Source organism: Anthonomus grandis, chromosome 6, assembly GCF_022605725.1.
Source record: "Anthonomus grandis grandis chromosome 6, icAntGran1.3, whole genome shotgun sequence".
NCBI classification, from domain to species: Eukaryota; Metazoa; Arthropoda; class Insecta; order Coleoptera; family Curculionidae; genus Anthonomus; species Anthonomus grandis.
The window spans coordinates 22,087,553-22,231,731 of record NC_065551.1 but is presented as its reverse complement, the minus strand read 5'-3'; the positions used below and the strand labels follow the sequence as shown (position 1 = coordinate 22,231,731).

Below are 144,179 nucleotides of genomic sequence, written 5' to 3'. Positions count from 1 at the left end.
TACTAAAATAAACTGTCCAAATTGTAATAGACATAATAATCAGGGAAACGACTCGAGAAGCCAATCTTAGGTCGAGGGTTTGCTTCTGGTTTTGATTCGATCATGGATTGTAAAAATAAAATTGTACTTGACTATGTATTAGCACATGTAGGTCCAGGGGAATGTCCTTATTTATCAGTAGAAATTTTTGGGTCTAAATTTTATGGTCTTTTGGATTCAGGTGCAAATAGGACTTTTATGGGTAGTTCTGGTTGGGAAAAATTGAAAATATTGGGAGTTACTTTGGACATTAATAGGAGAACATCTTGTACAATAGCTAATAATATGTCGTGTGAATGTATAGGCGTTGTTAGCGTGCCTGTAAGTGTAAAAGGAATTATTAGGGTTATTGACATTTTTATAGTCCCAGAAATTCGTCATGAGTTGGTTTTGGGTATTGATTTCTGGAAAAGCTTGGGTATTGTTCCTGACATGCGTCGAGGTGAATGGCATTTTTCTGAAGAACCTTTAAATTCTGAAATTTCCTTGATTCAGTGTGAAGCAGATTTATCTGCAGAAGAACATTTGGCTTTGGATAAATTAGTTTCATCTTACTTTCAAAAGATTGGGGATAGGCTGGGATGCACTTCAGTTGTTAAACATAAGATAACCACTAATAGTGAGCCTATTAAGCAAAGGTATTATCCTGTATCACCTTTCAAACAGAAACTCATTGATGAGGAGGTTGACAAGATGTTGGAGTTGGGAGTCATCGAACCATCTACTTCAGCTTGGTCCTCTCCGGTTCTTCTGGTGCCTAAAAGTGATGGCAAAATGAGATTCTGCGTTGATTTTAGGAAATTAAATGCTGTATCCGAGCGTTGTGCATATCCACTTCCCTACATTTCAGCCATTTTGGATAAGTTGGGTGGAGCCAAATATCTTAGTTCTTTGGATTTGAAGAGTGCTTATTGGCAGGTTGAATTGGAGGAAAATAGTAAGCAGTATACTGCATTTACCGTTCCTGGACGTGGTTTATTTCAGTTCCGTAGACTTCCATTTGGATTACATAATGCCCCCGCAACCTTCCAAAGGTTGATCGACACCATCCTCGGTCCCAAGTTTCAGAATTCAGTGTTTAGATATATCGATGATATTATTCTAATAAGCCCGGATTTTAAGAGCCATTTACAGCTTCTAAAAGATGTTTTTCAGTGTTTGGAGGAGGCCGGTCTTACACTTAATAAGGAAAAAAGTAAATTTTGTAGAGCCGAGTTAAGATATTTGGGTTATGTAGTAAATCGTCATGGAATTTCTGTGGATCCTTGCAAAGTCGAAGCCATTACTAACATGCCAACTCCAAAATCAGTGACAGAAGTTCGTAGAATTATTGGTATGCTCTCTTGGTATCGTCGATTTATTCCGACCTTTTCTGATATAATTGCACCATTTACCAAACTTTTAAGAAAGGGAACTAAATTTTATTGGGATGTAAAATGTGATGAAGCTTTTCAAAAAGTTAAAAATTCCTTGATTTCAGCACCTATTTTAACTTGCCCTAGGTTCGAATATGACTTCGTTTTGCAAACAGATGCCTCAGGATATGGGGTTGGCGCTGTTTTATATCAAATTTATGATGGGCGTGAAAATGTAATTTGTTATATATCTCGTACCTTGACTCGACAGGAAAAGTTGTATTCAGCTACTGAGCGAGAACTTCTAGCAGTCCTATTTGGTATAGAAAAATTGAGATGTTATTTGGAAGGTGCTAAGTTTTCGGTTATTTGTGATCATCATAGTTTACAGTGGCTGGATAATCTTAAAAATCCTCAAGGTAGATTGGGGAGATGGGCTTTAAGGCTACAGCAATTCGACTATAAAATAATTCATAGGAAAGGGCGCGATAATGTAGTAGCGGATGCTTTATCGAGGAATGTCCCGGTAAATTGTGATTCTGTTCAGTTCTCCAACCATGATTTTCATAAAACTAGTGATTCTTGGTATATTAAATTGAGAGATAGAATTGTCAAAAATCCATTAGATTTTCCTCTTTGGAGAGTTAGTGAGGACAAGATTTATAAATATGTGAGGTTAGATTACCCAGATTTACGTGACGCTGCTGACTATTGGAAATTAGTTATTCCTAAGGATAGGAGACACGAGGTTTTTGCAAGCTGCCACTGCTCGCCTTTAGGAGGTCATTTAGGTGTCTATAAGACTTATGCCAAGATAGGCAGATTGTATTATTGGCCAGGGATGAGGTCGACCGTGGTAAGGTTTGTGAGACATTGTGTTACTTGTCAGAAAATCAAACCTGAACAAAAGAAGCCAGCAGGCTTAATGGTTTCTAATTTGGTCCCTAAACATTGTTGGCAGGTTGTGAGTATGGATTTATTTGGTCCTTTGCCTAAGAGTAAACGTGGCAATATGTATATATTTGTGGTCACTGATGTATTTAGTAAATTTAATCGTTTCTTTGCCATTAGGAAGGCTAATTCTGCTAAAATATGCAATATTCTTGAGGAACATATTTTTCTTTTTCATGGAGTTCCAGAGGTTATTAGGTGTGACAATGGGGTACAGTTTAAGAGCAAAGAATTTCAAAATTTAGCAAAAAAATATGGATCTAAAATCATGTATAATCCCAATTATCATCCTTCTCCTAATGTTACAGAGAGAGTCAATAGAGTACTAAAATCCATGTTAACTGCTTTTGCTTCGGAAAATCATAGAATATGGGATGAAAACCTAGCAGCTTTAGCTTGTGCAATTAATACAGCAACTCATGAAGTTACAAGTAAAACGCCTTACTTTATTAACTATGGTACTGAAATGATTTTGCATGCATCAGAATTTTTTCAATATAGGGACGTTAACCAAAATATAGTTTCTGATCAATCTCAGGAGAATTCCATTAAAAGGGTTGAATCTTTAGGGAAGCTAAGGGAATTTGTATCGAAGAAATTATTACAAGCAGGCCAGAAATCTAGGGATCAATATAACTTAAGACGTCGAAATGTAGAATTCAATATTGGTGATTTAGTTTGGAAAAGATTGTATGCATTGTCAGATGCAGGGAACTATTTTACTGCTAAGTTGGCAGGTAATTTTGAAGGTCCTTTTAGGGTAAAAAATAAAGTGGGTTACTGCATTTATGAACTTGAGGATATGCATGGGAAATCAAAAGGAAATTGGCATGTGCAAGATCTTAAACCTTATTATGATGAAGTTGGAAACTAGCTACCTATTTAATTTATTTTTTTTATTTTCATTGCCTATTACTTAACTCAATAGATAATTAAATTTAATTTGGATGGTAGTGTAATTATTTTCTTAATTGGCTATACACCTATAAATTAGTATTTAAAAAAAAAAAATTTTGGAAAAAATTTTTTTTGGGGGAAAAAGAGGGTAGCTGTTACAGGTTAAAATTGGCATTTTATACTCTTTATTAAAAGCACTGATTACAGTTATATTTTCAAAATAGATATTTTACAAATATTAATGATTGATACTAGTAATGCCCTCTCTGTAATAGCCTCCCAAGTAACCCATAGTTCTGTTCTCTAGCCATTTCAAATTACAGTATTCTTTTTTTTTAAGGACACATTTAGTTTTGTACATTTCAGCTTCATATTGTCACAGCATAAAGAAACCAGCAGTCGCACTTCGATAAAAATACATTGGCTTGAATAAGCGAGTTCGGTGCATGTGTACTAACGCAGGCGAGGCATTTTTGCTTATAGTAGGGATGCCGCTGACACTCGCTACGGTCCACGCGGCTTTTGCCTTGGCTAGAGCCGGACTTAAACATTTTTTTAGATGTTATTATCTTGTAAAATAAAAATACCTACATAGTACAAATATTGATTTTTTAATATAAATAATACGTGCAGGAAGTTAATTAGGTATGTACCATAAATTTAAGAGACCATTCTTTGAGTAATTTTAAAACAAAAAGTTCATATAAACATATGTCCAGAAATTCTTCGTTCTCAATATACAGGGTCTTAAAATTTAACAACTAAAATATATGCCACTGACTTTTGTGCAATTTTTATTATGTTCTGTGGATTATACAAATAAAACTTTTCTGTCTCTTGAATTTTTTTCGTATCTTGCTTAGTTAATAATAAATTCCAAATGAAACTTTTCCCCAAATTCCTTGTGTGATCCAGGGACATGCAATTAAGTGGACTTTTTTTTTCTCGAAAAATAAGCGAGATACGAAAAAGTTGTATTTGTATTTGAGTAAATCAAATAACATATTAAAAATGGCACAAAATTGAGGTGCCCCAATTTTTTTGCCACAAATATTTCTTCAGGTCCCGTTCGAGATTACACTGGACCTAATAAATTTAATCATGTTAGGGGTAAATTAGCTCCTTAATGTTATAAATAACACCGCCAGAGAACTTGCGGACCTATGTTCATATGAACTTTTTGTCTTAAAATTACTCAAACAATCGCCTGTTAAATAATTTATGGTACATACTTAATTAACACCCTGTATAGTAACGCTTTTAAATTAACACCTGACTACATAGTAGTTTAAGGATAACTAATTATACAAATAAAGTAATATATCAAAACAAATAGAAACTCTTAGGCCAATAAATAAAGACAAATAGTTGGCAACAATTCAAAACAATTCTAACATCTGCGAATTTTTGTTATATTATTAAGTACCAACTAAAGTAAAAGTATACAATTTTGCAACTCTTTTAAATATGGCAACACTGTTAAAATGGCAGAAATATAAATAATGTCCTTAAAAATCCAAAAAAAAAAAAATTACATTGCTGCAACTTTAATTGATGCTTAATTACGTTATTTAAGCCATACAGCCAAATTTGCAGCTATTAAAAACTTTGGCAAAGTCAATTATTTTGCTTCATTAATAATTTTTGACATACCCCTCTTTTAATACAAAAGTTTTTATAAAAAACGCTACGCTTTGTAAAAATGCTATTAAAATAGTCACTAAGTACGGCGCTGAACTAGGCGATACACCTATGAACACAGTTCGATAAACAGTGAGCTCGGCATCCGGAGAACATGGCTGCGGCATGGCTAAGGATGCTATTAGTTCGCTTACATTTTCGAGCGGAGTGAGACTGCTGGTTTCGTTATGCTGTGATATTGTACTGGTTGTTAATGAAATTTTATTTATACTCTTATAAAACCCGGTTCTGGACTAAAGAAATATTTTAGAATTTAAATTATATCCCATATTGATTATTTAATTATTTTATAACGAATAATGATTAATTGGGCATGTACAATTATTGTGTATGTTGTACTGTTCATAGTACAATATCTGATTTTGGCTTGACCATACCAGATATGCTGGTTGATTTTACTCGGACTGACCTATCTAATTTTTGTCTCTTTTTATCTAATGTAAATATTAGTTTTCTTGGAAGATAGCAAGAAGTTGCTGGTCTAGGCAAAATCGAAATTGATTGTCATAGTGACACATATTTTTATTGCCAACTTCCTTGGGCCACAAATTTTGTTATTTATTTTTTATAAAAGGTTTTATGGTACTTATAAAAAAAGTTAAGTTATTTTGTTATATATTTCGATTGGCAATACACTTTGTGCGTGATTGCTTAAATACGGGTTTGACCTCTGCGGTCGTCCCTTTTCCCAGACCGCCGTCATGAAGTGAAGAGTGCTTTAGTTCTTTTTGAAATTCGTGTGAATTTTACCCATATGGGGATATAATTGACTAAATGTGGTGATAGTAAATCAACTTTTTGGGCGTAATGCTATAATTTGTTGTTTTGTTGAATTTACTGGCCTTTATGGCGATTTAAAACCTAATAATTTTTCACGTGCCCTCGAACATCGGCAAAATAGCGGTTCTGATTGGCATTGGCAGGGGACAATTTAATTAGCAAAGCTACATAACATGGATTTTGGACGGATTTTTTTTGTACGGGCCTGATTTCTTCATGCCACATGGTGCTTTCGTTTTGGGGTTATGTACTCTACTGGCTCTAATCTAGAAGGAGATTTTAAGCAACTGTGAGCTAACGTCTAACCTAGACCACTACCAGAGCTTGGCGTATTGTGAAGTGGAAAAGGTGAAGCTTGGAAGCCTGCAGTTTTTCTTTGACTGGGAATTGGATGTCTGGGAGAGTCTCGAATCTGAAGTAGTCTGCTGTGTGTGGAGCTAGGTGACACAACATAACATTTTTTTTTTATTCACTTATTTTATTTTTATTATCACAACTTTTATCTTTTGAGTTGAGATACATACATAAGCTTATTTAAAATTTTATTGACATTATTTAATCGATGCGATTTTATTATTGAATATTACTGATATGAGTACATATATATGTGACAAGTGACTCCTGTGAGGTAAGACGCAGCCGGCTTCGTAGTACTACGAGTATATACTTGGGTTATATTATTTATTTTCAGACTACTCCTAAGATGTCAAATTTGCTCAGATTAGCTAGTAAATATTAGAGTAAACTAATAAAAAGGGTAATTTTAAGTGGGGAAGCTTCAACAGTTAGGGTTGTTATTTTTTTTTTTGCTTAGGTCAATGTCCGTGGCGGGATATACCGGGCCATGTAAGTTATTAGTTTAATTGAATTGAAGCTTCATTCCCCAAAAGGTTTGGGTGTAACTTAATTTATTTTTATTTTGACAACCACACTTTGATTGTGTATTTTTTTTTTGTGTGATGTTGTGGTTCCTTATTACCAACTTAAATAATTATTCCTCTTAATGATAAATAACATAACATAATTCTCTGTGATAATCAAGACTTAAATAAATTGTTATTTTCTGTTGTTAATTTGTTTTTCACCTGAGTTGAGTAGGTTGGAATATCATAGGTAATTTGGAAACAATAGTGTATACTGATTTGACTTTGATTTTGTTTTCCAAGTTTCGTTTTGAACTTGCCTAAATAAATTTTGATAAATATTGGGCGTCCTTTGGGATTATATAAAATCCAAAACTTGGTGGCGCCATACTGATTTTGACATTTAGTTGGGTAACTCTTGGGTAGTTACTACCTAAGAAATTTTGGTTCATTTGGTTGAGAAAGAAGCTAGAACCCACATCGGCTTGAGCTAGCAGCATTGTGAAGGATTCCTTCTCTGGGCGTTTCAGGTAAGAGGGGTTAAGTTCCTCTGGGCATCAAACAACTTTTGGAGACCCTCTTAAGGCCATAAACCTTTCACTATTTTTAGTACTTCTTTTCTTTTGATTAACTTGGCATTCATCGCTTTACCACCATCATTCCATTTTATTGCACTTTAGAAAAAAAATATATAACAGGGTAAGTAAGTTAAATTTTATAAAATTGCTTTCTGGAAAGTTGGATGCATTGATGTTCTTTTGAATTAAACCGAAAAGCGTGCAAATAAGAAATTAATTAAATGAAAGAAAAAATAGGAAAATGACTTAGGAATGTGACATGTACTAACTTACCGAAGATGGAATGTCGCCTTTTCTGGGATTTGTTCAACACAAAAAAACAAGGAGCCCTATAAACTCTTAGGTCTACTTAGTAAATCAGCAATTAAGCCATTCTAGCACATACTAGAAACTACTAAAAAAAATTAGGCTAAGATAGGGTCTACCTTTTCACATCCGCATTAAGCGAAACTGTCTGTCATACTCTAGAACCAGATAAACAATGAATCTATTAAAAATAGGATTGTCAGTCTCCCCCAGATTTTAAGGAATGCACTTATCTGTCAAGTACCTAGGTGTTGACATGCTGGGTTTAACTACTGGATACTATCTGGTACCAACATTGGTTTAAGTAATTTGCAACTATGGAGCAACTTATAACTTGAGGCCATGGTTTAGCAATAATGATTTAAAAAAAACTGACAGACCAGATTGACATTACCATTCTTATCGCTATTGATCCCCATGATTTGAACAAAATAAACAAATAATTAATATGTGCTCAGTATTCATTAAAATCTAAAATAGGTCAAATTGACCTGCAAGGTAAAATCAATGGCGGTTCTTCCTGCTATTGAATCAACAAAACTATGAAACAATATCCCATATTATTATTTACTTTCCTTATACAATAATGGTTTTCCTTCGGTTTCAGATCGGGTATGTTAGGAGGGACCATCTTAACGATGTCTCATCATATCTGTATAGTATATATACTTATATATGGTTTTTAAATAAATTATTTAATGAAACTATGGTTGAAATTTACTCTATCCTGGCAAAAAAACAATAAATCTGTTAATATATCTGTTGGAGATTAAACCTGTAACAAGTTTTATTTCCAAATCAATTGGACCTAGACTATCCTGCCAAAGAACTAATTTTCCAGCAAAATGGTGCTCCTCCGTATTATGCTGCCACTGTGCGTACATTTTTGGGTAGAACATTTCTCAATCGGTGTGTAGGAAGTGTGAAAATGTGCTACGAGAGTTTATTGATCGCCTTGAATGTTGTTAAAGCGTGAATGAGAATCATTTTGAACATTTAATTTAATTTTTGTTCTTTTTTTTATTTGTTACATAAATCGTGTTTTTTTTTAATAACTGATGATTTTTGGTATAGGACATCAAATATACGTAGAATTCCATGCAAAATTCAAAAATATAATAAAAAAGGACTTTTATTTAAAAAAGTTAAGTTGATGATCATAGTTTATTTTTGAGCAACCCTGTATATACAAACTTTACGTACAAGAAAAGGCGCAACCCAAAATAAAACTTGACGGGTTGGACCGTTTTTGCAAAAAATCCTTCGCTTAATTTTAAAATAACTTCGACACTGAACTTTTGGGGCGCACTGTATGTTTAATAAACTTTATACTGGATAGGTCCCACTGGATAGCCTCCTAGGTAAGTTAAAGACAAACAATGTTCAATCAAAATGCGCTAGTAGATACAGGATGCTATTATTGAATAGTTTCATAAAGCGCAAAATTGAGTTTAAGATATCATTATTTTATAAACGATTTAGATGACCCCGTAAAAAATCAAATAAATTTTGGAATTTTGAAAGATAAAATTAACTAAGCTAATAAATCTTCACAGATTTCCCCAAAAGAGAAAGAACGTCGGTGGTAAACATTAAAATTTAAGTGATCGATTTTGTGACAGTAATTCTTACGAAAATTTAATTAAATTGTTAAAAACTAGTAAAAGGGTAAGACTCCTATTTCGGAAGAAAAATAAAGAATTCAATAATAAAAAATAAATGTGTAATTTCATTTTTAAAAAAATCCTATTTTATATTACATTTTTTTGGGACTACTTATATTAACCAAACTAATTTTACAAAGTAGCCCCACAAAATCAATTAACATTCCGCCTATTTAAGGTCTGCGATATCAAGTGGACAGCCTGTATAGAAAGAGACGTAAGACGTCAATATGTATTAATCCTGGCAATAAATTTAACAAATCTGCAACAAATAATTTTGATTTTTAACATATTAAGTTATAATAAGCTTTATAGGCAGTATATCTTAAATAGTTTTAAAATAGCTCAATATTTTTTTTTGAATATATGAATATTAATTTTCTAGCATAAATATTAATGCACTGGTACTATATTGTTGCGCTTTCTATTTCAGTTACAACAAAAAATTTATATAGGACCTCTAAATTTTAGAAATTACCATATAAGGTCGAATTTTTATTGAATTTTTTAACTTCTTTATTTGTCTTATACCCCGACCCGAATACAAAAATTCTACTAACAAAGCAATAAACGTTTGGAGATGGAATTTTCTTAAAAGGTAAGGACCGCCAAGGGATGCCTAAAAGCTATGACTTTGGGGCAAATACAAATGGACCAGAAAATATAGCGGCTGTGAATATAGTTAGGAACAACGTGCAAGAATTTTTCGGAATATTTTATATATAAACCTTTAGGCGTGATACGTTTCGCCTAAAAAATTGGTCTCCGGAGCCCTTTTTATAATGAATATATTTGAATATTTCAAAATATAGACTTTTGTAATATTTTTTTTATATTTTTAACATATATATGCCAATATAATTTATTTAAGCTGTAAACTATATGTAATTTGACATATACAGCATACTTTTTGCCACAATTATTTTATAAATAAAAATACGATTTAAATGCGTTATTTATTTATAAATTGAGTTTAAAATAAAATACAATATAAAAAAGGGGAATATATTTCCGACATTGGAGCGTTCTTATTTAAGTTGAAAACGTATTATTGCCGGAAATGGGTACGGTACAATATAAATAAATCTGTTAACAAAGGTTAAATTAAAAATTCGTGACAACAGGCCTTTTGTAAACGTATAAAAAGCCAGATTAAATTAAACTTTTGCCATTAATTTTTGCTTAAAGTATTTTCAAAAAAGAATTATACGGTTGGTTTAAATTCTCGTTTTATTACATTTTCCCTTTTAAAAGAATATTAATTAATCGCTTGTGATGGTTCGTAATTTAATCGGGTTACAAAGAAAGTTTTTTTATGTATTTCTAGATTTAGTATCAAACTTGGTTGATGAAATTTTATTTTTTTTATAAAAATAAATAATTAATGATTCTTTTTGCCCTTAATGATATAAGGGTATGAAATATAATATAGCAGGTGTTAAAAATTATTAAAATAAAATAGTATTACAAATTAAAATTAATTAATAAAAATAGCTAAAACTCTATGTCTGGGATATTCTGATTAACGTGAAATGTTCAGTATGTTGCTAGTATATTTTGTGACTACATAAAATAATTTATGAGCAACAAGTTAAATTTGTTAAAGAGGAAATAAAAATACATATTACAAATTTTGGATTTTATAAATAAAAATATATTGGATTTTTTTTGTTATAAATTTTTAAGAAGTATTTTTAAAATTGTAATTTTTTTTAAAACACTAATTCTACAGAATTTAGAAAAAAAATTTTTGTTTTAAACTTATAGAAAATTATTAAACCTATTTCTACCTTCTTCTAAAAATATTTAAACAAAGTATCAAGTATATAAAATAAGCTGAAAAAATTAGTATATAGAAAGTTAATTATTTATTAGGTAAATTACAATATTTTAATGGTTTTTTTTTGCTGCTTTTTTAATATCTTAAGCCTTAGGTAAACGAGCGATTTCTAGAACATGTCACCTTCATTAGACCCCAACTTAAGTACTTTTTATAGAATATTTTTTATTAAAAAAGCTGAAAACTCTATAAAATTGAAAATCAATCGCAACACTAGTCTTATTTGCTATAATGCGGCGCACATCCTCTTTTTTATTTTGTAAATAATGGCATTTTATATAATTAAAGTATAATTTAATTTAACTTTATTAAACACAACTACTTTTATTATATTTCGGAAACTAAATGTCATTAAATTAGTCCACTTTAAACTTAGATCCCAAAATCATCAATCACTATCGGCATTTAACTGCATTTTCACGAAATCGTTTTGCTTTTTGATCTGGCAGATTTATCCTGAATAAAACTTTTCGATGTCGTAAAGCAGTTCAAGCAATAAAACAATGGCATTTGCATTTCCTCTGTTGCATACGATTTAAAAGGTCTAAATTGGATTATCGATTGGTTTAAATACTTTAAACTTTTATTCTTTTTTACTATACAATTTTCTTTTGATTTGAAATTTATGGTCGATTAGTAAGCAGAGGTAGATTAACAGAAATTTATCTGTTTTATTTGGTGCTAATAGATTCAATTTAGACCTTATTTAGCCATAGGAAAAATAACCGGTTTTCGTTTAAATTGTTTTGTATTCAAATTAGAATTAGTAAGTCATATTAATCTAGATAATAGTTTCGCGTAAATTCCTAAAATAAATATTGTTAAGGGTGGTCCATTATAATAAACTAAGTTACATCTCTTTGGGTATAACTCAAAATGTAAAAATATTTTAATTGTAGATATGCTCCCTCAATAACCAACCAAAAATTTGCTTAGCAATTCGTAGCCCATGTCAATCTATATATTAGTCATATAAATTTAATTCACTAAAAAGAAAAACGTTTAATAATATCCAAACAAATATTTTTTTTTGGATTTAATTCCAAAAATATTTCAAGTTTTCGTTAACAACATCATTTCACAAAAATTTCAATGAAACAAAGCCTTCCAACGTTGAAAGTGTGCTCTCCGAAATACTTTTCAAATTTAATTCTTCTTGATGTTTATTGTATTAACGCAAAATCCAGCTCCCAAATGCTAAGTTTAATTTCCAGTCGGATCTTTTAACCAAAAGTGATTTATGCTTCTCGTAGCAGCTAACACCCTTTCGTCGCCAAGATTTATGCTGCTGGAGATAAGTGACAAAAGACGTGGGCGATATTTTAACCGGAGAAATCGTGTCTTAGGCTATCTAATAGTTGGCTGCATATTCGGGCCGAAAGAACCCTTGAAAGGGACATGACAAAGATGCGCTCGTCGTGCCGGATCCATCTTTGCGCTAAGGCCACTTTTATGATAGACGCCTTTTACCGTCACCATTTTCACCGTTCGCTATTGGATAGATTGATTCAATAAGGTTTATTTTAGAGAAAAAAATGCCTTTAACATTAAAAAGGGAGAAAGTTAGTGTAACGAAGTTACTAAATTTTCTGTAATTCTCTTATTTATCTATAGAGTTAATTCGGTTCTTTTTCCAACTTAAATTAATAATTTTCAAGATTCATATTGACAACTATGCTTTGCCCAGTAGAGTTAGGAAAGTTTCTATTTTGTTAATAAACGCGCGACCGCGATAATTATTAATTTATCACCGCGTTAAGTAGGTAAGAAGGTAGGCAAATCCCTTTTTCCTATTCCTAGTGTCCACAGGATACACGGGGTTGCGTGCCGGTCCGTTACGGGGTAACACTGTGTATTCCTTAGAAAGTGCTAGGGGGCTACGTGTCGGACCCTTACGAGGTAGCACCCTGCATTGGACATTATCTCATTATTCCTAGCATCCACAGGATACACGGGGTTGCGTGCCGCACCGTTACGGGGCAATACTATGTATTTCTTAAAAAGTGCTAGGGGGCTATGTGTCGGACCGTTACGAGGTATCACCCTGCATTGGACATTATCTCCTTATTCCTAATATCCACAGGATACACGAGGTTGCGTGCCGGACCGTTACGGGGTAACACTGTATATTTCTTAATAAAGTGCAGAGGGCTATGTGTCGGACCGTTACGAGATAGCACCCTGCACTGGATCTTATCCCATTATTTTCAACCTGATAACATTGCCATCTTCTACCTAGATAATTAAGACCGCGTCTACCGATATTTTAAACAGAATTGGCCAAGGTTACGAGCGTCCGCATTTAAATTAGACCGCTTAATTATCCTGTGGGTGACTTACCACTTACCATTCCGATTAATACCGACCGTTTCATACTTTATTTTCTCTGAGCTGTATCTGATCCGTTCATTCACTGCCATAAATTACCGTACCGCTTTTACATTTTGCTTACCGACATGGGTTCTCTTCATTGCACCCCTCCTCTTCCCGCACCGTACCGTATTCAATTTGGCCGTATGTTAGGCTTATTGAGAAGTGTCAGCAAAGAGATGACATGTTCGGTTTTGGGACGAATAAATGTGATTTTGTTACAATATTGCCTATAGTTTTACTCATACAGAAGACCTGGATTACTTTCTCCATTGTCTAAAGGCTACTCGATAGGCCGTGGCTCATCCACATTAAACTTGAGGATGGCTCCCGAGATAATGGTTGGATAACCAACTACAAACTTTATAAATAACCCAGAAGATCGAGAGGGGATTAAAAAAAAATTAGTAAGAGCCAGTAATACCATTACATTAGTATTTAGACCTATTTAAAGAAAAGTAAATATTAAAAACATAAATAAAAGTAAATTTATAAAAAATATTATTAAGTCAGATCGAAACATTTTAATTTAAAAAGACGGTGGCAGAAGCCGTAGAATAATGAAACCTGAGAATATAGATATATTTTAACCCCATAAGATGATCAAATTAAATCGTTTATTTTTTCTTTGTTTGTGTAAATACTATAGTGACACCAGTATTACGGAGTATCCTTATACTCCAATTTACTTCTTTTTAATAATTTGTATTTTCTTATATAATTTATTTTTTTGTTTCATTGAATATTTTTATTAATGCTTAACTTATTTGAAACTATCGAGGAGTACGAGCAGTTTAATGCTTGGTATTTAGAAGAGGCTGAGGAGGTTATGGAGTTGGCTGGAGGCAATAATAATTTAAAAGTATTGCACATAAATGTTCGAAGTATAGGAAAAAAAATTGATAAACTTAATGTGTTTATTAAATGTGTTTGTGTGTGTTTAATAAATGTGTTTACTAAATGTAACAAGAGGTGAGTCTCTGATCTACCAAATTTTAAAGCAACTTACAGTCATTCTTACTTTAATAAAAATGACAAGGTAATTTTATATATAAAATAATTATCACATAAAGCATATATAATTAATTTCTTTGAAATTAAGTGCATTCAAATATGTATTATAATAAAAAATGTAGATACTTCTATTGCTATGTACAACTTAATGCTTTAGACTGCCTTTGTTAAGTTTGGATTTAATTTTAAATGACTTAGAGCAATATTTAAATATTTGACGCATCTATAATTTAGATATTTTTATAAGCGATATAAATATCAACCTCTTAGATAATTATTTTATAAAAACGAATAAACATTTAAATTTAATTAGCGAGTATGGTTTTTATTCTAGCTTGAATAAAACTACCAGAGTTACTGCAGATTCATTCAGTTGTATAGATCATATAGGTATTTGGCCGCTACATTAAACAAATTGTGTCTAAAATCGCTTCTTTTATCTAAAAAATTGATATAAGAAATAATTATTATCATATGACAGGTCTATGATAATAATATATGAACAGAACCGAAGTTTCACAATAAATTACTAAGCCGGAGCAATGTCACATTTATAAAAAGATAGATTACAAAATATTAAAATGACATTTATCACAAGGGACTTAGGAACTTCTACAAATTATAGCAATTCTCAGGTTGCTTATCAAGAAATTATGGTTATCCTAAAAAACTACCTAAATTTATCCACCAAATCTTTTACTATTAAACATAATTATACTGAGGTTATAACTTGTATTTCCTTAGAACTAATTAAATAATTCTAAAACAGCATCTATTAAATAAAAATTAGTGGAAAGGAAGACACAGTATAAAAATATAGAAGCGTATTACAAAAATTAATTAGGAAAAGTAAATATAATTACTCTAAAGAAATTATGTAGAAGGCAGGAACTATAAAAAATATAGGGAGTCATTAATCAATCTATAAACATAACCAATGATAATAAAAGCTGGATAAGGTGAGATTATAAAAAATAAAGAAAAGTTATCTTCACTTTTTAACAAAGTTTTTGCAAAAATTGGGAAAATAATGGCTAGCAAAATTACATCCACAAATAAAGGTAACAAAGGTTATTATGCTGTTAATAATTTTTTTTTCCAAAACTAGTAAAAAGGAACTTGTGTCACATATAAACTTTTTAAAAACAGACTCTTTTCCAAGTGCAGACGGTGTTAGCGCCAAGTTAATAAAACTTATTTAAATCTGTATTTTAAAGCCTTTAATACATTTATTTAACGACATACCACATACCATATGATCGACCCATACCACATGACAAACTATGGTAGCACAGAGGATTCTATGTTTTATTGCTACCAAGATACACTATTTAAACGCAGCAAAATAAAAAATGCACCATAATCTATATGGATTTTGTTAAGGGATTCGATACAATCTCTCATTCCTTGCTGTTAAGGAAACTCAACCGTATTGGGGTGGCCTCTCACCGTATTGGGGTGTGTTAGATCTTTTTAATTTATGTTTAGAAAACTGTATCCAAGCAGTGGTCAAGCAGAACGGTCATTAGTACCTTAAGGCACAGTCTTGTGACCAGTTTTGTTTTTAGTTTAGATTAATGTTCTGGGACAATTCTGAATAATGGATCTATTATTCGATTTGCCGATGACACTGCAGAGACATTTACCGACAATAACTGAAAAAATGTATTTTTGAGAGCTGAATATGGCGTTTTACAAAGGTGGATAACTAGTAAATTAAATATTTGAACTTATATATTAATCAGTATCTTCACTGAAATCAACATGCTATCGAAACGGCGAAATAATTTCGAAAACTGCATTATAAATTTTATCAGCTGTGAAGCATTTTAAATGGAAAAACAATAAAAATATTTTTAATTTCCTTGTAGAGTCTATTTTAAGATAATGTTTACCCATTTAAGGTGGTCTTCACGAAACTGCATTGCAGATTTGCCATGAGACTGCAGATGTGCCAAAACAAAATCTTAGATAAAAAGATAATTCTAAACAAAAATAGTCACTATCCCATAATTCTTCTTTATTCTGAATTTAATATTTTAAACTCAAGAGTATAATTTAAAAGTACCAGTCTTTATTCTACAAAAAAGCAGAACATGTTTTTATGTAATTTAAAGTACATTTTTTAATTATTTGTAATTATTTGTTTACGTAGTTGCCATATGTCACAAGATTATAATCACCTGAGAGTGAAATATTTTTTTTTTACAATTTTTTCAGATTTTTAATTTTTTTTTGTTACTTCTTCTGCCTCCTCCGCTTCTCTACTCCTTATAGTAGAATAATGTATTTTTCTATTTACAAAAAGAGTTACGTTTTTTTTTGGCTCTGTATCAGTGTAGGGTAAAAATTTAATTACTATTATTTAATCGGAAACTATAAAGAAATGGAAATTTTTAAACACATGCCTAATTTGTGGCCTAGTAAAACTTTTCGTTTCATTAGACACATTAATTATTATTATAATATCTATAATTAATTATTCTCACTTTGTGTCTATTAATTGGATTATGCATTTGTAAAAATTTTCGTAGAATATTGTATTATGAAAGATAAAAATAGATCAGAAATCTTTATTTAGTGTTTTTCTTAAAGAAATGTATTTTCTTTTCGGAGAGTTTAATGCTTATCTAGTGAAACTCGTAAATATTGCAGCATTTGATGGTGGCCCAGTAGGTCTTTAAATTAAATTTATATTTTTAACATTATCTTATATCCATAGTATCTTTATATCAATCAATAGCTCTGTATAAGTGTATATTTTTGAGTTTTTGTATTATGATATCTGATCTATTGTGCACGACTGTTTTTTCTGTTGAAAATTTAATGACTGTTTTCGATTGGTATCTCAACATATAAATAAATATATGCTAGACTTCAAAAGTCTAGATGAAAAATAAAATATTTAGCTTTCGATTTTAGGAATTTAAAGTATATTAATAGCACAACGGTTTCTATATCAGTGTAATTTTTATATGAAATCCCCTAAGCGTTGTGAGTCTATAGATCATCTTCAGAGCAGCTTTGTAATAATAAGTAAAAAGGTTATGTGACCATGTATAAACAAATTTAACAAAATTACTGACTCGTCAAAGAGTACACAGCAAAATATACTACATAAAAAAACGCATAAGTCATGGACAAAGATTTAAGATACAAAGGTTTAACAAAATTAAAACCTCAACATGAAACGTTAAAAATTATCTAAGCTTACCTTTGGTAGATAATATAAAAGTAAACGCTAAAATATTTCACTTCGTTATAAATAGAAGAAACATCAACACTGTTACGAAACACCAGGAAGACCAAAAATTACTAACAGCAGGTAGTTAATAGCCGGTTTTTTACCTAATGGAAGAAAATTTACAAAAGTTGAAGTTTTAAAAAGTAAATTTTAAATTTTTTTTTATTAATTCATCTTTTTCCTTATTTTTGATCAAAGAAAAAAATGTAGGTAGGGCTTTTAAGGTTTATTTCAATGACTCTAATACTAGGGCATTAAAAAAATGTTAATTTTAATTTTTCTGGGTATTTCCAGATCTATTCTGTAATCAAGAACTTTATGGGTGTTCGATCTATAAGTATGTATGACTTTACTGTCCTTGTTGGGTAATAAATTGTGCTTTGAAAAATTAAGATGATGTCCAAAAGCAAAGTGCTGTGATCTATTTAACTGTTCTATAGTTCTTGCTAAAAGTGATATTATCGTTCTTCCTATATGTGTAGACTTTGCACATTTTTTTTTCTTAGACACCGCAGTTTTAAATATGAGGTAGAATTTGTTAATTTTTAATGAGAATTAAGCCAAAAAATTAATACTCTTAAAAAAAACTTTGATACTCATTTGAAAATCAATTCTCAATATTTTGGAAATTTGGTTTAAAAGACAAACAAGACCTAGCAAACAGACAGATACATATTTAAAATTAAGAAAGTTTTGAGGATGACCACTATAAGCTAGGTTAGCTTACCTTTTTGTGTTTTTTTGGAAATTTATTTTCAACAAGACTTGGGACGTGTCTATTGTTAAAGATGCTTCATAATGTCTGTTTTTTTAATAAAATCTGTTAAGGACATTGAAATGTTAATTAGGCCATTAACATAAGAATGTCATTTTGTATAATAGGGAATAAATTTATTGATGTCTCATTTTCAAGTAGAAATAATAGTAAACTTAAGGTGATATGTAATCAGTTATGTAAAATTTTTCATCCAGTGCATTTATTTTATGAACATGACTATCGGGAGTTTTGTAGATTGACACAGCTATGCAAGGATCTGACACAGGAATGTTACACATAGTTAATTTACTGCACTAAAGCAGCTTACATAAACTAAAACTGAAAAACTGAAAAAAAACTAAAATTGGCGCTAACATAAACAAATTTTGGTCATTTGTTAACCAAAATGGGAAAAATAGCTGTTTTCAAGTTGTGCTGGAAAGGAGATTACTGTTTATATATAAGCTGTTAATATATTTGCTTTTTTTCTACAATATAGTCACACCATAGTATTAACGTCCTCACTCAGGAATTAGCGGCATCCAATACCTACATCCCTTACCTTCACATTAGAATATCAAATATATATTTACTAAACTCTCATCCTTGAATATTATTAACAAGGGTTCTGGACCAAACAATGTGAATTTATTAAATGAACAATTTTCTTAATTTTGAATTATACTTATTTATAATATAAAGGAATTTTAAAATTAGGAAACCTAATTAAAAAGTCATATTGTAAAAACAAAAGAAAAAAAAATCTATTAAATATTGTTTTTTTTTTATGAATTACTGGTGATTAGTAAGTTCTTTAAATACTTTTCTTAAAAATTTGAACCAATAAAATACATTAACGCGTACAAAAATTATTCTACCAAAGTAGATTGAAGGATTAATGATTTTACAAGCAATATTAATAAAATAAAAGCCACAGTCTCAGGTTATTCACGTTTTTAAGCAACAACACTTTAAAAATAATAACCCCTTCCAACCCTAAACAATTTCAAAAGGTCTAGATGGTTTAAAAAATACAATCAAAGATAACAATCTTATTACTAAGAGATAAAAAAGATACTTATTTAGTTAATATATATCAACTACCATATTTTAGAAAAAAAGAAAACTTCCTACAAGACAACAATATTATCAAACTGTCTAATAATACTCTTCCCCCTTTTATAAATAAAACTAAAATAAATATTAAAAAATCTGATATAATTATTGTAAAGTACTGGGACAAAAAAAACTTACTCTCAATGCATGTATTCCTAGACTCTAAATTTTGCCAAAAAGCTACAAACATGGCATTTCCATTCATCCTGTTGAAAAGTTTTTTCTACTTAAATGATCCCCTCTTTTCTTGTTTAAAGGATAAACTTTTATATTGCATTAAATATTTAACCGACTTTGTACAAAAAATTAAAAATGCATTCCAGATAACTCTGTTTTGACCTCATTTGACGTAAGTAAATGTATTTACCTCAATTCCATGTCTCGAAACTTTATCCATTATCGAGCTTACTTGTAAGTAAATTGGACGTTAATGATATTGTTGAGATCCTTTTACTTCTTAAATTTTGCTTGTCACAAGACTTTTTTAGTCGCTACTATTTAAATTTTTTTTACATTTCCAGTAATAAAGTATTGTTGTTCAAAAAATGTATATTTTCCATAATCCTGATTCAATGAATACTTATTTGTTAGAGTTCATGTACTTATAAACCATTAAATATTTAAAATGTTTAATTACTAGAAACGAAAATTAATACCAAAGCATAGAACTGGAATTGCTATTTCTGAAACAAAAAGAAGGTGTATTACTTTTCTCTCAAGTCTTGTTTTGGCAATTACTCTTTATTAGAGAGCCACGAAATACGAACGCTAAATCTTGCTTCTTGCACCGGCTGCTAATTTACAGCAGACGAGCTTCTTATTTACCCTTCATTAATTCCCCGCGCATCTCCTTAATTATTAATTATCGCTGTTAATTTGCACTTGTTGGTTAAAAGATTTTTCCTGCTTTAGCGTTTTATTACCAGAACTTTAAAATTAATTTAATTATTTTACTGTATATCTTTTTTAGATCCCTTATATATATCCTTTTATTCTCCACACAAGCCCCATTTACCCAAAATATACTGTATTTCTGGGAAATTGTTTCCATACTCTAGTAGAAACGACACACATAACATGATTGTAGCATCTCTAGTGACAATTTTAAAATTTTCGTCACGGATCTCAGGTAAATCGGCAATCTCTGACTATGTTCCGCTCTAGGGACTTTGCTACGATCGACATATAAAAATCGGACAATATTGGGAACGCTATATTTACGTGTCCTGTATTTTTAGTGTAGATAAGTAAAGTTTGGCGAATGCAGTTTGCGGGGTTTGACCTTTTCTTTATGGGGAAAGGATAAATTAGTTTTCAGAAGATTTCGCTAAATCAAACGCAATCAAATTGGGACATCTTTAGATTTGTAAGTAGGCGAACAATTTATATTTTTAGGGACATAAAACTCAAATGGGTATGAAACACTTTTTATGTAATAAATTTTATAAAATTTTTATTTTTAGAAAGTAAACAAGTTTAAACTTAATTATTAAAAAACTTAATTTATTACATAGTGATAAATACAATTAAATCTTTTGTTTTCGGTTAATCCAGTTTTTTTTTATTTTGTTTAAAGTTCATTTTAATACAAAGTTATACACAGCTCACATATAGAATATAAAAAACTCAAAAAAATTTTAACAATTTAAACACATACTTTAAGCAATTTTTTACTTTAAACTTATAAGATTTTACCTAATCTAGCATCTTTACAAGTTTACACAAATACAAGTTTAAACAGTGACACTCGTACAGGTCTAACTTAATAATTATTCCTATAAATTTGGTTATACCTATATAAATTATTAGTAAGAAAAGTATAAATTAGTTTTAAAAATATTTCGCTAAATGAAACGCAGTCAAATTAGAATATGTTCAGAAGTGGATGAACAATTTATATTGTAAAGGACGCCTAACTTAAATAGTTATGGCATAAATTAGGTAAGATAAGAGCATCTTTTCTTTATAGGGTACAAATAAATTAGTTTTAAAAAGATTTCTCTAAATCAAACGAAATTAAATTGGTACATGTTTGGATTCTGTTAACACGCGAATAATTTATTTTATGAGGGACGCATAACCTAAATGGTTCTGGCACACTATTACGTCTTTATGTAAGAAAAATTATAAATTTTAGGTGAGTAAGCTTAAATCTTATACAGACAACAAAAATAAAAATTAGTTAATCGAGTTTTCATAAAAACAAACCGGAAAATAAATATTTACCCAACAAGAATGAAAAAATTAACAAAAAATTATATTTTATAGGCGTGATTTTTTTTAGGATTCTTAATAAAGAGAATATTGCTATAATGATAATATTAGTAGTAAAGGGATTTTTAATTATTATGCTTTTATATTAAAAATAAAAGAATATTCTCAATACAGGCTCAGATCTATATAAAACAAGTAATAAAAATAGTTTAATATGAAAATATTAAACACACATTTTCAGAATTTAATATCCTTCTTGCTTTATAAACAATTGGAAAGATATTGGAAAAGGTGAACGCAAATAAAAAACTTTTTAGATAATCTTATTTGCTAAGCAATTTTTCATTTACTTATTTGATCTCTTACTTAAATGAAGGAGTAAATGTAATACTGGTCCATAACATCACAATAAACAAAAATTAAAATATGTATGTAAAGAATATATATTAATATATATTCTTTACATACAGACAATGTACCTGGACAAATGCAAAATTGATACCAGAACAAATGCATGCTTGCACACAAATTCAAATAGGGCTAATAGCATCATAATAATATTATTATAGTAATTTCCAAGATAAATTTAATTTTGTTATAGAAAAAGTCCAAAAATGTCTGCAACAATGTATCATAGTAAAAAATACGTCATGTAAGGCCCAATTAATTAAATATGTTTTAATTCAAAGTTATAGATAGCAATAGAATATAAATGGTTAAAAAATCTTAATATGATAAATACTGACCTCCAAAAGCATTTTTTTTTATTTTTAACTTATAAGTTTCTACTTAATCTAGTATCCTTAAAAAATCAAAAATTAACTAGTGACAATCCAGGTGTAACTAAATTATTATTCCTATAAATTGGGTTATAAATATTTGAACTATTAATAAGGTGTGAGCAATTTTCCTTTTTAGAGAACGTTTAAATTCGTTTTTAAAATATCTAAGTCAAGAGCAATCAAATTGAAAAATATTTGGGTTTATAAGTAAGCGAACAATTTATATTGCATGCGATGCATAACTTAAATGGGTAGGGCATACTAATTCATTTTTATATAAAAACAGTAAGAATTTGTTCTTTTAGTGGGTAAATAAGTTTAATAGTAGATCTAGTCCAGTAAATCTGGTTTCCATAAAAAACCCGTAAAACAGTTATTTACATAACAAGAATAAAATGTTGAATAAAAATGGATATTTTACAGAAGTTTTTTTAATTCTTATTGAAGTAAATTATAACATAATTACAACATTAATGGTAAAAGCACTGTTAGTTATAATTGTATTATCTTAAAAAATTAAACTACGTTAAATCCTAGAGTATTAAGAAAATATATATATTAATATTATCTGGCGAAACCATTAATGAACTAAATTTAATATAAATTGTAGTTTTTAATCAATCAGTCAAGAGAATAATCATAATAATGTCAAGAGTTTTTGTCTGCAAATATCAAAATCTTCAATGCGGGTAATAATGAAAGTCGGGCCATTGGCAAATATTAGAAATAAGTTTAAGCCTTTAAACTGTCTAATATTTACCATAACCACCGGTGACCTAAAACGAAACGGATGTAAAATGCTATAGATTTTTTACTTTTTCCTTTAAACCATGTCTATCCATTTATTAGGTTTATTTTTTACTATGTATAAGTTAAATAGCAAATTTTCATTTTATGCACTTCATTAAATATTTATACTAATCCTTTCCTAGACCTGAAGAGCTCCGAACCGTAAAAAAAATTATACTGTATTGTATATAAAATATAATGTTAAAATTTTATGCCTTAACCTATAGTCAACATACGCTCCAAAACTAAGCTCAAATATTATCATTTTTTCAAACGCAACTTATCAATAAAGTTTGTAAAGTGAAATCAGGAGCAAATCGCGTATTTTCTCATTGAGGATTCTTTTACAACAAAAAGGCATTTATTTACATTGTAAACTGGAACCGAATACAGTTATTATTCGCTGCTGCTTTCTTTAAATATTTGCATTTTTTTGTAGAGAAAATTTCTAGTTTAAGATTAGCATAAATAAACTAAAAAAAAAAGGCATTTTCGCTAGATCGTAATTGGCATTATGTAATCTTTTGGAGGATCTAAAAAAAGAAACAGAATTCCAAATCGGGTCCTCCCCTAAAATATTTATCTGGCAAAAATATTCAGGCCGCGTCTCGAACGTGAATGTTTTTATTTCACTTTTTATCTCGATCTGGGCTGCTCCGGGGCGAATAAATAATGGGCGTTGGCGTGGAATGTCGAGGTTCAATATCTATTAAAAATTATGATTTTCCATTAACGAGAAGGGACGTGAAAAATAACGCTGCAGTTAGGCATGTATTTATAAAGCTGAAAAAAAGAACGCTAAAAATGTTAATTATAGGCAAATTTCATACAGAATTTAAAATAGATAATGACACATCAGTGTACAGGCTTCAGTGTGTGCCAAAGTTTATTAATTAGAATAATATTTTTTTGTTGAAGGCTCAAACAATTATATTTTAAGCCGTTATGTTAAAAGCTAAAATTAATTTATTACATATTATAAATTTATTTCATAATGTAACTAATTCTGCTGGTTAGCTTTATTCTAATTTTGTTTTCAATATTTTTTTCCCTTTTTAAAAGTCAAATTTAGTTTTATTATTTTTATCTAATTCAATACATATCAATTTATGATCTAACATGAAGTGGTATAAGGTTAATAGAATATCAAAAGTTATTATCAGCTAAAGCAGGATCTTAAATACTAGCGGTAGTTTCAGTTTGTCCAGTAGCATATTTAGCAATAAGTATATTTTGAATACTAAAAGTATTCATTTCAAATAATTTAAATTTTCCTTTTATTTAATAATGCAAGGTAAATTTGCATTTCTAGAATTCTATCCACGTGGTATATAATAGTTATTGCATCTTTTTTGGGTTGCCTATTATTAATAAATAAGATGCAGTCCAATAATGCAAGATGCAATGATGTAAATATCTTGGTAACTTCAGTTTATTATTTCAACAAGAATATAATAGTGATTAATAATTATAAGTGTGTGTTCCGTTTAAAAATTTTAAATTTTTTGTTTTGAATTTACCTATAGTGTAAGATCTTATTTAGATTTTATATGAAAACATTGCTCTATGGTTGATTTTTCTAAATAAATCATACCATTTTTACAAAAACACTGCCGTTATCTTATGTTTATTTTTAAACTTATATGTAATTTTTAAAAAGATTCTGGTTGGTAAGATCTTCATTGAAAAATATCTTTCCATTCTTGTTATTTATTTTACACTTACCCAATTCTCATATCCTTAACTTTTTTAAATATTGGCAATATTAAACTTTGTTCTGCAAATCTCCCTATTATAGGTCGATCCTCTTTGAAAATCGTTATTTTTATTTTCTAGTATAATTAACTGTATTATTTTGAAATAGTGTATTTAAGAAAAGAAGAAATAAGTCTACTAAATCGCAAATAATAAAGTTATACACAGCTCACATTATAGAATATAAAAAACTCAAAAATATCTCTCAAAATTTTACACACTTACTTACAAAAGCAATGTTTTTATTTTAAACTAATAAGATTCTACATACAGGTGTAACTAAATAATGATTTCTATAAATTTGGTTATATTTTGTTAATAGGCGAACAATTTATTTTGTGAGGGAGGCATAACTTAAATGGTTATCGCACACTATTAGACTTTTATCTAAGAAAAATTACAAATTTTAGATTAATAAGCTTACATTTTATGCAGATAATAAAAATAAAAATAAGTTAATCTTGTTTTCATAAAAACAAACCGTAAAATAAATATTTACTTACAAAGAATTAAAAAGATATTTTAATTCAATTTTTTTGTTTTGAATTTACCTATTACATTATTATTGCAACATTACTCTATAGTTGATTTTTCTAAATAAATCTTACCATTTCTACAATATACTGCGGTTAACTTATGTTTCTTTTTGAATTTATATATAATTTTAAAAAGATTCTGGTTGGTACTTATAAGATCTTCATTGAAGATTATATTTCCACTCTTGTTACTTAATTCGCACTTACTCACTTTTCAAATCCTTAACTTTTTTTAAATACCGGCAATATTAAACTTTGTTTTGCAAATCTCTCTATGATAGCTCCATCCTTTTTGAAAATCATTATTTTTAGTTTCTAGAATAATTAACTGTATTATTTAAAACACTATATTTAATACATTTGTTGTTTTTTAATTTTCAGTATGTATGTAATAATTATATTTTTTATTGTCTTTTTTCTGTTCTTGGTTATTTTCTTTCAGGGTTTATAATTTCATCTTTCATTTTCACCTTAAGGCAGTTTAACCTCAGCTAACATTTTCTTTGAAACAATAGTTAAAAACAGAGTTTATTGAAACCTATAATTTTTTCTTCAAATAAGTCCGACATGAATTCTCCCGACAGCTCCTCGGTTTTATCGCTAAAGCTTAATGTTTTTTATTTAAATTAGGCTTTGGGCTTTTAGCTATAATGATAAATACCCTACACTTCTTTAAGGAATTTTCATCTAGTTAGATCCCACCAAAATTAATTTCAACCTAATGACAAAAAATTAAAATATTAACTTAACATTAATCATTTTTGACCTGTCATTAATTAATTCAAAGATAGCAGCTGTGAAGAAATATTTATTAAGGCATTTCTAATAACTCAACCCCAAATTGACGAGATCCCGTCAGATCCCCAAAGCATTTCGTTGCTATCATTAAGTTAATAGGAAGGCGACACGGTGGTGGATTAACTTTAAATAAAACATTTAAATTTCAGTGGAATTTAATTTAGGAATTTGATTAAGCCATTACATTGGTTTATGTCTTGTCTATAAGTAATTTTTAGCATTCTGTTAACCTTAAGATAAAACTATTGAATAATTACGGTTATGTTCTTATAAATTTATATGTGTTATGGGGTCACGCTATAGAAGTAGCCTCTTTTACTAGAACCGGTCTCACCAAGCGTCAAAGACGAAAGATAGTCCTCGTGGGGTGTTTTACTCTTACTGAATCTGCAAAGGCTGCAAACAGTATCAAAAAAAGAACGGATGGCTGAATTAATTGACCCAACAACCTGCTCGGCTAGAGAGGCGTTGTAATGCCAAATTACTTTCATAACCTACAATTAATAGCGACATTTAAAATACTAATGATCCAGGTGAGTAGAGCTACGTACTTAGAATCATCTGATACATCATCCAGCCTCAAGGAGTCTGCTAGAGGTAAAACCTCGACACTAGTAGATAAAAAACAGAAAACAAACCTCGGAAAAGAATATCTCAGCCTTACTTACTTCATCTTATTAAACAATATTCGCATAATGGGACTCGAAAAACACTAAGTAAGAACACTAGTCTCGACACAAGTCTAGAACAGACTCCAAAACATCAAATAAGACAAACTAGGAATTAGCGAGACTCGGCAAAAGAACGAGGAATGATTCTAATATATCTGGAAGAATGATACTATAAATCTGGATATATACTCCTTCAGAAAAATTCCGAAATAAGTCATCTGATCGTAGAAGAAGCGATTATTATAAAGAGCAAGAGAAATTATCTAGTCACAAAAAACAATGCTATGTTAGACCACGTTACCTACATATATGCACCAACAGACGACTGTAACGAGTAAGTCTATGAAGATCTGACGGTAGCTAAAAAACACAAGGAAGTACAAAGTTAAAGGATATAATCGGCGACTAATGCTAAAATAGGACTTAATATTAGGATATACATTGAGAACATAGGTAATTTTAGACTGGTCACACAAAACAAAAGAGGCAAAATGATGCTTGACTTTTTAAACAATAATAAAATAAACATAGAGAAGTCCAGATACCATAGCAAAGACCAAAGTTGACTATATACGCACTACGGATAGATATTCCTATTCTGATGTATCAATTTTTGTGCATTTTAATACCGGAAGCGACCACAAAATCGTGAAACCACAATAAATGTAAATACATGCTTAGAAAGGAAAAAGCAAATCGATAAAGTTGTTCGTCGTACAAAAGTTTTCCTGAAATACACATGGAAAAATTAATTTAAATGTACAAAATGTACCAAATGTACAAAAAGCTAGTATCAACTATGAGTTATCGACAAAAAACACTAGCACACAAATACTAGCAAAGAAAATATGAGATATTGCAGGACAAACTAATCTACGCACCCAGTACAAAGACAGTCCAATTAGAACGCAGAAAAATAGACCAAGACTTAATGCATTACCGAAAACTAGACAAACTAGTATAGAAAGCAATTAAAAATATCCTAAGATTTCATAACACAAATATCATACTAGAAGCTTTTCGAAGACCACATAAATCTGAAATTTCTTCGATCTCCAAGAATAAGGGGAAAGTCGCTCATATAAACATTTAAGTTATGACAGATATGGAATAGATCATGTCCACTATCCAGTATGCCAAATCGTATAGATAAGATAGTCCTGAACGTGAATTCCGAGGACATTCCGGAGGTTAATGCAGAGCTGAGAATGTTAGATGCAGATGAAAAACCGAAAGGTCCTGGGAGAAGATTACGTTACAAGAGAATTGATGGGAAATGAAAAAATAACTCTGGAGAAAGCACTGATCATTTTTTTAATAAATGTGTGGAAAGGGAAAAATTCCCGAAGCTAAGAGAAAAATGTCGAGTAATAGCTGTCTTTAAAAACAAAGACCGAACCAATATCAAACACCATAAATCGATCAGTCTTCTGTTCATTTTTATAGTCTTCTCACCAAAATCATATCAACCGATTAAACAAAAAGTTCGGCTTCTCGCAGCCAATGAAACAGGCCTGGTTTTGAAGAGGCTTTAGTACAAAAAATCAATTAAAGTGCGTATCGTTTGAAGTACGCACTTTAATAATAATATTAAGAAGTGTACTGAATAAATTATTTCATTACATCGCTAATTTATCGTGCTACAATGCATACCAAAGTTAACAAAAGTATAACAACCAAATAGATCATACGGATGAGCATAAGGCAAGGCAATTTAATTTCTCTAAAATTATTTACTCTGGCATTAGAAGATGTGCGTAAGAATCTGAAATGGCAACAAAAAAGAGTCAACAGAGATCTAAACTTTGCACCAAGGCATGTGAACTAAAAAGTCATAAAAGATGAAACTAAAAATGAGCTTGTCGAGAACAAAGTTCATAAGAGCTAAAGCAACAACATAAATATCAATATCGATAAATGCACACTTTAACTGTTGGAAGAATATTTATATCTGGGATGCAACAACAGAGCAAGCAAAGACAATCAAACAACTAAGATAAGCAAAAGAATCGGTATGACACAAGCAGCATTTGGAATACCCTGCAATAGCAATAGGATATATTAAGCACATAGCCTTAAAGAACCAAAGATACCAATTAATCTGAAAGATAAAATATACGATGCGTTTTACTAGTTATATTGTACGGCATCGAGACAGTCACCAAGACAAAGAAAAGTGCACCACAACTAGAGGTTTGTCAACGTGCGATGCTATAATTTAAAAACAAACAAAAAAACCAGGATATTAGGGTAAGGACCGAAGTGAGTGATAGAACAAACTGCAAAAAAACACTGGATGCTTCCAATATAAAAAAGGTCAACTGAGCCAAGTGGCTTATAATAGTACAGGCTGATAAAGATGAAGATAAAGTCTGCTGAAGGTAGATTAAATAACTCATCTAAGTTCGAAGATTTAAAGCTTAACAGGTATAGGTGAAATCCGCTGTTGTTTTCAATTTTTCATTGTTTTTAATAAATGCACAAATTTTATACATAATCGGTAATACAGTGTTAGTTACAATTGATATCTAAAATTCAAGTTTTATTTTGTGTTGTCTAATGCTTACGCAATTAAATACCATAAATTCCAAGCATTTGTGTAAACTAAGAAAAAAATAGGTCTTAAAACGTGAAAAATAATTGAATAGTTAACTAATATACTTGGCTTATTATTTGAATAAAATTAAATAAAATTGTCTTTATCGTTAAAACCTTCTTAAAAATACGATTTATTACTACCCTTTATTTAAGTTATCATTCATATTGATATCTGGTAAACTCTCAGCATTAGATCATCATCATCAATTGTGGGGTAATTTTAAGTTCTAATATTTATTAAAACAAAATTTTATTTAAACCATTTAGTTTTTATTTTATTCTGTCAAATGCCTGATTGATTATGCTAATTAATTCTTCTCTAGTTTTTACCTTTAGAATAAAAAACCCAAAAGTTTAGAAAATGGCTTTAATAATATCAAAAAATATATAATATAATAATTATATTTAAAAATTTTAAATACAAATATCCTTTAGAAGTACAGTTTATTTTAAAATAAAAATTCTAAAGTAAACAAACATCCTGCTTATTTACGAATTTGCCTAAAAAGAGAAAAACGTATATGGGTCATCCGATACCATCCACGATTGTCTAGATCGAGTTTCGTAGATTACAGACGCACATGTCAGCGCCGCCTAAAAGCAGATAGCGATCCTTGCAATTTGTTTGTTCAGATAATCTAATACGTCTTGTTTTACGTTTTATTCTGACAAAACATATAAATAAACTGAAGTGAAGAAGTACTTTGTTTTGTGGAAGTTTCAAGGCTTAAACTGGAAAGCGGAAGTAAGGGACGGAATTTATAGCTAGATTTCATCGTTGAAATATTACTATGGTTGGTTTTTAATTTATTTTTAACTTAGCATACAGAGTGATACTTAAATTAAGTCTTTCACATTATTAATTATTTTTTTCATAAAAATACGTTAAAATTTGAATTAGAGAAGCTTAACGCATTTGTTTTCATCAAGTAACGTAATAAAATCAGAAAATCATTTGTACGTCATATTCTGAGGTTATTACGTAATTTTTATTGTTATTTTATCCATTAGGTATGAGGTATACATACAGAGGGTTAGCAACTACTTCGAATTAGAAGAAATAAATGTAATCAATATTTATAAATACTGCTTGTAAGATATATAAAAACTTGATGCTTCTAAAAGAGAAATAAAAATTTTATTATTTCTGGATTAAAATAAATTATTAAACACTCAAATTAAATCTTCTTTCAATGATTTTAGATAGGTTAAATGGTCGTTAAGGATTAGTAAATTTATTAAGGAAAGAAATCGCCCAGGAAGTTAATTTCTTGTTGTTATTTATTTATAGTTAAATTTGAAAATATGTGGAAAAAACAATTTCTTTAACCAGCAGAGTGTGTGCACTACTAGATAATCCTTTCTATGCTTACAATTTTTATAACGAGACAATTTAAAATGTTTTTAGTTATGCTTAGTATAATTTCAAAAAGTTGTAGGAATTTTTATAGATTTTTAAATTCTACATGAACACATTTTTAATTAGAAGAGTTAGTACAACTCTTACAAAAATTACTAAAATTAGAAGCTATTAAAAAAATTTCTAATATTATTTAATTCATTTTATTATCCAGTTTACACTTGATAACGGTTGGAGATACTTACCAACCGAAACGTCGTGTTACATTAAATAAATAAGACAATGCAAGTCCGACAAGATGTTTTCACTGTACCATTGTCTACCACCTTCAAAAACTCATTTTATATAGTCATATATTTTATATAGTCATATATAATGCCAATATATTTCATATATTGGCATTTTGAAAATAACTTTTATGAATCGCTGTATAAAAGCTCTCAACTATTAATTTCAGAAAATTTCCACCTCGCAATATTTTTTTTAAATTCTAGAATTTTTAATTTTAAAATAGAATTCTCAGGGTTACTGAGGTCGTTACCCTACTTGACATTTTAATATCGGATTTTACGCCAAAGGCAAAAATATTCGTATCGGAATGGCACTCGTACTATTCCTATCGAATTGTCAGCTAAATCGGCTACGGAATTTAACTTTATTTACAATAAACTCGAGAAAAGTGCAAGGCACACAATATTGTGCAATCCCCGTAGGGCTCCAAATAATCTCAGATTGCCTATTTGCCAAAGGGGCGTGAATCGAATTTGATATTTGTCATTGATGCTACTCGTGTATTCTTATTTTTATAGGCCCCTAAATGTATCGCATCTTATGCCGATTAAACAACAGGTTTTATAGCTGGTGCTTTTTTTGAAAATAACTCTAGGTTAAAGTGGAAGTCTTTTATGGCCATGCGGCTAGTTTGACAAAAGGTTTTTTAAGAAGGGCCTCGATATTTTCCAACAATACAAATGAAACGTGAGGTTTTTGTTAATTTTTGAATTTTTATTAAGACCAAAATGTAATTTATATAAACTGATTGTGAGGCTGAATTTTAAAATCAATAATATAACTACGTTTTTCGACATTCGAACCCTAGATGTCACACTTATAAGCAAAACAGTTAATATACTAATATAACAAAAGCTCTTTCTATACAATCCCCTAGGGAAATTAAGGGTACATCAAATTTATTTTAAACAATAAATTGTGCCTTATGAAACGTACGAGCTAAATATTTGTGGAGGTTGGTAACTAATATGGAATCCGGGGACTATGCAATTTAAGGTGGCGAGGCATTTATCTTGAATATAGGGCCCCAATGAGATTCAGCTAGCGGAGCGCCCTCACGGTTTCCTCTTCACACCTCACTTGCTCTTAATTATACCGGCTTATATGTTCGTATAGTTTCTATTATCAGAGAGTTCGGCAAATAGTTGCTTTTAAATAGGCTAGACAGTGCTGCTTGCTAGGTTTTTTTAGGTTAATTGAAATAGGCTTTAAGATATTTATTATTTATTGAATTTTAAAAAATTAATTTGTTTTTTTGTTAAATGTGAGCTGAAGATATTTTTTGTTCTGTAAAAATTAAATTAAATACATTGTTACGGTTTATTTTCTTTAGATAGTTATTTTAGTACTAAAGTTAATAAAATGAACAGTAATCGTTTCAGTATTAATTCTACTTGTGGTAAAATTATTATTAATATTTATATTTTTTTTATTGTTCTAATTTTACTAATATCAAAAATCAAATCCTAGCCAATAAAATCTCAGCTTATTCTCCTATATATTCAGTAAATTTATTTCTGCTACGAACCTTTAGGAGTCTTGAAGAACAAGCCTTTGAAGAAGGTTGAGTTCTGGCTACTTTCGCCGATTTTACTCCAATGAAAAGTTGAAGACTCACCTTTTTGGGTATTTCCGTTAGTGGATGCTAAATACCATAGTGCAGAATTATAAGTGATGTAATTATATCCCAACTTTATCAGGATTCTTTATTTAGTGTCCAGTTTTGTGCTGCCGATAAAATCAGTAAGTCCTAAGATTTTTATTTGGCATCTTGGTTTTTAATACGTATACGCATGTTATTTTATATAAATATATTGAAGCATAAAGTGAAATTTTATTCATCAATGCTTATGTTTGAGATCTCTCAAACTGGATATTATTTCACTTTGAGACCTTTTTTTGGGCTTTTTATTTGTGTGTTTTCGGTCTACTGCTAAAAAAAGTGAAAACCTCTACTTATCCATTCTCATAACTTCCACAAAATTAATTATTAGTTGAACCATTCCACCTAGATCCTCCGTTTTAGTCCTGCAGCCCTCTTTAACCAGCAAGGTTTAATCTATGTTTGTGACGTATAGTGAACCTGAAACAAAAATATATAGATTGAGTTATGCTATATAATATTCACTGCTAAATTATTTAACTACCTGAGTTGGTGGAGTAATGGTCGAGTTGGTAATGAATGCAATCCCTAATAATATTCAGGTCAGTACTGAAGGAAAGGATAAGCTTACCAAAGTAATTCCTCTCAACCTCATAACTTACTATAACTCATAACTTAGGTGGGTATGAGACACTCCACCAAGTCTATGAGGTATGTCTGACAATCCAATTTGTTACTGTAAATTTCAAAATAATGATTAGTTATTTTTTTACAATTAGGAGGAGGGTGCTTACCCTTAAGTCTCTTAAGCAGTTATCTTCAGCTAAATAGGTAAAGAATGAAACAACCCTATGTCAGGATCGGTTTCTCTCGGACAAGCGTCCTTAGATTTCTTTAAAAGGACTTGAGAATGGTTGAAATAAAATTTTTATATCAATTTAATATTGATTGAAATTATATTTACAAATTTCAATTACTTAACGCAATTGCGAGAAGCTTACAAACTACTTAATACATTTACTGTACAGAGAAATAAATATAACATTTTATTTCAATTTAAACTACAAGAATTTTACACTTTCCAAAGATAATTAAAGTCTTATGAAATTTATTACTTTATGAAACTAATTTAATTATCCAATGATTCAGATAGACAGGAAAGAATTATTAATTAATAAGTAAACAATATTTACATTCTTTACATGCTAAAATCGCCATCCCTCAGGTTTCTTAGTTGGTGGGCTGCGTCATGCTTCGTATTCTCTGAGTGTATAGTACTAACAACTCCCAAGAAGAATTTGCAAGAAAAATACGATGCGAGGGAAATGGTAGCACAAATTTAAAAAAAATCCTGAATTTACAGGATTTTAAATTAGGTGACGCAGGTGAAGAAGATCGAAACGACATAAAATCAAACATCAAATTTCGATTTACGAAAATTAAATCTCCCAAAGGAAATTTTCCAAATATATTATACTCGAATAATACTTCGAAACATTGTCGATCAAATAAATCCCACTACATTAGCGGATGGTAAGATTTAATCCAAAATTTTAGCCGATATCTTCGATCCGACATTTCTTAATATTCGCACTTCGCTTTCCCACACCAGAAAAGAAAGTCCAGGAAGTGACAATCTATCACCGTCAGTCAATCCCTCCTTCAATACTCATCAATATACAGAAGATCCGACCCATCAAAATATTAACATTAGCCTCCGCTCATACTGAAGCTAGCTCAACCTTGCATAACCATCATTACCATAATCAAACTCAGTAAATATAAAAAATCAATGATTCACCATACACATCACTTAATTTAAAACAAAAGCTTTATTGGTGAGACATCATTATTGAAATAAAATCTTAAATTTGTTGCAATACATGCAGCTATCCTGACTTGCCGCGTCAATGTCCAAAATTTGAATGTCAAACATAACTTGTAACAACGTGACATTGACATGTTTACTTTTGAAAAATCTAATATTTTTTGTGTTTTCCCTTAATAAAATATGGGAAATAAATTAAAGAATTAATTAAGAAATAACGCATTAAAATAAAACAAAAGTATAAATCAGCAATTGATTCTCTAAATTATTCACAGAATGGATGAGGACAAATGGCTATATTATTTTCCATCACGCAAGACATTCTGCTGCCTGCTAGACAATACTGATTAAACAATAGTGGAGATTTAACAATGAAGACATACAACATCAACAACAAAGACATCAAATGATAATAGTGCAACAAGTTACCTGTATAACAAATTACGAATTAATTCAATATTCATAGAAGGCATTTATTATTTATTTGATGCTATCACTCTTTGTATTATACAGTATACAGTATATTTATTCTGTACTTTCTATACTCGCAGAATAAATGGTTAAATTAGATAGAAGGTTTTCTATTTGTAATTTTATTGGATATAATAATGATATAATATATTTTGACTGATTAAATGCATTGTAATATTAACCAGTAAATAAATGATGTACCATGTGAAAAAGTAACCTTAATAAACGGTGCAGTCAGCAAATCATTTAATTAGTAAATCAATATTCTATCAACATTATCAAGCTTGTAGCAAATATGACTTCGTTAGGTTATGATGAAAATGTACTTTTTTTATTGGGAAAAGGCATCAACGTCGACAATGTCTAGTAAGTTGTAGAATAATTAAATTATTATTAGGATATTTTACCGACAGAATGAACCAGAAAACTTTAACATTGCTGATTGACCTAGTAGAATTCAAAATATAAAAGAAAAATACCGATTACAGACAGAGAACAACTGTTAAAAAACGTTTATTTATTACTTTGAGGTAAGTATAGTAAGACACATACAAAGTAAACCTTTATTTCCAATTAATCTTGTGATTTTTATAAATTTTGCATTTTGATGATGGGACACCATCTTTCTTTACAGTAAAAAATTTAATGGAACTGAAACTGGAAATTACCATTCCTAGAACGATTTTCTCGTAGCTTAAAAAAAAGCTATTAGTAATAATTTGACTTTTCGTGAAAAGATGTATTATTGCAAAACTATGCACAGAATTCCATATTTTTTGGAAAATCGAGGATTTAATTCAACCTGATTTATTTTTTAAGACATCTGAATAAAGGATCTTCATTTCGTGCCTTAACATTTAATTTTTTTAGAAGATAATTAACATTTGGAAAGATGTATATAAAAATACCTACTACAAAAGGTATATTATATTGATTAGTTATTACAAACAAATTTATTGAACTTTGGAATTTATCGACTGTATAGTAGTGATAGATAGCAAGCACGTCCAAATAAAAAGCCAACTAAATCTGGATCTCCGTTTTTCATATATTTGCAAAAAATAAAAAGTGTACGACTCATATCATACTTAATATACTCCCATCATAAATCTGTAATAATTTAAAAGCGATTAATTAATAAACTCCTCCATTATGTAAATAAAATATTAGCTTATATTTATTAAATTACATTTTTCAATTTAGAAAAAATAGTATTGATACAGCTTACCACATTTACAGATTGTATTCAAATAACGTTAATAATCTAAATCCGTTATATTATAAAATATATATTTCTGAATTAACCCGGCCTACAGCTAAAATTCATTTAATTTTAATGCAGTTTTATGCCAAATATTTCAATGCTATATTAAAAAAATCACTCTCCATCATTTTCCAAAAACACTATTATCCTCAAGCTTTTTTAATTTGGCATATTCTTTTAACATATGACTTTTTTAATTCATTTTATGCAGACAAATTATGATTAAATACTCAGTTATTTATGAATTTGATTAAAACTTATCTAATTTTACAACATAAAGTGGATTTATTACACATTAATCTTACAAATAAAATAAAAGTTGCAGCTCGTCGAGGAGTAATATACGCGAAAGTTTTGTAAAATACTTCCTCGACAAACACATCCGATAATAATTCTGCTTAACTTCAAGGGACCTAGTTACGTCCTCTTTTTATATATATGTGATTTATATCGGTTTGAAATGAATAAGCCCCCGGGTTGACGTTATACACGAAGATTTATATATCCCACGATAAGTCGTGTGTGTGCAAAATGTGGTAGTGCAGTAAGTTCAATAAAAACTTGTTTTGCATATGTATTAGGTGTATCTTGATTTTATAAGTTGGAAATGGCGTGACTACGTTATCTTTAAAAAATAATATGGTTGTTATGTAGTATAGGAGTATGATAATTAAGAGTTTTATCTTGCAAACTTTTCGGCTCGAAAAAACCCAACTCACTGAAATCTGAATTGATGCAATCTTGTTAACCTAAAGATCTTTACCCCAACACGCTCCCCGCCTTCGTCGATTGACTTGGCGCGGTATTCTTGCAACCACCTGAATAACAGTTTTTGTAAAAAGACCGTTTCGCTAGAAAAGAAACATGCTTGCATCTCTTGCTGCCTTTGACGACAGCGTTTCTGTGAAAGTGTTTTCGCGCGGTATCGTTTTCTTATTAAATGCTTTATGTAACAAGTTATAGTCAGGGCGTTAAATACAAAAATAAACATAACCTATTGAAATAAAATGTAATCCCACGTATGTATTCGGCACTTTGTCCTACATTACTTTTGCCACAGATATTGCAAAGAAATTTACATATTATTTCTGAGCGTAAGCTTTTACAAAAAAATAAAAAATGATTATGGTAAAACTCTTGGATATGCTGCTAGATATCTTATACATAAATCCAACAGTTATTATATATTTTGTCCAAGATACAAAATACTTGATTTTATAGAATGAACAAAAAATAAAGTTATAATATCAACATTATTACTAATTTTATAAATGTCCATAAAATAAGTTTAATAGTTTCCTTTACTTAAAATATCTCCAAATGGGTTCTTGATTTTCGTAAACAATGCCTTTTAAAGGGACCAATATTTTCTATGCAACTCCTTTAAATTATCTCTTTATTAAATTATCTATATATTATTATTTAGTGATTGGACTAGAGATATTATTATTAAATTAGCGTAAATGATTTTATTTAATACCAAACTAGACTTATGTCACTTTTTAAGCATGTTTAGTTTCTTTACGTTTAGTCTTATAAAATGCGTAATTTTATGTCACTGACTTGCTCAGACAAAGTGGATATCAATGGTATAAAATACTTAGTATTAGTTAAACTATTAAAATGAAAAAAAATAAAATTCCGTGGTTTCGTTAACGTAAAATATTAAAAGCCCACTGTTTTTGGGCTCTATCAAATCTGACAAAGCAATAGGTAGGATTAATAGCAAAAAGAGAATATATACCTACTTTGTACGCGCTTAGTTATTTCCTATACAAGCATGATTTGTTAAAATCATTTAGTTTACTTTTAAAAATTGTTGTAAGTACTTGTATAATTAATGGCAAAATGTATATGTTTATTATTTAAATAAGCTATTTTATTAAAATAAATCCAAATAAATATTAAGATTTAATAATATATCTCTACCCTGCCATTACATATTTAAACTTAGCATTAATTTAGTCCTTCAAATATACCATACCATACAAAAAAAGGTAGTTATGATATTTCATTTCTAAAACCTGACTAAACTGTTAAACAATAGTATATTCCAAAAACACATGTAAGGAATAAAAAAATAATAAATTTAAATTGATAACGAAACTTAGTCGCGGCAAAATTATTTGTGGGCAATTTCAACCTTCTATGTTAAAAAATTTGAGCAAAAACTAAAAAAAAAACCTCTCTTGTAAAATTGGTTTTTTGCACATACGATGTTCTGGCAACAAGATATCGATATTTTATTTTCAGATGTAGATAAATAATAATAATAGACTTTTCGTAGTTTGGTATTAAAAACCTATGTTTTCTTATATTTCTTGGAATTTTTTTTAAATTACGTCTTAAAATAGATCGATTGCTTGCAAAAAATTAACAATTTTAAATGTGGTTTCGAATTCTGAGACAGCCTTACATCTTTAAGATTGTCGTAGATGCCACAGTGAGATGCAAGAACTTTCTATCACAAGGGTTCAGGAGAAAAATTACTAGAACAAATAGTGTGTTGTACCCTAGAAGTAAATACAACACGTACAAAATTCAAGCTTGTGAGTCACCATATTTTGCCTTTAAGCACCTCTCTATTGTTGATGGATTCCCAAACCTGTATAATAACCTAATTACATATCCATTAACCCGAAACCACAAACCAAGCATATTTTATGATCCCGTATATTAAAAGTTTATCGGAATAGTTAGCTCATGCTCTCAACAGTAAACGAATAAAAATCGAACTTAAATCAGAAACATCAACAACAAAGGATTCAGATTTTAAGTCCAAGGAAACTGAAAATCCTATATATTTAGAGTAAGATGTAATGTAAAAATTTCTTTGTAACGTTATGTAGGTCAATTTGCCAGGTCTCAAAGAATGTATTAGAAAATGTCAGAGAGATGTCCTTAAGAAACATTTGTTAGAGAACTGGATCGCTCTTTTGACTTAATTACATACAAATTCTTAGTAGTTAAACGCCACATAAAAGACATGCTACATACTAAAAGACAGAATACTGTCAACTTTAGACGTGACATTAAAACCCCAAGTTCTGCTTACTTAAATGTAAGATGTAAATTACTGACTTAAATTTTTTAATAAAGCAACAACACTTTAATCGTAAAATCTTTAACTATATTTATGCCACTACTTTTTATCTGTTTTGAATCATCTCCTGTTTTGTAGTTTAAATTTAGTGCGAAATTTGAACTACAAAATTGGGAAATTTCATTAGAAGTCCTATTTATGGTTAACCACGCCTAGCTCCATGACTCCTTTAGTCCGGTCTGTCGTTTTTTAAAGACAAATCCTTTTTAGCAGATATCTACCTATCTACATTAATACGTATATTTCTGTAGTTTTTACAGCTAGTTGCTTCCTGTCCATAGCCGGTCTTAAACTGTGATATTTTTATCCCTGCACTATGAACTATTTTTAGTTTAACATGAGAGAACTACAACTTTGGTAAGTGTTCTTAATAGTTTGTCCTTCCTGCCGTTTTAAAAATGTTATTATATATTATTTTTAATTAAGCACTTTCTCTCTATCTATTGTAGAGCCCTCAGATTAATTAAATTGAGTTCAAGATTTTGGCTGAAAACAAATAGTTTTCTTCGGCACTTAATCAAATTAGCAACAAAAAGCCCCATCTTGTCAGTTTTAGTTTAACTTAAACGCACTGAAAATTCACACAGAATCAAAGTTTCTAACCTTTCTCAGTTATTTATTTAATAGCAAATTTAAATGTACACTGTTTAACCACATTTTATTTTATTATTTACTTTTTATCCTTTTTAAAAAGTTTCGTAACCCATTAAAAAACAAATTTTAATTTAAAAATGCCACAAACCTTAAACCCAGTTTACTTTTTTTTATAAAAGCAAAAGGAAAATTATAATGGTCCATAGTGGATGCTTGTCGTGCCTGCAAGTTCGGGACCAAGCCTGTTTTCATAGTTTTAATAATTACATTTTGTCAGGATGCACGAATGTGTGAAATTACAAATTCTTCAAACATTTTACGTTAATGAGGTCTAAATTTTAATACCTCCCGCGCAACAATATTTCGGCTCTTTTGTTAAAATTAAGGGTTTTCTGTTTATTAAGCGAAAGTGCAATTTAGGTGTCTTGTTCCTTTTGGGTAATTAATTTTGTGCTTACTTAAAATGATATTTTATTTACATTTTTTAAATAACAAGCTTAAATTAAAAAGAAGAATATTAAATTTCTGACATTTTCTCTGACTAATTATATAATTGAATATTCACTAGAATGTTTGCTAAACTGAGCACAAAACTTGTAAATAAAACAACTTATACGCTATGTTAATTTCATTTATTTTATAATTCAATTTTAATAATGACTATATTTCAGTTAGTTACTTCCATATTAGAACCTTTCTGTGTTGGTTGAAGCCACTTTTATTATATGCTCTATAGGAAAATTATTTAATATTAATTAAATTTATAATTAATAAAGTGTATAGTTGTATAGTTTTTTGTACATTACTTGCCTTTCGAAGGCTTTGCCTTTAATAGCAACCCACATATTCTTATGAATGGATACTCAAAGCACAAAGAAATCGGTATTGCTAGAAGAGTCATTATGGTTATGTCTGCGACGGCATCAAAAGTCTAAAAAATATAAAATAAAAACTTGCATTGGCAAGGCATAATTTTAATAGACATGATTTCTACTTTGCCATATATTATGCGTTTCAAGAAGTTCTTTTAAGCTTATCACTACTTTTTTTTAATAAATTTCAATTCACTATATTCTTTCTTAAATTTTTTGTTCTTATTTTGGCATTTCCTCAATGAATATTAAGTACTTACCGATAAGAAATTTGAAAAATAAGTAGGAGTCTTTTTGGAATTTTGCATTATTCCTTGGTAGGAATAGTGAAAAAGGTAAATTATATAGCATAACCTTCCAAGAATCTTAAAAATATCCAACGATAAAAACGTATTTATTAAACCTAAAAGGTAAACTAAATTTAAAACATTTTACATAATATTTTACTACGATTCAATATAATATGCCAGAAAAACGTATTTTATAGAAGATGGAATTCGTAATTTAGTGATCTTTTAGAAACGTAATTTTTATTTATATATTGCCTTCTCAGTCTAAGATATCTCAGAGATAGTTAAAAAAATATAGTGGGTAAGCTGTACTAAAAAAACCTAATTTTCAAATAATCTAATTCCTTAAAAAAATAAGGATACGTTTACTAAGGGACCTTTGCGCTTAGACCTAGAGTGAAAACTACACCCCTCTGGTACCTAGTTCGTTTTTGAACCGATATTGATTTTCATCCTTTCTATTACTTTTTTATTAATGCGTCCATATATTACTTTCAAGACTAACTTGAGTGCGTGACTAATTAAAGATATTGTTCTGTATTATTAACGACAGTTATTAACGTTTGGAGTTTTTGGAATAGCGCAGAATATACTTCGTCAAATAAGTATCTAATGGAATTTTATCTAAGGGATCTGCGTTTGACCCACTGCTTGATACCTTCTATTTTAGTTTCTATTTGTCCCGTTTTGTTGTCTTCAAACAAGTAGTTATTAAAATATTCTGTCAATTTTTTAGTTTCTGATTTGTAGTCCTTTGCATCTTTTAGTATTCCTAATTTTCGTTTGCTATTAATGTAAGTCTTTGATTTTTTTACGTTCATGTTTTTAAGAGAGTTAAAACTGTTTTTTGTGATACTTCTCTATCTTTCCACATAATTCTTTTAGGCATTTTTCCTCTTCTTCCTCTCATATTTTATATTATCTCTGTTTTTGAATTGTCAGCTTTTGTTCCTTAAGTACACGATTTCATTAGATTAGCATTTTAATTTTTGTTTGTTTTTTATTCATTATTTCGTTATTGGTTTCCCAGACTAAATAGTTGTTTTGTTTTTGCATCTCTTCATATGATGGTATTAATTTGAGTATTTTCTGATCTGACTCAATGCTAGCACTCAAGTATGTTTTTGTCGACATGATTGGGTTTTTATATCATTGTCTAATTAACACATTGTCAATTTGATTTCTTACGATATGTCCCTTTTTATCTGCTAAGAATCTCGATGGTTTGTGTTATTTAAACAACGTATTTTCTATTACAAAGTTGTGGTTTTGGCAGAATGCAATGTCCATTGTCCCTTTCAATTCTAACCCTCATTTTATAACCACCTGTACATTCATCTACTTTCTCTAATCCCACTTTTAAAATAAAGTCTTCCATTATAATTTTTACATCATGTGTTTTACTGGATTTTAGGACATTATTTAAATCTTAATAATAGCTTTCTATGTCGTTGTTTGGTTTGTCAGCGGATAGAGCATTAACTTGTATGATATTCACTATTATTACTTGTGTTAAGTTATACCATTAAAATTCCATTGGAATATAAGTATATAAAATCCTCATCCATTTTTTCCAAGAGACCACACAAAATGTAAACAAAAAACAAGGTCACGGTCTCATAAGCAAATTTTATTGGCTACACGTGTTTCGCTCTATATAAGCAGGGCATCATCCGACCAGATAATTCTAAGGGGAAATGTTTCATCTTCCTAACACATTCTGGTGTACCATTCATAAATTTTTTTCACCTTTTTTTATCACCAGGTCTAACGTCTTGACAGATTCTGAATTTGAATAAGTCAGATTTTTGTTTTTTCAAAATAAAATGAGTATTTTCGGACTTAGTTCCAGCTACTACTACATTAATGTTTTATTCTTAATTGCAGGGATAATTTTTTAATAATACTAGTTTATTAAATGCTTAAGATTCTTGCTTAAGTCAATCGTCTAAAAATTTCTGTACTAGGTTGATTTCTCTCTGGATAGTTATTTAAATACAATTCAGCTTCGACGGCGTTGCTGCGGCATGGGATATAACATTTCAACATATCAAACCTCCCTTCAGGTTTCAAGCGCGTTCCATTTTATAATAGAAAAAACTCTTTAACAATAAGACAACAAGAACAAACTTCAAAAACACTATTTACGTTATTTTATTGTCTACTACACCAAAAGATTCGAAATTTAATAAAAAGCCCATGCTCTCCATTTTAAGTAATGCAGAATCATAATATTGCGTCAAACATCATTGTATTCGCAATATATTATGCAATTCAATATAAAACATACTTTTTTACCCGCCCTTTTATAAAGAAAAAACCAGTAGTACTGTGAGTACCAGTACTACTGGTTTTTTCTTAGATATCGACTACATGGGGATAGTAGAGTAGAGGGGGTTTATTATTTCAATATTGAAAGCTGAATATTCTTGTCTTATATTATATAAGCTATTCACAGAATATGATTTAAAGATCCTCAGATGTTGGGCGCCAAAGTTCCACCCAGTTTTGTCGAATTGGAATTTTTGTCAGGAATGGTATAAATAAACTTATCACCTGCTCATTACAAAATATATTTAAATTTCATTTATAATAATTAAATTCCAGCCTGAAAAGTCAAGCCGAAAAATTTGTTCAAATCTATAGTAAGCTTAGCTATGTAAGAAAATGCTTTTTAAGGAAATAAGTATCTTAAGTATGGGTGGATAGAGAAGAGTTTATCGCCAATTATATCAGTACTAATAATTGAGTTTTTTTTGCATACTGATTGGTCATATTTATGGAATATTAAAAAAATGTATAATATTTTCTCAACAAAATGATGACGTCGTATGCAAAATCTTTCAACGGTATTTTGTAGAAATTTAAAAAGTCATGAAAAAGTGTCTTTTTTCCATATCTTTTTAAATAACCTTAAGAAAAAAATAAAAACAAAACCGGCAAATTTCTATTTTTAAGCATATCTTCGGACCCACTCGGAATTTTATAGCTTACTAAACGGCATTAATTCTTTTTAAGGTAAAAAATCTTTCTATTCCTTTTATTTTCCAAAATACTCATGGTAAACATTCTTATCTTGAACCCACTCTATATTACTGATTAAGCAAAAATAGTAAATTTTATATTTCCTATTAGGCCATAAGCAACTAAGCTTTAACGCTATAATTTATATGCTTAAGCATAACAATTTAATAATCTTACCATCCTTCGTATGCTGACAAGACCAAATAATCCACATGATGCAAACGGTCCAAGCGGACCGATGAAAAGCGAGGAATAATGACGCAAATGTTCTGTTATACGTGAAACCGTCCAACCGAAATAAGCGAGTTATTATTACAATTGAAGGCATACAAACCGAAACCATAATCCAGCCGACCATTTTCATACACAGTGATATTTTAATTGTCCGCCCTTTTGTTTTAAACAAAATATGGCCGAACACGAGACCTAAAATATACGGTCCGCCTCGTATAATAGGCTGAATATAATGCCTACTAAAGTAGTCCGTACTAAGAAGGTTTGGTCTAGAATAGTCCAAATTTATGTTAAGATTAATCAGAATATTGCTTAATTACTTACGTTACAGGCATTTGTCCGTTAAATTGATTTTCCCAGGCAATAGAGAAGTTTATAATGGTACAAATTATGTAGATAATAGACAAGACTATATAGCCCATTTTATGGCTTCTTCCTATAGTCATTAGTAATATGGGTGAACAATAGTACCAAAACATATCCACACTTAGGTACCAGGTTTGTACGATGCACTATAATATATTTGTATATTTAATAACAATGCTACAATAAAGTTTTATTTATTTAAATTCCATTTAATAAACCGAATTACAATTATCCTGCAATATCTATAAATCCAATAATATTTTGTTTTAATTGTTGCCTATTATAGATATTTAAATAAAACAAAAGGTCGCCACTTGTCGCCCATTTATGCGGCAAAGTTCAATAGTCAACGAGAAATTAAAATAAATAATAAATGTTAAATGCTTTGCTATTATTGAAAAAAGATTAATTTAAAGAATTTTATTATAATGAAATTCTACGCTTTCTTTTAATTATCACTTACCACACTTTTTGGGTTAACGAATGGCTGTAAATAGAGTAAAGCACTCCACCAGAAGTACCCACAAGTTATTTCATTGTAAGAATTGAGGTTTTGGTAAAATGGACCTCCACCAAAATGTTTGGTCATTAATGTCACAGTGCTTACAGCCAGAAGTAATGGTACCAAAAGTCTTAAATGTCTACTTAAGTAAAAGAAAAATAGATTTATCTTAACCCCCTTGGAAGTAATATTAAAGTATCCATAGCTAAGTAGTGTGGCTGATATTAGCAAGAAGGTGTCCACAGTAGTAGTTCCTCCATGAACTGTGGTACTGTAATACGATTCTAGCCACTAAAATTAATTTTTCAATTAATAAAATAGTATTTTTTAATTAATTAGTATACATTTTTTAAAGTAGCTATTAATTAATAAAAATATTTAAAAAAAAAAGTAATAACAACAGCAATTGGCCTCAAACTAACGACTAGTGATGAAATAACAATCAAATCATTGTAATTTGCCTAATATACATCATAAATAAAAGAATATTTACCTCAAGTAAATCCATATAATTTACTATTGGTGTGGCCATATTATGTATATAACGATGGCCATATACAATAAGACACATGCTAAGAAATCTTAGACCATGTAAACATGAAATATCATCTTTTTTGGCCTTAGTACAAAACAAAATTTTGCTATTACGTTTTAAGGAAAATAAACTTGCAGTTTCTGGTATAGAATCTGAAATTAACGAATAAATTGTCTGTTTTTTTATTATCTTGTACTTTACCTTTTGCAAGAAATAAGTCTAGTATTGTCGATATACATACTATAATAATTATGGAGCCAATGCAGACACTAAAAACAGTAATATAAATATATATGCAAATTTTTGGAGTTAGTTGGTCCTCACAAATAAGCTAAGTCAGCACCACTAAATTCAGGAGTATCTTCTGCTGTAGAGCATTGGGTCTCTTTTAGGGATAACGTTAAATTTAAACCTTCGGTAACGTCTAGAATACTTTTGTTAAAATGATGTAGTACATCCTTGTAAGAGCAGGAATCAGGAACACATACTGACCATATGATTTTGACCTCATCTAAGATGTTGTTTTTAAGATTTCTAAAATGCTGATTTAGTCTTTTATATACTAGAAGTAAATATAAGCGATAGGTTTCATATAAGGAAAATCGTTCTTTTTTATGATGATCCTTGTTCGTCGTTTTGAAAAATTAAATATATATAATATTTATTATAAATATGTGTCTATAAGTACCATTTATAAAAAACACAATCTCTGGCAAAGGTACTGCGCATTATTTTACTCTTTATGTTATGAATAAGAACCTCACTTAAAAATGGAGATAAGCAAGAGCCCATCGCTAACCCATTGATCTGCTTGAAAAAACAATCATTAAATTTAAATAAGTTTTGTTTTAGAACAATCGGTAATAAAGAGATTAGGTTGTCTATAATTAATTTAGAATAAGTATATTTAATGCATGCCTTAGAGCGAAACACATGTCATAGCTTTTTAGAAACAAACCTACTCTGAGATCGTTGACTTTGTGTTCCTTCACCCTCTGAATATATATTATTAGAAAGTGTTTTTGCGACACGCGAAACAATTTTTTAAAATTTTTACGATATTGACGTCGGTCTGTAATTTTTAATTAATTTTCCTTAATTATAAAGTTTACTAAAAGTTATTTCAATAAAAAAATTATATTAAAGTAACCTGATGATGACCATGGGTACCAGTAGGTCAGACGATAGTACTAAAAGGAGAAACAACACCGATTACCAGAAGGTCGTGGATCAGATAGATAAAATGGCCAAGAAATTTGCCATAGATCTGGCATCTGCTAAAGGCCAGCTAAACAATAAACTAACAGTGATGTTATATGTAATCATGTGCGTCGTGATATAAGTGAAGAAAGAAATTTTTAAACCTAAGTGAACGGTTTAGTAATCAGGAAGTCAGTTTTAAGTTTGCTAGAAAGCCTAGAAAAAAGAGATTAGTAACAGAAAAAAATGACATTTTTATGAGGTAGAACATAATAAATATATTATAATTCATGCTATAAAAGAAAAACTATCAATCAATGTCTATAATGTACTTTAAACCTAATCACAACAAAAATAAGTAAATAAATTAATAAGCATTTTCATAAAGCGCTTTGCTAGTAGAAAAATATATACACGTTATACAAATCGCTTCTAGCTTTTTATTATTGTCTACTATTCATCTACGTGCACACAGTCTGTTGGAAGTTACTTTTTCACCAAGGTTGTCGAATAAGGAATGGTAAAGTGTATGTAATCTGTAAAGGACAAACAGTGATAGTGAATTCGCTGAAACATCTAAAAACAATTCAGGGTGTTAAGCAGCAGTAAAATGATATTTGATTAATTTAGAAGTCAAAATGCTAACTAACGTATGTTTATTCATTATTTGTTTATTGATTTAACACGTTGAGCCCCGTGTGCCAACCGGTGGGCATTTGGATTTTACTTCCAGGCACCAAATTTTCATTCTGGATATTTTTTGTTAATAGTTATTTTTTGCAGTTTGCGTTGTTTGTGGATCAATACTCTGTCGACTTTTGGCTGTTTTTGTAATTTTTTTGCGGTGGCCCACGGGTGGGCACGTGGTCCCAGAATGCTATTTTACATTTTGGGACCGAATGCCCACCCGTGAACACTAGCTTTAATGTGTTTTTTTGATTCAGAGTTAAGCAAATATGACTAAGAAATATCTATCGGATCAGGAGTTGGCAAAGGAGCTGGAGAATCTATAAAGATTTTATTCGTGTTGAAAGTGATCTATCATCCGATAACGATTCATCCGGTAATAATTCAGATATTCTGCCATATTATTATCCGAAGACGAAGATCTAGACGATCACGTTCAAGGAGACCGACTGTCTTTCAGTGAAAGGCCTCAGAATGTTGGCGTTGTTGCAGTGCAAACTTTACAGGGAAAGAACCAACTGAATTCTTTAACTTTTTTTAAAAACTTTAAAATATTATCGACGATGAGATGATTAATCTATTTGTGACTGAACCCAATAGTTTGCTTCACAGCGAATTACTGCAGCAATAGCAGATCCAAACCGGAAGGCCAAGTTGCCGAAATGGGTGGATACCAATCCCGTGGAAATGCGAAAATTGTTTGGCATTATATTATGGATAGGCCTTCTTCCAATGCCTCAAATATGGGATTATTGGTCGGTAGGATTATCGTTGTACCAAAATCGCATACCCACAATTATGAGTAGAAACAGATTTGAAGGTATTTTGGGCATGTTCCATGTAAGTGATAATGAGAAGGACAGACCCTCTGATGACCGACTTTACAAAATATCCGAATTTCTTGACATGCTGCAGAAGAAATTTAAGTCCTCCTACATACCCGAAAAAGACATTTGTATCGACGAAAGTAACGTCCCGTCTCGAGGACGCATTTATTTCACACAATGTATACACAATAAGAGACACCGCTACGGTATAAAGCTTTTCAAGTTGTGTGTATCTGGAGGATACACCTGGGATTTCAAAGTATATACCAGCAGAGAAAAATCAAGTGAATTTGCAGTTTCTGAAAAGGTAGTCATGGAATTGATGGAAGATCTTTTGGACAGTGGCAGCACACTTTACACTGACAACTGGTACACGAGCGTATCATTAGCCAAAAGACTGATTGACCGAAAAACGCATTTAGTTGGTACAATTAGAGCAAACCGTAAAGGTAATCCTCAGGAAGTCATAAAGGAAAAGTTGAATCGAGGTGGAATTGTAGCTCGTCAAGATAATGACAAAACTATAGTCCTGAAGTGGAGAGACGTCATCATGCTAAGCACCAAACACGATGATTCTACCGTTATTTTAGCAAAGAAAGGAAAGGAAGTTATTAAACCGAAAGTGATTATTGACTATAATCAGGGCAAGGCCTTTATTGACTTGTCGGATCAAATGTCAGCATACGCACCTTTTCTAAGGCGAACTTTAAAATGGTACAAACGCCTAGTGTTTCATCTCATTACTGCTACAACAATAGTAAACGCGTTACATTTTTACAATAAAATAAACAAGAAAAAAATCAGCATCACCACTTTCAAAGAAGAGGTAGTTTCAGGTCTCATTGAAAACGACGAAAAACTTAATACTGTTTCTCGTCCTTCCACGTCAAGAACGCAACGCTGCACGTTGAAGGAAGTGGAAGGGCAAAAACGAGTTACTCGAAAGAGATGCACTAAATGCTACAGCACCAACACAGTCAATGGCTCACAATGTTGCGTACGCCCGAAAAAATGCGAAAAAGGTCAATACAATTTGTGTACCGTGTAATATTCCCCTTTGTATTACTTGCTTCCAAGAGCTTTAGTGTTAGCAGTTTCTTTGTAGCAGTGTGTATTTCGTCAAACGTTAGGTCGTTTTAGTAAGTTTTATTATATTTAGGTTAGTCATTTTTATGGTTTTTTTTGAGTTTTGGTTACATAAGATAACGACTGTTTTTTTATGACAATTTATTTTTAAGTTTTAAGAGTATTTTTTCTGTTTTAAGGTAATATAACATGGTATATTAACTCAAATGTTGTTTTTTTCTACTCTTATAAACTAAATACCTAAACTATCCAAACTGCCCAACCCAATATATTTTTTGGCTCATCCTGGGACCAGACCGTCGTTTGGTATAGGCAGAATCAATGTAATCCATGCTCACAGGTGAGCATGCGGTTCCTGAATAAGGGATGTGATGTGCCCACCGGTAGGCATGTGGTCCCAGAAAGCAAACTCGAAATGCCCACCGGTGGGCACGCGGAGCTCAATGTGTTAAATAAGGATAATGGGCTTATTTTATTTATCTTTACGAGTCTGCAAAATACAGAAATTGATCTATAGAAATAGTTTTTAAGGAAAGAATTAATTTATTCGGTATTTCGTTGATTGGAATGCTAATGCACAATAGGGTTGGTACCAGTAACTTTGTCACATCCATCAAATATGAGTAGTCGTTTTGACAGTTAAATAAGAAAAATTTGAGTATCTTCTGTACTTAAATCTACATAATTATATTTTTCTTTATTTAAATTATGTAAACATTACTTTTTTGTCATAACTTTTATCCTAACTTAAATTTTGTAGGCATTCGTTGATGTCTGGTTATAATAAAGGGTAATTTTGCAATAATAATTATGGACATAGATCACATTTATACTCTAGAGATACTTAAAGGTAATTTCGAGTTTATGTGTTAAGTGCTTATGTTATGTATTCAATTTTAGTCAAATTTTTCCTTTCGATGTATTAACAAGATGTCCCAAACTGAGATATTAAGATCATTGGACGCATCTATTTCATTACCCAAAAAATTAGAAAAAAAAATCAATAATATTTTCAATTTTAGGTACTGCACTTACAAAGTTTCTCGTCCGGTCAAGAACAGATTATAAATCTAAATAAATAGTGTACCAAAGTAATAGTTCTTCTACTACTACTCGATTTTGTTTATAAAAAAGATGTGAATATGTCAACGCAGTAAATTTAAAAATATTTAAAAGCTATCTATGATGATAGGCCAATCTAAATTTCTTTGATTTATTATTGATGATAACTAAATATTAACAAAAGAATTAACTTTATGCTGTTTTTCGTCAGGGCTCCTTATTCGGACTTGGGAAATAATATTGCTGATAAAGTGTATTTCCATCTCGTTAATTCACATCTAGAATACATGCTGATCATTTATTTAGGTAAATGTTTATTTTATAAAAGAGAGCTCATATGCCAATCCCAGAACCTCCATTCCCTTACAAATTCTCTTTTTGTAAGAATTGGTATTATTATATACCATTGCTAACTTTATTATTTAATTGTTTTTTAAGCCATAAATAATCATAAAACAAAGCAATAATATTCCTCTTTCCAGCCCTCGTAAATCAGTTCAAGATTCATGAATTTAACGAGGTACGAAAATGTATAATCATGTAAACATGACAGAAATCTACGAGCTGTTAGTGAATTTCACAATGCTTTATAAGGATTTTTGATAAAGAAAATATTTTACTCTATCGAATATTTTTTCAAGAATGATGATTTATGTTTCCTAATTAAATCTGTAGGAGAAGAGGTTTAATATTTCATTTTATTTATGTAATGATATTTTATTATTATTTTTATTTCAGTAAATATATTTCATTGATCTTTTTGCTTGTTTTTAATTATTTTTCTATTATCTTTTAATTATTTTACTATTTCTATCTTACAATTTTCTTAAATCGTCTACGCTATTTTAATATAATTGATTTTTTATTTATTATCTATTTCAGGTCGAGAGCGCCAATACTGTGTATTTATCGCATGTTATTATCTGCGTTTTCTGTCGTAAACTGTTGTTTTAACTTACCCAAAAATATTTAAAAAAATATATCTACTGAGCAATTGTGGGGTTCCTAAAGTTTATTTTGAATAAAGAAACTTTGCAATTTTAATCAGTTTACAAAAAAACAAAATAAAACAATAACACCTAACCTGCAAACTTGCGACCTTCCACGTAATAGTCGCCACATTGCCAGATTGCCTAATTTTTTCCAAGATCTAAGAAATTGTGTTCGTTTGCTTAAAACGGAAAAGTAAAATTAGTGATACTGAGAAACTTTGTTTTTGTGATAGCTGCAATGCAGCTTTTGACAACATTAAATAATTCACTATTGTGAGTCCTACTAAAACCAGATCAATGCAATTGCAGAAATAAAGAGCACTTATATTCTTCTGCAAAAGAATTATTTGTGAAAATTTCAATACTTTTAAATAAGATAACTTTGCTTGAAAATTAGATTTTGATAAGATCAAATCTAAAGCAAAGAAATTGTCGAAGCCAAAACTTATCTGCAAATACAAAAGAACGAAGTAGTTCTAAAGATAGGCGTAGGGATTTTTTGGAACGGAGTTTTAGAGCTTGTAATATCATTGTTTTTAACAGTAAGAAGTCTCAAGCTGTTTGATTATAGGATAAAATTAACCACAATAAAGGTACAGCAACACAAGGTAATAAGGAAAAGCGAGTCTCAATAAATGTAGACCTCTGCGCCTAATATTTGACAGCTCTCAGATCTCGGACAAAACTCCACAAATTTACCTGTAACATCTTTACCATAAACTATCACATAATAATCATTATAGAGACTTAATATGGCTAATAGAGGATTATAATATTGATGAACTGCAAATCCCCAAATATATAACGGTTCGATAGAGATATGATTCTCTATGAACACAAGAGAGAATCTTTAGGGAGGTGGTGTTATAATTTTCCTAAAATCAAAAATTAAATCTTCCAAACTTTAAGGGAGTGATACCTTACTTACAATTTCAGGAACACCTTAAGGACTTTTGCTATTTTCTAATTTTCGTTTAAGTTGTTTAAGAGTTTGTCAGTGAGTGTCGTCGAAACTATATTAGGTCTACAGAATCCGTTAAGTTCTACCGTGATGCTGCTCAATTTTGGAAGTTTGTTAATCCATGATATGGTAACAAATACCTCAATACCAACATTGATGGCTTAAAATTTCCTAAGATATCTGAATTTAATCCAGTTATATTTAGCCTTGCTGAAGTTGCTGAGTTTGAGGGCATCTTGTCTCTTTCAAATAAAAATAGCTCGGGTCCAAACAATGTTAGTCCTTTCTTTTTAAAATGCTGTGTGTACTCACTATATAAGCCTCTTCACATACTGTTACAAGTGTATCATGGAAAATAAGGTCCCCAAAATGTGGCTTCCCAGCTACATAGTCCATATATTTACGAATGGGAATTGAATAAATATTGACGACGTCCGACTGATAAATGTTCTATCATCAATTCCTAAACTTTTTAAGAAATTGTTAATAGCATCCTTTATTTGAGTAGTAGTGAACTCGTTGGAACATCTCAAAGATCAACATTTAGCAATCTACTTTTATATCAACAAATTTTGCCGACATTTGAGGAACATTCTCAAATTGATTTAATTTATATGGACTTCTTCAAGGCTTTTGATTGTTTTAACCATCCTATGTTACTGTCAAAATTTAAAGCCTTGGGGCTTCTTTGCTGGATCGTCAAGTGGCTAGGTGCTTATTTAGTTGGTAAAAGTTTACGTGTCAAAAAAAAATTGTAAATTTTGTTTAGAAGCGATTTCAGTTCTGTCCACAGTACCTCAGAGGTCCCATTATTTTTAGAGGATTGAGCCAGTGGGGGTTTATTTTGCGCAACTCTGCTGAACTATCTGTATCTTTAGAATAGCATTTTAACAGGATTGAAACTCTACAGAATAAGTTTTTGAGATATTATTGGTTAAGTATTCATATTTCTAAAGAATAGTGGAAATATTAGGATATGAGGCAATGTATAATGTAAAAAGTTTGCAAGGTGATTAAAAGTTTTCTGACTTATACATTATTAAAATTGATTTTAGGTGATTTACACTGTCCTGATCTTTTGAGCAGCATCAATTTCCGAATTCCAAGCCGAAACACTAGAAATAATGCACTTTACCATATCCCCTACCATTAAATAAACTATAAATATAATAGTCCTTTGAGTCTATTGTGCAGGTTGGAAAATAGTGTTGATTGTGACTTCACTAGCATTTCTCTCTCTTAATTCAAGTATCAGTGTCATAGATTAGTTTAACTTTAGTTCAATTTTTAGGATCAATTAATGCGAATATTTTCATGAATTTTATAGAATGTTATTCTCGAAATGTGATGTAATTACATAGTATCTGCGTTTTTATATATTTTGTTAACAACTTTTGTAAAAAAATAGATTTATCTTGTTAAATACCTAAATTAATAAATAAATATTTACATGTACAAAAGTATTTCCAAATAAGAGTATATCAAAGAAATTTACTAAAATGATAATTTTTATATTAAAGAACTGCATAAGAAAATGCTATTTTAAAACTATCTTACGAGTATAAGCTATTGCTAAGAATTTAACAATAGCATTTTTATTTATACATTTTATATTTGTATGTTTAATTAGATAAACCTGCTAAAATATTTTTTAAATTTTAATAATACTTCTATAAAAAGATATTACAAAAGTCAAATAACTGGAGCAATATTTAAGTTTATTTTAAGTCAAGTATTTAATTTGGTCTTTTCATCTAACAAAACTAAAATATGAAATTTATTTTTTGGATACTTAATTAGCTAAATTATTTTCACTCTAACAGAGAACACTTAATAGTTCTGGGTTAAAAATAAACATATTCATTAAAATTTGTTACCGGTAAAACCCTTAAAAATTATTTTTTTTATCAATATCCTTTTCTAAAACAATACATTACCATATCAGAAATTGGCTTTTTGAATCCCACAACGATCTTTATAAGTTTATCCGCAGGATGAATGTGCAACGTGCAATGACGCCCTTTTATAGGGCCATAAATTGTGTCCTCAGAAATACTGAGACATTCTTTATAACTGCCCAACTCTGCTAGGTTTCCAGCCAGAATTCCTGGCATTAGCTTCGAAGACGCGTCAAACACTTAAAATGAAATTACGACCTTTTGCCAGCTTTTTCAACTAATAAAATTGTGGCAAATAAAATATTTATAATTTTTTCCTCTTAGAAATGCACGGATTTATTTTTTTTAATATTCATTAAGGTATAATTAAAAATTATGTAAATCTAATTAAACTAATTATTTTAAAAGAGGTGTTACCAAGAAACAATTAACAAGTATTTTTTTAAATCAAGTATAATATAATAACTTGCTATTAAATAAAACATAAAATGCGACTTACTTTTTAAAGCCCAAGGCTCCAAGGCCCTCAGTGCCAATTTAAACTCATCTATGTGATTTCTGCACATATTGCTACTGACATCACTTAATCCATACGTATTTAAAATCTGATTCAATATAAGGCCCTGTTTCATGTTGAGCTTTACATGTCTCCTCTGCTTTCTTTGTGTCACGTTCAGCTGAAATTCTTTCGGTTTTCCCACTGATCTAATTTGTCGAATAAAGGTCAAGTTTGATATTACTTCAATTACATTTGACGTAGGGCTCTTCTCACTAATATCCGAGACGTCACTCGCAGGGAATGGACCTTCTTGGGATATATTTTTCGCTTAGAAAGAAATATTAAATTGATGAATACTATAAAGGATAGTGCTGGCATTTGAAAAACTCCCCTTTTAGTAAAAGATTCTTTATGCCGTTTTACATTTTGATTACCTGTAATGAATTTAGCATTTTCCCTCGCTTTGCCTGAGTCTGAATGCGCCGATCTGGTAATAGTCGCTACGGTTCTCCAATCGAATTTAATTAACAACAGGAGTATTCCGAGAGAAATAAAATACTGAAGTCCTTTCATGTTTACTAGTTTTGTGTGGTTTATATAAGAACAAAGGATTGAGTTGAGTTTATATATGCAAAAAAGGGTTATTTATTCTTTGCATTTTTTATATTAGGTGTGTAATGAATATATCAACGTCAAGAAGTCAATTTAAAAGCACCATAATTTATATTTGGAAAACTACTGTTATCCTGAAAAATTTAAACTGATAAAATAGTTCTGATATTTAATTTATTGCCATTTATTCTATTCTAAAGTGAACTTATAGTTATGAAAACAGGTTTTTAATGGCTCTTTTATAGATGGATGGAAAATATTTTTTTGAAAAAAAAGTAAGTCAGTAATAAGCAAATATATAAAATTGATTGCGATATTTTATTAAAAATATAAAGCACATTTTTAAATATTAATCGCATATTTAAGAAATATATATTTTTTTATAAAACTAATAAAATAAAATAACAATATTTTAATATATAAACAGCTTTTAAAGGCCCTAACAAGTATTAGAAAATGAACATATCTACAAAAAAAATGAACAAGCTAAATAAAACACATTTTTTAGCAGCATTTTTTAAGTTTTGTATTTTAAAAATTTCAATAAAATAGTTTTCAGAACTTTAAACAATTTCAGTTTAAGATTTTACTAACAATCTCACTATATATTATTGTTTTTGTATTTTCTTAAATAGGCTACGTATATACGAAATAATTTAATATATATATTAGATATTTTAATACTAATTAATATTTCTAATAAAACAAAAAGTTTTACTAGATGACAAATTCGGTGTGTTAAAATTGTCAAATCTTTATATTTTATGCTTCCACAATAGTTTTTGCATTTTTATCATGCATTGATACAGAGACAAAAAAATTAATTTTTATTTTGTAAATAAATAAATATATTGTTTTACTATGAGGACCAGAATAGCGAAGGAGGCAGAAGAGATAACAGTTGCATGTATAAATATATAATATATTTTTGCGAAAAACATCTTGTTCTACATAACATTCTTATATATTGTTTAATTTAAAAAACACAATAGGAATACATAGAGACAAATAAAATGTAGGCATTTTTTTATATCAGTTTCATATCCGTCTGAGAGACTCAGGTCGGAATAAAGAGCTGATAAAAAAAGAAACTTTCTTATAATTACCGAAGAAAAATCTTAATTAATTGTATCAATTAATAAAAAAATTAATTGAAAACTACCTCTAAAGGTACATCAAAATTTTTATCCTTCGAAACATTAATAAGACGTATTGCATTAAAAGAACTCAGAAGTTCCTGTAAATCTGAAGGAGAGTCCACTAAAACTTATATCACTAAACACGAAGTTCGTCGACATTCAAGTACGTCATGGGAGTTCAACGTGTTAAAGTGCATACGAGTTTTTTTTTAAATAGGTTGAGGTTCTCAGCAGTTAAAAGTTTAGTCATCATTACACATGATCCCTTAAGTCGTTTTCTAAGATAGAAAACTATTTCACAAAGCCGACATTATACGAATAATAATAGAACTGTTCAGGTTTCAGTGTGATAAACATTAAAACCTTAATAATTTTAATGCTTTAAAAGATTATATTAAATCCTGTTTAAAACCACAATTTAATAATAATACATTTTATCTCTGTAAGATTACTTTAACATCACCAAATCTTGTTACCAACAAAGCACAATAATTTAAATACATACACTATACGGGTGTATTCGACTGGCACTTACATGAATATATTTCAGGAGATATAAACATTAACCTACTTAACAAAAAAATTAATTTGTTATAAATATATGTCTATGATGAGTAGTTTTGGTTTTCAACCCCAAATAACAAATGTTACTAGCATGACGTGGCTGGATCATATTTTTACTAGGCAAAAATCACAACCAAAGGTAAAAAAAATATTTTTATAATCAGAAACATGACCTTAGAAAATATTTACACATTTAACATGATCAAAAAGATATTACATCAACTTTTGATGGTTGATATTACATCAACTTACAAAAAATGGATAAGTATAAATTAAAATCCTTAACTAGGGAAATATAAGAAACCACCTGTCGAAATCAAAATGACAGCGGAAGCCTGCATGTTTTTAGTGAATATTCTTAACTGTATTATGAGTCTATATAAAACAGAAATAACAATTACTAATAAGAAACTTAAGAGCTCTCCGGATACCCGTAAGACGTATTTTTATTTAGAACATTTATTATTAAAAAAAAACTTTACGTCATTATTAAAAATATGGGAAAAAATTCTTATTTGTTAGAAAAAATAGATGGAATTTCCAATATTCTACCGGTTACATGTAATATATAATAAATAAATTTTTTTTATACCTTTTTCCACTTGATAGACGAAACGCTATCAAGATAGTGAAACGTCTTAACTTTTGAGTTACAGGGTGTTAAAATTTTCAAAAAAAATCAGTTTTTTAAGAATAACTTAAACAATATTCTAGAAATTTTTATGAAGTTCAGTAGATGCATTCTATATATCAAGGCGCATTTTTTGATGTGCAAAAAAATTTTTTCTTTGCCAGTGGCGTCCCTACAGGTCTTCTATTGAATATTTTTAGTGAAAAAAATACTACGCCACTGCTTTTTCTTAAAATAGAGATTAAACAGAGAGAAAAAAGATTTTAAAAATTATTTTTAAAATCCTAAATCACTTTTAGCAAAATTGATTTTTATTGTCTTTTCGCAATTCGGGTGAATTTATGTGACTATTATCTGTTTATTGAGTTATTTGTCTCTTATAGCTCTTTTGGGCATTATAGTAGCTGATTCGTTGTTATGTTTGTCATTTTTTGATATTTTTTAGTCTTAATTATTTAGATATCAATATGGGCCGATATCTGATAATTGTCAGTAGTGGTAACATAAAATATGCCTTACAATGACGAAAGAGCAGAAGACGTGCTTAATTGCAATTAAGGTACGTAGATACTAAATAATTTTTGCTTTTAATTGTAGGTACTGTTTAATATTTGCCTAATTATACAGGGTTACAATAAATCATTACTCCAGTCCCTAGAAATATCTGGAAAATATTTAATTTTTTTTCCATGATTTGTTGAATTAACCATTTATGGCCAGTGATGCGTATACGCAACACTGCACTAATGATTTATTTACAAAAAAATAGTGCTTTTTTCACCTGAAATATGGGCTGGTACCATTGACGCAAAGTTGAACAGAAGTGACAGAATTAAATTGAACCATTGTTTTCATTTGCTTTCTTGTACGAATTTTTTAAAAAGCCAGATTTTTTCTTATATATGGCCGCACATTTTTAAAAATCATATACTCCTATTTAATGTTTTTATTTTCAAAGTTTTGTATTTTTTTAACACTAATTACATTCCAAACTACACCATAAAATTAAAAACCTGAGCCATTAATTATGTTTATTATTATTTTTTATATGTTTTATTTATACAATATTTAGTCTGAGTCTGCATCTAATCGAGTGCGTGTTACTTGTAATAAGAGTTGTTTGTTGAAAAAAAGAGAACATTTCTTACGCAAAAGGAGTTCGAGTTAGCCTTAGAGAAGGTTGTAAATGAACTTGAAAGTTAAGTTGGTAAGTATTTCTTGTACCTTTTTTTCGCTTTTTTTTATAAATCAATATTATACACACAACAATAATTTGTGATTTTTAGAACAAGTCGACGCTGTCTACATTCCACCCGAGGTAGATCAGAAGTCTAACTCACAGACGAGGAAGAATTTTCAGAGGACCCGGAAAATATCGAAAATAGCCAGAATGGAGATATAGCGGGAACTTTCGAGATCCACTCCGTTCGAGACGAGATTTACGATAAATCTGACGAAGAAGATTTCGCAACAAAACGCCGAAAAATCCTAGAAAAAAAAGCGGTAAGTTACAACACGACTCTGAGATCTGGATCAATAATACACAAGAATTTACCTTTATCCAAAGCAGAGGAACACATTCAAGAACTTAGGGGCGATTTGAAGGGTTTGTCCAGTTTTCAGAAAAATACGCACAAGACAACAGGCACGAGTTTCACCTATCACCAGAAGAACTGCTGCATTTTCTTGGGATCCTAATTTTGTCTGGATATCATAGCTTACCCCAAACAGATATGTATTGGTCTTTAGATGAGGACAAAACTGTGCATATTGTCAGAGACTGCATGAATAGGAATAAGTTCAGATCGATAAAACGAAATCTACACTTGAGTGATAATAATAATCTGGATAAAGGATACAAGTACACAAAACTCCGCCCTTTTTTTGATGAAAAATTCTTACAGTTTGGCATTTTTTCATTCAACTTATCTATTGATGAGCAAATGGTTCCTTATTTTGGACGCCATTCTTGTAAGATGTTTATAAAAGGCAAGCCTGTGCGTTTCGGTTTCAAACTTTGGTGCATTTGTTCGTCGAGTGGATACCTCTACAAGTTCATTCCTTATACGGGAGCAGCAATGAAGAACAGTGATATTGGACTTGGTGCGACTGTAGCTGTTGAACTTTTGTCAATTGTGAAAAATCCGCAAAATCATAACGTATTTTTTGATAACTTTTTTTTATCCTACAAGCTCTTATCTCTTTTGAAAACCAAAAGCTATTTTGCCACAGAAACGATTCGCGAAAACAGAACCAGTCATTGCCCTTTGGTTGATAATAAAGTCATTCCAAAAAAAGAAAGAGGCACCTATGATTCCAAATTTGATGAATCCACACAAATTTCATTGGTAAAATGGAACGATAGTTCTATTGTCACGGCAATTAGTACCCATTATCATGTAGAACCTCTTACTTCTGCGAAAAGATATAACAGAAAATCGAAAAAAGAAGTGTCAATCCCGCAACCAGCTGTAATTTCAAGATATAAATACATGGGAGGAGTAGATTTGCATGATAATGGCGTGGCAAATTATAGAATCGGTGTGATGGGTAAGAAATGGTGGTGGCCACTATTTAAAAATACAATAGACAGTACTCTTGTCAATTCCTGGAAACTCTACAACACGATGAATCATAATAAAATGTCACAACTGAATTTTAAATCATTCATCGCTGCACGCTTATTAAAAATAAAGAACTTTGTCGCTAGACCACTTCCATTAGAACTACCCAATGAAGTGAGGGTTGATCACTCTGGACATGTAATCAGTAGGACTGACTCCCGAAGAAGATGTCGTGTATGTAGAAGTCAAACAATTTATATTTGTAAACGTTGCACTATTTATTTACACGCTGGCTGTTTTCGGCAAGATCACTTAACACTATAGGCCGTTGATGCATTTACGCAACACCACTTATTTCAGAAAGTAGCAGATTTATTTCTTTTTTGATTTTACATATGTGTTTCTATAATGTGTTTTCATAATTAAAATATATAATTTAAAAATTTTAAGTTTTATTTGTATCCTTGGCCGTAAATCGGTTAAATTGGATCGAATTAGATTCTATTAGGTTGGTTTGGATTAGCTTATCAATGTTATATAGGAGTACGTAAGGTATTTTACAATGAACTGTTTGCTTCAAAATCAGTTGAAAATTTATTTTTTATTTATGTTAATGTAAAAGTAATTTATTTTTTTTTGCATACGATATACATACATATATAAAGAAGTTAATATTATTAAGTTCCATCATACCTTTTTTATGGCACTTTTTATAAACGTACCAAAATAAATATATGTAACTAATTTTTAAATTTATTTTAGAACTATCAACTAGTTAGTAAATGTTTACAAATTTAATCTAACTATAGTTTTTATAATCAGGAGTAGCTTAAAAAGTACGTTTTTCCGTAGATATGTTAAAAATATTAAATAGGTATTATACATTCTTGATATCCTAATATAAATATATGGATCAAATTTTTTTTAATTTATATATTTTTAATAAAACTATTTTGTTCTAAAGTAATGAAAATGATATTCTAAAAAATATTTCATCTATTATAATTATATAGCATATCAAATTTAGTACCGAAATTCACAATATAAGGTATAATTTTAAATATTAGTTATTCGTATCTTTCTTTAAAGTCAAAGATCAAAGCCAAATAGAAAATACCGCAGTAGGAAAAAGAATATTTGACGTTAAACACCTGTTCTCTCAAATATTCGCCAATAAACATATCCTTTTTGGATGATCACTTGCAAATATGGCAGAGAAACCAATGGAATTAGTTAGCATTTTTATATTTAGGTGCTACATATATGGATTGACTCAGGAACTTTTCCCTGAAAATATTAATAATATTTTTATAAATCGCGTTATAATATTGGGGACCGTATCATCAGGAATACCATATATGATGAAATTGTGCAAAAATTAATATGTCCATGACGTTTGACAAATCTCACATAAAACATTATGAAGAAGTTTTATTAAAAAATTTGTTTTAAGGTGTGTTGTATTAAACTTGCCGTAAGGAAGGGGCATTTTGATAAAAAAAAAATACCTTGCATTTTTTTATAGTTGTCGATATTTGGTCAAAATGCTCATACAATATCAATTATGACGAGAGGGCAATACAAATAATAGGAAAATAATAGTTATAATGTTTTAGAAAACATACGAATTACATACTATACATTTTTATTTTCTTAAAAAATTTGTAATTTTGTTTCTGATATGTTTATTTAGAAGATCAATTTAAATAACTTTTATATAACAATAAGCAAATAAAAAAACAAACAAATTATAATTTGCAAATATCTGATACTTTAATAAGTCAATCTTCAAGTGATCCACCTCCTACTTAAGATCTTGCAAATATTGTTAAGGAGACGTTGACAAAGTATAAAGTCTATTGTCTAACTTAGTTAAATCGGACATTTTTTAAAGGCTTTACTACATACAAGCAATACTACATTTGTAGCATTGGCAACAGGTCATCTGCACCATATTACATTGAAATATTTTTCTGAAACCCATGTGAGGTATTTGCAGAAATTCAATAAATTTTAAAAATATAAATACGGTAGTTAAATAGTTTAGACTGTTTGCCATCTCTATTGAACTATATTTTCTTTACAATAATCATATTACAATTGTGCTCAGTTTTATTGGTCTAATTTATAAAAATAAATATGATAAAAACCTATTTAATTTTGGTAATTAAAGTCACTTTAGAGATGCTAGACTCTTTCAAAAATGTTGATTTAGGAGTCAACGTTGATCTTTGCGAACGTACTGAAATACTGTTAAAAATAAGTAGTTAACACCTTGATATTATTTTCAATTTTTGATGAAATATTAATATTACTTACTGATTATTAAAATATAACTTAGTACTAATTTTATTAAAAGCTCCTATTATAGAATTAGTGTTTTTCTATTTTTCCCTGTGTTTTCCGGATTACTTTTTAACTCGATCTTTCTTGCCAACTTTTGTTATATTCAATATCTGCATTCACAATATTGGTGACCAGAGTGTTGCCGTAATTCTCCCAAGGACCTGTCTTTTGCGCCTAGTCTGCAGGCTCTGACAGTGGTCCCTTTCCACATACTTAAAAAAAAAATGGAATGATTAAACTTATCTGCAATCTCTACCTAATTCTCATAAACTCTAATTTAAAGTTTAATTTGTCTCTTATTTACAAATTATGCATTTATTAATTGCTGCTGTATTGACATGAACGTTACTCGTGTTATTTCATACGGACTCAATTTATATTTTCGTAAACTTTTATTCCTCTTTTAATGTATACAATTAAAGTGACTACAAAACAGATAAAAACAATATTTAGTTTGCAGCCTGGATTAAATTAAGAAGATTTATATAAAAGCTAAAATATTTCCTATTCTCAAGCTTACTTAACCACGATGTTTTCTTATCAAATTGGTGTTGCTCCGTTCTAAATTCGCAGCTATTCCCGGTATGTGGCTCACTCCACTTGCCATATGTCAAGGCGGACCGTTTCGCGTGGCATCTTGAAAAATGCCCGCAATAAATAACGGACTAACTTTCCAGATTTAAAATTGCATACAGCATGGCCACTTTGTCGATTTTAAATGGCTTCGGTTACGGAAATATGACCGGCTGTGGACCGGTAAAATATTGCAGGCAGACTGGAAAAAAACACACTTTGCAAAAGTAACTTGTGATTTATCCATTTATTATTATTAAAGCGGTTTGATGGTAGCGTAAAAAGCATACTAGCCTAATTATTATGTGCCTTAAAAATGTTAATTAATATAAAGATTTTAATTATTCGTTGCTATGACTCATAATATGAATGTTAAAACGCAATTTTCAGGTTTACCCATTAGCATTTAAATTAGCGAAGCTCGTAAAACTATTATGTTGCAAAAATACCAAATTAACCACGCAAAATTTGGAGCTTTTATGATAATAATGTTGCTGTAAAAACAAAATGAAAACTTTTAGCTGATAATTAAGCCACAACATTACTCGTAATAATTACACGCCTTTATCGTGAAAACTTTTAACAGCTTTAAGTTTTATAACGTCACTTTTTAATGGGAAACCTTGCCAATTCAACTTCGGCTATTTCAATTCATCAATCTTATTTTTATAGTATCTTAATTAGACTTTTTTTTGCCCTTGTGCATAAGGTTTTAGTTTAATAGGCGTTTTATACGTAACGTAAGATCAATAATTAAGCCCAATTAGGCCCCTAAAAGGGATACGCCTACATAAAAACATAACTATAAATAGAATCATTTAGAGTTTAAAAAAACTGCGCTATATTACCGGTGAAACTCCGCATCCGTTTATGAAGGGAGCACTTATAGCTAAGCGTACCAGAATCCGGATTTACATTGTTTGTATCAAGCCATTTTAGTATCATCCCGAATTGAGATACGCCAGTTATTTAGTAAATTTATTTTTTTATTTGATGCTGTATTTCCCAAATATAGAAAACTTTCAGCAATATCGAAGTGTGGTTCTATTCTAGTTTAAAAAACATTAAATTAAAGAATGTAATGATTTGATTTATTTTTTGAGATAGACAAATTGTTAATCGTGCTTTCATTGCATTTCCATAGATTAACAATCGGTGATATTAATTGTGTCTCATACCAAGTTCGGCTCATGTTGATGGTTTTTCTAGTGACTTGAGCAAACAGGGCACGTGGGTTACTTTTTCTAGGAGACAGATACGTCTCAATATTTTCAATAAATAACTACTGTCTTCTGGTGGTTTAGAAATATCCTGTTAAGTGGTGGAGCAAAAAAAAGTACAAAATACAATAAACAGAAGAGAAAAAAATAATAATAATAAATTAACTTACTATATGCGCTTTCCTTAGTCTTATAAACTGATTAACATTTGAACAAGTTTTTACATTATTTGACAATATGTTGAAATCAGTTCAACCTCTATATAGAACATAATTTACGAGTTTGACTGGTACTTCATCTATTAGCCAAAATAAAATCCTCATAATTTTTAGTTTTATAATTGTGAACATCATGAAAATTTGTCCATTTATCAGATATATATTTAGGTCAAATACCTCTTTTTAATTTGAATTTAAATAAGTTAACATTAAAAACAATTCTTTGCTGAACGGATAACAAACATAAAACATCTAACATAGTCTTGATAGGCGTGTAGCGATTATATTATAGAAAATATTATCATTCTCATCGCCCTATTTTTAAATAGTTCAATATTGTACCCAAATAGTTAATATTCCCATCACACATAATTCTAGATTTATTGTAAAATCTTAATTATTTATATACATTAAACTCATAATACCCCGTTAATTAATTAACAGTAATATTAATTAACAGTAATACCCCGTACAGATTTAACTATATATTTAATATCATTTCTTATAACAGCTGATACTCATCCGGTTCCATTATTATTTCTAGTGCATGTCTCTATCTTATACTTATCAATTCTAAGTTTATATAACTTGCTTTCGTCTGACGCTGATCTCGCTTAATAACAATATCTTAGTTTTTTAATATAATAAGACTATGCTTAATTTTCAGGTAGCCAGGTAGCTAAATAAACTATATCAGAGCTTAAACAATATTTAAATCTACTTGCTCCTTTATATACTTACTTTAAAGTTTCTCAATTCTCTTGTAATAATCACATTTTTTAACATTCCATGCAACTTGATTAACATGCGAACACATTTTTGTTTGACACAACACAATTTCCACATTTAACTACTTCAATATTAAACTCCTTAACATAGTGGCTTCCGCTATATTTAGTACACACTTTATTTTACTTACACTCTTTGGCCCTATGCACATATCCACAACATTGAAAATACCTTTTTATATTATATTCATTAAACATTATGCATCGACTCTTTTGTCATTATTTTGCTTCTTAGTTTTTGACAGAAATTCTTCATTGGCTAAAGGATGTGCTTTCATTAACTCCTACAACCTTTATTTTTCTCTGTAAAATTTTTTTGGCATATCAACAATATACTTATTGCCTATTTTTACGTCTATTTTTGTCTGTAAGCTCCTTTTCATTTCCACATTTGAGTATCACTCTACCATTCTTAGTAAGTTTTCCCAACGACAATCTAGCACCTATCTCCGATGACTTGACCGTATTTCTAATATCCTCCTTGACCTGGTTTACGTTCTTATTGTCATTCATATTAAACAATTAAAAAGATTAATTTATGCATAATTTTAATGGGTATGATTCTTTTTAATGTAGGGCTATAAATATGGCACTATTAAATGCTCGACGCTTATGCTATTTTACGAAAGCTTATTAACTTTCACAAACACCAAAAGGCTGAAATGCAATTTACCTAAAAACCCAATGTTGACGATATAAAAAAACTATAATTTTAAAAACTAAGCTATTTAGTGCTACATTTGTATGAAGTTTTAAAAAATATTTACATAACCTGTAATATCAATACTTTTTACTTCTTAAGTTTTGAGAATCATCAAGCTTTCTCACAGACCAGAAGATTACTCATAATACTTTAAATGCTCGAGTACAAAAGAAATTATAAAAATTCCTTTAAATACCTGAAAAAATATGAAAAATTGATCTGAAATTAATTTTTAAAAAACTATATAAAGGCCCCTAAAAACTAAACTTTGGTGTCAATTGCTACAAATTAATGAATAATTTTACCAAATTAGTGTATTGCTTATTATAATATTTTGCATGAGATGTTATTCATTTATATATTATGATTTTAGGTTTTCCGCATTAATTGGTGATTATTAAAAATTTATTAACATTATTAAAAAATTTAAAAAAAAAGTAAAAAAGATATAAATATATAAGAATAGAATTTTCTCTGTAAAACAGTCAATCAATTTTTCATAAATTTATTTTTGTGTTGTATTTTTTATATTTTATATTTTAAACGAGTAAATATATAAAAAAAACTTATTTTCAAATTTAAACATATTTTAACAACAAAGATGTTACATGTAGTGTTTTACAAAATTTTAGTAAAATTAAATAGAATAAAAGATTTTCATTTCAATAATAATTATAGTAAGGTTCTAAAAAGTATATAAAATTAAACCTCATAAAAACAGTTTCAAAATTAATAAGAATAAGATAAGCTAATGCTCTACCTAAGGCTCTTCAGTGAAAAATATTCTTACATTGAATAATATGATATATGAGTTTTTTTTAATATATCCATTACTAACAAAATTAGATTTTAAAATTTGCATAAAAAAACCCTAAATTAAAATTTATTTAAAGGGCTAAAATAATGATTTTGAAGTAAAAAGATTTAGAAGTTCTAAAAAATGTTTATACTTTATCAATGTTATTCCTTTATATTAAATAGAATAAGTAATTTAAAAAAATATGCTTTTTATATAAGCTATTGCATTTAAATTTGTAAGTATTTAACTTACAAATAAAAATACTAAGGAACAAGACTCTCGATATAAAAAACATAATACTGACACTAACTGGAACGAATATAAATGAATTCAGGATTTATTTAATATCACAGTAAAAGCAGAAAAAAAGCTTTCCTTAGGCAAACATTTAAAAGAGGTCAAAAACCGTTGGCACATAATTAAATATCTTAATCTCAACGGAAATGCCGATCAACCTTACAAGTCTGATATTATTGCAGATCAATTAAGCGATTTTTTTTAGTAGTAGAAAGAATTTTGTTTGGCCTTATACCTAATTCTACAGGATACGATAAGATATTCTTAAAAATTGTTCTTTTTCCAGTACCCTCTTTACTATGACACATCTAAATCCAAAAGTATTCAATCCTTTTAAGCCTAACGATTTTCGACCAATTAGCATTCTCTTAGTACTCTTCAACATTCTTGATAAGGTTATAGTTACACAACTCATTTCATAGCACTACTAAAGCTTAACTTTGGATATCTGATGACATTTTTAGGGTGTGGGATGCAAACCTATGTACTTTCCTTACTTTTTTGAGTTTTAGTAAAAATTGGACATATCAATACCATATCTGTTTTTACTTTAGTCGCTCTAAGTTTTCTTCGATTTTGTGTTTTTATTCTCCATATCTATGCTCCATAAGATGTACATTTTTTCATGAAAGTTTTATATATGTGTATTACCATTGTTTCCCATTTTTATTACTCTAATTAGGTATCCTATAATTCTTCTTACTTGTGTTATTCTTATCGTTCTTTCTAGATGAGTTAAACTCCACACTAAGAGACGTAAGCATTGTAATTAGTTACTTCGTCTACATCTAATTTGATGTTAGATGGTTCTGATTCCATGGAGAGATATTACTTTTTCTTTGGTTTCCAGTTTTCAAATAATATACTCTTTCCTAAATATTTACGCTATATAATGTAAGTTGTATTTATAGTTTGCTATGATAACTTGGTTGTCAGCAAATAAGAGAGTTTAAAAGCAAATATCAAAAGATAAAGTTATACTTTATCTTCGATTGTCACAGAGCTAGCGCTACATAGATTTTAAATAATGTAAGCGATGCACAATACTCTTGGCTAAAATCTTTATCTACCGGAAGCTTTTCTGATAAGCTATTAATGATTCTTACTCTTGACTAGAACTTGAATAGTCTGACTAAAATTGGTTTCCTGTAAAACATTGCACAACTTTATGACAGGGACTTTATCATAGACTTTCTGGAAATCTGTGAATATAAGATGGGTTTCTTGGTTAACGACTGACCTTTTTTCTGTAATTTGTCTTGAACAGACGTTATATGCTATCTGTATACGTTCTTCCAGCTCAAGATCCTAACTGTTGTTCTTCTGTTTGTTCAATGAGATCTCAGATAATAATCCCTAGTATTGGGTACAGATAAATCATCGTAATTTGAACGTTCCTGTTTATTCCTTTTCATATAAATAGACGATATATAAGCTTGTTTTTATCCTGCAGGGACAAGATCCCCATTCTTTGAAAGTATTATACGTTTACCCACAGAGGCATCGGACTTTTCCATTCTTATTATTATTCATATTCTTAATCGGGAATAGGTGTTAATTGCTCTACAATTTTTCTCCCACATATATTTTTGTTTTATATTAATAGTTCTTCTGATTATTATTAGTTTCACAGTATTGGTCTCTGTCTTTCTGGTGCTTGGTGCTCAACCATATTTGATATAGTTTTTCCTTCTAAAGTAATAATCAATTATTTAATCTCATCGTTCTACCAGAGTTTCTTTATAAGCTGTAAAGTTTTTAGTCCGTCCGCTTTTTCTGTAGCTCCTTTTTTATAGGGTTCACTATATTTTCATATACTTTGTCTACAGGTGAACTGTCATAGTTTTTCATCTAATCTTTTTTGTTATAAAATTCAGGTAATTTCACTGGTTTCACTGGTTTCTTGTTATTTATGAATTCCTGAGATATATATGGGACTAGCAGTTTTGTTTTGAATATATAATAATTTAAGCTGCAACAGACTCCTCTATATGTCCCTACTTAATTAATTAGTTACATCCTATTTTGTCTTACTGTAACATAGTTAATGACAGATTTAAGGTTCCTTGTACACATGTTGTGTCCATGTGTATGTCTGAAATATCATTTTGTTATTCTTAACAGATATTCTTAATATATTTATTAGCTTGTTTTAAAATTACGATCCTCTAGAAATCTCATATTAATTAGTGTTGCTAAAAAGCTAGCTAGAATATGACCCAATATCTAACCTTAATCATCTTAATTTTAAAATAGGTCACACCTAATTAAAGTATTTACTATAGAAAATAAAAGCAAATAATGTTCGACCCGTTAACCGTATGATCAATTTAGTTCATAACAAAAAATCAATAAATAGCTCAGCTAAAAGTTGCCCTTAATAATTAAATTAGGATAGGTGCCAATAAAATAATAGGGTTGTTTAATTATTATAGGATTGTTTATTTTTAATCTATTAGGTTTAATCCCATACAAATTTAACGTGCGTTATCTTAATACCAATTCAGACAATAGGTTTATAAATTAATAGCAAACGGTTGCTGGCCATATTTGGCACAACTACCTAAATGCAGCTAAAGCCTAAAACCTGATTTTATTGTAAATAATTTTAAATCCTGTTTTAGTATTCTGTACGGGCTTTTCGTAGTTAAATTTATAGCAGCATAGCTTTCCATTTCTCGTTTGAAACCCAATACACAACTGGTCGAAATAGCAATATCGTTTGTTTTTTGTTTTTTCATTCCTTATTAAGGATATACATTTGATTTTAAAATTTATTTATTAATCAATGTATTCTAATAATAATCCTATTTTATTATTAAATTTAAAATAAATTACTCATATTGTTTTTAATAAAGTTTTAATTGCTTCAAATTCAAATTTAATTGACTAAACAATAATAATTATTTTACATTGTCATTAATTTTAGTTTTCAAATTTATTATAGACCCTCTAAAATGCTTATATTGTTTTGTCGATAAACTGAGTTAAATTAATTTATATTTTCATAAAGTACATGAATTAATTTTTGAAAAATATCGAGCTATAATTTATAATATTAGTTACGGATCCGAATTTATTATTATCAGTAGTAATTTAATGTATAATTTTGTTTGCAATATATTTTAAAATAATTTCATAGAAAACTAGGGTTCAAATGCGTTAAGCTAACGAGATCATAGAATAAAATTCAATTTTGATTATAGGATAAAACAGTATTTTAGCATAGTTGATATGATGAAAATATAATTATCTGACAACAAGGAAATTATTGATTTTAAAGTTCCAAACTAAGTTGAGTAGAAAATTTAGGTCTTCACGTCAACGTATTCTCATACATGCAAGGCAAAATTATTATTAGTTGATGTTAGGGAACATAGGGTAAATTTGTTTTTGGATGAAAATTAAACTTCTGGTAATGAATTAAATCCCAAATAAGGTTTCAGTTTACGATTCCTTTAAAGTAAATAAACCAAATGTAAATTGTAAGCAGTTTGGATATATTGCATAAATAAGAAAGTTTGTTTTAATTTTATTTAACTAACATTTTAATAGAATAATAAAAGCTTAATATGAAATTGTTACTGATAAAGCTCATTTAACCCAACTTTTTTTTTATTTAAAAGTAGCTCTAAACTAAACTATTTTTTAAAACAAGGTAACTTTTTAACCATACTACTCCTATCGCAATATCCCCTATGCATTTAAAGCCCGTCTCTTCCCAAGGGTGTTTGCCCAAAGTATAAAAATGCGTCCGAGCAAAATTGTCGATTTAATAAAATGGAAATTGCAAAGTATTCTGGTGCATTTAGTTTTGTACTTCTTTTAACATTAAGCTGGGGAATTATTGCAGCTGCCAGTAATTCAAAAATTAATTTAACTTTAGAAAAAGAAAGCGCTGCAATTATTACTGCTAAGGCAAAATTTATTTCAGATAGACTTTTTGAAACTAGGTTTCAGCCAAAAAACTTGAAAAACACGAACCAATTTTTAGCTGGTGAGTATAAAATTAGTTTAAAAGTAGCAAAAGTTTTTTTACTTGACTCATAAAAACCGCAACTTTATTGAAGTTACAAAGGCAATTCTGGCCACACGTATACCAATAAAAACCAAAAATGTTAAAGTCATTGCAGAAAATGCCAGCGAAATAACATCAAATCTCTCTCTGGCGACAAAAATTAGATCAGATTCAGGCGAAAGGGCCCGAGAAACCGAAATAAAGAAGAAAATCAGAAAACCCGTAAAGCTTAACATGAAACAGGGTCTGATTATGAATCAGATTTTGAACACGTATGGGTTAAGTGAAGTTAATAACACGCTCTGTAGGGACCATATAAACGAATTTAAATTAGGATTAAGGGCTTTAGAACCTTGGGCCCTCAAAAGTAAGTTTTTATGTTAAATGACTGTTAATAAATTTCCTTCTAATTTTATCAAAACTTGATGCATAACTTAAGTGGATGTGATGCATACTTTGAAAAAAAATTTAATATTCAATTTTTAAGCCTTTTATTTTTTACATTCTATTTTTAAATGTTATTTTGTTCTTTTTAATGATTGATTTAAATTTAAATAAAATGTGCTATGAATTTTTAATGTTAAAAATCAATTTTTTCCAGCCGTACCACCAAATGTATAATATATTATTTATATTTAAACTGTACTGCCAAAGGTCAAGTTTATAAACTTAAAAAGCAGTAAGTGATCTATTTGCCTGATTTTTAAGCTTGAGACGTCAATTTTTTATTTTAATATACCACGTCTTTTCCTTTCCTTGGATTGCCTTAGGTTTTGTAGACTTTAAGGTGTTTTAATAATTCTTAATGCATTTGCAATTCCTGTAATTCACCTGGTAATCTCCAAATAAAATTATTTATAAATCTTTCATTACCACAGGTAGAATTGATAAGTCTCTTCTGTAATATCTCATTTATAATCTTTATTATATATCAACCAAGATGTTTAATAATTATCTCAATAATCATTAAATATCTTTACCTGAAGCGATTTATCTTGAAGCTAATAATTTTTAAGTGTACAGTATTTATTCAGTTACAGTTTCACTTATTTTTAAAATTTCTACATACTTTGAACTTAAAGCTTTACTATCTTCCAAAAAGTTAAAATTATCATATATAAAGACATCAGACAAAATCCGGTAGCAATGCAGTTCGTCTAGAGTATCCATCAGGCTCTTCTTTAGTTGACTCTATTCTTAGAATATTCGTGAGAACAAGAAATTTGAACTTATTTGAATTTAAAAAAATTAATAAATTAAAATTAAATTATTGTTTTTTTTCTTATAAATTTATTTTAGAATTACGTATATAACTGATGAATATTAATCTAGGAATAATGTAAACAGGTACTTAAAATTACCTTACTTTTAAAGAAACTAGAGCCTATATTTGTAACATACTAAGCCCCAATATTTAACAATGTTCTTCCCAATGATTGGCATTCCATTAGGGCAGAGAGTGGTCTAAATAAGATATCTGTTTTCTCAATATAGTTTATTTTTTAAGATATTAGCCTTTAAAAATGTTTTTTGCATCCATAATTTGGCTCAACATTATGTTATCAGTTTATTGGAGGTATTTGGTATTTGGCTTTCAATTTAGTCTTTATTGGGTATAAATTGTAATTTTTTTATTTATTTTTACATACACAGATATTTACTCAGCAAGGTATATGTTGTGTTGCTAATTTTAACTTACCTATTATGCAGGTACCCAGAACTCAGTAGTTCACCGTGTTTACCATATTCCTTTTGCATTAATTATAAAAAAAAAACACTTTTCAAGATAGAAGGGATGTATGAAATACAGACAAGAATTTAAAAGTCAAAAAAATTAGACTATTTAAAAAGTTACCATTTTCAGAAGCATGAAAAATATTTTATAGTCAAAAAACATCAGACAGAGTTATTTATATATCAACATTATTGCCAAAAATGGAAACATGCAAACAAGGATCTTCATTAAACCAAGAAATTCCCTAGTATGAACTCAACAAAAAACCCAGCAAAACATCCAATAAAAATTCCTCCTTTCAAGAAAACAGAAAGCTCATCCTCTTCAAGACTACTACTTGAAATATGCTAAAAAGCAAAGAATAGATATGCAAATAGATGAAACATAGTGAATTCTTAACGAGAACTTACGCAGAACATACATCAGGCGGGGTATCAACTCATGAATTCTAAGAATATAAAATAGTGAGCCTTAACTCAAACTTGGAAACAAGTACAACAACATCTTCACGTTCTTAAAATCACTAAACTCAATAAGCTGTTTATATCTTGCTTCTGCTTTTTAACTTAGACGAGACCATATTACTGCCATATCAGAAATTCTTCAATCATTTCTAATTTTGAGAGATTTTAGCGCAGATAAAGCTCTATGGTGTTAATTATTGTTAAATATTGGTGGAAAAATTATAAAAACATAATCTTCAAAGTAAATATAGTCCTACTCAATAAAGAGTGCTCAACATACATAAGTTCTGCAACAAGATATACTAATTTCGACTATCAAACTTTCTTTAGTGCTGAAGTAGCATTAGATTTTGAACGGGACATCCTAGAAGACACAACATATGGAAAAAACCAATACCAAATTATTTTTAAGAGATTTTATTCTAATATGTCTAGTTAAGGAAAAATAACTAAATGGAGCCTAAAAAAGCCGACTGGCAACTTTTTAAGTTAGGCATGAAGGTACATCTCCTTAACTATGATATAAATGTGCTTCAATTATCACAAAACTGCTGCTGTTCTTTATTACAAAATAAATCTCTTATTTCGTAATAGACGCAGGAATGTAAAATAGAAATCAAAGAGAGAACACGTGCACTAAACCAATTTAAAACAAATTCATCATTTGAAAATGTTATAATAAAAAAAAATAAAAAACATTATCAAAAAGAGCAATCGAACAAGCGACAATATCTGCTTAGGGGAATTTTATTTCTTCACTAAACTACTTTATATCCAATCACGACGTATGGAAAAATATTGTTAAAAAGAAACCACATCCTTCTCGTTCCATCCCGGATTTGCTAACAAATGGTTCATGGATCACGGGATAAAACTCTATTAAGCAAAAATTCTTTAATTATTACGAAGTTAATTAGAAATCATTATACTCCTATGATTTCTAATTTCCTAAATGAATTTGTGGAAGTTCCTTCTTCTTCTTCTTCCTCAAATACAATGGACTCGCGTCGTATTTCGACAGCCGCCCAATATTGTTGTTTATGGATCTAGGGTTTAACTTGCTAAGGACTAACTTGTGGTTCGGTACCGTGGGTACCGAACCACAATGTTTTGTTTTTATAAAACAAACACAAACAACCATGCTCATGCCGGGATTCGAACCCAAGACCACACAATTACATCGTGAACGCTTTGCCCATAGTGCTACCGGGGTCGGCAATGTGGAAGTTCCTAAAAAAATTTAAATATTACTTAGAAGGAAAATGTTTTTACAAATAGAGATTTCCTAATCTACCTCCAATTCATAACGCAGGAAATGCTAAAAACCAGATAGATAGCTATAGACTTATATTAATAACAAATCATAAATGTAAAGTACTTAAAAGAATTATTAATATTCGTCTTACCTGGTTGTTAGAAAAAAAGAACATGTTAATAAAAAACATGGTTTTGTATGGTTTTCGTCAACATAGATCTTCAATGGACTACCTGGAATAAATGGCAGGTTTTGAGGTTAATATTTAGGACTTCTTAGTATAAAAAAACCCTATTGGCTTACTCTCTGGACATTAGTAAATTATATTACATCACTTGTCACAATATTCTTTCACAAATAGAGAAATTAAATATTGTTCCCTTGTTTCTTCAAAAAACTTTTGACTCCTCGATTTCTACGTCTTCAAAATTGTCCCCTAAATACTTAGCTAAAAGACAAAATACCACAACGATCCATGGTTAGCATCATGCTATTCACATAATCTATAAAGTCTTTATCTTATTATCTTATCTTATTACTTTATCTTTTATCTCTCTAAGAGACTTTTTTCCAATTTATATAAAAAATGTTCGCCGATAATATTTTAATTTAACTCTCGTCTTTGGTAGCCAAAATCAGTGCATAAGATTTTCACATTTGCTTAAATAACTTTCAAAAATAGTCTAAATGAACAAGTTTTGGTTCGTTTTAACAAACATTTTCTATAATGCATATGCAAAAAAATAAATTGCCCAAAACAATGTCGAATATTGAAGTTTGTATTCAACGATCTCTACTATATGATAAGCAAACAGAAAATAGGTCTTTTAAAGTACGCATCATCAGTTAGACAAAGACTTTTTCGAATAGACTATGAAAGAATTTTATCCCTATCAACTCTTCAAAACAACAGAAATGCTAAAGGAATAAACAATAGCTTGCTAGATCTAATCGAAGAACTTGACATGAATTTACCTTTTTTCGAACTGACTAGGTCAAGCAACCTTTCACCTTACTTATTGCCTTTGTCTAAACACTGAGTTAACGTCAAACTTATTCAATAAACCTAATGTGTCTACAATAATTTTTAAAACTTAAATAGAATAACCTATTACATAAACATTATAGACCAATATAAAAGGCTTTAAAACCTTGCAATAATTATGCTTATCTACATCTATGCCTGAATAACTATCATACCTAATATAAATGTCTAAATATTTGAAGAAATTATTTTGTTTACTAGATCTAATCCCTTTATAAGAGAGCTTTAGTGTTATAAAGAGTTAATAAGTCTGATGAAAAATTAGACTTTACATTATAAAAAGTTTTAAGTAGAAAAGTAATATAGAAGTACCTACTTAAACTTCAATATTTTTCTTTGACCAGTGGACAAATTTCATACAAAATTCTGTTTTGCGCGCTTTTGTGAATATTAAAATGCATACTTTAAATACCATGTTGCTGAAAAATTGTTGATCTGATTGATTTTGATTTTTTAAAATATTATATTATGTTGGCTGGATTAGCAAATAAACACTTTTTCTTAAATATGGTTTCTTAATAAGATCAGTGTAAAAGTTGACATTTATTTGCATAAAATTTAAAATTGGTAAACCACTCGCATCTTCTGAATCCTAAAAAATTATTTTCATTTTAAATATGATTGAATAGCTTAAGCCTAAATAAGAAATTAATATTTAAACATCTATTAATTATTATCATCTATTACTAATTATTAACATCTATTAATATTTAATTATCTATATTTTATCGGCATACATAATTTAGTTCAGTTATTTTAGAAGCATAAACCATATTCAACACAATTTTTTCGGAGAATATATCCATTCTATACTTCCATCTGTAAAGTTTAATTTTTTTATTTACTGTAGAGTTCTTAACCTTATTTGTATAATATAATTTGCCTAAATTTAGATTTTAATTTAAAATTCATATCTACTGAAATCAATATTTCTAATTTCTACTTTTATTGAAATTGAAAGACATAATAGAATTCGTGACTATTCCATAAAATGCATGCATAACTTAGCTACTATAATAACAGATTTTTTTTTTAATAAAAATAAGTTAAAGCAATTTTTATTTTTCATAATTATTTAATTAAAAACACATATTTTTTATAAAATACAAAATAAAAATATTTATATTAAAGTGCAAAGTGCAACTACCTTACAATTTTTTCCAATAAAAATGATTTAAGTACTTATAGATCCTAACCAATTTATAATTATTTATTTAGAAGTCGGTAATTTACTTTTAAATTAAAATTTTGCAACAAATTGTTTACGATTATTTTTTGGAATTTATTGCATAACTTTAGTGGACCTTATGCCTACTTTCATTAATTTATTAGATATCACTATATTTAAATTGTAACTTAATTTTATTTTAATAATTTTTTTTTAAACTTTTTTTTACATGATAATAAAACAAAAAGAAATATGTCTATATTCTCATAACCGCAATCCAGAAAAACTCTTAGTGATACCTAACCAATTTTTCCTAAAGTTTTAAAGACGTTATATTTCAACCAAAGTTATAAAAAAAAAGTAATAACACCTCTGGTTTTACAGCTTCGACGTACTTACTATCTAAGGGTTTTTATGAGAGATACTAAAACGCATCCTACGTAACATACTTTCGTATATTGAAAAAATTCTCGCCTTTATCCAGCCTCGCCATTTAGGTTTACGATCGCAGTTTTTGAACTTTTAAAATCTTTTGTATTTAGGCAATAGAAATGGATTAAATAAATCCCTAATGCTCAATGACAATTTTTATTTAGTATTAATTTTTTTTAATAAAATATAAATTTTTTAACTCCCGTTGTATGCATCAACGCTAAATCTGCAGCAAAATCTATAGAGAGTAAAACTAATTTTAAACGGAAATTATATTCAGTTAATAAACTAATACATTTATTTTACTTCATATATCAATAGAGTTTTTTATATCGGTATTTTTTCCTTTTAGTGTTTGACTCTTCATCAAAAATCATGTCTGGTATACTAGGAGGAAATATTATTGAACTAGGCAGCTATCAGCAGTGTCTTAATATCTATGAAGAGTCTGTTTATGGACCAATCAAGGGCCGCCATTGTACTCTCCATATTCGCCCAACAGATGACCTAATTAAAATAATTGTAGGGTATAAAAGGAAAATCTCTCATAAGGTATATAACAAGTGACAAGAGCTTGAAACATGTCAAATTCCCCTCTTAGTTGAATCTTATAAAGCTTCTTGAATTGATGAGGGACATTCTAGTATGCTTGACGTCTAGTTTAATACCGTCTACTCCGTACATAATCTCTTAATTTGAAACCTCTTTGCGGCCCTGTACATCTCGAGTGTCCTACAAACCCTCCACTCAAATCTGACTGAATTTTGCTCCCCTGTGTAAATTTCTATGCCCTGTCTCCAGGCATGTTTTTATTCTAGAAAAATTGCGTGTGTAGGAGAGACAAATTTATTTTTAGGGCCCAACAATTCTTTTTTTATTTATTTGGTCGTCATGTTTTATCACCTATTTTGAGGTTATGTAAGTTTTTTTAATTAAAATATTTTGCAAATATTATCATGTATTTTTTTATATATTTTCATTTATTTTATAAGAATTGAAGTATTAATTCATTTCTTTTTTTAATTTTTAAACAGGCATTAACAGAAAAAAATAAAAAACTTAAGTAAACACTAATAAGTTGTGTATGTATAACTAATAAATTTTTTAGTCCTTAACGATAATATTTTTTAGCTAAAGTTTTTTGGCGACAACGTAAAAGACACATGCTTAAAGTTTTGTTTTTGATTATTTTTGTTAACATTTTTTGCATATGTTTATCTATTACCAACAAAATAATATATTCATTAGATATATATACTAATCCTAAAAATAAATAGGAAACTTTATATAAATACACTAAAGAAAACATGTATGCGAAATAAAAATATTAATATTTAAAACTTTACGATAAAAACGGCTTGATATAGGATATTTAATTTGCTTATTACAATTTTTTTTGTACAAGACATTTCTTATTTTGATTTTCAGTTTTTTACCTAAGTTCTAAAAAAACATTGTTTTACTCTTGCTGTAAAGAAAAAATGTGCAAATCTCTTATTGTTCTCTGATTCTTTTTCAAATAGTAATATAAATATTAAAATCATATGTATAAATGTGGGTAATAAAAAAAGGTTCCTTCCCAAAAAATCTCTAAGCACTTTTTATTATAAAAAAGCCATTTGATACCTAGATTTATCATTAATAACAATTAAGTATTTACTCCAGCCTCAATTTTAAATAATAAATTATAAAAAAATCCACTAAAAAATTATAATGTATGTATAATAAATAAATACGTGCCAAGCTAAAAAATAGCATAACTTAAATGGACTTAGCGTATATTTTCTTAAAATAGACATTATTTAATTTTAAAATGTAAAAAAAAATATTTATTATGTTGAAATCGAATTACCAGTAATAACTGAATTTTAAAAAACTAAATCTATTTTAATACCTTTTAAAAAGCTCCAAAAGAAAACAAAGAGGAAAAAAAGCTTATAGCGAGTAAAACTTAAACCTTTAAGCATTTTTGACGGAAAATTGTAAACGGACGTCAAAAGTTTCAACTTGTGGTAAAACGTTTGAAAGTACAGATATTAATTTTTATGAGTTTATATTAAGGGGATTTGATGTGGAAACTTTCTCGAAAAGTTTTATTTCCTCTTAATACCCAATAAATAAACTTAAAAAAGTAATAAAGAATCTTTTTTATTAGTATTATTTAATTTTAAAAATTTTTGTATATATATATATTAAACGTTTACATTAAGAATAATTTCAAGAATTCATAATTTTATATAAAAATAATTTTGTGTATTTGAATATCTATTTTCTTATAAACAGTATGAGTGGGAAGTAATTTCGGAATTAGTATTTTATGTTTTTTTAATACATACTTTTGTAAGAATCACAATCTTATTTACACTTACATTGCTGATATTTTACCTGGCATATTTTATTTAAGCATTTTGATAACCTAAAAAAGAACATTTTTGAAGACGTGAAGCTGATCTGGTCAGTTTGTGTTCCACAGTCCTGCAACCACTTGGACGTTCTTCATCACTTCAGCAAAAGTATTATTGATATTGGTGAAGGATTAAATTTAAGCGTGTCTCTCACAAAAGACCATTGTACCACGTTGGATGACCAACCTGACTTCACTAAGGGAGATTATATTTATTTGTATGGACCATTTAGTACTTAATAATATTAGTATTCTAGATATTATTATTCAACTACTAACCATATTTATTTTTAGTTGTTGTGTAGGTTTAATAATAGGAATTGTAATAGTTAGCACAATTTCCGATATAGCATCTAAAGGTTTTTAATATAACAAAAATAGTATATTAGATGTGTAAAAAAAATATTCTAGAAAATACACCCGAGTTGCTATCTTTATTTTCTATAAAGGAGAACGGACGTATACTATTTTCAACAAGAGAAAACAGAGACGACATTTCCTGCTTGCACGGATTACGTTTTTTGAGCATGTGTCTTATTGTGTACGGACATCGTTATATACACAATCTGGCCACCCCCGCTATAAACTATATGGACCTTGTAGACGTGAGTAAATACGTTATTATATTTGAACAGATACGTTCTCGGATTTTCAGTATTAACCGGAAATTAAGGATATATAAAATACTTTTGAAAATCGTATTTTGTGTACACTAAGTAAAATATTTGATATAATAGGTCAATCTAGACGAATTGTTTTTTATAAGATACTTTTTATTATATTTGTTTAAGTATGGTTTAAATTATTTTTTTTTATATAATAAATTTATAAATTTTAGTCAAGATATTTGGATTAAAATCTTGAATTTATTGAATAAGAAAAAAAAACAGAAATTTAATCTCTGTTTCTATAACTTTTTACGTCAATATCAGGAAACTATTCGTTTAAATTTTATCACACAAAAAATGCTCTACAATCAGGCTCAAGGCAGCTTCTTCTAATTTTTGTTGATCCCTTGTATTTCCCCTGTCCTTATCTATTTAATACTTACGCGAATAGGATCAACTCCTTTAGTGAGAGTGTTAGCAGATTCTCGTTTTTCAGCACAAATCTATGTAAAATTCCTTGGAAAATATACCAATGTTACGCTTAATCAGAAGATATTGATCATCATTTGATAGAGCTTTATAGATAGACAACTAGATAGCATTTTGTCTTCACAATAGTACCACAAAAATGTTATCTCACCCCGGTGACATGTGAGATCTAAAAGAGTTCACAGCCCATTTCACTTTTTTAAAAGTAACTATTTTTCTGACTACTTAGTTCGTTGCCCTTTATTGAACAAGTAGCCATGTCACTTGAGTGGCAGTATCTGAAGTTTCAAACTTGCAGTCAGGAATGTGAGTTCTAAGAAAAAGCTGGGAGTCTAAACAGGGTGTCAATTTGACAAGTTTTAATGCAAATATATCTAAAATTAAAAAGTTAGGAAAGCGTTTTTATATCCAATGTTATAAAGATAAGGGTAACTCTATAACAACCACCATATTTTGGTTATTGGGTGAATCACCAATTAACCCAACCATCCTAACTCAACCCAACCCCAAAATTATGAATAGTACCATTGCTTTTAAATTAAAGGCCTTTTGGAGGAGTATTCACCTGCACAAGAATTTTTCTTGGTCAGGTGGTAATTTTTTTCAGGTCAAAGGAAGGTATAGGGGGAGTGGGGGAGTATGGGGAATATCGACCACTTAAGGAAAAATGATTTCTATTAATAATATATTAGGTATTGGGTCCTAATTTTTTCAAAAAAATATTAGTTTTGGGAATAGGAAAATAATACATAAGGAGCAAAACATGTTTTAAAAAAGGTTAAGTTTTATTTAAAAAAAATAATTTTACCGTATCTGGTCGATATTAACCATATGGGTTGGGTAATATCGACTACCTGGTTGGGTAATATCGACCGTGCAATATAAAACAAGAAAAATAGTATAAACGCCTTTGTTTGCTTATAACGTTTAATAGGTATAAAATAAACATAATTCTGGAAAACAAATTACCTTATAAACTAAATATACTCAAATAAACACTGAAAAATTACCACTTTAGGGTTGGCAAAAATGACATATATACACCTGTGTAATTTCCACCCCCGCACATTCAGCATGCGAAGATTTTCCACAAGGACAGTTCACCCACCATTCATTATCTTTTCCAAATTCCGTACATATGATGCATGGTTCAGTCGCTTGTTCTAGTTTTTGTACCTTCTTTGTATTCTTTTTTTCTTCGTTCTGATTACCACTGCTTATTATTTTTCTTTTTGTTCATTTAGCTTCTACTTCTTTCTTTCTGGCTTTCATTTTGTCCTTAACTTCCAATTATTCTTTGTTGGGAGTTGAAGTAAAGAATTGAGAGTGCGCTTTCTTTTGGTTATTTTCTACCGACATTAAACAGCTTGGCATTGGTTGAATATCTTTAAATGAGATAGTTGTACCAATGGTCCTGTCTGGTTCTTTATCGGTTTCATTATCGGTGAAAGAGATTAGACTTACTTCCGAATCGCTGGAATCACTATCACTTTTATTTTGCTGTGGCTTCTTGAACTGACATAATCCAGATGGCCCTGGTTGAGGTTCATTCATATCAGTAATTAGTGGGCATATATTTTTTTTCTTTGTCGATATTGTTATTGTTATGTTTCTTGCCTAATGTTATATTTTTTACTTTTTCTTGTGTTTCCTTTCCTTTCTCATCTTCAATGACAACAAATTCTTCTTAATTTATTACCTCTCGATTCATTGGGAATATTCCTGTGGCCTCAAATCCTTTTACACCTTTTTCTATTGTAGCTGTTTTATTGTATGCTTTTTTAAATAATTCAGCAATATCTCTCTGATCAATTTTTTGATAATTTCGAGCCTTTAAAATATAATTACACTCACGATTATACGCGGTTTTTAAGGACCTAAAAAAGCAAACATCTAATGGCTGCAACATGTGTGATGTGTAAGGAGGTAGGGTTACTATGTATATTCAATTTTCTCTACAAAAGTTGTAGACATTTAATGTGCAATGGCTACAATGGTTGTCGATAATAAGTAAGACCCTATCATTAATTAAGCACTTAGTGTGTGTAGCAAAATGTTGAAGCCATTCCAAAAAGAGATCTTCATTGATCCACCCATTTTCAGAATTTTTGTAAATTGCATTTACTGGGCCATTTTTCGTAAGCTCATACTTCATTCTTGCTCTGCCAAATATAAACATAGAGGGAATATAGTCCTCCGCAGCACTCATGGCACAAAGCACAGTAACTAGTTTGCCACGCTCCCTACTCGTAATGGCGCCAACTTGACGTTGTCCTTTGACAGCTAGAATTTTGGGAGAAATATGAACAGGAGTTATTCCAGTTTCATCTGCATTGTAAATGCGGTCAGCTCTGAATTTATGCTTTTCATACGCTTGAGAGAGATTTGTGAAAAATAAATCAACTTCTTTCTTGTTAAATCCCTTAACTCGATTTAGCGATGTACTTTCAGGTCTTCTAAGGGAGATCTGAGGATGACATTTCAAGAAACCATAATACCAATCATTGCCACATACTCCTTTTTTCTTATTAAAGTTATTAGGTATATTATTAGATTGTGCAAATTGAATTGCAATTTTCTTGACTTGGAACCTAGGCAACCCATAAAACATTTTGGACATTTTAATTATATAGTTTGCTAGGTCTTCCTCTTGAACAGGACTTCAACAGGAATCAACTTTTCCCTTAAGACAGTCTTGGAGAGTTGCATAGGGCACATTATAGGTTCTGGCGGCCTTCCTTATGCCTAAAGTATTATTTTGAACGGCATTAATCGCTGACGTCATGTCTTCAATATTCTAGGAAGCTCAATTAGTTTTCCTGTGGTATTTAAAAGGCATGTTAAAACAAATCTATTAGGATAAAAAAAACGTGGTTAATAATCGGGTAAAACGAACCAACGTCGGGTAAAACCGATCAGTAAGGTCGATATTACCCGACATTATAGTCTGATTACATTAACCTAAACTAAAAAAAATTAAAAAGATTTACATGGAAAAACTTATAAAATCTATACTTCAAACGGTGTTATCTAAAATATAGTCTTAAAAAAACTCTGAATATTTGAACTTGGAGGCCTATAGACTATGCCGAAAATATATGGCTCCTTACTAATAAAAATTTTTACCCATAAACTTTCAAAAAATTCATGACTTTCAGATAAAATAATTTCGTATGATAAACCATTCCGGACATAGGCAACAATATCACCACTCCTAAGATTTTGACGATCATTTCTTATCAATTGATAATTACTGATCTGTATTGCACTACTATCAATATTAAGACTAAGCCAACTTTCGGTGACTGCAATCAGGCTAAAGTCCTTTTTACAATAATCATTCTTAAAATCCTCAAAATGAGTCAGCAGGGACTACAGTTAATATGTGCTATTTTTAACGACATAAAATATTGCGATTAGTTATAAGTTTTTAGGAATGATATATTAGTTGTTGCAGATTTAGGTACTTACTAGTTATGCACTTGTAATAAATTGATATATCTGTATAAAATAAAAGCTGAAGTTCCCTGGTTATAACAAAATCTTAGCCAAGAAACTATCTAACTACATATATGTCTAAGTATAAAAAGTTAGTTTAATAATAATAACAAAGAATAAATATAAGGATTATACCTACACCTACACCAAAACAAAAAGAAAAAAAAACTAGTTTGTCGTAAAGTTAAACAAAAAGAGTTTAGTAAGCCAATCATATATAAAAAAGTACCTGATATTTCGGACTTGTTCTTAAGTTATTCAGTCCCAACATTGCTTTTAAGGTTGATTAAATCACTTTCCGAGACTATACGATGCACCGAACCATCACTTGTTTTGACATAAACATTGCCACTAGACACCCACGCAATTTTGTTTGTAAAAAGGTTTATTGCTCGGTCTAATAAAGTAAGCCGTAATTGAGTGAGATCCTCCTTAATGTAAACACCGGTGTTTTTTAACATTTTTCTGCTTTGGGTACCGACAAACGGACATCAGCAGTAGAATACCGTACAAGCACTGCCGGCGGTTTACGGCCTGGAATTTTTGGCGAAATTCTGTGAATTTTTTTTATTTCGCTACCGTTAACCTGCAATTTTAGTCTATTATTTAATATAGAAAGTACGGTTTCTCGGACATTTTCATTTCGGTCATATTTGATTTCGAATATACGAACATTGTTGCTGCGCATAGATTGTTCCTGATTGTCTAGTAGAGTTCTAAGTTGACAGTTCTCTTCCTCCATCCAACTTAATCCTACTTTAAGGGCTGCGATTTCCTGGTTTTGAGCTTCTAGCTGTTCATTCAATTTTTCTCTTACTAATGCAGCTATTTCAGAGAGAAATTTATCGTTAAACACACTAGAAATGATGGATTTTATTTCTCTTACATCTGTTGTTGAGAAACCCATTTTGGCGGGAAATTACAGTGAATATCTTGAATCCAGTTAACTATCACAAACACTGGACACAAATACTCAAAAACAAGTCAGTCGTATGAAAAGGCTACTGCTCACCCCTAACTGTATTATCTTGTTTCATCATCTACTTTCTGGTATGACTTAAAAACTTAAACACCTGCATTTCAACACATTACATTCAGCTTAGTAAACAAACTGCTTTATCAAATTAAAAAAATTATTGTTACTTTTAACTTTTTTGACTGTGAAGTACAATCTGACACACTTGGCTTAAGTTGGATATTGGTCATCAGCATCAGCAAACAAGAAAAAATAGTTTAGCTTAGAGTACTTTTGGCAAATGATTTATTTAAAAATATGCATCTATTCCAAGGGAAGGCTTTCAGATTATTAGAAATGAGTTTAAAAAATATTATTAATTTAATTTATTTTAAAATGAAAGCATTTTAAAACACGCGCTTTTCTAACTTTTTTAGTTTCAGAGATATTTGCTTTGAGAATTTTGAAATTGAAACCCTGTACATAATGGATATATCTGTGTATACGTTATTTGTCCCCTTCAGTTTGCCTTTCCAACCCTATGATTTCCTTTTAAAGTTCCTTGACTTTTAATGTCAAATCAAATGTCTACATATAAAAAATAAAATAATAAAAAAATTACGGACTTTTAAAATTGCTCTAAAATAAAAACTGAAATCTCAGTTAATATATCTCCTTTTTTAATAATTTAAGATATCTCATATTGGTGGAAATATTCCAGAAAAAATTATGGTCTATTTTCAGAAACACCAATCAAATAATATGCCTAGATTAAGAGATAAATAATTTCCTGTTTTTCAAAGATCAATGTGAATATTCCAAATAAAATACACTTACAAATATATTTTCAATATAAATCTTTCTTTTTTTATTTTTAATTGATCATTAAAAAATACATTGTGCACTCCTGGAATATAATAAGCACGTTTTACAAATAAGCCATGTTTTTAAGAAATTGCTGAAAAATACCCATTAAAAAGCTAAAATCTTAAGAAGCAATATGAATTTATTTTGTAAATATGATAAAATAAGAAATTTATTTTTTTCAATTATTTATCGAACGAATTAAAATTTTATATTTTTAATGTAAATTTTTTTGGTACGGCTTTCCTAAACTCGCATTAATTTTTATTTATATTTTAAAAATTAATTTTATAAAATCTATTAAGATTACAATTTTCAAAAGCATTTATAATAATAGTGATTATTTTAAGCCTCTTCAGTAAGTGTGCGGCGATATATTAAAAAGTAAATACAATGCTTATTTAGGGCACAGTTTATAGAATATTAATCAAAGTGGGTGTAAACTATTCTACTTTGATTAATAATCCAGTACTTTAATTATTCCTTACCGACAAATTAGTAATTCTGGAACGTGTTGCTGTGTTTGCCCACAGCAGGAGCGCTCATGTTATTCTAGGGTTTACAAACGTCTGTGTTTGGCATTACGAATTCAAAACCAAATAATATTTATGATACGGTCTGCCACTTGATACTTTGATATATCGTTATTTTGATAAACATTTGTTGATATTCTTTTAGTGGTTGGAGTCATATTATAGTACGACAGTTCATGGAGGTACCATGACAGTGGACACATTTTTGCTAATAGCTTCAACGTTACTGAGCAATGGGTTTTTTGTGATGCTATCCAAGGGTGTAAGGATAAATTTATTTCAATTTTACCTATACAGACATTTAAGGTTAATAGTGCCATTGGCATTAGCTGTTAGTACTGCCGCCCTTATGACAAAACACTTTGGGGGTGGACCGATATATAACGATTTAATTTCCTACCATAAGCACAATTGTGGTCAGTACTGGTATAACGTTCTGCTACATATGCAGTGGCTTATGAGCCCAAAATATGTGGTAGGTTGAATCAATTAAGTCTTCCATTAAAATGTCAATTTTTTTTTTGTTAGTGTATTATTCCAACTTGGTACTTGGGAGTTGACTCATTTTGGTACCATTGCTCTCCACTACTTTTACTTGTCTTATACAAGAATCGTTTAGCTGGATTAGCGCTTCTGTTCAGCGTTTACAGCTTTACTATTGCAACCAATTTTTATATTGCATGGACTAAGCGCTTAAATGGACAAGTTCCTATTACGTAAGGAAGTGTAACATGTTATTTTTAATAACTTAATATATTAAACGTTTTTAGACCTACAGTGGTATTTTCAGACTTTTTTGCAGGATACTACATACAGCCACTAGCCAGGGGTGGTCCATATATTTTAGGTCTTTGGTTTGGCTACGCATTATTTAAAACCAAACATCAAAATATCAGAATGTCTGTTTATTTGAAAAGCTGCTGCTGGATTTTAGTAGCAATTTGTATGCCTGGAAATGTTTTAATATCTCGTCTGTTTCGGCTGGAATATGTGGAATACAATCGGCTTGCGGTCTCGTTGTTTTTAGCTTTTCATCGAAGCATATGGACTATGTGTGTTATGTGGGTTATTTGGAGTTGTTACCACGGTCATGCAGGTATTATTTTACTTAAAATATGTGATGTTTTTAAATTTATTAGTAACATATGAATAGAATTTCCAACAAACATTCTACTTATATTCAAAATTTCGCTAGTAATTTAGTCGAGCAGCAAGTAATTTAGCTTTATAGCGAGTATGCGCTAATCGATTACTGTTCAGGCTACTTTAGTTTAAATGCCATATAATAGCCTTAAAATGGATAATAACAGACGTCATATGGAATTGAATAGAAGGCTATAAAAAATATCTTAAATATTATTTTGAAAGATGCTGAGGAAGAAATATCTGACAAATCAAAGCGCCCATTGGTCAGTGGATAAATAGAAAAGAATTTTTAAGAGTATCAAACAGTACTTTAAAAAAATTAGAATTAGAAAATCCTAAAAAATAAAGTAATGCAGTAAGAATTTCCGAAACTTCGGGTTGCAATTCCAGTAAAGACAAATTTGCAATGTGTACTATATTTTCTTATAGCGGGCAGTAGCTTAAGAGCTCTTTAGTCAAACTGTAAGAACAAATGCAGATGTTGTTGGTTTGTCGAGGTTAAACAGGAATTTAGGAAACCAACAATATCTGCATTTGTTCCTGAAATTTCTGAGGGTATTTGTTAGCCCTTAAATAAGTAAAAAAAACTAAATAAATGCACATTTTTTCTGTACAAAATCTAGAATTTCTTTTTTGTTAAACCCAAAATTGTAAATATTGAAAAAGATTCAAAATTGCATTAATTTAGAGATGAATTCAAAATTTCCGAATTGTTGTTACTTACTATAAAATTTTGTTCCAAATTTTTTATAAAAATATTCATCAAGACTAAAGATAGGTAGCTGCCGATAGCCAAGCCATCTGTCTGTTGATAAAACATACTATTAAAAAAAATCTTGGGAAAGGAAATATTTAAGTTATGTTAGTAAGGAAATGGGATTAATGCTATTTATTTTATTCTTCAGGATGTTTTTATATAATATATACTTTTAGACTTAGGTACTATTGTAAAAAAACTAGTTACTTGATTGGACTGTTGGCAAACCTAACTACTGGTCTTGGAATATCGAGTTTAGGGACTTGGGTCAACAGCAAAGACCTGAGCTTGTAAAGTTTCTGGATGTGAGGGTATACAAAGGATTATGCTCTTCTAAAAATTGGTCACCCTGTTTTATAAAACTGGAAGTTTTTCTGAGAGAACTTTTTAAAGGACTGAAGTTTAAAATAATTTGTAGTCAAAAAAGTTTCAACTTTGGACATATAAAGCGCTTTTTCTATATTCACTAAGCAAGTTCCCTCATCTGCTTTAGAGATAACTAGATATTTTTTGTAAGTAAATAAAGTAATGTAAGTAAATTAATCTCGGCAAATTCTTTGTTAAAACAATGTTTTTAGCCAAGCTTGAGAAAGTCTAGTTCTATTCTGTCAAAATTGACTATAGCCAAGTTATTAACCATATCATGAAAAACAAATCCATAGTGCAATCGTATGAGAGAATACAGTCACGTCCTTCTTTCAGTTGTAATTATCAATCAATTGAACTGTCCCATACAAAATATTCATAATATTTAGCTCAAAGTTCTTTAGCTCTTCCTATTGAATGATTTGTTAAAGTTCTCAGTGGGACTAACTTATGTAATCCTTGCCACGTTCGGCATTTGCTATCGTTTACTACACATGTATCGTGGTTCTCATTATCGATAGATTGATGACTATTCTCTTTTGGTAAGCTGAGTTAGTAATGTAGGGCGCAATAGGCTTTAATAATTAAAGTTTCTCAAATATCCTAAATTAGCTTGTAATTATACTGAACCCGTTTTCGATGTTTTTTCTTGCTCGAGAGAGACAGTCATTGAATACTTTTTCTTGGAGTCTAAGTCTTGATCCTGGAGAAGTCTTCAGCAAATATTTCTTTAACGGGTTTCTTTTCGGATGCCAGACCATTCTCTAAAAGGAAATAATTTGCTCTGAGGTAACACTTCTTCATAAGAGACACCTATATATTTAAAACAGTAGTTATAGTCCACAAAGGCAACGCTTACGCTACTCTTGGTTCTTTTGAAATTAAGATATAAGCTCCCTGAATATGTAAGTGAATTTATAACTACATGCTTTCTATTCACCATAATACTCAGGTAGGTTTCATTCCTCCTTAAACCCCTTTTCAATATACCTTCAGTTATCTTTATCGGAAAACTACAACAAAGAAACATATTATTAATATACCAAAAAACTACAGTGATGCTACTTATTTTAAATTCAAACTTGTTACCAAAGAAATGCATTCTTTTTTAATCAGGCGCAAGCATAATCTTTGATTTTATTAATTTTTTAGGCGCACAATGCGAAATTTGCAGATATAGATGAAGACAACGCGAATAAATTTCAAATCAAGCAAACATCTGGTCAAGTATCAAAAAGATAAAAAATATGTCAATTAAAAGCTGTTGGAAATCAATTAAAAAGAAACTAAATTATAGTGTTTGGTAAAAACATCTAATTGCAACTAAAAGGGATGCCGCTACAACTTGCCTTAGAAGAACAGCAATATATACAATCTATTTAAATGGGATTCGACTTCAGCACCTGGTTTCATACGGAAACATAAACTTAATTAGTGGGCTTTTTTTAAATAAATTTAGTGAAGGATGACCGAAGTATGCATCTTTAGTTTTCTAACTGCATTGCAAGAGTTGACTACTTCTTCAACTTTAATACGAAGTGCAGCACTACCTTTATCTTCTCTATTTTCAAATTTAAGATCTACGAGTTCCACCCTTGATACTGACTGTAGCATAACGCAAAATTTAACACCAGAATCCCAGGATTTCTATACATAACAGAGTATCAATAACTTTGAAGTTATGATACCTCATAGAATTTCAGCCTATCCGTGAAAGAGCTGCAAGATCACTCGGTGATCTGAAACCAATCTAGACCACCAAAAAATAGTATTTTAGCTGCTTTAATCGATAGCCTTACAGTTCATTTCTAAATGATTAAAATTTAAAAAATTCTTTTTCCAAGTTGGCATATGCGGCTTGTTTCGCTTATGTGTTAATATATTTATATAATTTACTTTTCACGTTCCATAGTGCCTCTTATTTCAAATTTTGACTTGCAGGCTTAAATGTCGTATTTTTATTCTAGCATGACATTTTAAGAACAAAAAAAATACCTTGAAGATGTCATCAATCACTAATGTACTTAACTAAACATAGGCATTCATTCATACCTGTTTAGTTAAAGTTTAGTAGTCAGCAGCGCCGGGTAGGAGACTCTGCCATCAAAATAGAATCAAATGGATCCAGTGGACTAAACTATTCTGCTAATTTTTGTTGTCCACTCGCACTACATTAATAAATTAGTAGCTACTCAACTAAATTACTAGCCTATTATAAAAAGGCAATAGAATCCATTTAAGTTATGCATATTTTCAATATATTTCTTTCGCAAATCGACTGCCGAAAGCAGATAGGAGAAGTTGCTATGGTACTATTGATTTTAACCTTCTTTGACTGGATTGCGTGACGTCAGTTTAAGTTAAAAAACAACTTTTTATTTGATTATTTGATCTTACATACCTCAAAAGCTTGATAATAATTATTAATAAGAATAATGCAAAAAAGTTAGGAAATAGTAAATTACTGTTAACCTACTTTTTACCTTTACCAATATTAAAAATTGATTAAAACTTAATTTTGATTAGACTGAACGTTAGAGCTAGACAGAGGATTTTTTAACAAAATTTTTTCTCAGTTTTATTTATATGAAAACAAATCCGCTTTATTTAGGTTGTGCAAAACTTTAATATACTTTTCTGCCAAATTGAATACTGAGAAATTGCTGTGGCACTAGTAAATTAATTTTATTTTAAACATTTTAAATTAGTTTAAATTTTAAAGGACTTGTCGAATTGTCGACAAGATTGTGAAGTCGGGTTGCATTAATTTTAGCTTTTTTAGGTATAAAGTCACAAACAATTTTTAGGTAATAATATAATAAAAGTAATGGAAATAAAAAAAACAATTACCAATATAATTTATTTATCGACAGATAGGTTATAGTACATATTATATTTAAATCCTTATATTTAATATAGGTTTTTCTTGGCTATATCAACAATCTCAATGAATTTTTAAATTAAAAGATTAAAGCAATGGAAATTATTGTTTGTCTATGTTTAAATTACAAAGTAATAATAAGTGATTTAAATGAAACTTGTAAAGAAGGACTATAATTTTGTATGGATTTTTCCTACATTTTAGGTCCAGTCAATACTTTTCTATCATGGAATCTATTTAAAGTATGGGGTAGATTAGTCTATACAATATTTTTATTCCATTACATCGTTCAAGCCATGATAACAAACTCCAAAAAGACATCAACATATTTTTCGGATTTTTTGACGGTAAGTTTTGATACGCTTCTCTAAGATAAACCACATGCAAACTGTAATAAGATATTTTAAAATCAATAATTATTTTTTTATTTATAGACATATGACTCAATTGGGGATGTGGCAGTAATGTCACTGCTTGCAATACCATTATCATTGTGTTTCGAGTATCCATTTATGCGATTATGTGTGTATTTATTTAAAGATAAAAGTAATTGACTTTTTAAACATCTATTATGCATTAGAAAGTTTAATGCTCCATTTTTTTTAGAAAATAATAAGAAAATTGGAAGCGATAAGGACCAAAATGCCTAGAAAATTCACTAACATAATAATACATTTGCATTAAGGAAACACAGTCACTAGTACAATTATCTTTATATTAGATTCACCAGTAATAATATATTACATCATAAAGCTCTTGTTGTAGCAATAAAGTTAAGCTTTGCTAGTATCGTTGCTTTCTTCTGCCTCAATTATATTTTCTTGTGCTAAAGTGATTTCCAAAAATTTGCATGGAAATACCACGCATTCCCCATTTGGTTCTTTGGCATCCTTGTAAACGCCACGTACCAATAACGTATTTGAACAGCCAATTATAACTAGAAGCATAAAGCTAATTAGGTGAGTTAGTATGCAGCTAAGCTCAGGCTCACCTAAAAAGAAGATTTGGTTTTTTTAAAACGTGTTAACAAATATAAAATATTTTTTTATCTTTTGACTATCGAAAAAGTTGCGCAAGAAGTATGTTAGACTTATACAAGACTCTTATTTAAATTTAGTTACATATTAATGTGTATTATATTCTAAATCAATTAAATCAAGTTTACAATTTAAATTAGTTTATATTAATGTATACTTACTTGGTATAATGTAAATTATTGATAAGCTCCAAATACCCCTCCAGTATAAAATAGTAGCTAATATGGACATTACAATATAAGTATCAGCTGCAATAATTTTTGGAACTCCTGTCAGTTTGGCACATAAGGTTTTAAAGAAATTTTGTAACCTATATACCAAACCTACGATTATAATTCCTAAGATCTGCAAAATGAAATAAATAATTTCAAATTTCGATATATATTATAGGGAAAATATACGTATTAGTCCCTTTCCCTTTTTTATGTTAGCTATCATACCATGCTATGTTACTTTGTACACTGTAGCCCGAAATAACTCAGCTGTACCTATATTTAAGGAGTTTTTAAGCATGCGATTGTTTTTTTTATTGGAACTTTATTTTCCTAGTACATTCCTTGCAAGAAAATCTGCAATAAGTGAAATCTGTTTTTGTTTTCAATATGTGTCCTTCGAAGTGAAAATATTGGAGTTTCCGTTTTTCACAGTAATAATTACTTTCTTTTCCTTGCCCACTCTGCTAAAAACCTCGATATTTGTTATAAAGTCTCTTTATGGCATCCTTAATTTTCTATAATATAATAATAGGCCAAGTTTTTTCATTTCTACTTCATATTTTATTGCTTGTTCACCAGAGTGCCGAGATTTATGATACTGCTCACTCGAATTATCGTTTCTTGATTAAATATAAGTTGACAGTTAATTAAAGGCTTGACAGTATTAGTATTGTCTGTGCTTATAATCATCAGTTTTGCCTTTTTTATATTATAACGTCCAGGTCATATACTTTGAATGTACTTTGTTCTTTTATGAGTTTTTGTAACCCCTCTTTGCTGCCGGCAAAAATTACCATAGTTTTCTAACATACTTTCTGCATTCAGAGATAATCGTGAATCTGATTATTCTAAGGGCTTTTCTATATATAATGTCTCAATAAATATTGAACAATAATGAAAAGGTAAACATCCTCTTCTCATTTTATCTGTTGTCTTATTTTTCGATTCTAACAAAAGGTGATAGATTCCAGTACGGGTTAACTATTATGTTGAAATCTATAAAATCCAAGCCTATATTTTTCAAAATTTCTATAATTGCTTGATATTTTATCCTATAAAATGCCTTTTGATAGGCAATCAAACATGTAAAGACTCATGTATCTGCATTGGCGAATTGAAACTTAGATGCTTTATATGGCATCTCGTACTAAATATACTAACATCTCTGAAATCAAACTGTCTAGGTAAGAGTTCTGTCTTATAGAATTGTCTTCATAGATCCTGTAGCTTCTTGTATGACTCTTAGAAATAGTTTTAGTAAAAGACTTATCAAGCTTTAAAGTCTTTACAGTATTTAGCTCCTGATCAGGAATCTTAACATAATATTATATCTTATTAAACACGTTTGTTAATAACCTAATGCTGCCTTCATTAAAAAGTTTTAAGAACTCTTATTTATATTATCGCATTTCGGAGACTTATCTTCCTTCATGAAATTTATTGCTGCTTTGATCTCATCAATGAGGATAACAGGATCTGTATCATCTTATCTAATTTGGTAGGCTTAGCTTTTGTGTCATAAAAGAGTTGTTCTCAGTATGTTTTCCATGTGTCTTTCTAGTCAGCAACATTAGTTATAGGGGTTCCCTCATTGTTATACGATGAGAAGGGGATTATAATCTAAGGGTATATCAGCTTCCGAATAGGCTTTTACCGACTTACAATATTTCTGTATCCTTTGGTCATAAGTATGCAGTTATGCAGCAATGTGGTTTCTAATTATGTAATTTATCCTGTCACGAGGAGATTTCCAGGTAAATAAGCCTCTAGCTGAGACTTTGAATGAGGTTTTTGCCATAATGAATTCTTACTCTTCTGCAAATAAACCAAACACATTTCTTCTATATTTTCTCTTTCCAGGCCCATATGGTCCTATGATATATCCTATCAGTTACTTGCCCCTCTTTGCGTTAAAACCGTCCATATTTTTTGTCATTTCTTGTTTAAGTATTTCCTTTAATTTCTTTCTAATTTGAAAATAGAATTTTTTACTTCCTTGTCACAGTATTACGTTATTGCTGCATACAATTGAACTAAATTTGTATTGGTTAGTGTTACTTTAAAGTTAATACTGGAGCAAAGTTTGCGGCAGATTCAGCAATTGACTTTTTCATTGAAATATAAGCTCTATGTTTGTACTCTCTCTTTGTACTTGCCAAGTAGCATATTAGCGCCTGGTAATCGCATTTTGCTTATTTCTTGGATTCAACTTTTAATCTTTTAATTTCTTTAATGGCATTATGAACTTTTCCAACTTTAGTCATAGAACTTCAAGTTGTTTAAAGTCTCACAATTGGTAACTCGTGTTTAGTATTTTTAATATCTTTATTTAGATCTGATGATATCTTTATGGACAAAATAAATGCATTATCAATTATATATTTATTGTAATATAAGTTCGAGACTTTGACCAAACTTGTAGCTTTCGTAAAAGTTTATTAAAAAAACTTAACGACTACTTTTAAATTGGTCAAGAGCCGAACATTCCAAGTGGAAAGGCTAATGATCAGGGGCACTTCAGGTTTCTCCTCTTCCCTGGATTGTATGGATTCTAAAGGTAGCACAGCTGTGGTGTTCCTTGATATCACCAAGGCGTTTCAGAAATTCAAGATATCATAAACTTATATGCCTTTTAATATTGTTAAATTTTTTATTTGGTATGATGTTGTTGTTCATGTATGTTCCATTAACGAAGAATTCCATTATTCTTATAGGTAGGTCCTGGTGGTAGAAAGATATTCTTTGACAGGCCCAAGGTCTCCAGGTTCCTATGCAGCTCTCTTGGAATGACTCTTGGGCTAGATCCTTGACATAAAGGTCACTTTGTCTAGGTTCTACAGCCAGGTTCTAGTGGCCAACAGTATATTTCCTCTTCTTTTTAGATATTGTAGTGTAGATGTTGTGCTATTGATAGCTTTTTTCTTCCTCTGACCCTCATGGTCATGTCAGTTTTGTTTAAGGTATTCAGCAATTGGTAATGACAGATCTGTGTCGGTGTGTCGATAGAAATAAACGATTTTTTAAGTCCATCTCAGCATTATCGTTTTTGGTATGCGGTAAGAAAGTTGTAATTTTAATTCGGTTCGGTTTGGATTACTCTTTAATTCGGTAGTAACCTCCAGAAATTGACAAAAACATTATAATTTGTCAATTATTTAGTCTGAAGAATTTTGACATTCCGTAATTAAATTCGGCACTCAGGAAATTTTTTTATAATTCAGTGCTTATTAAATAAAATGCTTTATGCAAAGCGATATGTGATATGAGATATGATCAAACTTCTTCATATCTTTATCCTCGATCTGACAATGGCTTTCTCTAAATGAACACTATGCAAAATCGTCTGTAATGCAGTGGTTGATTCTTGCCTTTTACACTTTCATAATCTTGACTTTTTATTAGTTAATCTGGCTTTAGGACCAATTTCGCAATCCAAGAATAAGAGGGTATCCTTTTCTCTTACTGGCTCCTTCACCTCAAGCTGCTGTTGCCATGTTAATTTATAGTATATTTTGGGAAAATTTGCTACTTACCAAGCTCATCCAAGAAGACCAAAGGAAATTATCTGGTAATAACAAAATGTCTGTTATCACCCACAGGCCTCGCCAAAATGAAACTACCAGATTTCCCATAACTGCTACCGAAAACATAGCATCCAAAATAGTTAGTCCCAAGCTATGTTTAGTCTAAAAATGTATACAATTTACAAAAAAATTATACTAATTATGATCATAAAAGTATAGTAAAGAAAATAAAGAAATTTTTGTACTGCTATGTGTAACTAAAGTTCTTGATAAAGTACTTCAGATACTCTTTACCCCTTCATTAGTTTTTAACCTCCCTCGTTACGCATTGACATTAAGCGCTTGATAGCATTAACATTTAGCGCGAGATTAACCGCATTGATATTAGTGCAACATAATTCGAGTGTAGGTGGATTTAGATTATTATATGCATAGATTAATTTCAGTGTATGTGACCACATTTATTATTAACGACTGTAGACGTAATAAAATTTATGGAAAAACTTTTTTGTTTTCTTCTGTATTGTATTATTACTTTAATTTTAGTCATGTCGTCTTACAAAACTCAGAACGCTAATGACTAAGGTTTTATCTAAAAGTTAATTTAGTGTTGAACATAAAGAAATGGACGATAGAGAGGACTTTGTGAAGGAACAGCAGTAAATCAGTAAGTAATCAGAGCAGGATATTGGTGACTCTGATCCTGATGTAAACTAGTCGAAAAATCTAAGACCTTATTTTAAGACCTACACGTATTACCTTGAGAAATCTCTAAATTGCTTAAAGGAATACCTTTAAAAAACGTTTACAGTCGCCAAGAAAATTATATGTGTAGATTATCTAACTCTAGATTAGCCAAGAAAACTAAAGGTGCCTTTTGAGGTATGGAGATATTTTTTGATAAAATTATACTACATATTATTCTTCAAATTACTAATAAATACCTTCAGTGAGAGAAATTTAAAATCAAATCATCTCAAAGCTGATAATCTGTGAAAAACCAATGCATATTGATGATTAAAGCAATTGAGAGGATAAAAACATAATTGATAGACTTGTTCCAAGCTCGTCAATTTTTAAAAGTTTGTTAAAAAATTTAAGGAAAGCTGTAGTCTACCGATATATGTTACTTCTGATCAAAAGTGAGCAGGTGTTCAGAGGAAAATACATATTTCTTCAGTACATAGCATTAAAACCTGCCAAATATAGATTAAAAATGTTTACTTCAAGCATCAGATCAAAAGATGTTATGCTGGAAAGACTTTGCAAATTTATTTATGGTTCTGCCCGCAACTTGACCATAAATAATTGGTTTACAAGCGTAAATTTTGTGACTCGATTATTTAAATAAAAAATAGCCGTAGCTAAAACTTGATCCAAGATTATACCAGAAATAACCTTTAAATTTTTAGATCAAAAACACTTAACTAATTTAAATTTATTTGGCTCTTAAAAAAATTTTACCAATATCCCCTATGTGCAGAAGTCCTGCTACTTTCATCCTTACATTATGATAAAACGATTCATTAGCATACTCATTACTTACGAAAACCCGAAATTGTTACATATTACAACAGCCCATGAAGGTCGTAGACGTTGTAGATCAATTAAATTCAAAACTACAATTGCGCTAGAAGTACAAGGCAAGAATAAATGAAAGGAGATTAGTCTACTCCTCAAAGAGTAAATCATCTTTCTGGAAGCCAAATAAGTAGGTCCCAAAGCTTAGTAAAGCTCCAAAAATTATAATTTTTTAAATCCTAATGATTACATTAGCTTCAGCACAGATATCATAAATACTTATTTTTCATCATCTGAATCAAAGAACTCGTTATAAAACTTGGGGGAACTAAATCAAAACCTGAGTATTATACATATGCACCACTAACGCAAAATGTAATTTTAAATATTATATTTTATTTAGACTCACAAGGCTGAACTTTTATTAATGATGTTGATTTGTTAAATATCCACAAATTTCACAAATTTATGTTTGTTCTGGAACGGGGTGTCCAACATTGTTTTCCATCCAAATGCGTTAAATCAAGTAAAGATGTAAATACTCCAAAATAATTTGTAAGTAGTTTTAGTTTATATTTAATCTTCTCCCGAAGATGCTAACATTGTTAGCGAAATACGTGTCGAGAGTAAAAATAAAGATTTTTGGTTAGTTAAGTGACTCCAAATTGGTTTAATAATGAATAAAGAGAGATGCGTGATATATTTTGGGAGGCATAAATAGTCTAAGAGGCATAAATAAAAATTTACATTGATAGCACTAGTTTTACTATTTAGTGATATTTCACCTACAAATACAATTTACACTCTCTAAAAAATAAGCGAATCCAAGATGCGTATGAATGTTAGATTACCATAGAGATGTCCAAAATGTAGAAATGCCCATACCCTTTTTATGGACTTTTTGTAATAATATAATGTAAGTTTTATTATGTTTTTAATAAATTTATTTCTTTTATAATAACCTTTTATATTTTACTTACATAGTTTTCAATTTTTGACAATGGTTTAACAACTGAAATGCGTCGGGATTTTTTAAATAAAGATTATGAAGTAAACGGGACCCTTCGCCTATTATTTTGCTTTGTATGAATGCTATGCTGTCTCATAAATATTCACTAATAATCCCTTGTACAAAACTCATAAATATGTATATAAAATCTGATAAATCAGATCTGAGGCATAATGCTGGCAATTACTAAATTCATTATTTCCTCTAATACCAAAGATTTTTTGAGAGTATACTAAAAAACCAGCGCTTCAATAACTTGGGAGGCAAATTTTCTTATCTCGCCTTCTCAATTTGGGTTTCGACAACATCCGACTACACAGGCAACATAGGACTAGACTCTATGGTAGAGGCCTTTGAGGAAGGACAGCACATGCACATTTATTTTACATGAATTTCTTGTGAAAAAGTTAGAAGCATGTGGTATAAATGGGATTATCGTAAAATTTCTAAGCAGCTACCTGCGTGACCGTTACCAAGTCATATTCTTTGGATAAAGCACCTCAGATGAAGCTTATTCAACCCATGAAGTACCTCAAGGATCAATGTGAGCCCCTTGCTTTTTCTGATTTTTATAAATTACATACATCACTTCATACCTCAATCCAAACTAGTATTATTTGTTAACGATATAATTTTTTCTATTAGAAATTCCGATAGGGAAAATCTTGACAGTAGTGGATCTGAGAGTATTAATGTTTTTGGAGACAATCTTGTGCAAAAAAAAATCATGCTAAAATTAAATAATATGACTCTTGGTCGAAGAAAGACTGCTGTGCTCAACCCTCGTAAATTGAAATTTCTGGTACTATATTTTAATCCATCTCTAAAGTCATATTGATTTACTGGCTGGTCCTTTATCTAAGATACTTTTCCTCTTAAAAAGGTTAAAAAGGGTATTACCACTTTTTTTACTGCAGGCATATCATACTGTATTTTAATCAGTGGCTTCCTATAGTCTCATTCTCTTTATATTATCTGTTCAAATTCTTTTTGTGCAGGAAAGCAATAATTATAGTTATCAATGGTGTAGATCATCCACACTGTAAGCTGATCCAAAAACGTGTTTTATACAGTATGGGATCATGACCATACTCTGCAGGGCAGGTATATTAATGAATGCTAAGTGTATTGTTGCAGGAATTATGAGCTATATTATCTTAATTCAAACTACCATCATTATCCCACAAGTTAGGTAAAATTCTTTAATGTTTGGCAGAAAGCATACGTTTCCTATCTTGAAATCAATTTTGTAACACATTAAAAAAAAATTACAAAGCATTCATAAACGCCACCGAATTTACACTTTGTTGTGTGTTTCTGTATTTTCCGATGTTCATGTTAATTTTTATTTGCATTAAATGTATTGTACGATATAATATGCAGTATAGGTATTTTAATATTTATTTGTTAATAAAACTTACATAGGTGGCGTTTTTTAGGATTTAGGACTTTAATAATGAATGTAAATTGTTTTCCTATTTCATATTTCATTAAGTCTTTGCCTTTTGATGATTTTATCACCTGTGATAGTACGTATGCTGAATAAAATTTTAATTTGAACTTAAAGAAGGCGCTGCCGGTAGTCTTCTATTCCTTTCTGTAGGTAGGCTTGATTTAGTAGTAGTTTACGTTAAAAACAACCCCATAATCAACATGAAAAAAAAATTTTCTATAAATAATATTGCATGATTTAAAAAAACCTTTTTACACCAAAAAGTTACTCTAAGGACAATAGCTGTATTATCAGGAATTATAGAAATGAGTGGCGTAAAACAAATTAAGAAAGCATAAGTAATAAGAACCAAAAAAAGTATGTCACTGTAGATGTTAAAACCAAAACCGATGCACGCGTTTTTCTTTCATGAAGTGCAATATATATTATATGCCTCGAACATCTACAAGAAATATGTAAGATTAGCGTAAGTAATTCTTTATGATAAGTATTTTTTATTATGTTTATTTTAAATTATAAGAAATCTTTTAAGTTCATTATTTTGAATAATTTTTGAATGTTGAAATTCATACCGGGTAATTCAAAAGTAAGCAGCATCCTTCGGGGGGCGTAATTCTTGCATATAAATAAGACAGAAAATTGCTATTAACATGGGCTCGTAAACGCTTGATAAGGGAGTTATTCCCTATTTAATAAGGCACCTTAAAGACGATTTTTTCTCTATAACTTTAAAACCGCATACAATAAAATTTTGATAAATGTTAAACTGTAAAACATTAGATAGTAAAAATACTAAATAAAAAAATTAAAAATTTTAGTCAGTGGCGTGGCATATAGGGGTGGGTAAAAATTAAAATATCATTATTTCTTTTACGCTTTGTCTTATTGCGATTTTAGTTGGGAATTACGAAACGTCTAGAGTTTTTTACGTAAAAAGGGTACTTTTAGTTCTTTGCGATAAAACGTTCGATTTACGACGAAAATGACTGAAAACTTTCTGAATATTCATGTAAATTTAATAGTATTAAATTTGGTAAAATTAGTTCGCATTTAAAATAAAGTTCAGTACCTAATTTCAAATCTTGTATCGTAAATACCTTCTATAAAAACCTTTTTTACTATCGTGGACAGAAGGATGCATTTAATACCTTACGAAATTTATTCTGCCGGTATTTTTGGTAAATCATCTATAATTATCATCGTAAAATACGTTTGACTTAGCCATAGTGATCAGTTAGAAGAGTGTTTTTTAAATTAGTTTATTAATAATAAGAATTGCCTTTGGTGACTTAGTGTGTATTGAGTTTAATAAAGAAAAATGAATTTTACGTATAAAGAACAAGCTGATATTTTTATTATGTATGCAAGGGCTTTTTCCGACATTTTAGCATTATCTTTAGAAACCATTTAAATAATGCTTACCCGCAGCATTGAGTAGGTCGTGGGGGTCCAGTATCATAGCCACTACGGTCTCCTGACCTAAACCCTCTGATTTTTATTTATGGGGACACAAAACAGCTTGTTTATTCTCGCCCAACACCCAATGTTGATGTTCTTAGACAAAGAATAGAGGAAGGATTTCAAACAGCTAAAAACAGTCCATGAATTCGTCCACGAGTGCATTGTAATTAAATAAAAAGATTAGGAACTTGTCTTTTGAATTTTTTTTTGCATTTTTTTAAATAAATTTTTAAATAAACAGTTTTTTATGTCGAAATGCAGACTACCTAAATTTCATCAGGAAACATACGCAAATTAAAGTTTTTTTTTCACGTAAAAATCTCTAAAGTTTTATAATTTTTAAATAAAACAGAAAAATAACCCAGACCGTTAAAAAAATAGGGATGTTTTAACCCCTACCCGCCCCCGTATGTGACCCAACTAACTAAAAGTTTTAAATTTATTTATTTAGTATTTTAACTACCGTCTAATATTTTATAGTACATCAACTTTAAGAATTTTATTGTAAACGGTTTAAAAGTTATAGAGAAAAAAATCATCTTCAAAATGTCTTATTAAAAGGGACATAATTCTCTTAGGAAGCGTTTGCGGACCCATTTTAATAGGAATTTTTTGTCTCATTTTTATGCAAGAATTACACTCCTGAAAGAGTGTCATTTACTTTTAAAATTACATTGTATACTCATGTGCTATTTAATAAAGATATTTATTATGAATTTCATGTTTTTGTGTAATGAATAAATAAAAAATATAACAACAATTTTCAAGACGTTTTCTGATTTATGCTTTCAGTGATACCGAGTCAACTACCACCAGTTATAAAAGTAAAACGACTAATGAAGGGTTAAGATTTATTTTTAAGTTTTAATGTAATCAAAAGTAAAAACACAGAGTATAGAAAATCTGTGTTTCTTAAACCCAAATTCTGAAACTGATTCTTACTTTTTTACGAAACATCGTTGGAAACCGAAATACATAGTTTCCCTTGTCTATGCAAATAGCAAATGGTGGAGCGGTAGCATTTCTTAATCCCTTAATAGAAATTAATGTGGTAAAGCATAAGCCACATAGCAAAATCATCCATAGACTTCCCTCTTTTTTAGCAACTCCTTCGGCGGTAAAGCGGATATCAAAAAGAAGGTCTAATAGGCCCCAACAACCTTTAAAAAAAGTATATGAGAGAAATTATTAAAAGTAATTAAATATTTAAAAAAAAACAGAAGATTAATAAGACTATTATATCGTATTATTTGTTATTTTACTAAATTGATTTTGATTTAATTTGATTGGATTAGACTTAACATAAGTATTTTATTAAGGTTATTGAGAATCACATTTTAAAATTTTAAAGTTTTTGCCTAACTGCAAAAACGAGATGATTTTCTGACTCGCTAATCTAACAATTTTATGAAATAATATTACATATAAATTTTTATCTTAATTAAAGGTGGCGCAGTATTAATAACACTTGAATCTTAAAAAAAAAAATAATAATAAAATTTAAGTAATAAATCTGATAATCTATACTCTTTGGAATATAGTTTAATATTTCATTATATACGTCATTTATCAGAAAAAAAAATGGTTCAAAATATTAAAAAATTAAACATACCTCTCCAATGTAGAACTGTAATCGTCAAAAATACGTAAGTATAAAATCTTCTTAAGAAATGCGACACTATTTTCAGTGACCAGTGTTTATCCGATTGTACTATAGCGCTGTGGAGGTGATCTTGGCTAACTGCTAATACTATATGAATTGTTATACCTGAATAGAAAAACAACTTAATATATAAAGATAAGCAGAACTACTTACTATAAAAAAACATTGGAATAGAAGGGTCTAAAGAATGGTTCTGACCTCTTTAGAATTTTCAAATATATTTACATATTTACTATTTGTAGAACTTGTGGCACTCAATAAACTGCATTTAAGGGGTTCTAAATATAATCACATAAGAAGTGTTACTTACTTGATGTAAGAGCTGATTGACAAAAAATTAGGATGAAGAAATTATTACTTTTGGATGTAACACGTCTTACGTTGAAAAAATCTGAAGATATCGAAGACTAATAAAACTACAGCACCGACCTTGGTTTATTATTAGTTCCTTTTAAAGTAATAACACTATCAGGAGATCTAGCAATTTGTAACACATTTAGGTTTAAAAAGAAGTAGATACTTTGTCAAACGTCTTGAAGAAATATATGTATATTATTGTATATTGTAATGATTAAACCATGCTTTAGTTTTATACTAGAGAAAACCGTACAAAATATCGTATTCTTACTAAGTTATCTTATTACCAGTTTTTCAAGGTTATTATGATTAACACTGAATGTATGTGGATAAATTTAAATTAAAAAAAAAAAATCATTAAATAAATGGTGCATCTGCGAATTCTTTATTTATATTTTCCCGAAAGCATTTCTTCTAAGGTACATAAAAGTTAGAAAATTCCTTTCAGTAGTGCAGAAATACTAAGAAATTCACAAAAAAACTTTTATACCGAAGAAAAATATTTTTATAACTGCAGTAAAACCGAAAAGAGCTTTCATTTAAGATTAAATTTATAAGAAAAATAAGAGAAGCTCGGCTAGATGCAATATGAATGCTCATGAAATGAATTACACGTAATGATACTGAGTATTGGGAGGGCAATTTCGTCTAAATTAAGCTGCACATAATTGCTTAAAAAGCATTCCTTGAAGATTAAAATGGGCGATAAACGATATTAGTAGAAAATCTATTATAACATTTCTTAAGGATGATCAGATATTATTTATGTATTATTTTTTTACGTATTTAACAGCATATACCTAATTAACACATAGACTTACCCAATATAAAAGAAACTGATAGAGGAAATTTATCTCCATGAATATCCATAAATCCCCATATTCCTCTCCATGTAAACACAACCAGTGGGGTAACAATAAGCACTGATAGCAACACATCCACAACACTGATCACTGGCAAATTTTGCTTTTGTTTACTCTCTTGACGTACTATAACTATTTTTTGTAATCCATCCTCCAATAGACCCTCTTCAGCATCCTTTTTATTTAGATCCATTATTATAAAATACCAAAGTTAAAGCATTTTTTGCGAAATCTAATACAAATGCAGACATAAACCAACTAATTTATATGTTTGACACCGTAAGCCTAATCTAAACAGCAAATAAGAGACAGTATTAATTGTATTGTTACAGATTAGCTAATAAACAAGGCAAATATTTACATCTATGATGTTGGCCTTTACAAAGTGGGAATTTGTAATATAATAGTCGCGATTACTATAAAATCACGCCAATTTAGATTATTTATCATTTATCTGTTTTATCATTGTAATAATTTATGTTTTGATTACCATTAAGGTATAATCATTTACTTTATTGTCTATAGAGTTTTTAATTAGTATAGTCATGATTATTTGGAAAATTTATTTCGGTCCTAGTCGAGCTCAAAACTGAATATCATAGATATTTTTTTTAAGATATTAAACTAAATACAAACTTAGCACTAATATTACATATGAGTATAATGATTTAATGATATTTAAAGATGTGCTACAATATATATATCGAATAAAGGTAAGAACATTAGTAAATCTTTTGATTAAAATTACTATACCAACTGAAGGATATATAATAATATGGTTTTGTTGAGCAATTTAAATAATATTAAATGAGTTTATTAGATATACAACAATAAATATTTAACATAATAATCACCAGAATAATCTTATTATGACTAGTGGTTTGTTTGATTTGGAAATCAAAGAAATCATTGGAAGCAACTTGTTTATTTAATATCTTCGTTTTATTATTTAATCCTGGTTCTCTATTTGCTTCATTATAAAAAAATAACTTATCCAATGTTTACATATTTTTCAGATAATTGAAACCTTTTCGAGATTTCCATGCTTTTGGCAGTAAATTTTAATACCCCTCCAGGCATTTCACGTATTTTGTTTCTAGCATTTAAATAAATTTATTTTAGGTATTTTAATATTTTTTGCGGTTTTTAGGTTTCCAGAGCAGAGGAATTTTCTTAAGCATTTACTCATTTTAATGTTTTGTATATAGTTAGAAACCTTGCTTCAAGTTGTAAGAGTATTTTTTTTGTATTTGATTTAATTTGTGTTCTAGGTATTATTTATTTTTACGGCGTTTAATTTATATTAATTATTAGTTTAAAGTTGTTTTTTTTTTAGATTTATTGTGAATAAATGTGTAAATTTATTTTAAAATTAAAATAAGTTTCAAGATTTTTTGTTAAATTATTTTAATTTAAAATTTTATTAGGTAAGTTCTTAACTATGATGGTAATGGCCGAATTTAATGAATGAATTAAGTATATGATATTGCAGATAATTAATTCAAAGTTAATAACTCACATTTACTAAATATACGGTACTTTTAAGAATTTCATAAGAAAATACAAAAAAGGGTAGATTCATGATAAATTTCAAACGCTCAGAGTTTTTGTGATATCGTTTGCTGTTATATCTTTTTATAATAGTGAGAAATCCAATATAGCTATCCTGCTATTTATCTTAGTGTATTTCATAAAGAACCTTAAAATAACAACCCAAAATTAACAAGAACACTAGAAAATCTTTAATTACTTGAGCCTAAGCTAACCCTGTGTAAAAGTTCTTTTGCACAATTTTTTACTAACAAAAAATCAATTTTTTCAATTCATTATTATATTATGAGTCTTATGGACAAACTAAATATATGTTAACTATAAACCTTACAATTTTCCTATTTCTTCGTAAATTTGGTCTAAGAACAACGTATTCTGCAAAAAAACTTCACTACAACTGCTCTAATTTATAACAAGTCAATATACCCCACTAAACACTTATTATGTAACTATTTCTATTTTTAAATGTGTCGATAAATATTTTCGCAGATTTTATCTATAAGAACTCGCTGTATCATTTGCTTTGTCACATGCAATTGTGGGCTAAAATGCATCTATATAAAACGTTATAATTTTATTATTATTACAAGTACTGAAATTGTTAACATTGTTTCATAAGCTTTTATTAGTTATTAAATATTAATAAAAACCCGCCCATTTATTCAATCAATGTATATATATAATTAATGAATATTTATTAAAACGTAAAATATTATTTACCATGTAATTATTAATTAATACGATTTAACAATAATAATTTATATTAATATTGTTTAATTTTCTAATTTATACTTTCCACGCGTATTTATGAGAACTTTAATAATGTAAAACTAAAATACAAATATTTTTGCTATATTTTAGTTATAATAAAACTTTTTTCACCAATTAATATTTAACGCCTTAATATTTAACGCAATAATATTTGTAACATATAAAATTTTATCACTTAGTTTATCTGTTAAATATTACACAAATTTGATAAAAAACTATCACTTTCGTAAAAAGCACCGTTTTTACACGAAATTTTTAATTAAAGCCAGTCTGTTGTCTAAACAAACTGCCCCTCTAAAAAGTACCTTCAAATATTGAGTTTTCATTTCATTAATGATCGGGTTAAGCTTATGCCATGTTGAGATTTTATCAATGTTTCATTAAAAAGGCTTTAAAAGAGTTAATATCGTAAATGGATATTTGCACTTTTAATTATTCTAATTAGAAGTTAAAATATTCACAAAATTTAAGCCGTTTTAAGCTCTAAATGAATAATAAATGTTTGTAACCTATAAATTATTTATGCTTTTTACTAAGTGAACTATATGTGAAGTCAATAAAGTACTGGTTTTAAATTTTATTAATGTCGCGGTTTCGGCTTACATTCAGCATATAAACATTTAACATATAAACACTATATGTACAATCATAAAAACGTAGTAATTTACATAAAAAGCTTGTTACTCGCAATGTTATACAATACGCTTGGTTAACAGAAGTAGAATCAACTAATAGAGTAATGGAACAACAAACCAACGAACTTTAAAACCTGGGTTTTATTTGAACTCACATCTAATTCGCTTAGCAAGAAAAGATAATTACATAATAATGTACTTAATTAATTCATTAAATTATGTTTAACTATGTTGTTTAATAATATTTAAGAGAATATGGTTTAATAAAAAATTATATAAAGGCCTTCAGTTCAAAACAAACCACCCTTCATAACTTTACAACAAAAAAAAAAATACCTAAATAAATCTCATAAATCTAGATATACAGGGGGACTTTTAATTTTAATTAAACTTTTAATAAAATAAAATCCTTAACTGAATAAATGTTACGTTGGGTGATAGATTTTATGCCTTTTAAAACGATGTATCACGCTAATGAAATTCAAAAATGCACTTCTTTTTTATAACTCACTTACTCCAGTAATACTCTGCTAAGTCAGCAACACATTCTTGATTGACTTGCCTTGACTTGTTTTTAACAAAACTGACCAAAAATGGATCGAAAAGTTTGAAAATGCTTAAAATTTTCTGTTGCCATTGCCTACGCATACCAATAATTTTAGGAGAATACTGATAGTGAAAGCAAGCAAGTCAATTGCATCAGTATAGGATACATTGAACTTAAAACCTTAAATTACATAGTCTTCAGTTGGAAGATAATATAATAGAATAAAAGAGGCATTTTTTATCTTCATTGGAAATGCCTAGAAGTTTCTAGATTATTCTTGCCTATGAAAACCAATGAAGATAGTCAAAGTAAGCAAGTATACAGATTCTAGAAGATATCTACCACAATTTACAATAAAATAGCCGCATGCTCTAAGTTGAAACCCAAGTAAGGCTCTCAAATAAGATAAGTTAAATGAACTGTAAATAAATCTAAATAGTTTTTATTGTTAAGATTTATTGTTTTAATTTATTTGTTTAAGGCCTATGTTATATGTTAAAATTTCCCAACAAAAAATAAATTGCAAAATTATTTTACAAGCCTTTATTTCTAAACAAAAGCAGTTAAGTAACCGTTATTGAAGACAAAGAATCCAAAAGCAAAACAAATATTTAAATTTTTACCGTACCCACATGGCTTTATACTTGTAAAAATTATTCAAGCCAAAACCCTTTTCATTTCTTTTCCGAGCTCATTTTAATTCCTATCACCCGGAGGACCGAAACGGTCGTATTTTTATTAAGCATGTTGACAAACATAAATCCGTATTATGTTTCGTCAGTAGACAGTATTTATATGATAAACAAGTTTTATTAGAATTTCAAAAATTGTTTCGTTACATCTAAAAGCGTGTCGCTTCTGAGGGATTTTAATAAATCAAATAAATTACATTCCTGGGGATATAAAAACCTTTTAATTTCCAGGACGTAGATATATTATACGGTGGTATTTTTGTCGCAAATATAAAATTTGTTTTCAAGTTAATAATTATGTTTATTAATATAAAACTGGTGGTTATATCAATAGGTGTAACAAAAAAGTATCATCCAGTTAAGTTCTAGTTCCAATGTATATTTTAACCTAATCCAAAAGATTTATCTTAAAAAGAACGATGAACAAGCTCAAAAGTTTATTTCTTCTTACTTAAAGAGGCAGGTGGGAATGATTTATCTCGTTTTTGTTCAATACTAGTCTTATTAATTAAAATCCGTAAAAAGAGTTTATGTGCTTTGTAAATTCTTTATCCTAATCATATTATTTAAAAATGGGTTTACTAATTAAATTGCATTGAAGCCGGCCTTTTACCAGAAACTTATTAAAATATATTTAGAGAATCACTGGTATTTAATTAAACTCAAACATAGTTATTAATAAAAATAGAAACTAATGAGAAAATACTCACTACCATATATTTTAAATGAAGGTATTTTCTTACTCGACATTCCGAAACATGATGTTCAAACCTAATACAAGACATTTAACTTAACAAAAGATGAATCCACTCCCAAAAGTTTATATCTAATTTAAAGTTGCAGGTCGCAGTGATTTGTCTTGTTTCTGTTTAATGAAGTTTATGTTCGTCTTCTTAATTAATTAACAAAGTTTGCTTATTTCAAAACAATTTATTCTAATCCTATTAAATAAATTAAAATTCATTTAACAATTTAATTAATTTGCGGGCATTTAATAAACTAGGTTTCCAAGATTGTTAATAGCGTCATATGGAGTTTCAGCTTTAATTTTGTAACCTACACTTTGGACAGTTTATAACATTTTTTTTTTGCAGCTCCAGATTAGCCATGGATATTGTTGGAATTTCCTTAGAATTGCAATACCATCCATTAAGCTTTGCAGTATGCTTATTATTTTTCTATATCTTAGAGCTTTAAATAAAAGAGAGGCAAAAGATATAATTTAAAACCAGTGATCTAAAGCCTTTTCTGCTAGCTGAGCTTCTAATAAATTAATATTTTTCTTTTTTCATTTGGGTGACAAAATTAGGGAACCAATTTCAGGGATAAAGTGGCACTTAAATCGCCTTCTATGCATTTCATTAATATCATTTTATCTTAATTTGGAACGAACTGTCAGAAGAATCAACCTCACCAAAAAAACACACCCACATATTTAGTTAATTGTAGTTTAATTAACTAAATATGTGGGTGTGTTTTTTTGGTGAGGTTGATTCTAATTAAAATTAAATTAAAGTAGAAAGAAAATATAACTTACAACTTTTTTTTTCTTTTTCTAACATTCTGAAGTATTCAGTTCAACAAATTCAAACAAAGTACTTTTATTTACTTAGTGCCCTTACAAAATTTACTAGATTTTGAAACTCTTCATCTTAATCGTAGGACATATAAATTGATAAGTAAATCAATTTTTTACTATCAGAAATACACAATATACTAAAGTCAGTCAAGTAAATTTTTAAAGAGCCTTTATAATAAAAGAAACTCTCAAGACCTTAAACAGTCCTACTATTATACATACTTTTATACATAATCATGTATATTATATGCATTTAAAGTAGGTTTTTATGTTTCTAAAACAACCCTACATCAACGAGTCTGTAAATAATTTTTTTAGTAATTTTTAGACAGCTCTAATAGAATTAACTAAATATGTAGGTATCTTTTTTTGGTGAGGTTGATTCTAGTTAAAATTAAATTAAAGTAGAAAGAAAATATTACTTACAACTTTTTTTTTCTTTTTCTAACATTCTGAAGTATACAGCTCAACAAATTCAAACAAAGTATATTTATTTACTTAGTGCCCTTACAAAATTTACTAGATTTTGAAACTCTTCATCTTAATCGTAGGACATATAAATTGATAAGGAAATCAATTTTTTACCATCAGAAATACACAATATTACTAAAGCCAGTCAAGTCAGTTTTTTAAAGAGCCTTTATAATAAATAAAAGAAACTCTCAAGACCTTAAACAGTCCTACATTAACTAGCTTTTAACTAAATTATTTGATAATTTGTAAAAGAGTTTAATAAAATTTAATCTACTTCAACAAAACAGATTTTTTAATTAAATTAAGTTGACTTTAATTCAGTTAAAAGCTCATGCAACACACGCTAAGGGTGCTTTATTTTCTGTATAATACAATATGTGTTTTAAAAGTAATTTATCGTTTATGGATGCACGTGGTTTATATTATACAGATTTCTTTTAAATTGTAACAAAATTCCGGAACGTGTTTCTTTGTATGAAACCAGACAAAGAAAGCTTTAAAAATTAATAATTTTGAATTTTAATTTCCGGGTGTTAACGATTTAGAAATAAAACCTATTTTATTTCATTATTTTTGAAAACCTTTGTAGGCATGTTGCCTGCATCCAGATTCATTTTGAACTCTAAGAGCACATTTTGTTAAATTTTTCCTATGTTAAATCAGCAATAGTGTGAGTAGAGGCAAAGAATCCAAAAACAAAAGCTTACTTCTCCTAAAAATTCCTCATCCTAATTTTATTACATACAAGTTAATTGAAAAAACGGTTATTAAATAGCGGTAAGGGGCGTCCATAAATTGTGTAAGATGTTTTAATCACTTTTGACCCCACCTTTCCTTTTTTAAGAATTTGTAAGTTCCGGTTTAACTTCTCACCTTCAAATTATTCGTAAAATGATTTTTTTTGTTTTTTTTATGTTTACGTAATGTAATAAAATGGAAGATATTCAAATTCAATTTCAAATCTTTGTTCAAAATTGACTCCATACAGTGTATGGATTTCAATGTTCAAAAGTAAAAAATTCTAAATTATCCAGGGTGTTCCGTTGATTATGTTACAAACTTCTAGGCTATATAGAACACGTCAAAAATACAAAAAACGTTTATATGAACATGGGTCCGGAACTGCTTCCTTAGGGAGCTAGAGCTCTTAAAAGATAACCTTTAAAAACTAGTTTTCGTTTAATAGCTTCAAAGCTACTTTAGTTACCGCAAATTATTGTTACGTTTTTTCTTTTAAGCCTACCAAACCAAAATAAACCATTTTAACCTGAAGCATAGAAACTCAATTTCTCTAAGACTTTTTCTGCCCATTTAGGTATCAAATTATGATGCTTCTATGCTTTTTGCATCAAAAAGTTGCTAAATATCACCGTCTTTGTAAAAATTCACTAAAAGTAAATTAAGATCCGTCACCAAAATTAATTATTATTTTAATAATAATGCATCATGTTCATTTGTCGAAAAGAAATAGTGCATGTTAACAAAATTCGAGAATTAATCAGGACTGCACTTTTAACTGTCTGCTAGACGCCCCATAATACTGTGCAATTAAATAATTTTAAAACTAACATACATTTATATATACTATATCAAAAATTCTTTCCTCTATAAAATTTCATGTATAAAATTTAATAAAACCACCCATAAATAGATTCAATTAAATTTTCTTAATTCAGTCCTAGAGTAGAAACAGAGGTTGGGGTTACCTATAAAAAGAGTTGTATTTTAAGACGCATCCTTATAATATTATTACTTATCTACTTGCATAGATAGTTTAATCTGTGGTCAGATAAATAAAACTGAGCAATTAGACAAAGATTTCGACTTTTAATGAGACATTTTACTTTGATTAAAAAATAGACATCGCATATATTACAGGTACTTTCTTCGAGGCTGCATCGAATTCCTGAGCAGTATAAACGTTTTTGAGTTTGTGGACTATCTTTTGCTAATCTTCTAAAGAGTGGACAAAATTCTGATTGAACGATGTCTTTTGAAGAAAAGATAATTAAAGCCGAAGATAATGTTATTGGGACAGGTACAGTGTAAAGAGTGTGATAGAGAGCCGTGTGGTAAGATCATTCGTAAATTAGGGGAACTAGGGGCAAGACGGGATCATGAGGTAAGATAATAGACCCCGATTACATCAAAACCTAAAAGTGTGTGACCACCTTTATTGCCTAAAGTTACATGTCCAGCCAATACCCGCGCTCAGGCAATCCGAGACATTCGTTCGGTGCGCGTCTGCTCAAGTTACAGCCAATTTACCATTTTGACAGTAGGAATAATAAGTTTCACTTTAACTTCCTGCACACTTTATGGCAAGCGATATATTATGCCATAAAATAAGATCAACGAAGGTCAAAATGGTAAATTGGCTGTAACTTGAGCAGACGCGCACCGAACGATGGGGTATCCAAGTACCCCATCTTGCCCAAATATATTTTTTCATGAAAAATTTAACGGAAAAATTGGTTAGTTAAATATTGGTCAATTAAAATATTATTTCATTTGTAGCAGAATGGTTCGCAGTTATAAAGAGAAAACATCGAAATAAGAGTGGTTCAAGGAAAGCATGAAACAAGCGATTGAAAAAGTTTTGACCAAAGAAATGGGTTATTGTAAAGCTGCGTCGCAATACTCTGTGCCACAAACAACGTTGGATAGACATTTTAACGCTATTAAAACCAAAGGTAAAATGAAATTGGATTTACCTTTAGGACCAATTACAACTGTTTTCACTGAAAAGGAAGAATATGAATAGTTCGGATATTTGAAAGAAATGGAAGCAAGATTAGTTGGCCTTAGCATAATAAAACTGAGAAGTTATTGAAACAGAGATTTAATGAAACAGCCAAACTCGCCGGTTTTAACTGGGTTCAATGACTTTTAAAACGTCACAGTGATTTTTCTATAAGAAAGCCTGAGGCAACCTCAGCTGCTAGGGCTATGGGCTTTAATAAAATTTCCATCGTCAAATTTTATAAGCTTTTGGGTGATGTTTTAGATAACTATAAACTAGGACCAAATAAGATTTATAACTGTGATGAAACGGGAGTCTCTTCGGTTTCAAAAACAAAGTCAAAGATAATTTTACGCAAGGGTAGGTAGCAAGTTGGCTCGCTATCCTCAGCTGAACGAGGACAAATAGTTACGGTCGAGATTTATGTTAGTGCAGCAGGGAATTATATGCCCCTAATGCTAATCTTTCCTCGGCACCAGGAACAACTTTTCATTGCAATGCCAGTGGATGGATGACAACAGACATATTTGTCTCATGGTTCAAAGCTTTCGTCCAACCCGGTGCTACTTTTACTCGACGGCCACTCTACGCACACAAAGAACATCGAACTTATAGACGTTGCTAGAGAAAACGGTGTGATTATAATCTGCTTTCCACCTCACTGCACTCATCGGCTTCAGCCGTTGGATGTTTTTTATGAAGCCTTTGAATGTATATTATGACCAAGCTGCAACAGCATGGCTTAGATCTAATCCAGGTAGAGTTATTAGCATGTTCTAAATTTGCGAAATTTTTGGTAAAGCCTTCATACAAGCTGCCACTATGTCTACAGCGACTAATGGATTTCGGAAATGCGGCATATGGCCATTCAACTCTAAGAACTGTACAGATGCCGATTTTCTTGCTGCAGAAACAACAAACATAAGCCTAACGGAGGATGAGCAAGTTCCTCAATCGCAAGCAAATGCAAAAAAAGATGGTCTTCTCTCTATCATCCATGAAAAAAATCAGCCAAACTTAACTAAGAATGTAATTCCGGTTGCTGCTCCTAGTCACTCAACCATAGCTTCTAGTGATGATGTTCAGCCATCTACCAGCTATTAGGCTCATACAGATCATCATCTCACATCTCCCTGCTACCAAAGCTCAGATGATGAAGATAATTGCCCTTTGAGTAAGCTTGCCACATTATCTCATAGTCCGTTACATAAAACCCCAGAGACAAGTGGGTCGCCACCTAAAAGAGTTTGCTCGAATTTTACAGAAAGTGTTTGCCGTGAAAACTGTACTCCAGCTCATATAATGCCTGTTCCTACTGTAAAAATTAAAGCCAGAAAAAATAATTGCCGTCGAGGCAAGACGGCCGTCCTTACGTCAACGCCGTATAAAAGAGAACTTAAAGATCTAAAAACTTCCAGTTCCGAAGGAAAAAAAAAGCAAAAAGTGGTTAAAAAGAAAACACAGGTCATAAATAAAACTAAAGGAATAAATAGTGCTTCAGAAAATACAGCCGAAAATGACACCGAATACTTATACTGTGGTTATAGGTATGTGGGGTCTACTGAAGGATGGATAGCTTGTCAAATATGTCAAAAGTAGTCCCACAATTCTTGCGCCGGAGTAGAAGAAGATGACTGTTTAGATATCTGCCATATATGTGATGTTTGTAAATAAACTCGTTATGTTACTTGTTATGCCATCTTACCCCGAGGGCTGTCCCATCTTGCCCAGCGCCCGGGGTAAGATGGGATTTTTCCTTTGTAAAGAAAATTGTGTCCTTTTTGTTTTTTTTCGTGTAAGATAAGTTAATTGTTTTTATGCCGAGCCAGTTATTTTTTAATTGTAATGTTAAATTTTTTTGATATAAATGCTAAGCGTCTTCGTCTTTCCCCATGTTCCCCTACTACGATAAACACCGCAACAGTTAGTCCTATGGTATACTATGGTATAGGTAGATGGTGTAATTTTTCAAATTAAAGAGATCATAATTGAGTTTATCAGAAGCCTTGGAGAAGTCAATATAAATGCATTATCCAAAACTGCAAAGTTACACAGTGTAGAAATTGGGCGATATTCACTCTTGGTCTTGTACCTGGACGTAACAAATGCTGTCTTCCAATATTTTGGCAAGGAACTATCAAGGAATGATTTATTAAATACAAGCCACAAAGGTCTTAAATTCAGCTTAAGTCAGTTGCTCATGTTACAATATTAAGAAGCGTGGAAGATGGCAGCATACATCGAATTTGAAGAGATGCCATTTAAATTTTTTGAGAACATATGTTTTTAAAGCAAATACTTTGCTTAAAAAATTTCTATTTTTAGGTATTAGTAAATCACTTTATGAAGCAATGTTTGCATCTACAGCAGAACTGGGACTTTTGTCAACTCCCCAAAGTCAGGCCTCTATGAAAAGTGATTTGAGGTGAAGCAGAATTTACTATTAAGTATTGAAAATGCAACACCTCAGAGAAACGAATAAATTGTTATGGAAATTTATCCAAAGACACTTAAAAATTACTAAATGTAATGAATTTGTATAGAAATATGTTGTTTTTGTATCGACAGCGCTAGAAGTGATGGATTTTTAATAACTCCAGTTAAGAGTCTAGAACATTTGGAAGATTAGAGTAAAGAAAGGTCTATTTTACATTTTTCTGATAAGTAACGTTTCTTTGTTTATAAATTATTACATATCTACGGTATTCCTGCGAAAGTAGTTTGGAACCTCATGAACTTTCATGTATAAGTTGTTTTAAAATTTTGATAGATTGGTAAAAGGACATTTGGAGGTTGATTCCTTAAAAGTTATTTTTTGTAAAGAAATCATTTAAACCCATACACAAAAGTAAAATTTACACAAACTTTTTAAACCAGGTTTATTTTCTTTCTTAAACAACATTAATGCATCTATAAATTTAGTTATCACGTTCTAAGTTAGACTAAAAAAGTAATAAGTATTTTTTATGACTACTCTAAGAAATCTCAAACTGTCGGTAAACTGGGTAAGGGCCGATTATAGTGAAATCCTGGTCCATAGAGGTGTGCCCACAGGAAAGGGTTCTTTTCTATTTTTGTGCTTTATAACCTGTTTGCACTCAATCAGCTAAGGAGAAAACTAGACATCCACCCATCATACTATTTCGTTCGTGAGGGACTTCAAATATTACCCTGGATAAAACGCTAAACAGAAAACTATATCTTCAGGAAACTATCAACAAATTGCTTTCTTGATACTCTGGAGCTGCTTCAGAATTTGCTGTAAAATCTATCCTATGTTCTCTGGTGTGGTGGACAAGGTGTCTCAACAACTTGTTAGGACAAAACAGAACAGCTGTAAAAAACTGATCTATCTGCTAACTACGGGTGCCTTATTTAGGAAGAACTGTACGTTCAATCAACTTTGCTATTTGATCTAAACTCCAGTCATCAGTAAAAAGGAGTTACTTGTCAAGTATTCATCTCAAATTGACTTACGTATCCTAAATAATAAATATCCGAAATAATGGTTGGTACGTTTTTTACCAGCTGCATTTAATTCGCTAATTTAAGGCACCTGTTAATTTAGATGTTCAGAGGTTGTGTTGTTTACAAATAATTTACTTACTTGTTTGGTGATCTCCTAATTTTTTTTTAATTAATAATATAAGTATTTAAAAATTAATTTAGTTAAAAATAATAAATTTTCTCTGTAAGTATCTATAAATAACTTATAAAAATTATAGTGGCAAAATTTTAATTGTATATATGTAGGTAGTTTTTTTACTATATAAGAAAAACTAAAAATTACTAAATTTTTTCGGTAAATTGACACATGCCTCCCCGAGTTTATATGCAAAAAGTTTAGAGAAGAAAATACATGAACTGCACAGAAGAAATGCTAGAAGCAACTCTACTATTGCTAATGGTCAAATGAATTTAAGAGGAGCTAAGAATACGAATAATAATAGGTTATTAACTCTAATAAATAATACGATGCATTTATAAAAAGTTGCCATCGTGTATTTGATGGCAATATTTCATTTTGTGCCTTTGTTTTATATCCCTATTAGTGTTTCTATTTTCATGTTTATTGCCAGTTTTTTATTAATTAGACCGTAGGGTTAATGGGGAAAATGGTTATTTTTCCTTAACCGCTTTAAAAAAAGGATAACATTTTTAAAAAGAAATTAGTGTGAGCTGGATTCAGTAGGTAGAAATATAATAAAAGACTAATTCGCTTATATTTGACCTCTGATAAGTAGTGCTTATGCAAAGGATGACATATTTAATGCCGATAAAATGAGATTTATTTTAAATGTTACCAGATGAAACAAACAAGTTAAATGGGAAAATATGTAGCGGAGAACAGATTTAGTGCTTCTGAAAGTAAAAAAAGGAAATTACTCATTATAGGTAAGTTTAAATTTTATAAATGTGCCTAATTTTGAATTTTATTTTAATTAATATGCCCAACTTTTTACTCTTGTTTTGTTGTTCAATCATTTGGTTTAACGAATGCATTATCTATTTATTTAGAAAAATTTCAAAATGCTCCCTGCTTTAAAAACGTTAACTATTGACTATGTTTAGAATCAAGAAAGCTTGTATTTATTTTTTAAATAAAAGAATAAAAATAATTTTAAGTTATTATAAAGGCTTTTATTTCTTATTAAAAAAAGCAGTTTTTTATTTGAAAAAATTTATTAGATCTTTTAGCTTATTTAACGTTGTTACTCAACTTAGCCATAACCTATGTATCTTAAATTAACATAAAAATTAAGGTGTCACAAATCGCTCAATTTCAGGTTTAATTGAAATAACACCTGGAAAATAAATACGTATTTTCTTTTAAAATCGTTGGCGTACAGTATCAATATTTTATATATAAATTTACTTATATATGGACCAAATTTCTTTTCTATTTCTTCGGTTTAAGAGCAAAATTCATAATAAGGTGTTTTACGTAACCCCATTTTATGGTGCTATGTTCAACCAGTAATAGACAACACTACTTTTATTAAGATATGCTCTATCGATCTATTCGATAGTATAGTAATGATAATTTATATTTAATACGAAATAAATTATTATTTTAAAAAAATAATATAAATACTAAAATATGTGCATTTTGTATGTATCAGAATACTAATGACTATATAAATATGTAATTTATTTTAATGTTATTAACCACACGGGCTTTCTTCATATTTTATATCTCGTATAAATTCTACTCCAATAATCAAACTGAAAAGATTTAATAAAAAAAAAGCGGAGATTTTTTTTTATTAAAGCGGAGAGAGAAGATGGAGATTAACGATTTTTAACCGACGTAATTACTACTTGTTAAGCATAAAGTGTACCTACATAATCAAATTTTTTTTATTGTCAAAATCTCGTTCCCCTTCTGCGTAAGATTTTGTAAGATTAAGTCAGATCCCCCTCATTTTTCCGTAAACGTCCTAGGTCACAAATGGTCCCTAAATGATAAAAAATTAATTAAACTAGATTTATTTGAAAAATCGGTAAAAAACTGCTAACGTGTCTCATTTGCAAAAATCCCTTACAATAAAAGGGTATAGGGATGCATAACGTAAGAGGCACTTGTAACCTCAAAGCAGCCATAATCAACGGCATTTTTTTATTGAATATGTAAGCGCCTCCTCGTCGTTTTAGGCCCTTGTTACTCAAGTGCTTCCTTTAATGGGCTCGAATACGCCCTCGAGGAAATTTGCAAGGTTTCAAAACTTTAATCATATGCAAGGGGTTCACTGAACTCAAGACGCTTTTAATTGGGAGCACTACTGGGTAAAACTATAGTCTTTAAATTAATCTGAATCTTTTAAAACTCTGTATTTATCTTTAAAAAAAAATAATTTAATATAAATTGATATTGAAGAAGCTCGAGCATACAAGGGCTATCATAAAATGTAGATTTTAATACGAATTTATAGACGAACTGAATGAAGATGCAGAATTTATTGAAAAATTTACGTGACAGGTTTAAGGCTATATTAAAGCGAATAAAACCCCTCCTATATAATCGAAATATTTTAAAATATAAAGTTGAAATTTTATGAAATTAGAAATTAAATTACCATCTTATTATCTGCTAAAGTGAGCCAAGTTACATGATCCTTGTAGATACTCTAATAAAACGACTGAAAAAGATAAAACTGCGAGAAGGATGTGCTAGTGTAAAGTCAATTAGTAGAGAAAATTTAACTAGAGCTTTAGTAACTTTAAAGGAAACTAACTAGCCAGAGACTTTAATACTAATTTATCTAGTTTATAAATTTTAATATAATAGTCGCTATCCGTTTTAAAAAAGACTCTTGCCATTAAAATTTCCTTTTTAATATTCTACATAAAATGCCTCATTAATAATATCCATGAAAAGATATTCTTAGAGAAATCCTATTTACCTCCGGAGTGTATTATAATGTTAAAGGAAATATTAATCCGGATCAGTTTTCCAAAAGTATTATACTAAAGAATCATTGATTTTGATTTATTGCGGCTTAAATTTATATACCGATATTATAATGGATGACAGCCTAATTTATCATTAATCATATACATAATATAATAACTTTTCTAAAATCTAAAATAAAATAAGCTGTTAGTCAATTTGAGTCATTTATATTATTTTATGGTTAAACTTGCTTAAACCCTTTTCAAATTGTTGGATATTGTTTGACAGACCGTACCTTAATATGAAGGCATCAATTTTGCTATACAAGTGGTTTTTTGGGTGATGAAACGATTATAGGCAAAATGAAAAATTAGAATTTAACCAGATGATGGAATAAATAAGAAATATATTTTGATTATATAATGGTATTTATTATTAAATGAAATAAAATTTAGTTCTATAGAAGTCAAAATATAGGAAAAAAGATGGATTTTATTTTTATTGTAAAAATTAATTGTCCAATATAACTATGAATTAATTTCTTTAATCTTTATAGGTTTCGATTTTTTCCAAAAACTCGCTGTTTCACATCATTTGCGTTTATTTTTATTTGTAAAAATGTAAAATAATTGGCTCTGATGAGAATATAAAATATGTCTCATAAGAGACACGAAGACAACTTTATGATGAAAATCGTTACTTACTGACCAAAAAATAGTAGATCACTATTTTTATTTTAATTTTTCTATTATTAGTGCTAAACATACATAAATATTTAAAAATATTTAAACTTATATAAAATTCAATAATTTTTCGAGAATGGTTTTGCTTATTCTTGTCGAATATTCATTTTATAGTTTTATATGGAAATAATGTTTTAAGAATATATGGAATTATTTTTACTTCGGCTTTTATTAATAACTGTTTTTAGTTTGTCCCAATGTGAATGAAAATATTTCAATGTATTTGTTACTAAAATTTTTAATATTTTAATTATGTTTTTAATTACTTTTGAATTTATTAAAATGAGCCAAAATAATGTAGAAAAGAAAAGTAGTTACACGTGGCTCATTTAGTCACATTTAAGTTTGATGAGAAATTAAACTCCTCAAATTTAAGAGATTTTAATTCTAAGGTTTTCAAAGCCAGTTTGTTTTTCAGTGAAATTACCAACAAATCTGTGTACTTCAAAGATACATAAACGAATTGCTCTGCGTTGAATGAAAGGTTAACGTTACGCCAACAAGAAAAAATTGGTTTTCTTAACCATGAAAAACTATATTTTAGTAAATATTGATACTACATGTAATTACAATTTTACTTTTGTCTGTATGTTATCATAAGTAAATGAAGTTGAAACGTATCATCTTTTCTCCAAGAGACCATTTGGAGAAAAAAAAAAAAAAAAAAAAAAACTCTAAGTTAGGATCTCATTAAACATATGTATATATTATTTCTTAAAAATCTATACGTATTTTGCTCCTATCGGTGCATCATCAGGCCTAAAATAAAATAAAAAAATAGCCCAAAAATAGTAAATAACAAAATAATACAAAGAACGCTTATAAAATATGCTAAAAAAATTGTAACCTGATCTATGTAGGTGTATGTCTAGGTAAAAAGTTTTTTAGCATAGTTTATAAGTATTCTGTTTGTACTATTTTTTTATGTACTTTTATATTTTTAATGAGACCCTGACTTGGAGTTTTTTACTTTTGGTTTGTTTTTTTTTCTAATAATGGAGCATCTTATTTCACTTAGTAAAGCTGGCCTTCATGTTGGTGTTGTTACCTGTGGTGGAGCAACTTGAAATCGAAAGGTTCCATGCAGTATTAGACGTAAGCCTAGATAAGAATAATTTTATCTACAAACACCCTTATGACTTCGGGCAGAAACTTTACTAAGTCATTCCGAAACTAAATCATAAAAATAAAGCACCTTTTTTGGACTCGTGATGGGAACGTAAGTATAAGCGGTTGGGAAGAGTTGGCTTAAGTTAAAATGACAAATTTGAGTACAGCTTTTAAATTGACTAACGATCATATTATTCCAGTAGGTTTCCAAAAAATTAAAGCGGCCTTGGCATTTCAGGCCAATCATTTAGGAGTATAAAATACTTCTGCAATGCCTATAGTAATCCGTATATTTATATAGTAATTGACTAAAGAGCGCATATTTCCGATGCAATAGTTGCTGACACTATGTCTTTCTTTGCAAAAAGACGTCCAGACTAGGCTTGCAGTTTAAGAACTGGAAAATTTATTCTGAGAGTTTTTTTTATTAATTATAATTACTCCTATCAATGCACTTTATTCTGATGAGGACAACCGTAGTCACAAAGTATGTCTTACCTAGAATTTGATATCATCTGATATATGTTTCACATTGAAACAAGTTGTCATGCATAGGTTATATTATATGAAATAACATGTTTATTACTTACAAATTTGTAAAGGAAAGAAGTTATGAACATATCCGAATTACTTTCCGTGGTGACCTTAAAAGCAACTTTAGTTTTAATTCAAGATTTGCACGTGGAAACTAATTTTCATTATTATTTAATGACGGCTCACCTCTTAGAACATTAAAAGGCTAACATTAAGTTAACATTGCTGTGGAACTATGGGCAGTTTGTTTGTTGACAATATCTCTGATGCAATGATGCCAAATTATTATGTAGAAATAGCAAAAAAAAAACATTTTATAAAATCATCAAAATTTGTCACTTATTTTGACAGGCGCAAGAAAAATACTGTTCCTCTTTAATAAAATATGAAGTTTTTTTTTTCATAAAATTTTAATAAGATGTTCTATAAAGAAGTCAATATTCAAAGTTAAAAAAATGTAGTTCACGTATATTAGAGAAAAAGGCAAACATATTGCAACGCAGCTCAATCGCATTGTTGATTCCACCGACACAAGTAATCTTCACCAGTGACGTCGTCAAAAATGTTTACATGATAAATATTTATTAATAATAGATTATGCTTTAAATTACAAACGATATTGCCGTTTATGAACTCTTTATGCGTTTTTTTAACTTACTTCATTATAGTAAAGGTACTTATGTAAGAAAAAGCAATTAAATATTTTATAATTATTAAAGATTTCTTATTAAGGTTTTATTTATCTACGTTCATGACGACGATTGCCTTTTGATATGATATTATCACAATATCGATACTTGTAAAAAGATCTGCTTAAATCGCTTTTTTCAATGGCTTTTTAAATGGCAAGTTTTTACTACCATAACAGTCTACTAAAATACTGAAATGACTCAACATTTTTCACCCAAAACCTAAAATAAAAACACAAAACTTCACAAATACTTATTGTAAATACAAAAATGTTTATCAAGATCAGATCAGTCGCAAGATGATATCAGTTTTTGCCTGCGGTGTTGCCATTTCAAATTGTTTTATAAGCGGTTTTAAGAATAAGAATGTTAATAATTTTTCTTGCTTTAAAGATGTTATTTTTGCGTTTAGAATAACATATATCTATTTCTACTTTTTATTTTGAATTCAAAATTTAATATCAATAAGTTAAATTAACATTATTATATGTGTGGATATATAGTTGCAAATTTCCTCTTTTGAAAATGTGTGTAAACTTGACAACAGAGAATCGATGAATATGTTTGCAAACAAAACACCCCTCTTTGCACATGTTGAACTCAAGCAAAGTTGTTGTTTACTAATTCTAGCCTTTCAATGTTCTAAGGCACAACTAATTCAGGTTGCTTTGGAAGTAAGCACGCTTTAGTTTTTACAATTTGGCATTCTCGCGACGCGAAAAAAAAATAATTTTTTCCTAAAACTATATATATTCATGTAAAATTGGCAATCTATCAAAAACTATACACTTTTTAAAATGTTATCAATTTATTGAAAATAATTCAATACTTTCAAAAAATTACACTTTTTTAAAAACTCCAAACTTTTAAACACATTTTACAATTTTTAATTTCAGTAGTTCGGGCGTTATAGATGAAAAGTCTCTTCAGCTTGAAAAATTTGCAATTGTTTTAAACAAAAATTCTTAAAAATGCTATTTCTTCATTTATAAATTTAACAAAATTTTTTAAAATAAAAAACAAACATTGCAAACTTTTTTAATATGTGACTTTATTCACAAAAATCTTATAAAATAAGGCTTTACTCAATCTCAATAAAGATCTTCATTCAATGCCGATGATCCCGATCCAAAATTGCTGTGTTCTCAGAATACTATAATGTTACTTTTTAGTTAAATCAGTAAAGGTAAGAAAGAAAGAAAGAAAGAAAATGTGCTATATTACGTAAGAATAATCTTGTGTACAAGCATCCTACAAGCTAAAAAAACAAAACAAAAATACAATTTTAAAAATTGACAAAACAATGAACAGAATTAAATACAAGAAGATAATACTTTTTGAACATACTTGAATTAAAGATAACTAAATAAAACAATCAAGTACTAAATAAAGGTAAACTTGTTGACAAAACTAGAGAAGAAAAAAGGAAAGAAAAAACTTTCCAACATGTCCAAGGTTAAAACCTATCATTAAAAAAGTAATCCAAGTTATAATATGCCTTAGCCAATAAAAGCGTCTTTAATTCTCTCTTAAATTTCTTAACATCCGATATAATATGTCTAACACATAGAGGAACATGATTGTAAATTTTTTTACTTATGTAAATTAATGAGTTTTTTGTAAGGGAAGACGTAGGAATAGGTAGGGGAACATCATTTACGCGACAAGTCAAATGGCAAGTGTCAGAGGGTAGTTTGGGAATTTTGTGAATAAGAGCAGCTGTTTCTAAGATAAAGAGTGAAAAAAGAGTTAGGATTTTTTCAGAAATGAAGAGGGGTTTGCAAGAATCTCTTAACTTAGCAGAACACAGGTATCTAACTGCTTTTTTTTTTAATAACAAAGACAATGTTAAGTAGCCTCTTATTGGGTAAACCCCAAAAAGGCAAGCTATACCGAATATGAGATTCAATAAGTGAAAAGTACACTGAACGTGCAACCACCCCTCCCAGCTTTTGTTTTACCATTCTTACTGCAAAACATCCAGAAGATAATTTCCCAGCTAAATGTAAAATATGATCTTCAAACTATCTTAGAGAGGGTAGACAAAATAAAAATGGGACGAAAATTACAAGGCTGATCCAAATCTCCACCCTTTTGAAGAGGGATAACCACTGCCTCTTTTAAACATGAAGGAAAAATGCTAATATGTAAAGAATTGTCTATGGCAAAAACTAAAGCATTTAAGGCTGAATCAGGCAAAAAGAGTAACAACCTCGAAGATATTCCATCAGCTTCAGATGATTTATGGTTTTTTAGGCGTTTGATTTCATTTTTTACTTCGGTAAGATCGACAGGATGAAAGAAAAATTAATGCTCAACCGACACTTGTTGAAGATAGTGTAGTGGATCAATGTTACTACGAATGCCCTTGAATAAGATATTAGGTATATTACAATAATAGTCGTTTAAAATGTCAGGTCTTAACTCCGGTTCAGATACTTTTCTATGGCAATGTCTAAAATCATTAATATTCGAGCAACACTCTCTTTGCCTATTTGATGACATATTTAAGCGATCCCTATAATAATTAGATTTTGCTTTAATTGTCTTTCTGTACAGACTACGGTATTTCTGATGATATACAAGGATATTTTCATTAAAAAAAAAAAAAAAAAATACTTTTATTACCATTCAAAATTATTAAACATTATTACAGAATATACAAAACAAAATTCCATTATTATACAAATAATTCAAAATCACAACAATTTGTTTGGTAATCGGAGTGCAACGCGATTTTTATAAAAAAACCGATACACATGCAAGTACATAGATTACTTGTAAACTTACTAAATAACCTATTATTACTTTTTTAACTTCCTAAATAACCTATTTTCTAAAAAACGTAATATTATGTATTTACAATAAGGTCCATACCAAAATCAAAAGGGACAATATGTGCATTTTACAATGAACTAGCGAGTAGCTATGAAGCTGGGCAAAAAGAAAAACCAAAAAAGAAAAAACAAAAGAATCCAAAGACGAGCGAGAACGGTATAGGTGCGAGCACGAAAGTTAGATAACAGGCGAGTGAGAATTCAATTTTAATGTAAATATTTACAATTAGCAAGATCAGGTGTACAGAACATTAATTAAAACAAAAATGCCATTTTATAAAATACGGTCACATTAGGTTACCATAATTTGCGTGTTTAAGAGATATTTTTTTAAGTTTATAATAAATTTTTTAGGCGAATATTCCTTTATATAAATATGTAGTTCATTCCACATCCGAATGCCCATATATAAAAAAGATTTTTTAAAGGTTGCTGTTCTATGTAAAGGAATTCTAATTTGTGGTATATTTGCACAATTTAGTCAAAAAACGGAGATTTTTAGCTGAAGTTCTAAGGCCTCTTGTAACAATGGTTTTCATTTCTTAGTTTTAAGCCCCATTTTAGGAAAGCACTGATTGATTATATCACAGAACTTGAAAAAATAAAGGAAGTGGGTCAGAAGCCGTTTCAAGTGCGTTCCAATTTACCGAACCGGTAGCAGCAGAAAAAGCATTGAAATTTCTCCTGCTGAAAATTTTTCCCATATAATGAGATGAAGATAATATAGTATTATATGGCATTTTAGCAAGAATAGCCTTATGGTCGGAAATACCAGATGGGAGTACTGTGCATAAAACGTCATCAAAATTTGTACAGAAATAGTCAATTGTAGTTGCAGATGAAGAAGTTATTCGTGTGGGAGAAAGAACGTGCATTTTCAAGTCGTAAGAATTTAAAATACTTAAAAGAGAAGTACGTGGCAAGGTTTCATCAGTGTAGTTGATATTAAAGTCACCACCCAATAGAGTGTAGGGACAACTGGGATAAAAGAGAATCAAGTTTGTCCAGAAACATAGCAATATCTCCTGTAGGTGGCCTATAAACATAAAGAATATATAAATTGAAACGCTTACAAAAAGAAAGAGAGAATTCAAAAACATAGGTAGTAATAGAAGAAGCAGCAATGTTAATAGTAGTCATCTTCTGAGAACATTGATCAACACAAAGGAAACATTAAATGCTGCTGAGAAAATTAACAACGAATGATTAGAAACTTGGAAATAATATATACAAACAGCTACTGACTTAGAACAAAAACTAGAAAGATTCTTTTGATGACAAAAACAAAACAATTGTTGATGAAAATCAAAGTAGCGATGCACTTTCGATAATCATTTGACGTTTTGAACCTAGGATAGAATAACAGATCACGAATACGATGTGTGTAGCACACCGATTGGAAATCTGGCCTTTATTGCTGAATTTTACATAAGAAATGTCAAGAATTATGCAATTATATCTCTTTGAAGGGAGAAACCTTATAGGTGAATAAATTCACCTAGACCTCAGTTTTATAGGTATGTTCAACGTTATAGTTAACATTTTTAGATGTCGTTGAAAAACGCAAAGTTACTTCTGATATTTGTGGCAAGGTCTAAAAATTGATAGATTTGCCAATCGTTAAATACAAAGATAATTGCTAAAAACTCAGCATTTTAATTATCGTCAAGTACCTGAAAATATAGTTTTATTTTTTGGATTAATATTTTAATCGGTGCTATGACCAACGACGAAAAAAAACAAAGCAACATCTGAAGAAAAAATGCCAAGTTAGCCTCAGAGAGTGAAGATCTTAATTAATTATTTCAGAGATTTAAGTAAAATTCTAATGTTGTGTGAACAAAAATATCTCTTTTAATGTAATATATTAAATTAGTAAAAAAAAAGTTTTTAGGTAAAAAAATTATGTATTTATTATTTTTTAAAGCCGTTTTATGTAATTCTTTTGTACAGTTCATTTCAGTCACTTCCTTCTTAACATTCTTTGTGGAGTAAAAATGATTATAGAAATCAATAAAATTTCAATATGAATAATTTTTATCGATTTAAATAAATTTCTTTATATATACAAACAGTCTTTATATTAAAACTCTTTTGAAAAATGAATGTGACACGTTAATGAAATCAAATGAAATGAGCAACAAATAAATGCAAATATTAATAAGAATAAATTTGCAAAATACACTTTGCCAAATTTTATATTCACAATTATCATTAGGTGACTGAAAACCGCAAAGAACCATGGATTATTTTGATAAACAATTATAGAAATAATTGCTAAACCATAGGTATTTAAGCTTTAATAATTGTTGTGAATCAAATTTTTTATTACACCTGATTAAGCAAAATTAGTTATTGTTTTCTTTTTACATATATTATTGACAGTTTAAAAACAGATAATGAAATTTTTCTGAGATTAAGTAAGATACGACTTTTCCATTTTGAGAAAATACACATTGTAATAGCAATTATGATTATGTTATTCAAGAGTCCGACAGAGAAAGATAACATAAGATATATCTTACATACATAAGTGACTTTAAAAATTATTAAAACTAATCCTAGCTATTACTCTAGTTCATCAAAAATAGACTATAATCAATGTAAAAGAAGAATATTCGGACCAAGGTTTAAGTATTTTTGACAGGTGATGTTTGGCAAATGATACTTATAACAAGTTTAAAAGATAATAAAATAATTTTCCAAAACTATTTAGCTAAAACTAAGGCACTTACATAAATATTTAAGTTTTATCGACTGCTTTAAATTTATTCATTGATAGCAAAATCATTTATTGATTTTATTCAGAAAAAATATTGATGAGAAAGATTCTTAGAATGAGTAAGCAATAACTTTTTTACATCAGATATACATGATAGTCACAAGTACCATGATCCTCACAAAAGCCATAATTATTTAGGTTATTTTCAAATAAAATATATATTTTTCAGTGTTATAACAATAAATAAAATTCACTGCATATAGAACACATATTTCTCCATTTGTTTATGGATATATAGTGGCACCTGTAATATGATTTATAAACTAGGTATGCTTTCATGCAGCTACTTATATATCAAATTTTAAAATCAAAACCCGCGACAAGCGGTACAGCACAAACAACAGCAACCAACTGATACTAAATGCAACTGAATTCATGATTTATTCATACGTTGAAAACGTCACGCAAAATTTACAGCTCGGTTTCAAAATGTCTACCTGCATTTATTACATAGCTCCTGTCTTTTGCTGCATTGGTTTTTTAGTAATTTATTATTCATTTTCGTTACAAAAAAATTAGCCTAGAATTTTACAGCAAACCAGAAATTAATATATTTATAAAATTTTATAGGCATAATACCGAGCAAATTAAATTCACTTAACGTCAACAATAGTTCAAAGGGCACCAAGACGCTTGATAGTGATAACTACGAAGATAGTGTTAAGAAAGGGCGTTCATTTTCCGAATTCTTGCAAACACAAAGGCCCTTAGAGAGCACAGAAGATTTATGAATGAATAATATGCGGCGCCGCATTTGTAACTTGTAACAAAAGGTCATTTTATCCGAAGTTTGCCGGTCCATTGTGCATGGAACGTCCCAAGCGAAAGGCTCTTCATGTAAATTGCCATTGTTTGTCCGGTTTATGGAAACTTTATTTTCAAATATTTAACACCATACTAGAATTCCTACTGTCATTTGTGCATCTGTGTGGTTTATTTAAAAATTTGTAGCACTTATAAGAAACAAAAAATAAATATCTCATAAAGGAATACACATAATACCCTACACGTTTTTTACACCAATGTTCAAACTATAAAAGGCGTAAGAAATACAATACAAGTAAAACGGATCCTCAATATTATCATCATAAACGCTCAATGCATGGCTGCTCTTTTAATAATTGAGACAAAAACATGTGAAAGTTGAATTTTTTTACATTAAAATTTGCATGAAAAAAATCATTGCATGTGAAAACCTTTTATTTCATAATGGTCAATTCATTATTTATTAAAACAAAGCTATTTTCGCTTACACGCTAGAAAATGGGCTTAAATAAATATATGTTTCATATAGCGTTTTTCCAAGAAATACGGTTTTAATTAATTAAATAGATTGATATGAATCAACAAATTGCTGCTATTTTGATGCTATTAGGCTGCCACAGGCTGTCGCATAAATTATAGGAGTATATAATAGGAAAAACACCTGTAGAGAGAATTTCATAGTATTAAAGTTTTCATGTTTTAGCTAAAAAATATTTATAATATAACCAAATAACTAATACACAGTTGTGCTTTTAATAGTTATTTGTGTTAAACCAGTAAAGGAAAATTATTGAATTTATCTGCAAAGATTAAATTAAAATAAATGAAGGCTATATTTTAACAAATTTGGAATTATATGAAGTTTCTTAAAATAACTTAGTAAGTAAAGTATTAAAGCATATATTCCAAAAAGATCGTTGCTTTTATATTATTAGATATTTACTAAAGCATTTGATTTTCGTAATCACGAAAGATTGATGGCAATATTACATAGGATTTTTGATTAATGAAAAAGCTTTAATTAAATTACTTTTATTTATCTAAACTTATTTCAATAATTGCGATATTTTAAAGCTGTCTTTTGGTTCGTAATGGTGTTATGCAAGAAAGTATATTATGCCGCTGATGCCTAGTATTTATACTTCAAACCTTAAATATTGTAAATATCACTTAAATACAGATTATATTACTGCATTTTTATCTTCCCATCCTAATAAATTTATCAACATTTTCAACAAACTTGGGTAAAAGTTAAATTGAAAAAAATGTGTAGCGTTTCTGGTGAATTGTTATTTATTGGCAATCAAGCCCTTTAAGTTATTAAACCTCTAAAAATTTGACAATACTGTCTAAGAAATTGTGCTTTAAAAATTATGTACGATCCTGATCAACAGTAAAACAACATTCTGTCTAAATAGTCAACACTCATATAGACTTTAGAAAATAGAAATCTTGTATTACTTATGCTTCTTACAAACACAGTCATGTATCATATAAGGTTTAAGGATAGCAGTCGAAAAGACCCTAGTAGTGCTGGAAGTAATGAATGAATGATGATGTAATGAATTTCAATTATTACAGTGTGTCATTAAAGAAGGCACGAACTTAGAATACTGATCCGCAAATTTTGCAAAAAACTTTGACAAGTTATGGCTGTGGACATCAACCGAAAAACCATTCCAAAAGAACTAAAAGAGCTAATATCATTGTCGGGCAACGGTCTGAGGCCAGATCAAAAAAGGGATCTAGGTCTTATTCTTTGGTCTATAAATATTGAGATGTAATGGTCCATAAATATGATACTGGGAAGAAAGGCGGGATTAGCGTTGTTCAGCACAAAATTAATACAGAAATAGCTCATCTCACTAATATACTGTGGAATGCTCCTGCCACTTTTAAGCGGCTATTGGAAATTATTTTGTCTGTTTTATTATTTTGTTTTGATTGTCCTAAAACAGACTGACAAGGCAAAAGGCCAGACTGTAAAAGATTGTCCGCTTCCCAAAGGTAAACATAAGCTACGCAGGTTTCTTCATTGATTCCTGCTGGCCCATCCATGCATCCAAGCATAGTAGAGTATCTAGCTCGAAAATTCTTAAATGGATAATTAAGGTTAAGAGCTGCGTAGAAGAATGGATGTCATTCACTGTCAGGTGCGTATTTCTATTTAAAATTATAATAATCGAATAAAGGAGGCATGTTAAGTCAACGAGAAAGACAAGAGGTACAACAACGGTACCTTCGTTTGACTCTATGATCCTATGAGCCTGAGATAGAAAGGTCTGTCACCCAAAATTCAAATACTCTAAGATAAGCCATACAAAGTACTGAAAACCACTAACGATGTTGTTTACAGAATACAAATGCCGTTGAGAGGCAAAGATTCATTCACTTCAGTTAATACACGATGAAAACACTAAGATGATTAACATCTAACCAGAGTCAAATTTAACATTCGATGATGACATAGTGGCTCATCATTTTAAGGGCCGATAGAGTTTGTACGGCGTGACTTGTTAAGTGCAGCAAGACCTATTTATTATTTTAGCTGAGTATGCTCTGGAACATTGGCTTACGATTGACAACTGCTTGGAGGAAAAATTGAAGTTTTGTAAAACTTTCAGACAAATTCAAGAGCTGCATCGGTCTAACTTCAGAGTCGAGTAAGAACTCGATAATCTGCACCAAAAGTGCCTGTAGAATTTGTAGAGAAGTAAGTATTTATACTGTTATACTCCTCAGCCTCGTTCTCTGAAGAAAAGCGTTGAGTACTATTTCTTTAAAATGTCCAGTTAAAAGAGAAAAACTTTTTATCGGTATTGACATCCACCATCTTTAGAATAATTGTGGGACGAAATAAGCTTAGGGAGAAGCACTGTAACGATATTGGCAACGCCGCGAATATCAATCGTATTACGTCATTCTGGGGTAACACAAGCCGGCATACCGCACGACATCTCTGAATAGGCATAAAAGGTTAGCGAATATTTCGGAACCTTTTATGCCTTAAGGAGCCACCGCCTTCGGGAGAGCCGTTCAGTTCGGAATATTGGCGCTATATTTAAATTTGACATAAATTGTAATAAATATATATTTGTAGTAGTCTTAAGTAATCGTTTTTAGTGTGTTCTACAGTATATTCACCGTTTAAATTTACGAAAAATATTATTCCCTTATTCCATTATTCTCTAGGGATCCCCAGGCATAATATTCATCAATTAAAAAAAGTTTACGATTTTTATCGCCAAGAAGGGTCATGTTGACCATGCTTGATGTAGTATAGAGTTGGCGGTATAGTGTCATATCTATTTACGATTCGCATCGGTCCGTAAGGTCAATTCAAAAAAGGATGTAAGAACAAATATAGTAGTATTAAGAGTTTTAAACATGCTTTTGCTAGTTTGGTTGATCTTGGATACTCTGCTGACCTCTCAAATATTAAACTGCTTAATGAGGTTTTCCTTTATTTTAGAATGTTCAGTTGGCTTGTTTTGGTTTATATATTAAACTTGTTTAAAATTACTTGTTGAATAAATGGCTTAAGCTTGGCATTCAAGATACATAAAGTTTGTTAAGAGAAGAGATATGATATTGGCTTGCAATCTGAAGTAACTCCTGGAAAATGCCTAGATTAATCTTGATTTTGGTGGTAGTGATATAGTATTTATATCTTAGTCAATGTTCAACTGTTCTTCATATCTGTATATAGTGTTAAATATAGAAATTTACTTTAGGATGCTTTTTATTTACTTGGAGGACTTAAATCAATGCGACATCTGTATCATAGGTCCTCTGTTAGTCTTCTTTTTACCTCGTTCAGTAAGTATTTTGAAGTTAATGAGATATGAGTTAGCTCATATCACCGATCGATCCCTTTTGTACCTTCCTTTTTTGTTCTTTATTTTAACCTGAAAACTCAAAACTAGAGCAAATTCAACCGATACTCAAAAGAAGAAAAAAGATGTTCAATAGCCGTTCAATTTCATTAGTCCCAATAATCACCAAGGTAATGGAGAAACTTAGTAACTAGCAGATTTTGAAATACCTTGATTATAGTATGGTATATCACACAGGTCTCTGACGAGCTGTTGGTTTATGTCACGCATGTTTGGATTGAAACTATAGAGAAATATGGTAAATCTCGTGCAATAGCTCTGGATATTTCAAAGGCATTTGATAGGGCCTAGCATAACAACCTCTAAAACAAACTGCATTTTTATGATTTGCCACCAACTCCCGTTATTTGGCTTGGAAGTTCTCTCGAGATTGTTGTTAATGAACGCACCCGGCAGAGGTTTCAAATCAAGTTTCTTAGAGATGCATCTAGTTTCCCAACCTTTTCCTAGTATATTTTATCAATTCTCACGACAAGACTTCTAATCCAATTGACAACTTTGCGGATAATACTCACACTGTATTTACAAACAAGAATGACTCTACCGCCCCAAGTCTTATTATGACTGCACTCTTGGTTAGTTTGTTTGTTGTGTGTATATGTAGAAAACATGTCTTAGAATGATCACGAAATGATAAATTAATACACCATTTATAGACTACAGCAGCTTTTAAGGCTTAACAAGGCTCAAATTCGTACATCTCTTTAGCTCAAATTCGTACATTGCTTTCACATATGGAGCGTGTTGACTCGACAGTCAGATGCTCATGAAGATCAAGCACCTGCATACTCTGATGATATTTAAGTACTATAGCATTTGCTCTTTTGTGCATTCAGTATATTCTTTGAAAAAAATTACTCATTACCTCTAAATTTTCCATCAAGCTCTTACAAGACACGATATTAAATATTCTGTATAAGAGAGGCCTAAACTTTGAAAAATTACGAAAACTACGTGGAAAAAATAAAAATTTGCGAGAATTCAAAAAAAAAATTAAAGAATTGCTAAAAAGTTAAATAATATTTGTACAATAGTAGGAAAATATAATAAAATAATGCTTACTTCTAATATTTATTAAATTAACATGAAAGAAATATACAGTTTAGGTTTTATACTAAAAAAAATACATGCGATTAAAAAATCCAATAATGTTTTTTATAAATATTCTATCTAGCCATCTAAAAAATCGATATAAACTAATATGATAATAATAATAATAAATGTTTTTTTATTGCACAAATGGTAAATAAAATTTAAAACTATATATGCCGATAAAGGGCCTACAAATTTAGATTTCTGCAGTGATTCAACATTGTGACCCAAAAAAAAGAAATATTTTATTAAAAGCTAATTGCCATTACAAGAATATTTAAAACTAACGATTTAAGTATTAACATGCATGTACTTTACCTAAAAGCTAAAAGAAAACATAATTTATTACTAAAAATAATTTTTATGCAAAACATGCCAGGCCCACACACAAAGAGCAAAAAATGATATAAATACACCTTAATTCGTTAAAATTTATAATAATATATAATATTCTTTGTAGCAATGTAACAATATCTAAATTTTACTGTTGGCTCATTACAATCAACGTTGTTCCTTTGCGAAAAGTATCACTATATAACGTTAGAAGACTTGCACATAGAGAATTGGTTTGAGAAGCAATATTATATAAAAAAAGATTATTTAAATATTTCAGTTCTATGTCTACCTATATAAACATAGTTTTTCCTTAAATTTCAATGTTGTATGTCTGTTTGAAATGTTATTTTCTTGTAAAGATAAGGTGGACAGAATTTTATAGTGAGTGGAGTATTCCCCGATTCTGCATTAAAAATTATTTTACTGTGAAAGCACAATAGTTTTTTAACATTTTCGTGTAGGCAATATCTGTGTAGATGTAATAATTTAAGAACAAAATACGTTTACTTAAGAATATCAGTCATGACAAATCTGAAATGCAGCTTAGTATCAATTGATAGACCCAAACTCAGCATTTATCTACAACACGAATTTTTCCATGCGCTATAATGTTAAATTTCTCATATTATTTTTATTTCCTAAAAACATGACACAAGAAATGTTATACAAAGCCCAAAAATCATTATTTATTTTTGTCTCTGCAATTTTAAACGGCTTAGGTAAGAAAGAGAAATACAACTGGATGTCATATGTAGATGGATAAGATAAGCCATGCTTTAATTTAATATGAAATCTTGATGTATAAATGATGATGAAAATATTGGACTAAAAAATATAATTATGCTACCCTGAGGCACCCCATTAAAGAATCAGAAATTCTAGTACCTAATTTAACGCCCTGTATGCGATTACTTATGCAGGAGCTATTTAATTCAATGGTACCTTTAGAAAACCTGACAAACTGAAAAATTGACTCTAATATCGTATGACTCAATCGAAAGCCTTTGAGTAATTCAACAAGGTCAATGCCGTCATTCTATTGTTATCATGCGTTCTTAACATGTGATCAATTTGCAGAGGTGCAATTATAATTCATTTTAAATCCTAATTATTTAGGTGGTATAATGTCATTTTCATTAAGATATTGGCGTATTTAAGAATTTTTGAAAAAAAAAAATTTATTTTAATATGAAATTATTAAACATATTATATTGAAAGCGTAAAATTTTTAAGGTGCCTTTATAATGTGAAATCTTACGTACAGCCGCCTCCCTATAAAAACCTTTTATTCCACACCCAATTTTAGCCCGAAAATGACCCAATATCCACGTAATTTCAAAACGAAAGAAACACATTCCCGTCCATTCCAAAAACCCTCTCCACACCTCTTAATATCCATAAACGAGGCTAAGATAAAATCTGCAGCATTAATATAGAAAATATGACCCGAAAAGAAAATGTAATAATCGTATTCTCCCTCCATACTAACTTTAAATATCTTTGGACTTAAAATCGGCTTTGCTCAGCATAAACGGTTGCTGAAAATAATACTTTTACCCGATCGGCTCTCTTTTGAGTCGCCGGGATTCTCTCTTAGAAGCTTTTAATGTACTTGAAAGTTTTCGTGACGAAGTCTTCTAATATCGTTCTTATTAACAAAGTGCTGAAGCAGCAAATCTTATTGCTGAATATGGAAAGATACCGAATGGCTTTTAATAAGCTGAGGGCTTAATTTTAGGGTTAAATACTTAGGAGTTGATACGGAATTTAAAAACGTCTATTGTAGTTCTTTAGGGTTGGCTTTTAGAATGAGTTTTAAAGACATTTATAACGTAAAAACCTTAAAAAAACTAAGTAAATTATTTCTATTGATTAATCACTTATTAATAACACCAAATCCTAAATTCATAATTGCTATATTATAGTAATTTTAATGTACGTAAATCTTTAAAAAAATTATGAAAATAAACAAGTATATCATACCCACTTTAGTTATGCATATACTAAATACATAAGATTAAAAATGGCTTATAAGTAAGATTTAAAAAACATAATTAAACAGTAAAAGAGAAGTTAACTCTAATTAAGTAAGACTTCCATATAACTTGAAATATAAATTGATAAAGTGAAAAGTTCGAAATTCATTTCATAGACTAAATTATTCATAAGTTCAAATTGTTACTGTAACTGAAAACATTCATATTTATTCCCTATGGCAAAAAGGAATTTAAATTTATATTTCTTCTTCAATACCAAATAAACAGTACAATTTTTTGTATTATTCTGTTTAAATCTACCGATGTTCTTCAATCAATAGCTAAAAAAAAAGACGAATATTAAAAGTCAGTTCGACTAAGGGTTCGCGGCCACAAAATGTCGAAAACCGCAAAACGCCAAAGCTCTGACTCTCAAACGGATTTATGAATGAAATAACATACCGTACCGGGATACAGAAAATTGTAACAAACATCCGAAGCGTTGAAAGCTAAATTCTGTGAAAGTTCCAGGCCGCAATCTCGTTCATGTAAATTGCTTTTTCGTGCTTCTCTTTGGTAGAGCTCCTTTTAGTCAAGCTGTTTTTTTTTTTTATTTTTCATCGGAAAAGTGAAAACTGTAGGGCACGTAGATGCTTTTTTTGGCAAATGGCAGTCTCTGGTTTAGACTCTAACGATCCTATCAAAAACCGCCATTTTTTCGTTTTTTTTTTTATTTTAGGATCTGAGTATGATCTTTTTGCGGAAATGTCTAGCATTGGTAAAAAATTTTGTATATAGTAAATTTAAAAAAATTATTGAAAATAAATTTAAAAAAATCTAGCCTAGTTTATTTAGTAAGAAAACTTTAATTAAATTCATGTAAAAAAGGTTCATGCTGTTAAGTTACATAAGTTAATCTGTAATATGTATAGTACAAATAGATATATATTAAGAAGAGCTTTATTCAAGCGGGGTTGACCAATTTAATAACATAAAAAGAAACAGAAAAAGTTAATGATTCATCATTATTAGCAATAAAAGTCTGAATTTCTCCCTTGTTGCACACAAATTAGACGTAGTAAGTAAAAATATATATATTTATGTCCCTTTAAGAAAACTGAATAGAGTAGTATTTGACAAAAAAGCAACAAAAGGAAAATTAAATATGTAAGCAATCGCATAGCTGATTCATTTTCTTCTTGGGCTTCAAAATGTTTCGAAGTATTCACGTTGGCTCCGATATTGTTACTATGTAATAAGTTTTTGTACCACAATAGATCTTTCTTATTTCGCTTATCTCCCCCACAATGCTCCTTCATCAAATCATTTAATTTTTTTTTCTTTTTTTCTGGTATAAAATTACCCAGTAGCGTGCTAAGCTGTATGCTTCTCCCTTCTTAAGAAGTAATTTTTAAGCTGTATCACCCAATTCAGTAAACCAATAAAATGCACCTTAATTTTTAACAGTGGTTTTGTTACGTTCATTCTTAATTTTTCTTAAGTGATTTTTTTTGCATTCTGAATTTTTTTTTAAATTTCTATATACCTTCTCCAGTTTTTTAACATTGCACATTTGCCAGTCAAGGCCTAGTGTTTTTACGAAACCCACTTCCGAATAATATATTTCAACGTATTTTTCTTTTGATGTAATGACTGGATATCTTTTTAAGATTTTCTCTACTCTACCAAATGATCAGGTTGGAAAAGTTATTATCACTTCTTTTAAATTATCTAAGGATTTTTTTTAGGCCAATATATTATAATAGGAATAATATCCGAATTATTTATGCCATCCACATCCATCGTAGTATAGCCTGAAAAGGTATAATTCTTCATAATTTAAGTTTGAAAGATAATTGAACAAAGCAGAGCCAATTTGAATAGGACCTCTTCCTGCCAAATCTTCGATCCAGACATAAAATACCAAATTATGATGAGTCATAGAAACGCAGAAAGAGGCATAAAAACTTATTTGATGCGAATAAAATTCATCCCCAATTAAGGTACGGGGTAAGAATTCCATTTGCTGAAGATCGAAACAAAAGGTTAACCTGTTATCCGGGTTTTCTTTTGCAACTTCATAAAAAGTGTTTGCTCTTTTTGTGTGAACGCGGTATTCCATAATAAAATTTTGTCTCGTCATAATGTTTTTCGTGTTTCACTTAATCTTATAACCTGGTGCACTTCGAACATACATCTGATGTAGGAGATGGGAATCCAATATTAAAATCATTAAAAATTAACTTTCTAAACATATCGTAATATTGCCATAGAAAGAGTTTTAGAAAGGTATATACGTTTTGATTTCTTTTTGTTGCAGTGACGTACTTTACCTCGTAACTTACCAATAAATTTTCGCATTTTTTCTTTTTTTTAAAGTAGATTTCTTAGATACTTTATTACCTCTTCTTTTCTCTCTTGGAACACCTACTTCCTCCAAAACTTTTGTGATGGTAATCAGTCTATATTAGGTTACATCAAAAACAGTAGAAAAAAATGTTTTACAAACCCTAATAGATCAGATTTTAACATATAAAAACGATTGCGTTACTTTTTTTTATTTCTCTATTTTATCTGCGTCGTTTAGGTAGCGTACATTTTATTTATTTTTATAGAACTGTTGCCTGTATTCTAATATATCATCCTCCATACTCACTTTGCTGCATTCGTATGTCTTACCATAATGACAACAAGGATGTATAAAACCTTCCAATTTAGGATCGCGATCTAACAAATAAATAAATAAATAATGTCTTTATTATACCAAAAACTACAAAGGCAAAGTCTAGCCTAGGGCTAATCAACTTAACGTCTAATTACATAGATAGCAGCTATAGAAAGAAGATAATAGAAAAGCCGTGAAATCTATGGAATCTATCTGCAGTTGGAAAATAAGCAATGACATAAAACTAAAAAAGAAGAAAAAAAAATACTTATTTTCCCTTTACACATTTTTGCTTTAAATTATAGGGAGATCCTCTATAACGTGAGAAAATGCGACTTTGATTTTACTTTAAAACCAGAAATGGACATGCACTTAAGTGAATTCAGAAGTTCAATATACACCAAAACAGCATTAAAAAGAAAACATCTGTGAAATAAGGCAGAATGAAACCGAGAAGCCGATAATTTACTTATACATCTTAGATTGACGTCGTGCACATCTCTTCGAAAACTGAATTTTATCACGAAGGTAAGCAGGGGAGGATATACCAAGCAATTGATGACAAAAACATCAATTGACATCATCATGACATGTCATATTTTCTTAAGTTAAACAAGTTAAACAAGGAACATAAACAATGTTACAGTAGTTCATAATAGGAAGTACTAAGCATGATTTTTTGCGTACTTTGTAGTTAATGATACTTCTATTCGCGTACAATGGTTTGAGCGCAAAATAAGCTTTTTTTAATTACGTGAGAAACATGCATTTTGAATCTAAGGTCCTCCTCGAAAATAAGACCAAGATTATTCATGTTATCAACTATTTTTAACTGCGTTCCCCCCTACAAATAGCTGTAAATTATCTATCCAATATATTTTTTTTTTTATTTTTTGAAGAGAAACATATTACAGAACACTTGCTAGGATTTAATTTTAAATTATTGATCAACAAAAAAGTTGAAACACATGATAAATCTTCATTTATTCTACTACAACCCCCCAATACGTCATCAGCCTTAAAAGAATAATAAATTTGCGTATCATCCGCAAAGCCCTGAATTCTGCAATATTTAAAAATCTTATACATGTCTGCTATGTACATTAGAAATAAGATAGGACCCAAGACAGATCCTTGTAGTATCCCAGAAGTGTGATCCATAAAAGAAACTGTGATCCAACGTATCGAAAGCTTTAGAAAAGTCAAGCAACACGAGCCATAGTAAGACTTTTATCCAAAGCCTCAATGATTTCTTGAGTAACTTTTAACAAGGCAGATGTGGTGCTGTGCCGCTTTCGGAAACCAGACTGGCCCTGCGGGATTATGTTATTTGTGATAAAGAAATCATAAAACTGTGGCTGAATAAACTTTTTCTAAACTTTTCAAATTACTGGAATAATGGATATAGGTCTAAGGTACTGATTTTAGCTAAAGGCATTATAAGAGAAGTCTTCCAAACATCAGGAAAACAAGCTCTTTCCAAATAGGAGTTTATAATCTGAGTCAAGTGAGGAGCAAGATGAAGTATAGAATGTTGGAGCATATTCACTGAGATGCAGTCACTACCACAAGCAGTAGATTTGAGGTTTAAAACTATATATGAAATTTCTGCTACAGTGGCTAAGCGAAATGAGAACTAATTACCTAAATTACATAAAAATTCTAGTTAACTCGTAGACTTTTTTAGAAGTATCTAGCATTACTTCTGCTTTTTACGCACCTCTCTTTTACTTTCGCGACATTTTCTTTTTCTACTTCTATCACTTCTTTCTTTTACACTTATTTTTTCATCCATAATACACAAAATTCAACTTTAAACACTAAAAGAACACTTTTATTTAACTGGTCTTACTGACTGATTGTTGACTTGATGTCAAAAATGCGTGGAATCACAACTCGACGTTCAAACAACAACTACTCGAATAGATAATGAAAATTGCAACAGAATACGCACAACTTGTTTATTTGGATATATCTGCTTTCGATATATCCGGTTTTGTCCCAAATATCCAAATTTACTTAATGTTTTAAATGAGAGTTTTTTGGTTTTGCTTCTAACTTATAGAATTTATAACAAAGAACCAAAAACCATCAAAAAATCATTTTTAGTAAAAAGTGGATATATCCGGTTGTGCACCCGAACTCCACATTATTATAAAATATGCGGCTTATTATACAGGGTGTTTCAAAATTGACGCCCATACTCTTGGAACGATCGGCTACATCATAAGTTGTGTTCAGTTTTATCGTCTCGTTCGTATTTTCTTTGTCTTTCATTGGTCACATAACAAACGTGGTGGTATTTTTGAATTATAATGCAATATGTTTATAGGTGTTTTGTTGTATATGTACACATAATAATGAGCTGATTAAGATTCACGATTAAATCCATTATGATGTAATTTTTTGTTTTAGTGGATGTTTTTTTTACTTTCATGATTTCATTATCACTCTTATTAAAAATTTACGAATAATACTTAAATAACCTTTTTTTTAGACAGGAATATTCGCTACTTTTTTTTCAAGAGATAAATAGATAGATCTGAACATTTATGCCTCTTTTTCTTAGGGCATTTATTATTTAAAGGTAAACTTAGTAAACTATAGAAGAGAAACACCAAAAGTAATTAAACAAAAAAAATCCATCACACAAATCATTACAATTTTATTTATTTATAAACAAGCTGAGCCAAATCTTACCAAAGCCACTAAAACAATACTAAGGTCCTATAAAATGACGATACTAATAACAAAATACAATATATTAATATTATAATTAATTTTGATTTATGTAAGGGCTAGATGAAACATATAACTGTTTCTTATTACTTTTAAATCTCCACTTACTTCTGAAACACCTGGCTTTTTATATTGAATGCTTAAATTTTCCTTTTTCCGGATTGAAAAGAATCTATTAGTTGGGTAATTTTTTAATTTGTAGGTTCAATGCAATTAACAGGAACAAATAATTTCATTAAACGTATAGGTAAATGAAATAACTTATCAATTACTCGCAAATAGTTTGCAATTTATGAAAGGATTTCATCATTAAGAGTATTCTAATCAATATTTTGCAACTTAGTTATAGTATTTAATATTACTGCCGAAAACAGTTCTCTTAAAGTATTAGACTTATTATAGTATTCTTGCGTTCTATCCCATTCATTTTCCTCATAAACCATGTTTCCCATCCTGGCATTTTTATTCCTTTACGGTTATACATTTCTATACAGTGCGGCTCTTGATTGCCCCACCCTCCTTTTATCTCTTGAATGCGTTTATATAAAAATTTGAAATATGGCATACATCATTAGCAACCTAAATACTACTTTTTGGTCTCTAGCTCATTTTACAAAACTTAAATATGGCGGAGGAATGCCATTTTAAACATGTTGAACTTTAAACATGAAGTAGAACCACTGATCCTTGAACTATTAAAGACAATCTTTATGAATTTGAGTTCTAATCGTGGATCCTAATCGTAGATTGATCGAGGGCCTACCGAGTGGCCAGCCAAGTTGCCCCATCTTACATCTCTGGACTTTTTTATGGAAGTAGTTGAAACAAAAAGTCTATGTCCAGCCAGAAAATCGATAAATAAATCGAAATATATTGAAAAGAAATCGATCTATGTTAAAGAATAATTGATGCATATTGCAATATTGATGGTGCCACTTTCCAAAATGTTCGCGAAAAGTTCTCCACTAGATTAGTTTACTGTCTTCTAGAAATAGTTACATTTCTGTGCTAAAGTTTAATTATTTTAAATGGAAATAAAAATGCGAAAAGTAAGATTTTGAAAGGCTGCAATTTTGCTATGGCTAGAAGTAATGACTTAATATTTTAGGATAATAAAGCAATCAGAGGAAGCTTTCAAACGATGTATCGCATGACTCGAACGAATGATGTAAAATAAACTAGGGATCAAAAAGTAGTACATAGGTTTCTAATAATGAGTGCTAAATTTCAAATGTTTGTAAAAACAAATTTAAAAGGTAAGAGAGGAGGGGACAATTAAGAGCCGCA

The 144,179-nt window shown here is 29.6% G+C and overlaps 4 protein-coding genes and 1 long non-coding RNA gene across 7 annotated transcripts in view; 3 read left to right on the top strand and 2 right to left on the bottom strand.

Moving 5' to 3' along the window:
* Positions 1 to 8,174, top strand: part of LOC126737104 (uncharacterized) — a 13,179-nt gene extending 5,005 nt beyond the window's left edge. The window contains exon 2 of the long non-coding RNA XR_007660880.1: positions 6,093 to 8,174. This is a non-coding gene — a long non-coding RNA (uncharacterized LOC126737104). The remainder of the gene's footprint in view (positions 1 to 6,092) is intronic.
* Positions 8,175 to 44,300: 36,126 nt separating this feature from the next.
* On the bottom strand, positions 44,301 to 55,300 carry LOC126737618 (nose resistant to fluoxetine protein 6-like). The gene is made up of 8 exons (XM_050442595.1): positions 55,168 to 55,300; positions 54,708 to 54,907; positions 46,280 to 46,497; positions 46,157 to 46,224; positions 45,914 to 46,107; positions 45,382 to 45,711; positions 44,877 to 45,064; positions 44,301 to 44,821 (listed from the first exon to the last, which is right to left on the bottom strand). Exons 1-8 carry the CDS (start codon positions 55,298 to 55,300, stop codon positions 44,461 to 44,463), a joined length of 1,692 nt encoding a protein of 563 aa, XP_050298552.1. The 3' UTR covers positions 44,301 to 44,460.
* A 2,503-nt stretch (positions 55,301 to 57,803) lies between these two features.
* LOC126737617 (piggyBac transposable element-derived protein 3-like) lies at positions 57,804 to 61,456 on the top strand. Its single transcript, XM_050442594.1, has 4 exons — positions 57,804 to 57,915; positions 59,456 to 59,616; positions 59,730 to 60,663; positions 61,440 to 61,456. Exons 1-4 carry the CDS (start codon positions 57,804 to 57,806, stop codon positions 61,454 to 61,456), a joined length of 1,224 nt encoding a protein of 407 aa, XP_050298551.1.
* Positions 61,457 to 71,279: 9,823 nt separating this feature from the next.
* LOC126737101 (O-acyltransferase like protein-like) lies at positions 71,280 to 93,026 on the top strand. 2 transcript variants are annotated; one of them, XM_050441815.1, is made up of 12 exons: positions 71,280 to 71,618; positions 71,755 to 72,006; positions 78,091 to 78,290; positions 80,143 to 80,360; positions 80,437 to 80,501; positions 80,554 to 80,747; positions 87,235 to 87,564; positions 87,618 to 87,805; positions 87,860 to 88,185; positions 92,444 to 92,586; positions 92,674 to 92,785; positions 92,846 to 93,026. In XM_050441815.1, exons 1-12 carry the CDS (start codon positions 71,402 to 71,404, stop codon positions 92,887 to 92,889), a joined length of 2,289 nt encoding a protein of 762 aa, XP_050297772.1. In that variant the 5' UTR covers positions 71,280 to 71,401; the 3' UTR covers positions 92,890 to 93,026. The 2 variants fall into 2 exon arrangements, with proteins under 2 accessions (XP_050297772.1, XP_050297771.1); XM_050441814.1 differs by having other exon boundaries at positions 71,746 to 72,006.
* On the bottom strand, positions 92,937 to 107,240 carry LOC126737102 (uncharacterized). 2 transcript variants are annotated; one of them, XM_050441816.1, is made up of 7 exons: positions 107,225 to 107,240; positions 105,301 to 105,632; positions 104,072 to 104,227; positions 103,402 to 103,619; positions 97,025 to 97,177; positions 93,438 to 93,621; positions 92,937 to 93,230 (listed from the first exon to the last, which is right to left on the bottom strand). In XM_050441816.1, the coding sequence occupies exons 2-7, from the start codon at positions 105,533 to 105,535 to the stop codon at positions 93,013 to 93,015; spliced, it is 1,164 nt and encodes a 387-aa protein (XP_050297773.1). In that variant the 5' UTR covers positions 105,536 to 105,632; positions 107,225 to 107,240; the 3' UTR covers positions 92,937 to 93,012. The 2 variants fall into 2 exon arrangements, with proteins under 2 accessions (XP_050297773.1, XP_050297774.1); XM_050441817.1 differs by lacking the exon at positions 107,225 to 107,240 and having other exon boundaries at positions 92,937 to 93,176; positions 105,301 to 105,743.
* Between the last annotated feature and the right edge of the window lie 36,939 nt (positions 107,241 to 144,179).

What these genes read in the sequence shown, in the direction of transcription:
- LOC126737618 (XM_050442595.1), bottom strand. Translation starts at nt 55,300, where the DNA reads ATGAAACAGGGCCTTATATTGAATCAGATTTTAAATACGTATGGATTA. An exon ending in GGAGCCTTGGGCTTTAAAAA is followed by an intron (nt 54,908 to 55,167) that starts GTAAGTCGCATT and finishes TTTCATTTTAAG; the next exon opens with TGTTTGACGCGTCTTCGAAG. An exon ending in AAAAGCCAATTTCTGATATG is followed by an intron (nt 46,498 to 54,707) that starts GTAATGTATTGT and finishes AGACTAAATCAG; the next exon opens with CATTTTAGAAATCTTAAAAA.
- LOC126737617 (XM_050442594.1), top strand. Translation starts at nt 57,804, where the DNA reads ATGACAGCGGAAGCCTGCATGTTTTTAGTGAATATTCTTAACTGTATT. An exon ending in TAAGAGCTCTCCGGATACCC is followed by an intron (nt 57,916 to 59,455) that starts GTAAGACGTATT and finishes TCTAACTCACAG; the next exon opens with ACGAGGAAGAATTTTCAGAG. An exon ending in AAATCCTAGAAAAAAAAGCG is followed by an intron (nt 59,617 to 59,729) that starts GTAAGTTACAAC and finishes GGGTTTGTCCAG; the next exon opens with TTTTCAGAAAAATACGCACA.
- LOC126737101 (XM_050441814.1), top strand. Translation starts at nt 71,402, where the DNA reads ATGGAAATTGCAAAGTATTCTGGTGCATTTAGTTTTGTACTTCTTTTA. An exon ending in ACTATATGGACCTTGTAGAC is followed by an intron (nt 80,748 to 87,234) that starts GTGAGTAAATAC and finishes ATATTCTTTTAG; the next exon opens with TGGTTGGAGTCATATTATAG. An exon ending in TTATGAGCCCAAAATATGTG is followed by an intron (nt 87,565 to 87,617) that starts GTAGGTTGAATC and finishes TTTTTTTGTTAG; the next exon opens with TGTATTATTCCAACTTGGTA.
- LOC126737102 (XM_050441816.1), bottom strand. Translation starts at nt 105,535, where the DNA reads ATGGATCTAAATAAAAAGGATGCTGAAGAGGGTCTATTGGAGGATGGA. An exon ending in ATCAGTTTCTTTTATATTGG is followed by an intron (nt 104,228 to 105,300) that starts GTAAGTCTATGT and finishes TTTTCTATTCAG; the next exon opens with GTATAACAATTCATATAGTA. An exon ending in GGTCTTCTTGGATGAGCTTG is followed by an intron (nt 93,622 to 97,024) that starts GTAAGTAGCAAA and finishes TTCATTTTGCAG; the next exon opens with ATCTTAGGAATTATAATCGT.